The sequence below is a fragment of the Gouania willdenowi genome, chromosome 11, assembly GCF_900634775.1.
Source record: "Gouania willdenowi chromosome 11, fGouWil2.1, whole genome shotgun sequence".
In the NCBI taxonomy this organism is placed as follows: Eukaryota; Metazoa; Chordata; class Actinopteri; order Blenniiformes; family Gobiesocidae; genus Gouania; species Gouania willdenowi.
The window spans coordinates 3,004,044-3,148,222 of NC_041054.1; the positions used below are offsets into that span (position 1 = coordinate 3,004,044).

At 36.5% G+C, this 144,179-nt stretch overlaps 3 protein-coding genes across 7 annotated transcripts in view; 1 reads left to right on the plus strand and 2 right to left on the minus strand.

Annotated features, from left to right (window-relative positions):
• The window catches only part of LOC114472667 (riboflavin transporter 2-like), an 11,461-nt gene extending 8,586 nt beyond the window's left edge, over positions 1-2,875 (plus strand). For both annotated transcript variants that reach the window (XM_028461986.1, XM_028461985.1), the window contains 3 exons: positions 1-194; positions 1,232-1,355; positions 1,973-2,875. The exon at positions 1-194 is cut by the window's left edge and continues 836 nt beyond it. In XM_028461986.1, coding sequence (XP_028317787.1) covers positions 1-194; positions 1,232-1,355; positions 1,973-2,185 — 531 coding nt within the window. In that variant the 3' untranslated portion in view covers positions 2,186-2,875. The remainder of the gene's footprint in view (positions 195-1,231; positions 1,356-1,972) is intronic.
• A 19,047-nt stretch (positions 2,876-21,922) lies between these two features.
• Positions 21,923-87,343, minus strand: nfatc1 (nuclear factor of activated T cells 1). Its single transcript, XM_028461865.1, has 10 exons — positions 87,055-87,343; positions 79,799-80,837; positions 78,723-78,882; positions 66,479-66,681; positions 64,035-64,207; positions 61,131-61,271; positions 48,523-48,578; positions 42,749-42,881; positions 38,789-39,397; positions 21,923-22,864 (listed from the first exon to the last, which is right to left on the minus strand). The coding sequence occupies exons 1-10, from the start codon at positions 87,071-87,073 to the stop codon at positions 22,809-22,811; spliced, it is 2,589 nt and encodes an 862-aa protein (XP_028317666.1). The 5' UTR covers positions 87,074-87,343; the 3' UTR covers positions 21,923-22,808.
• A 10,949-nt stretch (positions 87,344-98,292) lies between these two features.
• atp9b (ATPase phospholipid transporting 9B) lies at positions 98,293-142,861 on the minus strand. 4 transcript variants are annotated; one of them, XM_028461147.1, is made up of 31 exons: positions 142,756-142,861; positions 142,199-142,244; positions 140,820-140,993; positions 136,244-136,394; positions 135,563-135,676; positions 133,842-133,950; positions 133,307-133,365; positions 132,861-132,912; positions 128,751-128,845; positions 126,998-127,078; positions 124,591-124,666; positions 123,305-123,381; positions 119,582-119,742; positions 118,833-118,975; positions 117,352-117,464; positions 114,954-115,211; positions 111,296-111,457; positions 111,129-111,221; positions 109,728-109,811; positions 108,744-108,914; positions 107,851-107,949; positions 107,645-107,734; positions 106,058-106,202; positions 105,800-105,864; positions 104,559-104,714; positions 104,403-104,467; positions 104,226-104,334; positions 103,425-103,482; positions 102,141-102,344; positions 101,163-101,195; positions 98,293-100,055 (listed from the first exon to the last, which is right to left on the minus strand). In XM_028461147.1, the coding sequence occupies exons 2-31, from the start codon at positions 142,207-142,209 to the stop codon at positions 99,919-99,921; spliced, it is 3,345 nt and encodes a 1,114-aa protein (XP_028316948.1). In that variant the 5' UTR covers positions 142,210-142,244; positions 142,756-142,861; the 3' UTR covers positions 98,293-99,918. The 4 variants fall into 4 exon arrangements, with proteins under 4 accessions (XP_028316948.1, XP_028316946.1, XP_028316949.1 ...); XM_028461145.1 differs by lacking the exon at positions 142,199-142,244 and having other exon boundaries at positions 142,756-142,835; XM_028461146.1 differs by lacking the exons at positions 101,163-101,195; positions 142,199-142,244 and having other exon boundaries at positions 99,919-100,055; positions 142,756-142,835.
• Between the last annotated feature and the right edge of the window lie 1,318 nt (positions 142,862-144,179).

Genomic DNA, 144,179 nt, shown 5'->3' on the forward strand with positions numbered 1-144,179 from the left:
ACCTACAGCTGGACTCAGGTGCTTTACATCTTTGGGATTCTGGCGTGGGTCAACGCTCTGACCAACGTGGTTCTGCCCTCCGTGCAGTCGTACTCGTGCATTCCATACGGGAACAACATCTATCATCTGTCCGCCACTCTGGCCGCCGTTTCCAACCCCGTGGCCTGCTTCATCGCCATGTTTCTACCAATCAGGTGAAAGCACACAGCAGAGTGGAGTCAGCAAAGTCTCTTTACACAACGTACGTGAAGCTTTTTTGACGTAAAACTGCAAACTGTTCAGATCGACTGTGTTAAATAGAGCCAAAATTTAACACAATCTACAGATCTTATAATTATCCATAAGAATTTTTGTTTAAACATCAAAGACTTTGATAGATCGTAGGCGAAGGTGTAAAGACTAGGTGTACTTGTACTCAAGTATGTCATACATAATTTGATTGGTCCAGTATCATCCGGCCCGCTGCAAAAAGGGGTGTTTTGATTTGTAAGTGGGAACATCCCCTTCAAAAACAGAAACACCCCCTTCTTCTTATTTGCTTCTGAATTGTAGCTTAACGTCCGGCCTTCATCGGTATTTCATCCGACCAGCAGCAAAAAGGGTTAAGGTTAGGGTTACCTCTATACTTGACATTGATGGAAGTCAAGTAGCGGAAATTAAGTGTTTTCAAAAAGCTACCAGAACCCTTACTAAGGCCGTTTTGTAGCCCTTCTGAAACACCACACAGCTGCCCAACCCTGCTCGATTGCTCGGCTACGATGTGATGCATTTAGTTGTTGTCTGGTCGTTTCATTTTTTGTAGTTTCCCAATGTCCGTTGATCATTTTAAAACTAAAAATAATAATTTACTCAGTAACAGTTGGGTGTAAAAATTTATGAAATTACTTTACTTCTTTCAAAATGTATTTAAGTGCAAGTAAATTTACTGATTTAGAAATATACTAAAAAAATACAAATACTTATAAAAGTAACTCAATTACAGTAACGTGAGTACTATGTTGTGTGTCATTAGTTCAAATCCCTGTCCACTGTACATCTGTTTTATTTTTTAGGCTCTGTTATTTTCTATTTAGTATTAAATTGTTTTAAATTGTTGTTCTTATTAATATGGAATGCTATGTGGGTCTGTGTTTTGTGGACTTATGGTCCTCCCTGTGTCTTAAGCCACGCCCCCTCCTGACAAGTTGTGTTGACTCCGACTACTGAAAGCAAACATTGTGTGTTCCCTCAGGTCACTGGTGTTGATGGGAGCTCTCACTGGGATTGGCAGTGGACTGGGAGCTTACATCATGGTCATGGCTGTGCTGAGTCCCTGTCCACTGATGGTTCATCATGATGCTGGAGGAGCTGTGACAGTCAGTGTTTTATTCAATCTGCAAATATAAATCAAATCAATTTTTAATTATAAAAAAAAAAAAAACGCTTTTCATACAATAAAATGCAGCCTAAAGTGCTTTTACAAAGTTAAAAATAAAAATGAATAAAACATCCATCCCGTACAAACCCGTCCACCGCACACATATGGGGCGCCGATTGTAAAGTCGTGCATGCTAAAATAAATAAAGCGTATGTGAATTTTTTTAATGTTCCTTTGGACCAGATTCACAGCAAATAACATTTAGATTTAGATTTAACATTTAATATTTATATTTAACATTTGGATTTAGATTTAAGATTTAATATTTATATTTAACATTTGGATTTAGATTTAAGATTTAATATTTATATTTAACATTTGGATTTAGATTTAACATTTAGATTTAGTTTTAAATTTAAGATTTACATTTAAATGTAACATTTAAATTTAACACAGACACACATAAGGACATTGGCACCTTATTCACCTTTAATTCCATTTTTAACAAGCCCTTATGTGATGATTATGATGATGATGATATTATTGATGATAATAATGCAGGTGGTGATGATATCACTGATGGTATTAATGCTAATAATGCTAACGTCTCCACAGGTGCTGTTCTGGGTGCTCTTCGTGCTCTCTCTGTCCTATGTGAAGGTGATGATTGGGGTGATGCTGCGTGATGAAGGTCACTCTGCTCTGGTGTGCTGTGGAGCTGTGGTGCAGCTGGGTTCTCTGCTGGGGGCCGTCACCATGTTCCCTTTGGTCAGCGTCTACCAGTTCTTCTCATCAGGAGACCCCTGCAACACCACATGTCCTCAATGATCTCAGGTGACCGCACAAAGAACACTCTGGAACAACTTTGTAGCCACAGGCAGAGACTGTTATACATTAGGAGTATTTATTGTTGTTTTTATAGTTGTAAATATATTCATACATTGTTGGTGCATCTTTGCTTCTTTCTCTTGATTGCTTTACCATGCTTCTGTTGGTCCCTTATGGGAACTGCATCTGTGAACTTCCATCATACATCAGTGAACAGAAGAGTGGGATGATACATGAATATTTTAGATTAAAATGTGTTCTGTATGAACAAGTTTTAAACTGAATGGCCTAATGCAGAGGTGACCAACCTTTACCACAGCGGGGCCACAAAAATGTGATTTTTTGATTGATGGACACATTATCAACATTCATGTCAGAATAATGACCGTTCTGAGCATTAATACAGGGAAGAACAATGTGCTTGTGTTGACATGTCATATGTCTTTGATGTAATGTGTTGTTTTATTTAGTGTTCTTGAGGTCGCTTTGTGTATTTTTCTCTCATTTTGCAAATGTTCCCTATATTTGGATTTTTGTTGTTGTTTTGTGTGTTATGAGTAATTTTGTGTATATTTGTTGTCATTATTTAATTTTACTAACCCTAACACTTTTTTTGTGTATGAGTATGCATTTGAACACTTTTTTTTTAATTTGATTGAATAATAAAGACATAAATGACTTCCCATAATATGGCCCATGTACAAAAAGGTTATTTTCAATAAAAAAAAATATTTTTTTTTGTCTTAAATATTGCTTTATTTTTTTTGCATTTAAACACTTTTTTTTCTTTGATTAAAAAAATATATTTTTTTGATTGTGGTAAACTTTTTTGATTGAGAAAGTTTTTTTCATTTGAACAATAATGACAAAAGCTACCTCCATATGACATCACCCTTGGATTTCCATTTACAGAGTCTTTGGTTCAAATCCCTGTCAACTGATCATCTGTTATTTTATTTTTTTTTTTAGAATCGATTGTTTTTTATTTAGTTTTCATTTGTTAGTAATTGTTCTCATTATAATGAAAAACTAAAGTGTGAGTGTCCAAATGTCTGCATTTAAATTGAAACGCCTCAAAAAGGAGGTAAGGCTATAGTAAAGGCATATTTTTCAAAAATTTCCAAAAAATTACAATTGAATTGGACCATCATTCGACCCTAAAAACTACTGCAAACATAGAACACTGTACTTAAAATGGGCTGAAAATGCAGTAAGGCACAAAAATAAAAAAATCACCCAAAATCGGAAGTAAGGCTATAGTAAAGCATTATTTTCAAAAATTTTAGAAAAAAAAAAATTGAATTAGGACCATCATTCGACCCTAAAAACTACTGCAAACATAGTGCACATACCTAAAATGGGATGAAAACGCAGTAAGCCACAAAAATAAAAAATAAAAAAAGCACCCAAATTTGGAAATAAGGCTCTATAGTAAGGCACTATTTTCAAAAATATCAAAAAAATTAAAATTGACTTAGGACCATCATTTGACCCTAAAAACAACTACAAATATAATGCACATACCTAAAAGGGGCTAAGAAAGCAGTAAGGCACAAAAAATGACAAAAAACTAAAATCACACAAAATTAAAAAGTAAGGCTATAACAAGGCTTTTTTTTTTTTTTAAATTTTGAAAAAAAAAAAAATTGAGTTAGCACCATCATTAGACCCTAAAAACTACTGCAAATATAATGCACATACCTAAAAGGGGCTAAGAAAGCAGTAAGGCACAAAAAATGACAAAAAACTAAAATCACCCAAAATTAAAATGTAAGGCTATAACAAGGCATTTTTTTTTTCAAAAATTTTGAAAAAAAAAAATTGAGTTAGGACCATCATTAGACCCTAAAAACTACTGCAAATATAATGCACATACCTAAACGGGGCTAAGAATGCAGTAAGGCACAAAAAATGACAAAAAACTAAAATCACCCAAAATTAAAAAGTGAGGCTATAACAAGGCATTTTTTTTTTTCAAAAATTTTGAAAAAAAAAAAAAAAAATTGAGTTAGGACCATCATTAGACCCTAAAAACTACTGCAAATATAATGCACATACTAAAACAGGGCAAAGAATGCAGTAAGGCACAAAAAAATGACAAAAAACTAAAATCACCCAAAATCAAAAATAAGGCTATAGCAAGGCTTTTTTTTTTTTCAAAAATTTTGAAAAAAAAAAAAAAAATTGAGTTAGGACCATCATTAGACCCTAAAAACTACTGCAAATATAATGCACATACTTAAACAGGGCAAAGAAAGCCGTAAGGCACAAAAAATGACAAAAAACTAAAATCACCCAAAATTAAATTGTAAGGCTATAACAAGGCATTTTTTTTTTCAAAAATTTTGAAAAAAAAAAATTGAGTTAGGACCATCATTAGACCCTAAAAACTACTGCAAATATAATGCACATACCTAAACGGGGCTAAGAATGCAGTAAGGCACAAAAAATGACAAAAAACTAAAATCACCCAAAATTAAAAAGTGAGGCTATAACAAGGCTTTTTTTTTTCAAAAATTTTGAAAAAAAAAAAAAAAAAATTGAGTTAGGACCATCATTAGACCCTAAAAACTACTGCAAATATAATGCACATACTAAAACAGGGCAAAGAATGCAGTAAGGCACAAAAAAATGACAAAAAACTAAAATCACCCAAAATCAAAAATAAGGCTATAGCAAGGCATTTTGTTTCAAAAATTTTGAAAAAAAAAAAATGAGTTAGGACCATCATTAGACCCTAAAAACTACTGCAAATATAATGCACATACCTAAAAGGGGCTAAGAAAGCAGTAAGGCACAAAAAATGACAAAAAACTAAAATCACCCAAAATTAAAAAGTAAGGCTATAACAAGGCTTTTTTTTTTTCAAAAATTTTGAAAAAAAAAAAAAAAAAAAATTGAGTTAGGACCATCATTAGACCCTAAAAACTACTGCAAATATAATGCACATACCTAAAAGGGGCAAAAAAGCTGTAAGGCACAGAAAATGACAAAAAACTAAAATCACCCAAAATTAAAAAGTAAGGCTATAACAAGGCATTTTTTTTTTCAAAAATTTTGAAAAAAAAAATAAAAAATTGAGTTAGGACCATCATTAGACCCTAAAAACTACTGTAAAAATAATGCACATACCTAAAAGGGGCTAAGAAAGCAGTAAGGCACAAAAAATGACAAAAAACTAAAATCACACAAAAATAAAAAGTAAGGCTATAACAAGGCTTTTTTTTCAAAAATTTTGAAAAAAAAAATAAAAAATTGAGTTAGGACCATCATTAGACCCTAAAAACTACTGTAAATATAATGCACATACCTAGAAGGGGCTAAGAAAGCAGTAAGGCACAAAAAATGACAAAAATCTAAAATCACCCAAAATTAAAAAGTAAGGCTATAACAAGGCTTTTTTTTTTTTCAAAAATTTTGAAAAAAAAAAAAAAAATTGAGTTAGGACCATCATTAGACCCTAAAAACTACTGCAAATATAATGCACATACTTAAACAGGGCTAAGAAAGCCGTAAGGCACAAAAAATGACAAAAAACTAAAATCACCCAAAATTAAAAAGTGAGGCTATAACAAGGCATTTTTTTTTTTCAAAAATTTTGAAAAAAAAAAAAAAAAATTGAGTTAGGACCATCATTAGACCCTAAAAACTACTGCAAATATAATACACATACTAAAACAGGGCAAAGAATGCAGTAAGGCACAAAAAAATGACAAAAAACTAAAATCACCCAAAATCAAAAATAAGGCTATAGCAAGGCTTTTTTTTTTTTCAAAAATTTTGAAAAAAAAAAAAAAAAATTGAGTTAGGACCATCATTAGACCCTAAAAACTACTGCAAATATAATGCACATACTTAAACAGGGCAAAGAAAGCCGTAAGGCACAAAAAATGACAAAAAACTAAAATCACCCAAAATTAAAATGTAAGGCTATAACAAGGCATTTTTTTTTCAAAAATTTTGAAAAAAAAAAATTGAGTTAGGACCATCATTAGACCCTAAAAACTACTGCAAATATAATGCACATACCTAAACGGGGCTAAAAATGCAGTAAGGCACAAAAAATGACAAAAAACTAAAATCACCCAAAATTAAAAAGTGAGGCTATAACAAGGCTTTTTTTTTTTCAAAAATTTTAAAAAAAAAAAAAAAAAAAAATTGAGTTAGGACCATCATTAGACCCTAAAAACTACTGCAAATATAATGCACATACTAAAACAGGGCAAAGAATGCAGTAAGGCACAAAAAATGACAAAAAACTAAAATCACCCAAAATTCAAAAATAAGGCTATAGCAAGGCATTTTGTTTCAAAAATTTTGAAAAAAAAAAAAAAATGAGTTAGGACCATCAATACACCCTAAAAACTACTGCAAATATAATGCACATACCTAAAAGGGGCTAAGAAAGCAGTAAGGCACAAAAAATGACAAAAAACTAAAATCACCCAAAATTAAAAAGTAAGGCTATAACAAGGCTTTTTTTTTTTCAAAAATTTTGAAAAAAAAAAAAAAAAAATTGAGTTAGGACCATCATTAGACCCTAAAAACTACTGCAAATATAATGCACATACCTAAAAGGGGCAAAAAAGCAGTAAGGCACAGAAAATGACAAAAAACTAAAATCACCCAAAATTAAAAAGTAAGGCTATAACAAGGCATTTTTTTTTTTCAAAAATTTTGAAAAAAAAAATAAAAAATTGAGTTAGGACCATCATTAGACCCTAAAAACTACTGCAAAAATAATGCACATACCTAAAAGGGGCTAAGAAAGCAATAAGGCACAAAAAATGACAAAAAACTAAAATCACACAAAATAAAAAGTAAGGCTATAACAAGGCTTTTTTTTCAAAAATTTTGAAAAAAAAAATAAAAAATTGAGTTAGGACCATCATTAGACCCTAAAAACTACTGCAAAAATAATGCACATACCTAAAAGGGGCTAAGAAAGCAGTAAGGCACAAAAAAATGACAAAAAACTAAAATCACCCAAAATCAAAAATAAGGCTATAGCAAGGCATTTTGTTTCAAAAATTTTGAAAAAAAAAAATTGAGTTAGGACCATCATTAGACCCTAAAAACTACTGCAAATATAATGCACATACCTAAAAGGGGCTAAGAAAGCAGTAAGGCACAGAAAATGACAAAAAACTAAAATCACCCAAAATTAAAAAGTAAGGCTATAACAAGGCTTTTTTTTTTTCAAAAATTTTGAAAAAAAAAAAATTGAGTTAGGACCATCATTAGACCCTAAAAACTACTGCAAATATAATGCACATACTTAAACAGGGCAAAGAAAGCAGTAAGGCACAAAAAATGACAAAAAACTATACTCACTCAAAAAATAAAATAAGGCTAAAGCAAGGCATTTTGTTTCAAAAAATTTGAAAAAAAAAAAATTGAGTTAGGACCATCATTAGACCCTAAAAACTACTGTAAATATAATGCACATACCTAAAAGGGGCTAAGAAAGCAGTAAGGCACAAAAAATGACAAAAAACTAAAATCACAAAAAAATAAAAAGTAAGTCTATAACAAGGCTTTTTTTTCAAAAATTTTGAAAAAAAAAAAAAATGAGTTAGGACCATCATTAGACCTTAAAAACTACTGCAAATATAATGCACATACTTAAACAGGGCAAAGAAAGCCGTAAGGCACAAAAAATGACAAAAAACTAAAATCACCCAAAATTAAGGCATTTTTTTTTTCAAAAATTTTTAAAAAAAAAAATTGAGTTAGAACCATCATTAGACCCTAAAAACTACTGCAAATATAATGCACATACCTAAACGGGGCTAAGAATGCAGTAAGGCACAAAAAATGACAAAAAACTAAAATCACCCAAAATTAAAAAGTAAGGCTATAACAAGGCATTTTTTTTTTCAAAAATTTTGAAAAAAAAAATTGAGTTAGGACCATCATTAGACCCTAAAACCTACTGCAAATGTAATGCAGATACCTAAAAGGTGCTAAGAAAGCAGTAAGGCACAAAAAATGACAAAAAACTAAAATCACCCAAAATTAAAAAGTAAGGCTATAACAAGGCATTTTTTTTTTCAAAAATTTTGAAAAAAAAAAATTGAGTTAGGACCATCATTAGACCCTAAAAACTACTGCAAATATAATGCACATACTTAAACAGGGCAAAGAAAGCAGTAAGGCACAAAAAATGACAAAAAACTATACTCACTCAAAAAATAAAATAAGGCTAAAGCAAGGCATTTTGTTTCAAAAAATTTGAAAAAAAAAAAATTGAGTTAGGACCATCATTAGATCCTAAAAACTACTGCAAATATAATGCACATACTTAAACAGGGCAAAGAAAGCAGTAAGGCACAAAAAATGACAAAAAACTATACTCACTCAAAAAATAAAATAAGGCTAAAGCAAGGCATTTTGTTTCAAAAAATTTGAAAAAAAAAAAATTGAGTTAGGACCATCATTAGACCCTAAAAACTACTGTAAATATAATGCACATACCTAAAAGGGGCTAAGAAAGCAGTAAGGCACAAAAAATGACAAAAAACTAAAATCACACAAAAATAAAAAGTAAGTCTATAACAAGGCTTTTTTTTCAAAAATTTTGAAAAAAAAAAAAAATGAGTTAGGACCATCATTAGACCTTAAAAACTACTGCAAATATAATGCACATACTTAAACAGGGCAAAGAAAGCCGTAAGGCACAAAAAATGACAAAAATCTAAAATCACCCAAAATTAAAAAGTAAGGCTATAACAAGGCTTTTTTTTTTTCAAAAATTTTGAAAAAAAAATAAATTGAGTTAGGACCATCATTAGACCCTAAAAACTACTGCAAATATAATGCACATACTTAAACAGGGCAAAGAAAGCCGTAAGGCACAAAAAATGACAAAAAACTAAAATCACCCAAAATTAAAAAGTAAGGCTATAACAAGGCATTTTTTTTTTCAAAAATTTTGAAAAAAAAAAATTGAGTTAGGACCATCATTAGACCCTAAAAACTAATGCAAATATAATGCACATACCTAAACGGGGCTAAGAATGCAGTAAGGCACAAAAAATGACAAAAAACTAAAATCACCCAAAATTAAAAAGTAAGGCTATAACAAGGCTTTTTTTTTTTCAAAAATTTTGAAAAAAAAAATAAAAAATTGAGTTAGGACCATCATTAGACCCTAAAAACTACTGCAAAAATAATGCACATACCTAAAAGGGGCTAAGAAAGCAGTAAGGCACAAAAAATGACAAAAAACTAAAATCACACAAAAATAAAAAGTAAGGCTATAACAAGGCATTTTTTCAAAAATTTTGAAAAAAAAAAAAATTGAGTTAGGACCATCATTAGACCCTAAAAACTACTGCAAATGTAATGCACATACTTAAACAGGGCAAAGAAAGCAGTAAGGCACAAAAAATGACAAAAAACTAAAATCACCCAAAATTAAAAAGTAAGGCTATAACAAGGCATTTTTTTTTTCAAAAATTTTGAAAAAAAAAAATTGAGTTAGGACCATCATTAGACCCTAAAAACTACTGCAAATATAATGCACATACCTAAACGGGGCTAAGAATGCAGTAAGGCACAAAAAATGACAAAAAACTAAAATCACCCAAAATTAAAAAGTAAGGCTATAACAAGGCATTTTTTTTTTCAAAAAATATTGAAAAAAAAAAAAAAATTGAGTTAGGATCATCATTAGACCCTAAAAACTACTGCAAATATAATGCACATACTAAAACAGGGCAAAGAATGCAGTAAGGCACAAAAAAATGACAAAAAACTAAAATCACCCAAAATCAAAAATAAGGCTATAGCAAAGCATTTTGTTTCAAAAATTTTGGAAAAAAAAAAAATGAGTTAGGACCATCATTAGACCCTAAAAACTACTGCAAATATAATGCACATACTTAAACAGGGCAAAGAAAGCAGTAAGGCACAAAAAATGACAAAAAACTAAAATCACCCAGAAATAAAGTAAGGCTATAACAAGGCATTTTTTTTTTCAAAAATTTTGAAAAAAAAAAAAAAATGAGTTAGGAACATCATTAGACCCTAAAAACTACTGCAAATATAATGCACATACTTTAACAGGGTTCAGAAAGCAGTAAAGCACAAAAAATGACAAAAAACTAAAATCACCCGAAATTAAAAAGTAAGGCTATAACAAGGCATTTTTTTTTTCAAAAATTTTGAAAAAAAAAAATTGAGTTAGGACCATCATTAGACCCTAAAAACTACTGCAAATATAATGCACATACCTAAACGGGGCTAAGAATGCAGTAAGGCACAAAAAATGACAAAAAACTAAAATCACCCAAAATTAAAAAGTAAGGCTATAACAAGGCTTTTTTTTTTTCAAAAATTTTGAAAAAATAAATAAAAAATTGATTTAGGACCATCATTAGACCCTAAAAACTACTGCAAAAATAATGCACATACCTAAAAGGGGCTAAGAAAGCAGTAAGGCACAAAAAATGACAAAAAACTAAAATCACACAAAAATAAAAAGTAAGGCTATAACAAGGCTTTTTTTCAAAAATTTTGAAAAAAAAAATAAAAAATTGAGTTAGGACCATCATTAGACCCTAAAAACTACTGCAAAAATAATGCACATACCTAAAAGGGGCTAAGAAAGCAGTAAGGCACAAAAAATGACAAAAAACTAAAATCACACAAAAATAAAAAGTAAGGCTATAACAAGGCTTTTTTTTCAAAAATTTTGAAAAAAAAAATAAAAAATTGAGTTAGGACCATCATTAGACCCTAAAAACTACTGCAAAAATAATGCACATACCTAAAAGGGGCTAAGAAAGCAGTAAGGCACAAAAAATGACAAAAAACTAAAATCACACAAAAATAAAAAGTAAGTCTATAACAAGGCTTTTTTTTCAAAAATTTTGAAAAAAAAAAAAAATTGAGTTAGGACCATCATTAGACCCTAAAACTACTGCAAATGTAATGCACATACTTAAACAGGGCAAAGAAAGCAGTAAGGCACAAAAAATGACAAAAAACTAAAATCACCCAAAATTAAAAAGTAAGGCTATAACAAGGCATTTTTTTTTTCAAAAATTTTGAAAAAAAAAAATTGAGTTAGGACCATCATTAGACCCTAAAAACTACTGCAAATATAATGCACATACTTAAACAGGGCAAAGAAAGCAGTAAGGCACAAAAAATGACAAAAAACTAAAATCACCCAAAATTAAAACGTAAGGCTTTTTTTTTTTCAAAAATTTTGAAAAAAAAAAAATTGAGTTAGGACCATCATTAGACCCTAAAAACTACTGCAAATATAATGCACATACTTAAACAGGGCAAAGAAAGCAGTAAGGCACAAAAAATGACAAAAAACTAAAATCACACAAAAATAAAAAAAAGTCTATAACAAGGCTTTTTTTTCAAAAATTTTGAAAAAAAAAAAAAAATGAGTTAGGACCATCATTAGACCCTAAAAACTACTGCAAATATAATGCACATACTTAAACAGGGCAAAGAAAGCCGTAAGGCACAAAAAATGACAAAAAACTAAAATCACCCAAAATTAAGGCATTTTTTTTTTCAAAAATTTTGAAAAAAAAAATTGAGTTAGGACCATCATTAGACCCTAAAAACTACTGCAAATATAATGCACATACCTAAAAGGGGCTAAGAAAGCAGTAAGGCACAAAAAATGACAAAAAACTAAAATCACCCAAAATTAAAACGTAAGGCTATAACAAGGCATTTTTTTTTTTCAAAAATTTTGAAAAAAAAAATTAAGTTATGACCATCATTAGACCCCAAAAACTACTGCAAATATAATGCACATACCTAAAAGGGGCTAAGAAAGCAGTAAGGCACAAAAAATGACAAAAATCTAAAATCACCCAAAATTAAAAAGTAAGGCTATAACAAGGCTTTTTTTTTTTTCAAAAATTTTGAAAAAAAAAATAAAAAATTGAGTTAGGACCATCATTAGACCCTAAAAACTACTGCAAAAATAATGCACATACCTAAAAGGGGCTAAGAAAGCAGTAAGGCACAAAAAATGACAAAAAACTAAAATCACACAAAAATAAAAAGTAAGGCTATAACAAGGCTTTTTTTTCAAAAATTTTGAAAAAAAAAATAAAAAATTGAGTTAGGACCATCATTAGACCCTAAAAACTACTGCAAAAATAATGCACATACCTAAAAGGGGCTAAGAAAGCAGTAAGGCACAAAAAATGACAAAAAACTAAAATCACACAAAAATAAAAAGTAAGTCTATAACAAGGCTTTTTTTTCAAAAATTTTGAAAAAAAAAAAAATTGAGTTAGGACCATCATTAGACCCTAAAAACTACTGCAAATGTAATGCACATACTTAAACAGGGCAAAGAAAGCAGTAAGGCACAAAAAAATGACAAAAAACTAAAATCACCCAAAATTAAAAAGTAAGGCTATAACAAGGCATTTTTTTTTCAAAAATTTTGAAAAAAAAAAAAAAATTGAGTTAGGACCATCATTAGACCCTAAAAACTACTGCAAATATAATGCACATACTAAAACAGGGCAAAGAATGCAGTAAGGCACAAAAAAATGACAAAAAACTAAAATCACCCAAAATCAAAAATAAGGCAATAGCAAAGCATTTTGTTTCAAAAATTTTGAAAAAAAAAAAATGAGTTAGGACCATCATTAGACCCTAAAAACTACTGCAAATATAATGCACATACCTAAAAGGGGCTAAGAAAGCAGTAAGGCACAAAAAATGACAAAAAACTAAAATCACCCAAAATTAAAACGTAAGGCTATAACAAGGCATTTTTTTTTTTCAAAAATTTTGAAAAAAAAAATTAAGTTATGACCATCATTAGACCCCAAAAACTACTGCAAATATAATGCACATACCTAAAAGGGGCTAAGAAAGCAGTAAGGCACAAAAAATGACAAAAAACTAAAATCACACAAAAATAAAAAGTAAGTCTATAACAAGGCTTTTTTTTCAAAAATTTTGAAAAAAAAAAAAAATTGAGTTAGGACCATCATTAGACCCTAAAAACTACTGCAAATGTAATGCACATACTTAAACAGGGCAAAGAAAGCAGTAAGGCACAAAAAATGACAAAAAACTAAAATCACCCAAAATTAAAACGTAAGGCTTTTTTTTTTTTCAAAAATTTTGAAAAAAAAAAAATTGAGTTAGGACCATCATTAGACCCTAAAAACTACTGCAAATATAATGCACATACTTAAACAGGGCAAAGAAAGCAGTAAGGCACAAAAAATGACAAAAAACTAAAATCACCCAAAATTAAGGCATTTTTTTTTTCAAAAATTTTGAAAAAAAAAATTGAGTTAGGACCATCATTAGACCCTAAAAACTACTGCAAATATAATGCACATACCTAAAAGGGGCTAAGAAAGCAGTAAGGCACAAAAAATGACAAAAAACTAAAATCACCCAAAATTAAAAAGTAAGGCTATAACAAGGCTTTTTTTTCAAAAATTTTGAAAAAAAAAAAAAAATTGAGTTAGGACCATCATTAGACCCTAAAAACTACTGCAAATGTAATGCACATACTTAAACAGGGCAAAGAAAGCAGTAAGGCACAAAAAATGACAAAAAACTAAAATCACCCAAAATTAAAAAGTAAGGCTATAACAAGGCATTTTTTTTTCAAAAATTTTGAAAAAAAAAAATTGAGTTAGGACCATCATTAGACCCTAAACACTACTGCAAATATAATGCACATACTTAAACAGGGCAAAGAAAGCAGTAAGGCACAAAAAATGACAAAAAACTAAAATCACCCAAAATTAAAACGTAAGGCTTTTTTTTTTTCAAAAATTTTGAAAAAAAAAAAAATTGAGTTAGGACCATCATTAGACCCTAAAACTACTGCAAATATAATGCACATACTTAAACAGGGCAAAGAAAGCAGTAAGGCACAAAAAATGACAAAAAACTAAAATCACCCAAAATTAAGGCATTTTTTTTTTCAAAAATTTTGAAAAAAAAAATTGAGTTAGGACCATCATTAGACCCTAAAAACTACTGCAAATATAATGCACATACCTAAAAGGGGCTAAGAAAGCAGTAAGGCACAAAAAATGACAAAAAACTAAAATCACCCAAAATTAAAAAGTAAGGCTATAACAAGGCATTTCTTTTTTCAAAAATTTTGAAAAAAAAAAATTGAGTTAGGACCATCATTAGACCCTAAAAACTACTGCAAACAGAGTGCACATACTTAAAATGGGCTGAAAACGCAGTAAAGTACAAAAAATGACAAAAATCACCCAAAATCGGAGGTAAGGCTAAAGTAAGGCATATTTTTCAAAATTTCAAAAAAGTAAAAATAGAGTTAAAACAATCATTAGACTAGATTAGAAGAAAACGCAGTAATTCACAAAAATTAAAAAAAAAAAAAATCACCCAATATCAGAGGTAAGGCCATCATTAAGGCATATTTTTCAAAAATTAGTAAGGCATGTTTTTTTTTAAATTAAAAAAAAACAAAAACAATTGAGTTAGGACCATCATTAGACCCTAAAAACTACTGCAAATATAATGCACATACCTAAACGGGGCTAAGAATGCAGTAAGGCACAAAAATTGACAAAAAACTAAAATCACCCAAAATTAAAAAGTAAGGCTATAACAAGGCATTTTTTTTTTCAAAAATTTTGAAAAAAAAAATTGAGTTAGGACCATCATTAGACCCTAAAAACTACTGCAAATGTAATGCACATACTTAACAGGGCAAAGAAAGCAGTAAGGCACAAAAAATGACAAAAAACTAAATCACCCAAATTAAAAAGTAAGGCTATAACAAGGCATTTTTTTTTTCAAAAATTTTGAAAAAAAAAAATTGAGTTAGGACCATCATTAGACCCTAAACACTACTGCAAATATAATGCACATACTTAAACAGGGCAAAGAAAGCAGTAAGGCACAAAAAATGACAAAAAACTAAAATCACCCAAAATTAAAACGTAAGGCTTTTTTTTTTTCAAAAATTTTGAAAAAAAAAAAAATTGAGTTAGGACCATCATTAGACCCTAAAAACTACTGCAAATATAATGCACATACTTAAACAGGGCAAAGAAAGCAGTAAGGCACAAAAAATGACAAAAAACTAAAATCACCCAAAATTAAGGCATTTTTTTTTCAAAAATTTTGAAAAAAAAAATTGAGTTAGGACCATCATTAGACCCTAAAAACTACTGCAAATATAATGCACATACCTAAAAGGGGCTAAGAAAGCAGTAAGGCACAAAAAATGACAAAAAACTAAAATCACCCAAAATTAAAAAGTAAGGCTATAACAAGGCATTTCTTTTTTCAAAAATTTTGAAAAAAAAAAATTGAGTTAGGACCATCATTAGACCCTAAAAACTACTGCAAACAGAGTGCACATACTTAAAATGGGCTGAAAACGCAGTAAAGTACAAAAAATGACAAAAATCACCCAAAATCGGAGGTAAGGCTAAAGTAAGGCATATTTTTCAAAAATTTCAAAAAAGTAAAAATTGAGTTAAAACCATCATTAGACTAGATTAGATGAAAACGCAGTAATTCACAAAAATTGAAAAAAAAAAAAAATCACCCAATATCAGAGGTAAGGCCATCATTAAGGCATATTTTTCAAAAATTAGTAAGGCATGTTTTTTTTTAAATTAAAAAAAACAAAAAACAATTGAGTTAGGACCATCATTAGACCCTAAAAACTACTGCAAATATAATGCACATACCTAAACGGGGCTAAGAATGCAGTAAAGCACAAAGAATGACAAAAAACTAAAATCACCCAAAATTAAAAAGTAAGGCTATAACAAGGTTTTTTTTTTTTCAAAAATTTTGAAAAAAAAAAAAAAAAAATTGAGTTAGGACCATCATTAGACCCTAAAAACTACTGCAAATATAATGCACATACCTAAACGGGGCTAAGAATGCAGTAAGGCACAAAAATTGACAAAAAACTAAAATCACCCAAAATTAAAAAGTAAGGCTATAACAAGGCATTTTTTTTTTCAAAAATTTTGAAAAAAAAAAATTGAGTTAGGACCATCATTAGACCCTAAAAACTACTGCAAATATAATGCACATACTTAAACAGGGCAAAGAAAGCCGTAAGGCACAAAAAATGACAAAAAACTAAAATCACCCAAAATTAAAAAGTAAGGATATAACAAGGCATTTTTTTTCAAAATTTTCGAAAAAAAAAAAAATTGAGTTAGGACCATCATTAGACCCTAAAATCTACTGCAAATATAATGCACATACTTAAACAGGGCACATAAAGCAGTAAGGCACAAAAAAATGAAAACGAAAATCACCCAAAATCAAAAGTAAGGCTATAGCAAAGCATTTTTTTTCAAAAATTTTGAAAAAAAAAAATTGAGTTTGGGCCATCAATTGACCCTAAAAACTACTGCAAACAGAGTGCACATACTTAAAATGGGCTGAAAACGCAGTAAAGTACAAAAAATGACAAAAATCACCCAAAATCGGAGGTAAGGCTAAAGTAAGGCATATTTTTCAAAAATTTCAAAAAAGTAAAAATTGAGTTAAAACCATCATTAGACTAGATTAGATGAAAACGCAGTAATTCACAAAAATTGAAAAAAAAAAAAAATCACCCAATATCAGAGGTAAGGCCATCATTAAGGCATATTTTTCAAAAATTAGTAAGGCATGTTTTTTTTTAAATTAAAAAAAACAAAAAACAATTGAGTTAAGACCATCATTCGACCCTAAAAACTACTAATTTTGAAATTTTTGAAAATAACGCCTTACTATTGCCTTACTTCCGATTTTGGGTGATTTTTTGATTTTTGTCATTTTTGTTACTTACTGTGTTTTCAGCCCATTTTAAGTATCTGCACTATGTTGTAAAATTGACTTAGGACCATCATTCAACCCAAAAAACTACTGCAAACAGAGTGCACATACCTAAAATGGGCTTCACTCTGTTTGCAGTCGTTTTAGGGTCGACTGATCGTCCTAACTCAATTTAAATTTTTTAAATTTTTTTAAAAAATGTGCCTTATTATAGCCTTTTTTCCATTTTGAGGCATTTCAAATTTTTTCATCAAAATGTTTGCCTTACTATAGCCTTACCTCCGTTTTGAGGCGTTTGAAATTTTCTCAATAATCTTTGCGTTATAACCTTACCTCCGTTTTGAGGCAATTTAAATTTTTTTGTCAAATTTATGTCTTACTATAGCTTTACTTCCGTTTTGAAGCGTTTGAAATTTTTTCATCAAAATTTATCCTTACTATGGCCTTACTTCCGTTTTAAGGCGTTTGAAATTTAAAAAAAAAATGTATGCCTTACGCCTTGCCTCCGTTTTGAGGCGTTTTCATTTTTATTCCTTACTATAGCCTTACTTTCATTTTGAGGTGTTTGAAATTTTGTGCCCGTTTTTATGCCGTACTATAGCCTTTCTTTCATTTTGATTTGTTTTGTTTTTTTCATCAAATTCATGCCTTACTATAACCTTACCTCCGTTTTGAGGCGTTTGAAATTTTTTCATCAAAATTATTTTTTTCAGAATTTATACCTTACTATAGCCTTACTTCCGTTTTGAGGCGTTTGAAATGTTTTGTCCGTTTTTATGGCTTTTTTAACCTTACCTTATTAGGTGTGAGCTCCCAATGCCACTGCAGGTACACCTGTGATCTTCAGCTGTCAGCAATCATCCGTCCTTGGTAGTTGTACCAATTTTGACCACCAGATGCCGCTATTTAGATACCATGTAGAATTCGTCCTTAACCCTAACCCATATATATATATATATATATATATATATATATATATATATATATATATATATATATATAATTTTTTAATTTTTTAATTTTTTAAGTTTTCTTGCAGTCTTATTTCCGTTTTAGGTAATTTATTATAATTGGACTTGTTGTTATGGACTCACTTTGTCTTACCTATATTATAGTTTTTTTTTTTACCGTACATGCCTTACCTCTGACTTTTGGTGTTTTTGGATTTTTGTAATTTTTATGCTTTATTGCAACCTTACTTTCGTCATAGGTTGTTTATCACAATTAGACTATTTTTTTAAACTTTGCCTTATCAAAACATTTTTGTTTCCATTTTACCTTTGATTTCAGATGTTTCTCATATTTTCTTTTTTTTTTTTTTGCTTTATTGCTCCCTTACTTTTGTTTAAGGTATTATATATTGTAATTGGACTAGTTTTGGTATGTAGCCTTACCTAAAACTTTAAAATGTCACAATTTTACCCATTTTTATGCTTTGTATAGCCTTACTTTAGATTTCGGATAAAACTCCTAATAATGTATGCAGTCTTACTTCTGTTTTAGATTTTTTTTTTTTTTATCATAATTGCACAAGTTTTATTTAAAAATAACACTTTCACATTTCTGACATTTTTCATGCCTTACTTCAGCCTTTTCTCCCCATTAGGATGTTTATGATGATTGCACCAATGATTGTCACACTGAAAGAGGGCGTGACTAGAGACACAGGGAGGAGCCTAAAAAACACCCACACTGACTACCGATCCAATGCTAATGAGAAAAACAATTAGCATCAACTGAATACTAAATAAAAAATCAATAAAAGAGCCATACATGAAAAAATGAATCAAGTTATATAGGCTACCAGTGGACTGGGAATATAACTCACAACCTTTAGCAAGTAAACACAAAAATTGTTCTTTCCACCACAATGAATGTCTTTATTATAATTAATTCACATTCCAATAATTCTCATCACCAGGTTAATACATAATAATAATCTTCATAATGAGCCACCAATATTTTCTGCAGGAAAACAACAACAAAATAAAACATAATAAATAACAAATGATGGATACATTATTACTTTAGCATTTTAATAATTCTCGTCATACAAGTTTTTGGCAAAGCTTTATTTACATTGAGATTATGTGACTTTTTTCTAGGTACATGCCTTCTAATCTAAGTATTGATGGATTAATTTAAGTGTATTTCCTGTTAATCTGACATTATGTGAGTTTATTCTAGGTACACGAGATGTAGTCTGAGTATTTGTACCTTATTTAGAGTATAATCTGATATTATGTGACTTTATTCTTAGTACACATACTATTGTGAGTGTTTTGTACTTAACTTTAAATATATTTCATGTCCATCTGAGATGATGTGCCTTTATTCTAGGTATACGTGCTGTAGGTACGTTTAGTGCTGACTCTGATCACCCGGGCCTGTCCGACCGCCCCCTGCAGCTGAACAGACTGGCCTGGGTGTGCAGGTAAAACAGCGGGTGCACCACGCTGGCGGCCGACAGCAGCATGACACAGATAGGAGTGATGATGCACTTCTGTGTGAACTCATTAGTGGAGGAATTAATTTGCATGGCTGCCACTGGGATGTAGAAGATGAGGGTGATAGTGGTGGTGGCAGAGACCGTGATGAGGGCCCTCTTCTTCAGCGGGTGCAGTTTGTCTCGCCCGGGGCCCGACTGCCTCAGGGCCAGAGCGATTTTGACGCTGCACCACAACATGATTAAAGTCATGGTGGACATCACAGCCATTGGGATGGTCTTCAGTAGGTCATCGTTGAGGTAGGTTTTGTCTGAGTTGAGTCCAACGATCACAGTGGACAGGATGGTGGAGAGCCACACAAACACTGCACACACTTCCCTCCAGCGGTACTTCTTGATCAGAGGGTAGGACGTTGGGTGGATGACGGCCACGTATCTCTCCAGTGAGATGAAGCACAGGCTGGACGGACCACCGGTCTGCACGTACACCAGCAGCACTGTGAGCAGGTGTGAGTGTAGACAAGGCAGAATTATCATGACGATTAAGTGAAGCAGAGACTGCAGGTAGTGCACGTTGTTGAACATGGCAAGGTTACAGTTGAGGATGTCAGTGGGACGTTTGGACGTGAAGCTGAGCCAGAGCAACCTGAAGACCATAGGCTGACCGATGGTGAAGGTCAAAAGGTCAGTGAAACCCAGTCTCAACTTGTTGGTCAGAGTGTTGGCGCATGAATGGGTTCCACAGGAAACCACGGAGCAGTTTAGGGTCACTTCCTCCATCCTAGGATCTGTGACATCACAAAAACAGGTATGATTATTAATAATTATCACCACAAATCATTTTATTAAGAAGAAGACGAAGAAGAAGACGAAGAAGAAGACGAAGAAGAAGACGAAGAAGACGAAGAAGACGAAGAAGACGAAGAAGAAGAAGAAGAAGAAGAAGAAGAAGAATGATGATGATGATTTCTAATCCAATGGCTTGATTGTAAATGTTCAATAATTTCGGTTTAATTTTGTGACAAACTGACATTGTTTGATGTAATATTTAAGTGTATATATATTTTTACAATACAAACTAGATGTAAGTAAACAAACAAACAAACAAACGAACACATAATACTAGACATTAACTGATAATGTTATTTTTAATAAAGCCATTAGAGCTTTCTACGATAAGGAGGTCTTACCTGTTTATCCAGCCGAGGCTCTGATCTGCGTGACAAATCTATAGTCAGAGTCAAACCAACCTCTGATTTCCATGTCAGGCTTGAACACAGCACATGTGTAAAGCACTGACCACTGACGATTTCCCTACCAGTGTCAGTGCTGAGCAGACATTTCTCAATGGGACAGACCTGAGGGTGTCAGTGCCACACAGACACATGGTGGTACATGGAGAACTACGGACATATGTTGTATTCCTGCCCAAAGATAAACATGTACGTGTTCAGCCACGCATCAGATAAAAATATAATGGAGAGTTTTCCTCCATTAATATAATGTCAATGTTCAATCTAAACGTTAAATCTAAATCCAAATGTAAAATCTAATTCTAAATGTTGAATCTAAATGTTAAATCTTAATCTCAATGTTGAATCTAAACGTTAATTAATAAATATAAATATAAATGTTGCATTTAAGCATAAATGTAAAATCTAAAATAAGAATGCAAATGTTTAATAAAAAATATAAATGTTAAATATTAAATATAAACAAAGGTTTTAGACAAATGTTATATCTAAATATAAATTTTAAATCTATGCGCATGCGCAACTTAAGACTTCAGAGTTTCTAGTCACTGTTGTTTCCTCTATTGCGGTTATATTTACAGTATGTTGCTGTGTTTAATGTTTTTGATGATAAAAAAACCTTGAATTTTGACTTTCTTCGTGTGTTGCCTAAGCAGTAGTTCCCAACCTTCCTTTTAAAAATATGTTTACACTAAAGACACTGAATTCAAATAATCTTTAATGTTGATTATAGGGGTGGGACGATACATTGGCTGTGTTGTAAATGTCATAGTAACGTACTAGTCATAGTAAGTCTGACGTCAAAATGAGTATGTAGTGTGTTCACATTAGATAGTATGAAAAGATTGAGTATACTATATAGGGACATTTTTTAAATATGCGTAGTGGGCACACAGTCATACTCAACGATGCATTACAAGCGGAATGTAAAATGGTCCTGGGACTGGCTTCAAGCTAAAAATAAAAACATCCTATTTTCAAAATAAAAGCATTTCTTGTCTTCCTTTAGTTTTTTTAACGCTTTCGATTGTGAAAGTCACTGTACGCCGATATGTCAAACTACCAATCTTTTCATTGTGATAGTGTACCTAATAAAGTGGCCAGCTGTCCAGTAAACACATTTCAAATGCATGAGTTCAAAGTATGTTTATTGACAAATGCACAAAGTATCAAAGCAGAGTCATGAGTTATGGTTAAACATCTCAGCTACATGAATTAAGACTCATAAATATATAGAAAAATGCACCGTTTATTAAAGAGTGCCGACGTTAGGATTATAAACCACAGTATGTAGGAGAAACTGTTTAATGGAATACAAAGAGCACATGCTAAACGAATAAATATGAAAATACAAAAAGTAACATTAGAAAACAGTTACGGTATTGCTTTAACGTGTTCCTTGGGGTCAGAGGATTTTCTTTTATATATAAAGACATTCTTGTAGCAGGTCGAAGCTCATTTATGTTTTATTTACATCTATAAAAAATAAGAGACAAGCGAGTTATACAAAAGTCTTTTTTTTATTTCTACAAAGATCTACACGGCTTTTAGGTTGTTGTTGTTTTGTCATAACATGACCACTAGGTGGCGGCCTACTGTTTTTAAGTTTAAGGCAACAATGTTTTATTTAATGAAGAAACAAAAAATATGGCAATTGTTGGAGGGATTATACATAAAGCTTGGAATTGATCGGCTTTAAAAGCGACAAAAACTGTGAGAATAAAGTTTAGTTACTGTCATTTATCATTTTCTCACAGGAAGTTGCGCCCATAAAAAGGAAGTAGGAGCCCCATTTTGATGCGGGAAAGCACATTTTAGAGGTTAAGTGCTTTTTGTTGTTTGTTTATAGAGACTTTTAATACAAATTCTTCACGATTAACACACAAGGAACAAACACTGTGCTGTTCTGGCTTAAAAGTAACTGCTGGTGACTATAAAATAAGGCTTTCAGTCTTTTAGTTTCCAGTTAAAAAGGCACTTTTTCGTATTCAAACGTCAGATATGCAAAGCTACGTCGTTCTTCAGTAACGGCAGAAAAACATTTCAAAACAAAGGCACATGTTGGACATGAACAAAGGTTTATGTAGTTGTTGTAGTTGTAGTTTCCTTTTGTTTGGGCGACGTTGGGAGGAATCTATGCGTGGCTGTGCACAGAGATGCTCGACAGGTCGTTCCTGATGATCTCATTAACTGTAAATGGAGAAAAGAAAAGGTTAATAATCAGTATTTTCTATCAGTGGAAGAACGACGGCTTCCTCAGCGTAGACTCAAAGATGCGCAACCCTCCGATTATCATTAGGATCAATATGACCACATTCAATGTTTATCATTCAAAAATAAAAGTTGACCTTTTTTGCTTCATATTTCATGCATTTTCCTAATTTGATGGGTTCAATTGATTAAGCATAACATTATCATGATAATATTTTTGTCCTCTATGACAGGGGTTCTCAACCTTGGGGTCAAGACCCCATTTGGGGATGTGAGACACTGGGAGGGGGTCATCAGATGCCTTCAAGAAACTAAGAATATATTTTAACAATCTCAGCTAATTTTTGCTTATTTTTTCTACAACTACACCAAACTTGCCATATTTTAACCTATTTTTTATCATTTTTTCTTGCAAACTTTTGCTCCCTTTAATACAGTTTTGCTATATTACTTCCATTTCTGTCACTTCTCCATCAAATTGCAATGATTTTTCTGCACATTTTTCCAGTTTCAAGACATTTTCAGCACATAAACTTTTCCAACCTAATGTCACATATGTTGATCCATTATTGTCACTTTTAACCTCTTTTTATCATATTTCATGCTTATTTTTGCCAATTTAACCAGTTTTTGCCAGTTTAAACTAATTGTTCCAATACTGACACTTTGAACCCTTTCTACTCCTTTTTCTGTCCGTTTTTGGGTACACTAATTTGCAACTTTTAACCAATTTCTGTTATTTTTTTTTTTTTTTAAAATCCCTTTTCAACACCTTTTTCCACAATTTTTGGTCACTTTTATCCCATTTTATTTCTGAGGAAAAAGTTGAAAACCACTGCTCTAGGAAAAGGTTTTGGAACAGCTCTTTCACAGTGAAAGAGACGTAGAGGAGAATGTGTCTGAGACAGGATTGTGTTGAAGAGGACCCTGATTTTTTTTTTTTTTTTTTGTCTGATGAGAATGAGAATGTTGACCCTCCAGCACACACAATCCCTTCAAAAAATGGAAAGACCAACATCAATCAATACGGTTCATTCTGTGAGAGTCGGGAATGTGAACCCCAAATTAGAAATTATTTGGATTTTCCAGATCCACTAACTCTAAAACTGAAAGTTTGTCCTGATGGTGGCGCCACAGGAAAGGTCATATCATCACTACAACAAACAGAGTTCATACTCTGGTGATCATTAACGTTGTCAATAAATTTGAGAAAATTTGAATGAAAACTATTCAAGATAAATTCATTCTAATTTAAAAGTTTGTCCTGATGGTGGCGCTAGAGAACAGGTCTAGGGTTGATTTATGTACTCAACGAATAAACAAAGCGTCTGACACAAAAAGTTGGTCTACGAGTTTTCTGAACAAATCATTTTCTGGAGGCAAATATCCCTGGGGTCAGATTGACCCCAAGGCTAAAATGTGTTAGTGATATTTGAAAATAATAGGAAGAACAAAATCAAATCACTGAGTCAAACTGAAGCCGTCACTTCCTCTGAGTCTAACTAATAAAATGAGTTTATTTCAGATCCCTGGACGTTTCTTATCTGGGGAGACAATGCAGAGTCTCTACACGCTTGTTTATCTGTTGATCGTCTCCCATCCAACACTAATAGAAAAGGAATTGGAAAATCAGTGACTTGTTCCTCCCTAAAGACGCATCTTTTCGGCTGTTAATTCTCTTATCTGTGAATTAATCCTCAGAGGAGTTTCTCACTCTTTAAATCAGATTTTTGGCTCAGGGAGGAAATGTGAGAGGAAAAAGGGAAACACTCCTGGCCCGACGTGGTGAAACAAAGCCAGGAGGCCGAGGGTGGAATTCCCTCTGACTGGAAAAGCAGACTGGAAAACTGATTTTCTGACTAAATAATAAAGAAAAAAAGGCTTTTCCATGTGATTTTCCACATTAAAAGGATCTTTTTCCAGTTCAGGCAGAAAAGCAGAGGCTCAGTTTGTAGCAGAACTGCCACATTTACTAATGCAGCGTATTATTTTTATTACTGCCACCTGATGCATATTTTGTGACAGTTTTTCTTCCAAAACAGTCAAATCGAGACATGAACTCATCATGACCTGAGAAGATGTGTTGTGGTATCTGTCACCTATCTATCAATAATTAGGTTAACCCGTCCATGAAAAGCAGTGATAATACCAACAATAATGTCTAAAAATATTATTATGAAAGATATACACATTATTGTATTTAATTTACACAGATTAAATTTCTATTTAATAGTGGAATGTGCAGCAAAAAGATCATCAACAGCTCAAACCTACATTTTTACTTTTTTAAATCAGGCCCAAATACTTTACATACTTCCTTTGGGAGAATTTCACACATTTGAATGTAATTTGCCCTGGAAAACAGGTGATTAATAGGGTTCAGTCTGTTGTTTTTCATATTTTTGTTGTCATTTTGTGTATTTTACTCTGAATTTGAGTATTATTTTGTGTGTGTTTTTGTATATTTTTTTGTCATTCTGTGTATTTTTGTTGTTGTTCAGTATATTATGAGTCACTTTTTGTTGTCATTTTGTGTTTTAGAGTCGTTTTTGTTCTCGTTTTGTTCATTTTCCTGTTATTTCTGTGTTGTCGACTTATGTGTTTTTGGAGTAAATTTTCAGTATTTAGTTGTAGTTTTGTTGTCATTTTATGCAATCTTTTGTAACTTTTGTGTATTTCTGCAATCCATTTTGTGTATTTTGGAGTCATTTTGTGTATTTACTTTGGGGGAAACATAACATTAGACCAAGGGCTGAACGTGGCCTTTAGGCAGCCAGTTGCCCATGTGTCAGAATAAATATTTAAGGCTAAAACTGACACTAATTAAATGAAACGACTCGTGTTATTTTTTTTTTTATTATTATTTAGATGGTTGTGTGAGTTCACCTTCATCTTAACGTAGATTTGGTGAAAACTCCCTGAAAAACAAAGACTGTCTCCGCCCTGGCAGCAGATCTCTGACTTGTCCTCCTAAACCCTCCACAGACGTGAGTTTTCTCAGGTTTAGTCCAAACTTTGTTTTAGTAGCGCCACAATTCGACTGATTCTCCTTGAGTTTACGGTAAGTCCTGCGTCAGTGAATGTCTGAATGTGTGGCCAGAAGAAGAAGAACCTGAAGAAATAAACAGACTTCTTCTCCTCCACCCAACGTTCCAGAATGAACCCAGTGACTCTCTCTCCTCTGTTTGATTTGGCTTTGATGATTCTGAGCATCTGATGGTTAAAGGATGAAGTTTGAATTCTATTGAATCGACTCAGAAAGATGAACAATCCAAACGGTTGTTATTCATTTTTTTCTTCCTTCTGTCATTAACTCCTCCTACACCGTTTGTACGAGTTTGACAAATAATCTATCAAAACGTTCAGAAAGCCTCCGAGATTTATGCTTGTAAATTTATAGTTTGTAACTTTTTAACTTTCTGAGTTATAAAACATTTCAACCTTACTGCTAATGTTAAATTATTGCTAGGTTAACGCTTAGCTAATGCTAAGTTAATGCTAATGCAAATGCAAGGCTAATGCTAGCATAATGCTATTGCTAGGGGAATGCTAATGCTAGGATAATTTGAATGCTAGACTAATGCTAATACTAGGCTAATGTTATTTTTAGGCTCGCTAACACTGGGCAAACAGTAAAGCTTGGTTAATGTTAATGCTATGCTCATGCTATACTAGTGCTAATGCTAGAGGAATGCTAATGTTAGGTTAGTGGTGCGAATGCTAGGTTAATGCTAATGCTATGCTAATGCTATTGCTAAGCAAATGCTTAGGTAAATTTTAATGCTAGACTAATGCTAATGCTATACTAATGATATTACTAGGTTAATGCTATTCTAACGCTATGCTAGATTAGTGCTAATGCTGGGTGAATTCTAGGATAATGTTATTGCTAGGCGAATGCTAATGCTAGACTAATGCTAAGGCTGGCTAGTGTTATTGCTAGGTGAATGCTAATACTAGGTTAATGGTAAAGCTAGGTCAATGTTAATGCTATGCTAATGTTAACTTATGTTAAGGCTAATCCTTGCTAATGCTATTGCTAGTTAATGCTATTGCTAGTTAATGCTATTGCTAGTTAATGCTAAGCTAATGCAGTGCGACACAGGCCAGCAACTGCAAATATTCCAGGTCATAGCTGTTATCACAGAGGTTTCTATGTATTCCATCCATTAACATGAAGTTCAGCTGGAATTAGACTAGAAGTGTCTGTGTTCGTGTGTCCTGAAGTTCGTCTCTGATTCCCAACAGGGAAAAAATGGACAAACTGTTGATTCAGTCCCTATTAAGACCGACAAGGCAGAGAAACATCGTGGTTTGCTCCACTGAGCGACTGTTTACACGTTACCATGGCCAACATTTTGTTTGGTCGTCACATTTGAAGAGGAGGATCTAATTGAAAAAAAGCGCAGAAGTCGATGTATTGATCTCTAAGTGTGTCTACAACAACGACCCAAAAATAGATCCAGCACCACCGGGACATCCGAGTCATTTGGGTCACATTGATTTATGAGAGAGAGAGCGAGAGCGAGAGCGAGAGAGAGAGAGAGAGAGAGAGAGAGAGAGAGTAATGTTTTCATTGAGGTTTAAGCTGGATTTTTATAAAGATGAAAGTTTTTACACCACTAATATCAAAGCTTATCTCACAACAATATTGGAATGAGTAGAATTACTGAGAATGGGAAGGTCATAATCTATAATATTTCAGGAAAACATGGAACTGTTGTCACGTTACATTTAAAATGAAAACTATTAAAAAATGCTACAATTAATGCATTTTCTTTGCACAAAATCACACATGGAACATTGTCCAGGGAAGAGTGTCAGATTTTCACATCTGGAGGTGAAAGTTTTCATTTTCATTTGAAAAGACAGGAAAGATGTTATCACAAGGACATTTCCAGTTTCAAAATAAAATATTAAAATTGAGTTTGTTTCTCAGGAAAGTCTGCTTCGTTTAACCAGATGTGAACATGTAACTGGACTCTGATACAGTGCTGATGGACAGACATCTACGATTAAAGTAAAAAAAAACGACCACAGAAAGATGTAATATGACTCATATGCAGACATGGAGCAGTGAGGAGGAGCAAGCGTGTGTAGATGTTTATAAAAACTTACAGGAATGATGAGTTTTTACATTTTTAGTGGGATGAAGACACACATATAAAGGTTTGTAACTCAATACGGTGTTATTCACTGACACGCTTCATTTTTGCTTGTTCACTTTATTGCTTTTGCTGCTAAATTTCCTATCCACAAGTACAATTTGAGTTACAATGCATCAAAAACCAGCAGCTCTTATATTTGTCAAGGTTTCCAGTCAGTTTGGAGCTTGAAAAGATGAAACTCCTGTAATATTGCCTGTAGAGTCATTCCAGTAAGGGTGGACAGGAGTTTATTTTACAGTCATTGGAAATAATGGGAAATAAGGAATTCACTTTAGTTTTCCTTTCCCATTCATATTTATAACAGCTGGAACGCACCAATACTCGGACCAGGAAACTGCAGACAAACAACAAACTGCTAAACAATCAGCAGCGTGCGACTGTTTGTCTCATTAGGAGCGAAAAGTCATCAGCACACAATGAAACGTGTATTAATAACACAGCACGGCAAAGGAGACGATCTACGACCCAGACGTTAAACGGCCAACACACGTCAAGCTCACAAACCACGAGATGTTCTTGGCTTCTCCTCGGCGACTCCATGTCAACAACATAAATACTGTTTCTGATACCAATCCAGACTTTTTCAGTCTTTAAAAACCACAAGTTATCAAAAATAAATGTCTGAAAGATGATTCACCTCAAAATTTAAAAAGTCAGAGCAACAGAGTCATTGGTAATGGGGCGGTAGAGCAGCTTCTAGTCTGATGACCCTTAGTGTTGCTAGCAATGACGCTAACACTTAAGGAGAATGTAAATACATGTAGAGCAGTTTTAGGACTCATTTTAAAACATCACAAATTTTTAATTTCTCCATGATCTGGAGGAAGTTCATAGCCTTCACATGTTTACATGGTCACATAGCATTAGGAATTGGTTTTCTTTATTTTCCTAAGATCAACTTTCCACCCAGGGAATGTGGAGCTTGGTTACAGACGTAGAGAAGATTGAAATAAATTGACTTGATTGGGAAAACTCGGGTGTGAGAACCCATTACAGCTAGGAAGTTGGATTTACTTCAGCCATTTTGGATCAAACTGGTCTCTAGGTGGCCCTGAACAGAAAAGAGCTATTAAACTTTGATGAAAGCCTTTAAATCCTCTCTCAGATTAAAAGATTTGAGGACATGATATTTACTGCACGGACAGACTGTCCAAACTCAGTTCTGGACGGACTGTCCAGCTATTTAGAATGTGTTGTTGCTCCAAATATCTGATAAACCTGATAAACATGTCACTGTTTAAGTTGAAAATAAAGGTCTCCAGTTTTCTGTATTCATGGAAAACTGGAGGAAAAAACCTAATCAATCCGACCCATTTCTCTCTCTCTTTCCCAACACGACACATTCATGTTTGGGGACATTATCACGTAACTGTTATGGTTTGACTGGCGATGATGTTATCCTACGACTGAAAATGAATGCAGAGCTTTGTTGTGATGAACAAGTAGTTCAGATTATCTCAAAAGGCTCTGGTACAAAGACCAGTTTAGCTATTGGTGTATTGGCTGAACTGGTGATGAGTTTACCTGGTGACACATCACAGCAGAAACATCCCCAGGTGATTCACTGGTTAGAGGTAATTAAAAGTTTCACAATTAATGTTTGGAACCATATAATACATCTCCAAGGTATTTTTCTTGTTAAACATTTGGCCGAGGGTCAAACGTGTCACAAGATATATCCTGGAGTGTATATCCTTGGGACGTTGTAGACTCTCTTCTGAGAAAGACGCTCAGGGAGGAGTTCTGTTGAGTTTACACACTCCAGTACAGTAGGTGGCGATATGCACCTATTGAAGTTGGTTGCAACACGCCAATAACAAAGAAGGAACTAGAAGAATAGGAATCGTGTCGCAAAAGGACATTGTGAAGCTCTAGTGACGTAAGATCAAGTGATTTCAGCGGAACACTCCTTGATTCCAAAAAATAAACTCAATAACAGTAGTTGACTCGATATTAACCTTATTTAGCGTGTTATGTACAATCTTAGGAAGTTTAAAGGCCAGTAAAGTCATCTAAACAGGGAAAGATGATGAAAAGGGACAGGGATGAAATTGTGAATATTTTTAAGGGAAAATCGGAGGCCCAACAGAAGAGAGTTACTTTATATAATCAGATTCAATTTAAAGACCAAATGACAACAGTGGGCACCCTTTGCCTGTTCAAATGCTCATCGTTTACTCTTGTCCCAAAACAATAAAACCTCTCCTGATCTGTAACCCGTCTGGATATGTGAGACATTCAGTATTCCCTCAGATATTTCTCTAAATCGAGTCCCTGATGATTCCTCATTTGTTCTTGAAGTGTATCCGAGACGACAGTCTGAAAACGACAGCTGTAAATGTTGCTCCAGGTCGTTCTCCTGAAATGAACGACTTGTTGAGTCATTTGGCGCAAACATTTGGGACGTGTTTCCCTCAAACATTTTTTGTCTCACTTCTTTTGAGTCATAAAGTTTTAATAGTCCAGAGTTTAAACGTGGAGATCAAAACTATCTTCCAGTCCTTGTCAGGGAAAAAGGAAAGGAGAAAAAAAAAAAAGCTTCCCGAAAATGAAACTTTTGAGGTTTTTACTGGCTGATTTGTTACATTATGACATCGCCTACTGGTCTTTTTTCTACTTCTCTGGCAGCCGATTGCATTTATTAATGCATCACTGAAAGCTGAATGGTAATAGACAGCAGATGTGGAAGCTGAGCGGTTTGTACACAAAGTAAAGCAGTGTTTTGCTGCTGATCATCTCCAGTTCTCTACGGGCACTGGGCGAGAGAGGACACCCTGGACAGAGCACCAGTCCTTCTCAGATGACTCACTGGACCAGTGGGTCTCAACCTTTTCAGCCCACGACCCCCAAAATAAAGGTGCCAGATACCGGGGGGACCCCCACTGTACCTGAAGGTGGTTGAATACAGACATGAACATTGAAGAAGTAATTTAAAAAGTAGGAACAATAAATTTAAACTGGCAAATAACGGGCATGACAAATTGTAAATATGGTTAAATTGGCAAAAAAATGCACAAATTATGTTGAAGAGGTTAAAAGTGACAATAAGTCAAAATATCCAACATTAGGTGGGAAAAGTGGTAGAAAGATTTTCAAAGTGCCGAAAATGTCTCGAAAGTGGAAAAAATGTACAGAAAAGGCAATGAGAAATGGGAGTAATGTAGTAAAAATGCATTAAAAGTAGCAAAAATATGGCAAGGAAAAGTGACGAAAATAGGTTAAAATATGGCAAGTTTGTTGTAGTTGCAGAAAAAGGGTAAAAATAAGCAAAAATGGGCTCAAATTGTTCCAAAAATAATTTCAGTTTCTTGAAGGCATCTGGGGACCCCATTCCAAGAGTGTCACGACCCCAAATGGGGTCCTGCCAACCAAGGTTGAGGACCCCTGCTCTAGACGACACCTTCTTATGATCGTCTGACCAGCTCTCTTAACTGCACCAGGGTTCAAATCTCAGTGGAATAAAAAGGTTTTGCTCATGTTTGTGGGACACAAAGCAGCTGTGGATTTATCAGCTTGGGGAAATGGAGCTGCTCAAAGATTTAAAACTGCGACAAGAGTAAATAAATGTCCGTGAATCGCTGATGAGAAGCGAAGGATAAACTCTTGTTTACTCTGCCAGTTTTAGAGGCTGTAAAAGATATCAACAATGTACGATTTGAATTACAGTTCATCAAAAAACAATCCGCTCTAGTTCCTTTCAGTATAAAAGCAAACTGAGCCAAATCAAGACGTTCAAGGTCAACGTTATCATTAGACTTTAGTTCATTGGTAGGTTCAGCAGTGCAATGAAACACGCCTGTTGGTTTTTTGGATCTGTTTTAAGAATAATCCCAAATGTCCAGATTTATTGCGGAGGGATGTTTACATCGTGTACACATGTAGATTTCATACATTCATGTGCATGCGTGACAAAGCGCGTCAACTGGGCCAGATTTTAAGGTTTAAACGTGCACACAGATCAGATTCTGTCAGAAACCAGACAAGACCAAAGAAAATCCTGCAAAGTTCCTGGACCAGGTTGAGATTTATTTCAGCTGGTATTACACGTGATTTCTAGCATCAGTTTTCAGGTAGCGCTGCTGTTTTCATGCAATCTGTGATTGTTTCAACTCGTGAAAAGCTGCTCACTTCAGTTTGGCTTTATGGTGTTACTGTCTAAGTAGTATCCACATTTTCTGGTGACTGACTATCGACTGTGCTGCTGGTGCAATACAAACTGTGAGAAAAAGTTCGATTGAATACTTTTACAGAATAAGTAAATAAATTAGGGCAGTAAAAGAAAATATTTTCCATGTTTTAATACCTATCGCTACCAACGACAGCCATCAACGCACACTGAAGTTGATCACAAGAAACAAGGGGCACCAGTAGATACATAACACCAACTCTGTTTCTTTTAGTGTCAGAGATATTCTAGTGTTTGTTGTCATCTCCGACATTTATTTTGATTTATTTATGCATTCTTATTGTTTCAATTCACCAGTACATCAGTCATGTGACTTCATTCTTTGCTCCTATTGGCCAGAGAGCCAGGGGTTCTCAACCTTGGGGTCACAAAACACTGGGAGGGGGTCGCCAGATGCCATCAAAAAACAAAGAATAATTTAACAATTTGAGCCCATTTTCCCTTATTTTTACCCTTTTTCTGCAACTATAGCAAACTTGCCATTTCTTAACCTATTTTAATCACTTTTTCTTGCCATATTTTTTGCTACATTACTCACATTTTTGCCACTTCTCCATGAAATTTTCCACTTTCAAGACATTTTCGGCATTTAGAAATTCCTTTCCACCACTTTTTCCACCTAATGTCGGACACGTTGTCCCACTATTGTCACTTACAGTAACCTCTTGTTAACATATTTCATGCTTATTTTTGCCAATTTAACCACATTCGCAATTTGTCATGGCCATTATTTGCCAGTTTTAACTAATTTTACTAAGTTTTTCTGTCACTTTATACCACTTTTTCTGTCCGTTTTTGGTCACTCTAATTTGCAACTTTTAAATAATTACTATGGTTTTTAAAATCCCATTTCACCACCCATTGAATTTCTGATTAAAACAAGTATTTACATCTTTAAGATGACTATATGGTGCAAATAACAATACACTTCCTGGATAACAGTGGATATCATTCAGATAAATAAGTATTAATCTTGAAATATCAATCTCTAGATATGATCAGGATCGCCCCGGACTCGCTGTGGGACTAATAAATCTTTTCTACTGACATCTTTGTGCAGCATGTTTAAGTCTCCAGTTGTGGACCAATGAAGAGACAAACACTGCTTTGGTTCAGAATTAAAAATACTGCTCTGCTTGTGTTACATCAACACTGACAAATATCTTGGACACAGTTTTATGTGATAAAACGTTATGACGGAGCCAAAGAACATAAAAATCCTTGCAGTCAGCAGGGTTGATAACAGCCACATCCCAACGTGTTCCTGCAGCCAGATTCAGCTTCAACGTTCAGTGCATTTACGAGCAGACGGGTTCGCTAACCCTCAGAGGACGGTGTGAAAAACACAGTAACAAATAAAGGACGAGGGCGCCTGTCGATACTCAGTGAGGAGGATGAAAACATACTTTGATGCTTTCAGTCATGCACAGTTTGCTGGCGCTGTGAAAATGGATAAATGGTCAAATCACAGAGAAATTAAATCTAACTGCTCTACATTAAATGAAAACCAGTGCATGAATGGTTCCCATCTGGAATATGTTGTCATTGTATAACTAAAGTTAATGCAGTAACCACGGCTGAATTTTATATTCCTGAGCCGTTCTGTGTCACAGCTGCTTTAATGAGACATTAAAATGACGCTGTACCTGTTTGAGGACGTGAAGTCAAAGCAGTCCAACTCTGAAAGCTTTTGATGAAGTGAGAAATCTTCATTTGAAATGTTGAAAGGAATTTGGTTCATTAGCACAGTGGTTCTCAAACTTTTCAGCCCACGACCCCCAAAATAAATGCGCCAGAGACTGGGGACCCCCACTGTAACTGAAAGTGGTTGAACACAGACATGAACATTGAAGAACAGTCATGTGGAGACAGGACCATCTATAAGGGGGAATAAAGAGGAGAGATTTTTGGGGTCCATCCATAAAGTCAGCAAAATGATGGTCCATTGTTCTATGAATCTGTGATAACCACATTTATTTATTCATCTCAATAATATCCACTGTTATCCAATAAGTCTATTATTATTTGCTCCATAGTACATAGTCATCTTGAAGATGCAAATCCTTGTTTTAATCAAAAATAAAGTGGGTTAAAAGTGACCAAACATGGTACAAAAGGTGGTGAAATGGGATTATAAAACCACAGAAATTGGTTAGAAATTGTGAATTTGAGAAGCCAAAAACAGAGAGAAAAATTGGTAAAAGGGTTCAAAGTGTCAATAATGGAACAATTAGTTTAAACTGAGAAATAATGGTCTAAATCATGAATGTGGTTAAATTGGCAAAAAATAAGCATGAAATATGGTTGACAATAATGGGTCGACATATGTGACATTAGGAAGGAAAACGGATGGAAAGGGTTTATAAGTGCCGGAAATGTGTTGAAAGTGAAAAAAATGTGCAGAAAGGGCATTGAAATTTGATGGAGAAGTGTCAAAAATGGGAGTAATGTAGCAAAAATACAATAAAAGGAGCCAAAATATGGCAAGAAAAGTGTAGAAAATAGGTTAAACTATGACAAGTTTAGTGTAGTTGCAGAAACAGGGTAAAAATAAATAAAAATGGGCTCAAATTGTTCAGAAAATATTCATCTTCCCAGTGTCTCGCGACCGCAAATGGGGTTCTGTCCCCAAGGTTGAGAACACCTGCTTTAGCCCCACACCTGGTTTAAATACTGATGCTTCTGCACACACAGATAAAGCACAATCCACCAACAATGAAGCATTATGTTAAAGACATCTGTTTTTACTCACTTCTTTTATTAACCCCACTCTTCTCCCGCTAAGAGGAAAACCCTTTGGGGGCAGCAACAGGAGCGCAGCCAGCTAGCGCTCATGTTTTTAGAGGCTAACTGACGCTAAACAATAAAAGCCTGCAAACGTCAACAGAAAGAGAGGAGATACAACGACGAGTGCCAGAAAGCTTTTTTAAAATTGTATTCAAGACAGATATATTAGGTTTATTAATCTAAGGGATGCTTCATTTCAGGGTCAGCGGAATAATTAAATTTAGATTAAATCCAGATAACTGCCGTGTTATTTATAGCAGCCAGAAGAAGCTGTTTAACAGACAATAAATAAGCAGTCTAACAAATGTACAAACAAATGCAAAAACAGAAAGAAGAGAAGATAAATCCAGACCTGAAACGTAGGGGAAAATAGAGTTACTAATATTTTATTGTTTCAGTACAAAAACGATCACAATCTATCAATAACTGAAAAGAACAAAAAAAAAAAAAATCACAAAAATACTGAAAGGTCAGGAAAATTAATTTCGATATAGCGAATTGGTAATGCATCCAAACTAATCGGTGAAAAAGATCAATATTGATGGTGTTGGGAGCATTATAATAAATAATTCAATGTGGCGGTGGATTGTGAAGGATCAGTCCTGAAATTATCATTAAAATTATAGTAAAGTTATGCTTACAATCAAAAAACTATGCTCAAATACAATTAACAATTAACAAAGTAATTGAACTACATTAATTTCAAACACAAAACTTAGCCCCAAAGTTGCAACAACCATAGATATCATAGAAAACTAGATACGTCAACGTGCTGTAGTAGCCTGCTAGCCGAGTGGCGGCCATCTTGGTTAGGGCAACGTTCCCATTAAAGGCAACGCATGTACAATGCAATTAAATCATAACTTACTCATTTCAGAACCATTTTTAATGCGGTTTATTTTATTGTCAGTCAAAATATGTGCTATTAATACAGAACATTTGATTTACAAAAACAAACAAAAAAAAAAAACGGAAGGTTATCAAAGGCTCGCAGCTCAAAGGGGCGTGTCCTGTCTACAGTTTAAATTGTTCAAATGAGCCGAATGTGTGCAGATTCTGTTACAAATATGAAAAAGTTGAAATGAAAGTAACTTAAGGGCTATCGCTGTTACGCTGTTTACTTCAACAGGGAAAGCTATACCATTAATTATGGCTTTATTCTCATAAAATTATGACCATTCTCAAAATATTACAACTTTAATTTAATAAAATTACGACTTTATTCTCTAACTTTTTATTTAATTCACATTTGTTGTTATATTAACGTGGCCGTAATACGCCGTCGTAAATGGGCGTTCAGACCTTTGACCCATTGAAACCAAACTAAGAGGTGAAGACCATGTGCTTTTACTGGTTGGGTTAGTGGAAACTAAAGAATAGAGACATAAACAGGCTCCATCATAACATTTATGGAAGCTCAGAACTTATTTAACAGGAAGTGAAGGACAGACGTATTGGCAGCAGCTCCGCCTCACGCCTCTGTCTGATAGCTCTCGCTCTGAGGGATGGTTTATCCTCGTAGCGCGGGTCATTTATCCAATTCATTTTAAATCACCGCACAGAGCCTGAATCTCAGCGGTGAGATCATCCGTGTTTGTGCTGCTTTAAATCCTGCTCTCACTCAGATTAATGTAGAGAGTCAGAAAAATGCTTTTATTACCTCAGCGAGGTTTAAGAGCACCTTTTAAAACTAATATACGGTACATCACAAGGGAGACCACCAGACGTTAGACAGGAAGCTTCTACTGAGGAAAAACAGAACCAACAACAGCAGAGTTTAGCAGTGTCGCTCACTGTTAGCTAATTAGCCTCTGCTAAACGAAGCAGCAGTCGATGCTTTGAGGATGAATAATTAAAGATAAAATGTGCCCAATTTTTTCCACTTAGCCACATCTTTTAACGGGTGTGGAAAGGCAAATGTTTTGGCTGTGTTGTAAATGTCATACTAACGTACTACTCATACTAGATAGTATGAAAATATTGAGTATGTTAGAAATACCTGGGTGTATACTGTATGGGGACATTTTTTAAGTATGCACGGTGAGCACACTAGTCATACTCAACCATCCCATGATGCATTGCGAGCGGAATGTAAAATCGCCTTGAGACCGGCTTCAAGCAAAAATATCAAACATCCCCATTTCAAAATAAAAGCATCTATTCTCATCTTCCATTAGTTTTTTTTAACGCTTTTGTAAATAGGGCTCTTGTTTTGAAGTTCATCAGAAGTTTAGTCAGTAGCACAATGGAGGGTCTGCGAAAATCTCTGAAATGTTGGAATGAAATGTGTTTCCGTGAGTTTTATGGATCAAATGAGCACATGTTGATGTTCTACTTGGTCACTTTCAAAGGTGGAGAATCAACAGAGATATTTAGCCTCAGTGTGATCCAGGTTTTTGTCATTGGTTCCAAATGCATCTTGGGAAACTTGGAAGTATACTTCAGTGTGAATGCTACTCATCCTAATCATATCATTAAACAGTAGATATTAATTGTATTTTCAGTGTATCGTAACAAAGTATGACATTTTTAACACAACCAATGTCTCACAAATACGTTACATTGTTGTATGCATGACAAACTGCCAGTGATGGATGAGTGTTAAGGATGAAAGGCTGATTTGTTCTGCCATGCGTGCGCGTGTGTGTGTGTGTGTGTGTGTGTGTGTGTGTGTGTGTGCAGCTCAAAGACAATAATTTGATTAGATTGTAAGAAATTTGAAGCTTTAAGGTCCAGTATTTTGCTATTTTTCACCCATCTCCAATTGTGGATTTTCCCAAACTCGCCTGTTTTCTGGAGTTTTAGCCTCTGAAAAGTCACTTTCAGAGCGCTCCTAAAAACAGGCTGTTTTGGGGCTTTAATGCATATGCATGAGTGGGCGTAAACATACACGCTGCTTCAGCATGTGTGTTTATCACAGCAGTAGGAGCAGGAGAGTAAATCATTAACAGTCTTCCTTCTCCTCCTCACGTCTACTGACCACAGGAATAGTCCATTTAAGACGATAGGCCATTGTTTTGTCCACCGCTGCATCGCATTGGGTCACAAACACGTCAGATCATCCCATAAAAGCAATAGAAGGTGGTGTAACAGCTACTAAAATTGGAACTGATTGTGAGCGTTTCTCGGTATATCTATATACTGAACATACAGATATTAACTCATACTAACTGTAATATCAACCTGCCTTCACTATGTTTGTTTTACCCGTGAAGTAGTATGGGAGGAAGGAGCTCACATTCTTATAGAGTAGGAGGAGCCAGGATTGTCGGTAGGAGGAGCTTCCCCCTTATGACGTAACATTGAGGCAAAAATCCAACTCGCCCGTTTGGAGCTGACGTTTTACAGAATGTGGAATAACAAAAAAGGGAGGAAACAGAACTTTTTCAACTTTGGTCGTCTGAATGAGGCTAAAGGAATGTATATCACTGTAGCAAAACCATTAGAAAGTTAATTTTTCATAATAATGCCCCTTTAAGGCCTGGATTTGGACTCACAACCGTCCACCACAGACACAGCCCTTCAACCATTTACTTTAGTTTATAACCCTAAAATTCAACGATCTGCAGTAAAAAAAAAAGAAAAAAGAGAAAAAAAAGAAAAAGTCATTTTATTTTTTAGGCCACGTCTTTCAGACTGTGGTGAAGGAATTAGTCATTTTCTCCTGGAAGGTTACAAAAAGCTTATTGTTTTATCACTGAATGACTCTATGGTAGAAATTCAACCACTCTATTGAATAAGAGGAAAAACTTCTCCGCTCACCATCATCGAGGTACATTTGGTCCAGCTCTTGTGGTTCCTGTTTGATGCTGACGGCCAGCGGCGTTGGGCTGCCGTCCTCCCGCTGGGACGAGCAACTCGTCTCCGACACTTTGTGGGGGTTTGGACTGGAGCTCTCAGACACAGGCTGGGTCTGCGACATCAGGTGGGGGCCAGGTGAGAAGGGGGCGTCGGTTGGAGTGGAGGGCTGTGAGGTTGGAGAGGAAGAGGAGCTGCTGGGTGGGTAGAAACTGGGAGCCTGGTAGCGCCCGGGGGTCTCCTGGATGATGGAGACGTGAGAAACCGGGGACTGGGGGACCAGCTGGTGGCTGCTGGGGACACATTTGGAAAAAGGCGGTGGGGACAGGTCGTGCAGTTTGGGGCTGGTGCTCGGAGACGATGACAGCGGGGACGGTGACGCTGCAAGTCTCTGCTGAGCAGTGGCAGAGTAAAGCCCGCCCACCACACACTGCCTGAGGTCAGAGGTCATCATGGAGTTCACCACCTGTGAGGAATAGAAGGGCTTTGGGTGCAGCGAGAGGCCGGGGCCGTGCTGGGTGCACAGGAGAGGGGCGTCAAAGTCGTCACGCGGCTCCGTCTTGATTGTTGGAGCTAAACACAGAGGAAACGGTGTAATGAGAAAAGCTCCAGTGCACATGTGTAAGAGAGGGAGTGGGTTTGTGGCCCAGGAAACCCTCTGCAAACAAACACTCTCATCAATGAGTCTCTGTGTTCGGCCCGAGCGCCACACCCACCAGAAAAGTTCACAAAAGTAAAAATTTAAAAAAAAAACAGCAAAAGGAGAAGAAGTGACTCATCAAGACTCTACAATAAAAAGACCTTTTTCTATTGGTTCTATTAATATCCTCCCAATGTGTGATGGGAAATGATGCAGCAGCCGTCAGCTCCTCGGGTTCACTCGTTCAGTTACAGAGAAGAACAAATGATGTCTCCTTATTCCTCGCATGCATCAGTCAGAAGCTCTTTTACAAGGACAACTGGTGGCCTGGGAGCCACATGTGGCCCTTGGTCTGATTTCGTGTGGCCCCAAAACACATACACAACCTGATTCCAAAAACAACCAAAAAGAAAAACAATGTCAACTTTTATCACAGTAGGGGCCACAAAAATGTGATTGTCCGATCCGAGGGCCATATTATCATTATTCATGTCAGCATCGAAAATGGCAAAAATCTGATTTTCAAAACAGTAAAGAACAATAGTTTTTGTGTGCATTTGTCGTCATTATGTATATTTTTTATTAATGTTCTGAGTGGGTTTTGTTGTTGTTGGTTTTGTGTATTTTAGTCATTATTTTTTGTATTTTTCTCTCGTTCTCTGTATTTTATTGTAGTTTTTTGTGTGTTTGGAATCATATTGGGGTATTTTTATTGTCATTTTGTTTGTATCTGGAGTAATATATTGTATTTTTCTTATTGTTTTTTTTAAATATATTTTTCTGTAGTTTTTTGTGTTCTTGTAGTCTTTTTGTTTATTTATGGTGTAATTTTATTTATTTTTTTCATTATATATTGTGTGTTTTTGTCATCATTTTGTGTATTTTTCTTGTCCTGTTTGGTAATACTGCGTGTTTTGCATGAGTTCATCCAGGAGTGTGGAATTAAAATCTGTTTTCACCTCGTCATCGGGCTGACAAACAGCAGATAAAGATTCATTGTTCTGCTTACATTAGATTATTTAAAAAAAAAAAAAAAAAAAAAAAATACAAAAACCACACCATTTACACACAAAACATGTTGCAACAAGAAAACACAAAAATACGTCAGACATCATCAACTTTCATGTCAGCATTTAGAATAATTACCACTCTAAGCATTAATGCAGGAAAGAACCAAGCCTTTGTGCCTATTTTTGTTGTCTTTTTGTGTGTTTGTTTAAATTACTTTATTAATTCAGGGATATCACATTCCTTCAAACACTGTGAATTACATTCAATGCAAAAAAAAAAACTCCTTGGATGGCCAGTAGGAGTGGAAGGAGCGTTACTATCTAAGAATTATGTTAAAAAGTAAAAAAAAAGTAGTGTGTTTCTTTCAGTGTTTATCTTTTCTAAACCAATAAAAACCTGTGATTTATTAAAGGCAGGTGTGAGTTTAATGAAATTAGGAACCAAGTGTCAGACCTCAGCAGAGAGGAGAGAAACCATTTGTTCTAAAAACTGTACGCCAGGACCAGCGATGAGATGGACGAACCAACCGCAGCACCAAAATAGATGATTTCGTCCTATTTGGAGTGTGTTTTGAGGAAGTGTGTGCGTCTGCCTGAGATACAGCAGAGAAGGACAAACAGTTGTTTAGCCACAAATGAGCGCTGAGTCATGGGGAAACCGCCCAGTACGCCTCTGAAAATAAATACCCTGTAGCTATGTGAGCGTTTGGAATAGAAAAAAGACGTGAAATTCAATAGGAAGTAGTTTTTTTATTCTATACGTTCACTCAGGCTGTCCAGGTAATGTGCACACAGAGGTCCATCAGGAAGTTCCCACACTGTTGAATATCCCAGAGTGTTTTTTTTACAGTCCACATCCAGAGCACAATGCTGCACTTTCTCAGCCCACTCACAGGGCTGGGCCTGAGTCGCCGCTTTGAACCACCCACTGGATTTCGCTATAAGCCTGGTGTGCAATTAGCGGTGGTTTTTATACATTTCATTTGGTGGGTCAGTGTTTATATTTAGCTTGGCACTAGATTTCACCAAGTAACAGGATTTTCCCATGCCCCCTTTTCCTTTTCTCCCCACGCCTGGGCGTCCAGTCTCTGCAGCTCTTCATGCACATTCAGGTACAAATATAGAGTTTTTTTCTTCTTCTTACAATAGAGAACAGCTCTGCTTTGTTCCTCCTAAACAAACCGCCAGACGGGCAAAACAAAGTGTTCTCATCTTAATTTGGTAAATCCTAAAGTGTTTTTCATTGGAATATGAAAGACGAAGAGCAAAATAAAAAAAGGAGTGCAGGGCTAAACTAGCACGGAAGAGCACAAGATTGATTGGAAACGTCTGCAAATAATTCAAGGACAATTTATTGTCTGTTTATTTTATTAAAAGGCTGAATTACTGCAGTTTTTTCTCTTGGTTTCCAGCTTTAGGGCATGCAACAAATTCATCAACCCTGTGTGTCCAACTTTTCAACGCCATATTTTAAGCAAAACAAAAGCCATTATATTGAACTTAATAAATATGGGTTTTAAAAGCTTTTTTTCCTGCATTTATTCAACAGTTTTTGTGAAAAAAAATCATCAACTGCATTTGAAACACCACAGCCTAAGAATGATTCTCCAGTTTTTCCTACTTTTTCTATCTTTTTATATGCCAATAAAAGGACTTAGCAGACGGCTTCGAAAATGCACAATTTTACAGAATAATTCACAAAATAACAAACAAAAACACGCAAAATAACAACAAAAATACACCGAATGACAACAAAAATACACACAAAAAAAACAATGAAACACACAGAAGTACACCTAAAACACTAAATTACAGAAAAATATATAAAATGACAACTGCAAAAAATGACTCATAACAGACAAAACAGCAACACAAACATACAAAAGGACTCTAAGAACACACAAAAAAAACACATTCACAGCAAAACAACAACAAAAAACACTCAGAACAATAACAAAAATACCCAAAAATGACAGAAACATGAACACAATTATAACAAAAACACAAACATTTATTCTCTTCTGTATTATTGCTTGGTCATTATTCTAAATGCTGACAGTTATTGTGGCTCTCACTCTGGCCTTTAGTGGAACAAGTCATTGATCAGGGCCGGAAACTACAGCAAAGTGTGGCTTACAAAGCAGGGTAAAGGCTGTTCTATGATAAATAAATCATCTACTGCATTTGACACCACAGCCTAAAGATGATTCTACAATTTATCTACTTTTTAAATGCTGTTAAAAGGACAAAGACTTAGTAGAAGGAAGGTTTTACCACTGGCAGGGACGTAGGTGAAACGCTGGTACTGGCTCCGTTTCCGCTTTCCGTTGCAGACGTAGAAGTTGACTTGGACTGGAGACGACAGTCTTTGGTTTCGGTACGGAGGAATTTCAACAATCAGGGTATTCTACAAGGCAAAGAAATGAGAAATACAGATGATTTTCAGATATTTAAAGGAATCCTCCACTTTTTTTTTTTACAAATCCGGTCTAAAATCTTTGAAATGTCATCATAAGAAGATCTATGCCTAACAAAACACGATATTTTGCAACATATTCGTTTTTTTACCTTTTATAAATGGGACTACTTTACTGTTTTAAAACCTGTGTTCCGCCATCTTGAAATCACGTGATTGATGATGTCACATGGCCCCACTGCCTGTAAACATCCCATTGTTTTTATTGGAGTGAAACATTCAGCTTGACTTTTAGATCATTTTAGCAGCTTTTTAGGTCAAAATGACAATTTTTGCTGCTTTTGGTGGCTCTAAATAATCAGGAAAAGTTAAGGATGTCAGTTTAACCCTCTTTGGTCTACCAAAAGAGGATTAAAAAAAAGTTGTGACTCGAAAAATAATCAATGACTGCAGGGGGCGACAGTTCCCACTCTGCGTTTTGGTCGGAGACAATGAAGCAGAGAAGAAGAGCTCAGTGCATGGCTGACGCTCTGGTGGCTGAAGTTAGTGAGTAATCATGGACTGTTGAAGGATTCCCACCCAAATGAACTTTTATCCTCATGGTTTGTGCGTCTTGACCGTAAAAGCTGCAAATGATCTAAAAATCTGAACGTTAGAAAACAATGAGATTTTTACAGGCAAATGGTGTGTGTGACGTCATGATGTTAAGATGGTGGAACACAGGCTCTAAAACAGTAAAGTAGTCCCATTTCTAAAAGTTAATAAAACAAATATGGTGCAAAAATAATGTGTTTTGTTAAGATCTTCTAATACGTACATTTTAAAGATTTTAGGCCACATTTGTAAAAACAGTGGAGGATCCATTTAAGGCAGAGTTAAAAGAAAAAAAACTGCTCATCTAAATGAACACATTCACACTGAATGTAGACTATAGACATACTGTACATATAAAGGAAATATGTGAACATATACAAGTGCAGTGAAACTGGGAGTTTCTGCATGGTTTATTTCTCCTGCTGAACGTCCTGCAGAGAGTCGAGGTTCCTGAGTTCACCCCATGTGTGTGCGTGTGTGTGTGTGTGTTTCTGAGCACACATGTGCACGTACATATGACTGAGTGTGCTAAAGGTTTAACTCGGTAGCCAAGGAGGAAATCATCCATCTGCTAAACAAGACTTTGGAGGCTGGCCGAGGCCGACATGAACAGGTGAACGCTGACACACGTCATATTAAATCATTACCGTCATGACGTCGAGTGATGCCAGATGAGGCTTAGTCTCTTCTCTAAATCAACGCTGATAAAAACCCTGGAAACCGTTCAGTACTCGTATTGTTTTATCTCTCGCTGCAGTCGAGAGGATGAGAACATTCGCACCAGGATTTAGATGTCAAAGATTCCAGTTTGGTTCTACGCCTACGATCAGACATACGCAGGAGACACTCCAGACTTACACCATGTACTCTTTACACTGGTTGTAATGCACTTTAGCAACAGACCCACAGTTTAAAGAACACTGGAGCAAAGCTGCAGAGGAACAGATGTGGGCTGCTGTTATACTTGGTAACAATCTGTACCTGACTGAGGGAATGGGTTTAGCATGTGGCCCCATGCAGTGGTGTAGTGAACATCAGCACACAGGCTGTAGGAAGGTGTGGCGAGTGAAGGAGCAGAGGAGGTGATTACCTGTGCTTGTTGTAGCTGCTGTACACAACAAGCACAAAACTGGCGACCCGGGGGACACATACGGCCTACAAAATGAACACGCAAAATTGTTCCAAAAATGCACAATTTCACAAAAACAACAGAAACACACAAAATAACAACAGAAATACACAAAATAACAACAAAAACACACAAAATAACAACAAAAACACAAAATAACATCAAAACACACAAAATAACAGAAACACACAAAATAACAACAGAAATACACAAAATAACAACAAAAACACAAAATAACATCAAAACACACAAAATAACATCAAAAACACAAAATAACAACAGAAACACACAAAATAACAACTGAAATACACAAAATAACCACAGAAATACACAAAAGTACAAACAATTACTCATAACAGACAAAACAACAACAACACAAATATGCAAAGCGACTCCAAGAACACACAAAATGAGAACAAAAACACAGAAAATTAAAGAAAACCATATGAAATGAACAACAACAACAAAAAAATCAGAATAACAATTACAACAAAAATGCATAAAAGCATGTATTCTCTCCTGTATTATTGCTTGGATTGGTTATTATTCAAAATGCTGACAGTTCTTGTGGCTCTCGCTGTGATAAAAGTGTCCAATCTCTAATGCACTGAGGGAAATAAAGTTTACAAGTCATTTACTGTATCGGCCAAAGACTACAGCAAAGTGTGGCTTACATGCAGTTTGTGTAAAATGATTAACTTACAGCCTCAGTGCTTTCTGCCTACATTCAAATCAGATTTGTACCTAAACAGAATTACTTCCCAAAGTGAAATTCAAAGCATCCTTAAAGGAACATCAACTACAACTCGTAGTATAAAAAAATGAGTTTCCTGTCCATCCATTGCTAAAGTCTGCATTTACTTAGACTTTAGCCACTTTGTGTGAGTCAACATCAGCCACTAAAGGGCAGCAGTTGATGGAAATTCCACAGAAGCTACCGGAGTCACCATGTAGTCCGGTCACGGGTTGTGTCACAACACCTCATATGACTTTGACGTGCAACATGGTGGCGAGCACGTCTGATAAAACGGCAGGTTTAATGAAGTCCTGGCTGCTCGAAAATGATTTTTAAAGAAAATAACTCTATATACTTCAGGTTCAATTAAAATTCACTACAGCTATTCTTTAACCCTTTAACACGCCACACATCCTGGTATGCTCACATTAAAATTACCGTAACTCTTTTGGAAAAATTCCAACTGTTTCTGAAATCTAAGATGTTGCGCTTTAATGACAACCTACAAACGTTACTTAGTAATTATGTTCCCTTCTTTGTAGGAAGCCCGCGAAAAAATCGCTTTGGCTTTTTCTGAATTGTAAATATAGTTTTATACATTCTAAATTTCATGTACTTGTTGAAAGATCTGTTATTCATGTGAGCTTTCATTGTTTTCTTCCTACTAAATCTCAATAAATCTCTTTAGTTTTTGTGCTACACTGGTAAAATATGTAATTAATTGTAAAAAAAAACCAAAAACTGCCAAATATTAGAAATCTATAGTGTCATAGGAGATGTTAATATTGCAGGTGTTAAAGGGTTAATGTCTCTGATGTTGTTGTTTTTTGGAAAAAAAATCCATTAGCTTTTGTGTTGTTCTATAATATGATGGAGCAGCAGAGGATAAAGTCTGTGACGTCTGTGTTTAAAACAAAACCGAGAGACTCCGTCTACTCAGACAGACAGATGTGACCCAGCAGTGTGCGTGTGTGTGTGTGTGTTACAGTGGGAAGGTGCTGGGAGCAGGTGCAGCACCTCACACACACACTCTCTAATCCCCTCGTCTATCCCTCACACTCCCTTCGCTCTGCGCCTCGAGGCCAACACAGGACACGGTGCCAAGCTCAGACTCCCACAGGTGAACGCTTGAACTTTTGAACACCTTTTCCACGAGTTTCTCCCCTAACATCACCGTTTCCATCTGTGAGCTCTTCCACTACAGCTTAAAAACATCCAGCAGTCTGCTGTTCTTCGCCCAACTTCCATTTATTTAAAGTGAAGGTCTCACACTGATGGGTGGCCTCCATCCATGCTCTCCATCTTGTTCTCGTTGATGTAATGACACGTCGGAGAGTCTGTAAATTATCCATAATTGTCCAACTTTTGGCCCTGAGTGATAGTGATAGTCGTGGATAGGTTGCAGATGAATGGATGAACACATCAAAGAGGTGATTCTCACTGAAAAACATGGAGCACTTGTGCTTTCCTGTAGGTATCCTGGCTGTGGAGATGATGATTCCCAGTCCAACCAGTCAGAGATACTCAGACAGATGTTCTCTCTCTATCCTGTTCTCCTCCTCCTTTCACCTCATGCTCTAACTGGTTTGAGGCAGATGGTCTTCCCCTCTTAGTCTGGTTCTGATTCGGCACAATATAGTTGAGAAAGAAAATATTGTATTTTAATATATTTATAAACGTGAGGCTGATTAAAGGTACACATTTCCATAGTATTTTTACCTTTAAACAGGTGATTGCGGGTCTAGCGGTGTGGCTAACATTGCTTTGTGAGGCAATCTCGTGTGATCTCAGCTTAAAGTAAAATGTAAAAGGAGCATAGGACAGGGTTTGGATAAAAAATAAACATTCAGTCTAAGTCTTTTAATGAGCACACACACATTTCTCCCTATTGCCGTGAACAGACTGTGAAATAAGTTTCGTCCTGCAGACGTGACGTCAAACAACGATGGGTGTTCTCGCCGGAAATAAAGAAGTAAAAGATGAAGAAGACAGCTTGGAGACTGAAAGAAGACAAGCGTGGTGGACCAAACTACTGTTTGGTTACACAGAGGCATGCGCGGAGGTCTTGCAGTAAACAGTCGCGTGAATGCAGAGTAAATAATAACAGTTGGGGTGCAGATCGGACCGCATTTTATTATTATTATCATGTTACATTATCCTATTTAGTTTTGCACATGTTAGTCTTTAACTACTGTTTATATTTTTTTCTAGTTGATTGCTATTATTTAATGTTTACATTGTTACAGAGAGCATGTGTATAACATACATTACATGGCCATTAAAGTTGATTCTGATTCTGATTTCTGCGTCCAAGTCTGACCCGACAATCACTCAGATATCTATATTTGAGCCCGACCCAAACCCAACAGTTATAACATATTTTTTTCCTCATACAAATGAGATATTTACGTTTATTTTAGAGGTAAGCCTGCTTTTATCAACAAACTGTTAATGTCAACATCAGATCAGCGCATGGGATAACAAAGAAATGTCCAACTCAAACAGGCGCAGTGTGTGCAACAGACCCAGTAGATCTGTTTACATGAATTCATGTATAAGGATAATCCATGTTATAGAGCGAAAAAGGATTGTATGAACAGTGGATGCTTCAAGGCCGTCCCCCTCTGCTCCATGACCCTTCCTGCTTGGTTGAAGCTACGCTCAGTGCCCACAAGGACACTATGTGATCAAACCCCACCACCAGTTCTAAATATCTGACCTAACCAGACCCGGGGTTTGGTCTGGTATCTATCCTCTACTCACACTAGCAGCTGTGCTGCTAAAGACTTCACGTGCGCTCCTGCACCGGCTTAGCTAATGATTGCAGGTAACTGGAGTCTTATTCCTTGATCCTTTAAAATTATTATTTCCCATTTTTTGTTACGATTTCAGGAAGTTCAATAGACAGTGAAGTCATCTAAACAGCGAAATACAAGGAATTTGTGAAATTCTGAAACGTAAAATTGAAGGCTGTAAATATAGTGATTCAGAGGAGCAACTTTGCCCCATGATTTGAGAAACCAAATCAGATCACAGTGCATTGATCCAGTTGATTCTGATTGAAAGTCTATGTGAGTTAGTAAAGCTTTGATTGAGAGCAGCTGCTTCGTGCTGCGTTCCGTGTGCTGTAATCCTGCTACGAGCAGAGTTGTCACGAATGCTGTATCACTTACAGGTTTGGAAGCGTCTCGCTCTACTTTCGCCTCCGTCTCCCAAAGGTGGTGACCATCTGGAGTAAAAAAAAAAACAGCACAAAGTAGACAGAGTTAAACAAGTGAAAGATCAGACATCACTTTACCTTGTTGGCCTGCAGCAGAAAGAAAGAAAGAAAGGAAGAAGGGAATGAACGGATGGATGATTGATCCGTTACATCAGTGATGCAGAAAGCAGTGAGAGCGAGCGCTGAGGGACGTCATTCCGTCTGAGCCACAGATCATGAGCTCATATCCTCTGTCTGACAGAGCCGAGACACAAGCAGAGGCAACACACTCACACAGGGAAAAAATCAACCCGAGCGACGTTTTTGGTAAAAGACAGAAAACTTTGACTTCATCTCTGAGTGAATTCTAAATGTTGGATCGATGAAACGAGCAGAAACTCCGGCGTTCTCTCTGAAAAATAGGATTCGTTTCATTTATTCAGACTTTTTCAGGCAATTTTATTTGATCAGCAAGTTCTTATTTTTTTTTTAAAGGAACATCAAAACGAAACATCAAAGGAGATCAAAGTACATTTCAAAGTAAATTTCCTGAAGAACAGTTGTCTGAATAAATGAAACCATAACATATGATTCAAAAAGAAGACAAGAACCTGCTGGAATTATTCTTTCTGAAATCCTGCAGTTATTCTATTATTATTGACTGTTAAACATTTACTTTGATGAGCAAGTTATTTTTGTCAAGGAAACATCAAAGCAATCAGCAGACACCTCTGAAGGAGACTGGCAGTTGACCGTCAAAACATGTCAGGAGATCAAAGTACATTTCCTGAGGAACAGTTCTCTGAATAAATTAAACTATAACATATTATTCAAAAAGAAGACAATAATAACTTAATATTACACAGAAGTCAAGGAAACATCAAAGCAATCAGCAGACGCCTCTGACGAAGACCGGCAGTTGACAGTGGAATCTTACAATATTTTATTTTGTTGTCATTTTGTATATGTTTCTCTCATTTAGTGTTTGTCTGTTTCTTTTTGAAGTTATTTTGTGTATTTTAATGTCGTTTTGTATATTTTTCAGTCATTTTGTATGTATTTGTTGTCATTTTGGACATCTTTTTGTCTTGTTGAGCAATTTTGTCTTGTGTGTTTTACGAGTAGTTTTCTGTATTTTTATTTTCATAAGGTGCATATTGTGTATTTTTGTTGTCATTGTGTGTGTTTTCGGAGTTATTTTGTGTATTGTTAATGTCGTTTTGCATGTTTTTCTGTCATTTTGTGTGTGTTTGTTGTGTTCTTTGTATTTTTTTTGAGTCATTTTGTGTACTTTTGTTGTCAGGAGATCAAAGTAAATTTCCTGAAAAACATCTGTTCAAAAAGAAGACAAAATTTTTTTTTTTACTGGAATTCACATCAAAGCGATCAGCAGACGCCTCCGAAGAAGACTGGCAGTTGACAGTTAAAAACTTGTCTGAATAAAATAAACCTCAACATATTCAAAAAGAACCTGCTGGAATTATTCTCTCTGAAATCCTGCAGTTATTCTAGTAATATTGACTGTTAAACAGATTTTCTCACCTTTTTTTTGGAAAATTTCACCACACTATGAATGTTTTTTCCATCAGGCGTTATTGAAAAGTATCATCATGCACTGATGGCAACACCAGCGCTTAGAAAAACAACTTTGATTGGTCGTTTTTTCCCTGTAAAGAGTGAGAGAAACTATTTCATTGCACAGACAGACAAACTCGACCTCTGACTCATTATGAAAACAAATGGAAGTAAAAACTGCAGCAGTGTTTTTAAAGAAAATGAATGCAAATGCAAAAGTGTCTCCTAACATTTCTGCTTCTAGTTTGATGAATAGAAACCTCTGAAACACGCAGACGGATGCAGCGCAGCATCCAACACGTGTGCACAGACGTGAGGAGTGAGCTGTGATGGAGGAGGTGGAGCTTCCATAGCAGAGATGTATCACAGCAGGGGCCACAAAAATGTGAAAAATGTCATTATTTAGAATAATAACCAATCTGAGCATTAATTAAGAAATAACAAAGGGTTGCTGTGTTGTTTTTTGTCATTTTTCTTGTCATTTTGTGGGTTATTGCAGTAATTTATTGTTGTTTTATATATTTCTCTGTCATTTTGTATATGTTTCTCTCATTTAGTCTTTCTTTTTGCTGTATTTTTGTGTGTTTATGGAGGTATTTTGTGGAATTTTTTTTGTCATTTTGTATATTTTATTTTTTGTCATTTTGCGTGTGCTTGTTATGTTTTTTGGAGTCATTTTGATTACTTTTGTTGTCTTGTGTGTTTTGCGAGTAATTTTCTGTATTTTTATTTTCATAAGGTGCGTTTTGTGTATTTTTGTTTTGTTTTGTACATAATTTTGTATATTATTGTCATTATTTTGCATATGTTTTTCTCATTTAGTGTTTTTGTTCTGTCTTTCTGTGTGTTTTGGGAGGTATTTTGTGGATTTTTTTGTCATTTTGTGTGTGTTTGTTGGTTTTTTTCAGTCATTATGGCGGTGGTTGTGTTTTTTGCGTCATTTCGTGCTCGGTCATTTTGGACATCTTTCTGTCATGTTGTACAATTTTGTAGTGTTGTGTGTTTGGCGGGTCATTTTGTGCAGTTTTGTTGTCATATTGTCTGCAGTACTTTCTGTGTATATTTTTAGCTTTTTAATATTTTTCTTTCATTTTGTGTATTTTTGTTGTCATTTTTTGATGTTTTTTCTGCCATTATTTTGTCTAGTTTTTAGTAATTTTGTGTGTTTATGTTTTTAGGGTCATTTTGTGTGAATGTTGTGTTTTTTTTAATTTTGTGTACTTTTGTTGTCATTTTGGGACTTCATCTTGTGCAATTTTGTAGTCTTGTGTGTTATGCAAGTCCATTTTTTGTATTTCATGATGTGCCGTTCCTGTGTATTTTTGCTGTCGTTTGATGTAATTTTTTCTGTAATTTTAGGTGTTTAGAGCCATTTTTGGCTTTACCTTCAGGGGCCGACTGTTGCCATGTTAACTCTCTAATATCTGAGAGAAACTTCCTTTATCTGTCCTCACAGCTTCTCCACATGACAACACTCGAGGTTTCCAAGAAGAAGACAATGGCGTCAGCATTTCAACTGTAGGAGTGAGAGTGAAATGAACTAACGTTCTGCTCTGGCTGCATAACTCTGTCCTAATTTCATCAAACTTCCATTATGTTTGGTTTTGCCAAGTTTCCACAGCACCTGCTAAGAATAATGAGCCAGAAATGCGTCTTCTAAACATTTTATTCCAAGAATTTCAAACTGTGGTTTTGAAATATGTGAATAAGAATCTAAAGCTGATGACATATGACAACATGTTTGCCAGATCTGACCTAAAATCTGTCACTTTCTCTATTATTTAGGTCAGTTCAATGTGGATCAACTCTGTAGTGGTGATTTAATGGCGGATTAAATTATCTTAGAAGTTTATTGGTTTAAAGACTAATATTTGTATTTATTTATTAAAAAAATGTTTTTAATTGGTACTAAATATTGATTTTCTACTTCTATTTCCACCAATTATTTCTTATTTATACTACTTGTTCTTTATTACTTGTACAATTATTGTTATTTATACAATATATATTTTTTACTGAATAGTATATTTGTACCAATTACTTTTATCTATACTGAATATTCTTATTTTTACTGAATAATTGTTACTTGCACTAATATTTGTATTTATTTAAACTGAATTTTTAAAAAATATTTATTGAATAATATTTATTTGTAGTAACATTTTTTAATATAAAGTGAATATTCTTAATTTTAATCCCATTATTTCTAACCCACCTTACACCTTCTATTTTATACATTTTCTTAACTTTTTGAAGTCCCTTTAATAATAAAAGTACAAAGTTTAGAAGTTTCAGCCTTATCCAACTATATATATATAACTAGCATAAATATTGAGAGTTATATGATTTTATGCAAAAAACAACATGTCTATTAATAAAATACTACATTTAGAATATTATGAGTAGAAATAATGTAAATCACTCCTGATAAAGAGGGTGTATATGAGGTGGTAACGTCTATCACAGAGGGGCACAAAAAGGTGATTTTTTGATTCGAGGGCCACATTCTCAACATTTGTGTCACAATTTAGAATAATGACCATTCTGAGCATTATACAGAAAGAACAATACGTTTTTTATTGTCATTCATGCATTTTAATGTGTTTTCTTCTCATTTTACGCCTTCTGTTGTTGTCTTGTGTGTTTTTAATGTCATTTTTTAGAGTCATTTCCTCTAATTTCATTAGTTTTTTGTTGTTTTGTGGGGTACGAGCCAACTTGTGTCTCTTTGTTATTTTGTGACTTTTGAGACATTTTTTGTGTATCCGTTTTTTGAGTTTTTGTTGCTTTTTCTGTAATTTCATAATTTTCTCCCATTTTGGTGATGTTTTTATGCCATCGTGTGTTTTTGGAGTCATTTTGTGTGTTTTTAACTGATTTTGTGCACTGACATGAAGGACCACTCAAATAGAGTGAGGGCCGCACGTGGGCCCCAGGCCACCAGTTGCCCATGTCTAGTGTATACTTTCAGCAGTATGCTGCATTCAAGTTTTAACATTTTATACTATTTAAGCATACCTTTTTCCTACGCAGCAAATAAAAGCCCCAAAAATGACTAAATCTAAAATGATGCCTCCCTTTCTGCCATTTTTCCCCTTTTCCGTCTCTTTTTACTTCAGGATTCTGTCCAGAAGGGAAGCCTTTGCAGCTAATGTCAAACCTCAGGAGGTAACATGTTTTCAAGGTCTCCCTCTCCGTCTGCTTTTCTCTTTACCTCTGACTCACACACACGCCACATTTTTCATATCCACAACAGAAAAAAAATGAAAAAAAGAAATGAAATTGAGCAATCGGCCTCCTGCGTCTGTTCACCTTGTGCAGTGAAACTACTGCAACCATTAAAAGAACAAGAGAAAATTAGACTTTTACCATCTAAAAACTTCAAAAGTAGTGGTCTTTTAATAATAAACACAAAAAACTAATAAAATAATCTAAATGACCTAAACTCGGTTTACGTACATTAGCGTCTCAAACTAAAATCTAAATTATAAACGACTCATCTTAAAAGCATCCCTATTAAATACTTTTATCACACAATTATTGCTAATAGAGAGTAGGCTAAATGAGTTTTTAAGTTAAATACTTTAGAAGACGAGTGTTGTTCTTATCTTGGGATAAATCATATACTCACAAACTTTTAGCTGTAAGCTATGGTGGTTGTTTGCAGTGGGTTTTTTTTCACTTTCTGGAAATAATTTGTGTTGTATATGAATATAAAACCCAAAAGGCTTTGGTCTAACCCTTCCTCATAAAACTGCCCCAACAATAAAATCCCTCTACCAATTGTTATTTCACCGATAACTCCAGTGAAAAGGCCTACAAAGTCTGTTTCCATGTGACAGATTCTATTACAATCCAAAGTTTATTGTGGTAAAGTATCGTTTTTGAACCAAGGCTTCATCCACCTCGTTCCTGTTGCTGTATCATAGCTATACCACTGAGCCATTAACCAACATTAGCATGCTAACAGCTAATGCCAGCATTAGCATGCTAACGGATAATGCTAATGTGTGTTTTTTGATGGCATTTGTGTTTTTGGAGTCATTTTATGTATTTTGTTGGGGTTTTGTATAGTTTTCCTGTCATTCTGTGCAGTTTTGTTGACATTTTCTATGTTTTTTCCCTCATTTTGTCTGGTTTGGAGTCAATTTGTGTTGTTGGAGTCATTTTTTATTTTTGTGGTCGTATTCCTGAGTTTAAATCTAAAGGTTAAACCTTAATCTAAATGTTAAAAACCTAAATGTTAAATCTAAAGGTTATTCTGTCTTTCTGTGTACTTTTATAGTTTTGTATGCTTTTCTTTCTTTTTGTGTGGAGTCAATATTTGTTGTAGGAGTCATTCTTGTGTATTTTTGATGTTATTTTTTATTGTCGTTCTCTGAGTTTAAATCTAATCTAAATGTTGTCTCTAAATCAATCTGAACATTAAAAACAAGATTATTTTGTAATCAGTTTTTTTTTTCTTCTTTTGTTATCTTGTATGTTTTTGGAGTCTTTTTTGTGTATATTGTTGTCATTTTGTATTTCTTTATTTATTTTGTTGTTGTGTTGTGTGCTTTGGGAGTCCGTTTGTGTATTTTGTTGGTGTGTTATGTTTTTGGAGTAATTTTGTGTATTTTGTTGGGGTTTTGTATAGTTTACCATCATTCTGTGTGGTTTTGTTGTGGTTTTGTGCTCTATTATTTTTCAGTATTTTTGTGGTCGTTCCCAGATTTAAATCTAAATGTTAAATCTAATCTAAATATTATTGTGTCATTCTGTGTACTTTTGTTATCGTTTGTATGTTTTTCTCTCATTTTGTGTGGCTTATATGTCAATATATGTTGTAGGAGTCAATTTTATGTTTTATATACTTTTACACTTGTTTTTCTGTGTTTTTGTAGTGATCATCTGAGTTATTGGCGTAAATCTTGGGTATTTTTCTGTCATTTGTGCATTTTCTGAGTCATATTGTGTGTTTACTTTTGGGGGGCCGTACAAAATTAGACCTAGGGGTCACATTTGTATTAGCCAATAGCTACTTTCTACAGTCTAGCAGGTTGCGCAGTAGATTAGCTCTAGTATTTAAGCAGACAATGACACAGTTGTGGTTTGTTTGCACAGACGTGGCAGCTGATTAATAATGTACAATAGAATCATTTTCATGATGTGTTTAGGGAATCTAAAGGCTCGTTAATTTGGAGCAGGGCGGAGAGAAACAGCAGGGTGACATGTGCCCAGGCCCTCGTACTGTAATATAAACACATGGTGGACGCATGTGTGCAGCTGAAAGGTTTCCCTTGTCCTCAGACTGAAGACTGACCTCACTAGCTCCTTCCTTCCTAAAGTGCAGTAACAAGTAAAGTGGAAGGAGGCTTGAAGAAGAAGGAGGAGAAGAAGAAGAAGGAGAAGGAGAAGGAGAAGGAGAAGAAATCTTCTTATAAACCCTACACTGCAATCCAAGCCATTCTTCTTCTGTTTAATGTCCCAAACTTGATTTATTTTTAAAAGCCACGTCTGTTTCTGCTAAGTGTCAGCATTAGCCAAACCATGGTTAGCTCGGAGCTGAAGTCATTGTTCTACTGAGTGCACCACCAAAGACTGGAAGACACACCACCATTGAAACCAGTCCAATGTGGTTTATTTTACTCTTATTTGACCAAATACAAAGGAGTCATCAAATAGCTGTAAACACTGTAGGAATTAATGCAGGAGGAGAAAACACAATTAAAAAAACAAGCAAAAAGGGAAGAACTTTCCTTTCAATGGAAGCAAACCAAGGTGGAGCTGCCAGTTATTTATTTTATTCAATATTTCCACTTTCATCCATTGCGTTACAACTCTATAGTGTGATGCATTTATCCTTCATACCTGCATATGAAAGCCTATAGGGGGCGTCAGGCTGAATAAACCTGAGAAAAGACCCTATGTCATCATTTTTCATATTTGATTCTAAATTAAACTACACCCCATGAATAATGCGCCTGTTTTTGGCAAAGAAATGTGTGGAAAATGTGAAGGACTTACATGGGAAAACAGAACGAATTTACATTCTGGAACAGAAAAAAAAAAAAAATCAACCAGAACCTTTTTTCTTTGGTTAAATTTAAAATCAGGCCCCAATATGATGTCCAACTCCCTCACATGCATGTGGGGTCATTACATTTTTAAATTACAATTCCATCTTCAATTGTCCATTTTCAACCGACAATCAAATCATTTTATTGTCATTACTGAGCCTTAAATGAATGACTCCATAAACTTAACCTTCTGCTTGTGTTAGCTTTCTGTTAGCATCTCTTATATAATGGGTCAGTTTGAGCCATGTCTTAAATTAGCTGTAAAATACACCAAAAATGTTACATATCATCAAATGTATTTCTCATCTCTCAGTACTACCCCGCTTTTTATACAACAATCTCTCTGCTTTTAACTTTAATTCATGTCAGTCTCATTGGTTACAGTGGCAAAAAATAAAGCTTTATGGAAGACATTATGGACTTTTCAAAGATAAAAAAACTCCAGTTTTGTGTTATAAAATTGATTATTTCATTTTTATTTTAAAAAACAAACATATTTTGGTTGCGTGTGTGTGTGTGTGTGTGTGGATTTCCTTCAGTTTGACAGTCAGCAAAAACGTGTACAAAGGAAATACTGTACATGTGTTTCCCTTCACTTCCTTTATTATTGTGTCTGCCACACACACGCACACACAAACACAACACACATTCTGCACTATAAATGATTTTTTCAGGCTTTCGTCGGACGTATCCAAGCAAAAATCAAATAAAACGTGTTTATTATTAATTAAAAAACAATAAGAGTTGTACATTTCCTCTCCCTGGAGACTCCACAGGTCTCTGCTGTGTGTTTGTATCTGTTTCATTCTGAGAGCAGCTGTAAAGAGGATCCGTGGGATCCTTTGGGAGCAGAGGGTTAATGAGGCAGAGAGCTGGTGGAAGGATGAGGGGGGGGAGGAGGGGGAGGGAGCCTGGCTAACGGGTGTTTCCATAGTAGGATTGCCCAGGAATCTGAGGCTGGAGCCAGACACGAGGAAACCCTCGTCCAAAACAACAGAGCGACTCACACAGGGACTGAAGGAGGGAGTTTGAACCAAACGGAGGGAATTGATTGGTTCTATCTGGACTGAAGGCGTGGAATGCTCATCTTATAATTAATCATAAATTTAAGCAATGTCCGCCATTAAATGAAATTATGAATGTTGAATAAATCTGTATGGAGGTAGATTTGGTTCTTTAATATTCAATTCAATTTCTTTCTAGAATTAGTTTTTGATCATGTTATTAAAGAGTATTACAAATACAGTAACAACAATATATTTTATACTGCATTTTATTTGAACTAGATTTATATTTGAGAGTTTAAGTATAGATACAGTTCTGTATTATATTGTATCTGTATTATCTTTGTATATTTGTACATTTGTATTATTTTGTATTTAATCTCTATGTTTTAGTGTTTGGTCTTTTCATTCAATATTCTGGAGCATCTGTAAAAATATAAAAAATAAAATTTCCCCGTGCGATAAATAAAGCATACTGTACATGATCTGATATTTATTGTGTTGTGTGATATGTTAATTTGGAAAAGAATGATATTCAAGAAATCAAAAAAATAAATTTCAATATGTCATTTAATATTATTATTTTTTTTTTTACCAATTGGTAGTCGACATCTCAGGTGACCCCATTTTAATTCCAGTGACCCCACATGGGGGTCACCTGGAATTAGTGTTTCCAAAGCAGCTGATGACTCAAAACGGCTTTCTGGTTTTCAGAGCAGTGCATCTTTGTGTTAAATACCTCGTCAGTAGAGCTGGACAATATATCACGATTCATCATATTGAGTTTTCAATTTGCCAATATATTGAGATACATCTATCTAACTTCTTTTATTTATACAATCACACAGAACAAATCACATCATACAAGTGTTTAATATTAATCATAGACTACAGTCAAACAGTGTCCTTTACATTTTTCCATATTTCTGAGATACATACAATGTTTTATAGCTTATTTTCTATTAAAAATACTCATTTTAGGAGTCGTTGCTTTCTCTACCTCTTAGAACAGCGTGAGAAAAACAGTTAGATAGATCACTGGGTGCGTCCGAACCCAGATATTTATCTAAACAAGCCACACTACAGAACTCACCTCACACGTGCTGTCCCTTATAGCAGAAAAAGCCAAAAAGTGGCACATATTGTGCAGCTGTTTGTTTAATAAATGAGCCTGTGAGTCATTTTTCATCAACAAATTTAACGCAGAATTGTCTTTTTACTCAGACTTTACTGAATTAAAATGATCAAGATTTATATCGTATATCGCCATTTTGAGAAAAAACATGAGTTTTAATCTATATCTCCCAGCTCTACTGGACAGACTGGATCTAGATCTAGGAACCCAAAGATCTACTGGTTACAACTAAGCCATCTTTCCTTAGTCTGATCTGTGGAGCTTTCAGCAGCACATGTAATAGCCGATGTGAGCTGCTGCGTGCACGTAATGAAAAACCCAGCTGCTCATCCAGAGCAGAGAATCCTGCAGAAACCAGGTAAAACTATCTGATAATTGGTCCGTGCAAGATGAATGCAGCACTTACAAAAACAGGCAGTAGAATCTGAATAAAGCTGCCAGTTGGACGTGCTGTCTGTTGATGTGAGAGCGTTGGTTTGGCTGAGTTAGTGGACACGCGGGCACGTTAACGTGCAATATTAAATATATAACACAACATAACATAAGCACACAAAGCCTGTAATCCTGTAAGAGCTTAAACACCAGAAAATTCACTTTTGTTTTTAAATTGTGGTCAGGAATTTAGGAATAAAAAAAGAAAGAAAATCTGAATACAAATATTAACAGAGTGCAGAATATTCTGTAAAGAAAATATATGTAATATCTAGATGTTAAATGACTCGTGTCCTGGTAAATCCCTGCACTGGTTGATGGTTATTTTACACGCACGCACGCACGCACGCACGCACGCACGCACGCACGCACGCACGCAACGCACGCACGCACGCACGCACGCACGCACGCACGCACGCACGCACGCACGCACACACACACACACACACACACACACACACACACACACACACACACACACACACACACACAACACACACACACACACACACCACACACACCACACACACACACACACACACACACACACACACAACACACACACACACACAACACACACACCCACACACACACACACACCACACACACACACACACACACACACACACACCACTAACTCCAGATGATTTAGAAATATAAAAACAAACGTGTTCTTCAAGACTTTGGAAGGAAACCAGAGACACGCATGGATATCTACTGAAACCTATTAAACGTGTTGAATGGTAAATCAAATTAATAGAAACATGCAGAGCATTCCCTGATAGATCACATGAATCATAACAGACTATTAATTTTTTTTATCGTGTGGAATGTTAGAAAAGGTTTGATCAAGTGATGTTACGCAAACAGAACAAAAGTCAGCAACAGTAGAGATAAGAAAAACTGACACATTTATTATTAATTCATTATTAAGGAATACAGACAATTTAACATTAAACATAAGAATATTTTACAATTTAACAAAATCAAAAAAAAAAAAAAAAATTGAAAGGCCCTGAAACATATCCTCATTAAATCCAATAAAAAATTATAATATTTATTTTTTATATTGGGAGAATATCAGATCAGGATACCCTTTGAAATATGGTTAAAAGCATTTTTTTTATTTTATTACTATAAGTATCAATTGTTTGAATATATGATATACAGTATATATATGATTGAACTGTTTTTAACAGCTATCAATATAAAACACTAAGTCACAACATAAACAGAAAAAAAATGTAATTTACTGAACTGTTTTTATTTATTGTTTATCATCATCATTAGACATTTTGGTAAATATATGACATGGTTGTATTTTGGTTTTATCATTATTTCCTTTTTCTTTTCTTTCCCCCTTTAATTTTCTTGCTTTTTTTCTTAAAAAAGAAAAAAAAGAGAGAGGAGAAAAATGCACAAAATACATTTCACCACTGTTATTTACGTATTTATTTCCTAAATGCATTTTAACAAAGTCACAAACATAAAAAAAACTTATTTTTAATTATATATATATATATATATATATATATATATATATTTATTTATTTTTTTTTAAATTTAAATCTGATATATATTTAATAACTGTTTTCAATCGGGGGGGTGCATATTTTTAGTTGGGAAAATTCACAGGTATAATAAACAATATCTATTAATTTATGTATACACTTATTTGTTTACTTTCCCTGCTGCTTTATTCTGAACCACATGTTCTATACTTATTTATTAATTATTAAAATGTACTCTTTGAAAAAAAGAAAGAATATCAATTATTACTTATTTTATTGACATACAGCAACTTTAAGTGTTTGGACTGTTGTCTTTCAGCATCATTCCTACTTAAACACAGCGCTGTGAGCAGATGAAGGTTAAAACAAAGTGATTGTGATCTTTAGCTGTGTGTGTTCCTCCTCTGATCACTGGTACAACAATGAAACCCCCCCCCGTCCCCCCCGTTTCCTTTTCTCAGTGTTTCACAGCAATGATAAAATCACACAACCTCAGTCCAAACTGTTCCTTAAGGTCGCTTTGCTGAAGATTATCATGGAAATCTGTTTGTTTAAACAACTGAAAGACTTCAAACCAGCAAATGACACACACATATATACACGCCACACACTGGCAATCCAGGCCACGTGCACACAGCCACCACTGCAGTGCACGTAGCCCATTCCTCTACAGACAAGCCAATGGAAACTTCTGCAAATGTAGACGTGCTGAGTTAAAAATACCGCGCATTAATGTGCACCACATGTGGCAGAACCAGGAGGATATTTTGACGGCAAAGGAAAAGCAGGAGGAGGAGAAGGAGGAGAAGAAGGAGAAGAAGGAGAAGAAGAAGAAGGAGAAACCATCCACCCCTTTTTTTTCATACCTTGGGCCTTTTCCAGGAACACCACCTTGGAGTCGTGCTGGAAGTTGTGTCCGTCCAGGAGCATCCTCTCTCCTCCAGGGCCCGCACACGTCTCCAGGCTCTGCTTGTCCACCAGCGGAAGCTCCTGAGCTGATCTCTGAGCTGTGAGAGTTAGAAGGAGAGCAGGAATCATGGCTGTGCACAGACACACAGACACGAGCATCCAGACTCAGGCTGAAGAACAAACCTGACTCACACTGACTTCTGAAGGACGACTTTTAAACCTTTTATTAACAAAATGTCTGCTTATTTTGACCCTACAATAGCTTGTAATATAATGAACAACCATGTGATGTCATACAGCCAATCAGGAGTAAACAAAGTACAATTAGGTAAAAAAAAAAAAAAAAAGCATTAACACAGGGGTCACCAACACGGTGTCCGCGGGCCCCAGGTAGCCCACATGGACCATGTTAGGGGCCCTCAGGAGCTCTAGTCACCAATGAGCTCCATCTAAAATCTGATTTACTTTCCAGGATTCAAACTCACAAAGATAAATACAAATGACAGATGTAGTTAGTACTTAGTAGAGTTAAATACTGCACCTGATATAGTTTTAGTACTAAATTAACCATCTTTAAATGTTTATTTTCACTAAAACATTGTGACAAATGTTTTTAAGTGCTGCAGATTTGCTGTATGGTCAGTGGTATGTCATATATAAAATGATATATACATTTTTAAAAATACAAAGTGAATTTTCATGAAATATGACAAAATGTTACACGATTAGTTAATAGTTGTTTTTTAGTAGCTAGTAAAAAAAGAAACATGATGATAGCATAAATTAGGAGAAAGAAAGATTTGCATGTTGAAAGTAAACTTAAACATTTCCAACCTTTTTAAGTTAATGCTAGTCGTCATTATTTTACCATCTAATTAAAGTGAAACTTAGTATTTAAAAAGTGCTTTTCTAACTGGCAACACTTTGGATTATACAGAACCTATGCAATAACTCACAGTTTCAAAAATGTTAGTGACCCCTGCATTAACAGATATCAACTTCTAATTGAAGTTTCTGCACCAGTTCAATAATAATAATAATAATAATAATAAATACATTGATGTGCATTATTCATTCACACCACACACGGTGGTGGTAAGCTACTATTGTAGCCACAGCTGCCCTGGGGCAGACTGACAGAAGCAAGGCTGCCACAGGGCACCATCGGTCCCTCTGACCACCACCAACACTCACTACATTCGTGCTAGGCAATGTGGGTAAAGTGCCTTGCCCAAGGACAAAACGACAATGACTTGGATAAAGCAAGATTCAAACCCACAACCCTTTGGTTATTGGACGACCCACTCTATCACTGAGCCATGGTCGCCCCAGATCTATAATAAAAATCACCACATTACAATGTATTTATTTATCTATTTTTACTATCATTATTTCCCTTTTCTTGTCTTTTTTAGGACAACGTAATTATTTAATATTTTTGAATTTTTTTTTACCACATTTTAAAGTTCTTGATTTCTGAAATGCATTTTAAAAAAAAAATTTAAAAAAAAATCATAAAAAAAATTGTAATTAGCTTAAACTTAGTACTAATTAATACTTAATACTTCATTATTTTGTGCACTGCATTGTATTTTAGGGATGCACGATAAAGGCCACAATTATATTGTAATCACAATTATTATAATCACAATTTTTTCACATGTTAGGGGGGAAAAAAAATCTGTTTTTATTACAGTATTTTTAAACAAACAATAAGTGCACAGTTTACAGTACAAAATTAAGCTTTAAAAAAATATCTAAAAAATTAACCCAAGAATTTAAAATTTATCAAAGGCTAACAAAATTAATTCATTAGCCCATATTTTAAATATAAATATTGCAGACAATCAGATTTATTTCATCGTGGCAACCAAAATCGTGATCGTGATTAAAATGTGATTATTTGTGCAGCTCTATTGTATTTTAAAACCTCTTATTTTGCTTCCTGTACAAATGACATGAGAATAAATATTAGTTACAATGTAGATAGAAATGAGCGTGAGTGAGTGAGTGAGTGAGTGAGTGAGTGAGTGAGTGAGTTAAATAGGGCTTGAATGGGACAGTACACAGCAGACGCTAAGCTAACTGCTAGCTCTATTGAAAAGGTCAACTCCAGTGCACAGAGCAGTCAATGACTTTTATTGAGTGAAGCCTGAAAAGCTCTAACAGTGGCTCGTACGCACATCAAAGTGTAACATGACCTCACTCAGCAGTGGTAATTGTATCAGTAGTAATAGAATGTGTTGCTGAACTCAAGCCTTGTTTAAGAAAAAGTTACATTTTGACTGTATTTACCCTGTCGTTAGAATAGCTATTTTTCCAAAATAAAAGTTTTAACTATGGCTTTTGAAAAATTCTGAATTTCAAAATACTTTTTAACAATGGAAGAAAAATAATCACAATACAAGAAACTGAAGCTATGGAAATATTCCGTATTGAGTGCGCCACCTCAGATATTCTTATACTGCATTTTATTTGAACTACATTTATATTTGAGAAAGTTTAAGTACAGGATACAGTTATTTGATATTTATTGTGAATGATGTGTATTTGAAAATTATAATAATTCAAAATATTTGAAAAAAATATATTTTAATCTGGGTTTTTTAATTTAATCAAATACTAGACATTTCAGACGACCCTTAAGTGGTCCTGACCCCAAGGTTGAAAAAACTGCATTAACTGTTTCTGCTTTAGAAATAAAAAGTGATCTTATCAAAATAAAAGCTTTCAAGGGAATAATATAAAAATACATTTTAGCTTGTTTTAGTTTTTTTAATATATAGTTTGAAAAGGTTCATCCATCCATCCATCCATCCATCCATCCATCCATCCTCTCTGAGTCTGAGGTGCACACTCACAGCACTCTATGGGGTTGGATGCGACCTGCAGAGACACCGTCCTCCCCGTGGACTGGTTGATGTGGACCCTGAAGACCATCCGTACCCGCGTGTTCTTACGCCCGATGTCCGTCTCACCCTTCCTCAGCTCGATGTCTGAGTTACGCAGTTTCAAGATTCCCGCGCAGTCGATTCTGCAAAAATGATTGAGAACAAAAAAACAGTTTTACAATAAATGCTTCATATCAGCCATAATATTTCCACCACAGGCCTCGAGTCCTAACGCATACGCCCCTCTTTTTGCCCAATACGGCCCTGACCAATAAAGCATCTATAACTGCACCAAACGCAGAACAAACTTTAGGAAGCAGGAAGTCCACGAATCCGACATCTTGATTTGATTTCCATCTTTACATTCAGTCAATTCCTGAGACGATTTCAATGCAAAGCAATGGTTTTAACCTGTTGTTTGAGGCAAGAGTGACTTTATAAATGCACAATTACACATGGAGGTTAGTTTCCTTCAGCATTTTACATCCTTCTGCAAAATGAACAAATGCTATACAGTACATGAGGCACGCACAACTGGCGTAGCTCATATGTAGCCCTCGGACTAATTTTTTGTGGCTCCCAAATACAAAAAAGACAACTAAAATAATATAACAAAATTACTACACAAGGTGACTACAAAAGGCAGAAAAACAAAAGATATACAGTGCAACAACAAAATATACAAACATTTGATGAAAACGCTCAAAATGAGAAATCGCACTCGTCAAACTAATAACTCTCCCACAAACCCTTGCCTCCACTGTCTGTAACGTGTCAGCGAGCAGAAACCCGACCCTGGCGTGCAGTCCTTGTATAAGCTCATGTGATACAGCCATTAAAAACGGAGAGAAAACGCTGACGTGAGTCCAGACAGAAACCTCAGGTCCCCGTTCACAGTTACGCGCTTCCACAGAAATCTGATCTGTGTGGCTTATAAAACAAAAAAAACCACTCGTCTCTCAAGCAACACTATGGTTTCATTGAGTTTCAGTCGTTTTTCAAAGGAACAGAAATCGTCCTCCTGCAGAAGATCAGATGCTTGAGTAAAACGAGTACGCAGTTAGCAGTAAAACGCTTAAAATACAAACTTTTTAAAAGCCCTTTGGTATGCACGCCTCTGGTAATCGTCCAGTAAGACGATACATTTATTGTGGCCTCAGGCTGTGAACTCCCAGACTGGATACACTTAACAAGTCGCCTGAACCGTCTTTAAAATGCAGCCATTTGTTGATGTAACTTTTTATAGCTTTTTAAGGGTAAAATCAGCATCATAACGAGAGTAGAAATAAGAGTGTAGTGAAGTATGAGTAGCTCTAGTTGGGTTGGTGGTAGGGGTGTACATTGCCATGAATCTCACGATACGATTCACGATTTGCATGTCACGATACCATATATCCTGATACTAAACATAAACAATATACATTACATATATCGCAAATTTCACCTTTACAAGTGCAAAATGGTATAAAGAACAATCTATTTCATTTTTGTAAACCTGCAAAAACAAGTAAATAGTAACTAACTATAATTCAAGTACCGATATCAAAAACAAGTCATATGTTTATCAAACTGTCAAATTACATTTTTCTGTAAAGTTTAACTTATGCTTCTACAACAGATTCTGATTCTGTTAAGTTCTTAAATTCTTAATTAAAAAAAAAAAGTAACCACATACATCTATAAAAGTGCCCAGTATGTTTTATGAAAATAAAGTGCAATCAGCTAAAATGCATTGAGGAGTGAAATAGTTTAACAAGGTCTGATGTGGTTCACTGACACCTAGTGAACGGGCGTAACCCTAACGCAATAAAAAAAAAATTTTCATTAAAAAAAAAAACATGATTTGAAAAAAATATTTGCATATTTTTTGGATTGATACGATAACCGCGCAGTGAAATGTCACAATATATCGTCGAATCGATTTTTCTTACACCCTTAGTCGTGAGTAGGTTCGATCAAGAAAATTGTGAATAATAAAGAGGTATAGTGAGTATTGAGTAGCTAGTTAGCATAGCATAGATTGTTCTTTGCAGATTTTACAGTATAGACTGGGTGTGTCTTAAGTGCTCAATGAGCCCCGCCCATAATCAAAATGAAATTCCAGCCTAGGCGCACATCAGCCAAAACAGGAAACACACACCAAAAATGTTTCTTCAGGACAGCCTAAAAAGCTGAATGAACATCATCTCACAGGCCCCAGGTCATCATACACCTGGAATAATTAGCAAACATCTGGATATGTTTGGAGTTCCACTCAAGGATGTTTCAGTTCTACTGGCCTCCTCAACACAAAAGTATTCTCTAATCTAATTCATGCATTTTAAAGTCTTTTTTTTTTTCAATGAGCTGGCGTGTGTTGGTGTTTTGCTGACTCATGTAATGATTGTCTGGATCAGGTTTTGGGCGGCACTCACATGGCCCGCATGTTGTTCTCCGGCAGCAGAGGGATCTCCAGCACTTTGGTGTTGTTGTGCAGGGCCTCGTGGCTGGGCGTGGACACCGTCTTGCCCGTGATGCGGTGGACTTGGTAGAAAGCGTGCGGCCGGAGCAGCCTGTCATCTGCCGTGCCGATGAACAGCTGCAGGGTGAGCGGCTCGCTCTCCATGTAGCCGTGAAGCTAAGAGGCCAAAGAGACACACAGACAGACGTGTGATTTAAAGGGGCAGTATTATGAAAAAAATCACTTTATAATGGTTTTGCTACAGTGATATACATCCCTTTAGCCTCAGTCAGAGGGTCAAAGTTGAAAAAGTTCTGTTTCCTCCTCCCTTGTTATTCCACATTTTTTAAAAGTCAGTTAGATTTTTCTCGTGTTGTGACGGTACATAGTGAAAACTCCTCCTCCTGATAACCTTGGCTCCTCCTACCCTATAAGAATGTGAGCTCCTCCCTCTCAAACTACCTCGGAGGTAAAACAAACACTACGGTTTAATACAGACTATATGTTATATTTTATTGTCATATATGTAAAGCTACATACATGCAATGTGTTCTCTGCATTAAATCCCTCCCTGAGGAGCAGTGGGCAGCCACGGTGTAGCACCCAAGGAGCAGTCAGGGTTAATATAAGGGACTGATCAACATCGCACAGTGATGGACCAGGGAGATTAGAACCAGTGACTCTACCATTACAAGCCTGCTCCCTTAACCACTAGTGCCTTTATCCACAGATAATATATTTACATTCAGTATATAGATAATCCAGTATATAGATTATCCAATGCGCAGCGTGAGTGCTCGCAATCAATTCCATTTTTAGTACCCGTTATATCACCTCGTATTGTCCTTGACATGATCTGACGTGTTCGTGATCCAATGCGACGCATTGGTTTGACAAAACAAATGATTATGACCTTAAATGGACTTTTCTTGTTGTTAATAGAGGAGAGAATGACAAGAAAGTGACTTAGCAGCTTATCACTCTGGTGGCTGTTTGAAACCGCAGACTCAGATGACTGACTCTGCTGCTTCTGCCACGCATACACCCTGAAACAGTGTTTGTCTGACTCACAATCACAACAGCCTCTTAAATATCCATGTGTTTTACTGTAATGTGCAGTTTTTTTGCTGAAAACAATAACAACAGTGTGTGGATAGCAAAAGAAAATCGCTATAACGCTGTCGTGTGGAGTCTGCGTCTATAGACACGCCCACTCATGCATATGCATGAAGGCCCCAAAAACAGCCTGTTTTTAGAAGTGTCATAACAGTGACTTTTCAGGGGGCTAAAACTTTTGAAAACAGGCGAGTTTGGGAAAATAAACCTCAAATACTACGTTGTTGGGGTTCTTAGAACAAATGGCGATGTGTGAAAAATACTGGACTGTTAAGCAACAAACAAAAGCAACCTACAAAAGTTATGTATTTTGCAAAAAAGATTAATAAGGATCATAAATCATGAAGGATATCTGGACCATACGAACCTGCTTTTTCTAAAGTCGAAAGAAATTAAGTTTATGGATTTGATTAAGTTTAAATAATTTCAAATTATGTATGACGCTAAATACAGAACACTGCCAAAAAAATTATTAGGATTTTTTTTCAAGTCGACAAGGGGTGAATGAGGAGTTCAACTTTAGAAATAGAAGATTCCAGACTGTGCAACTCAGTTTGTGGGGTATCCTTTGGAATAGTTTTAATATTAAAATGAAAAGATACAACATAAAACAATTTTTTTACAAGTAAAACTTGTCAGAAAAGTACAAAGACTAGAATCTGATGGGTAGGTGGACATGTGGATGTTGATATACGTTGGTAGACCTATGAATGCTTGTTTTTGTTCATATTTGTGTGTATTTTGTTGTGTATATATATATATATATATATATATATATATATATATATATATATATATATATATATATATATATATATGTTAGGGCTGGGCAATATGTATCAAAATTCATATTGCGATATTATTTTAATTAAAATGGTGATATATGATATAAATCTTGATCATTTTAATTGAAATAAAGTCTTACCAGAAAGACTATTCTGGGTTAAATTTGATGATGCAAAATATCACACAGGCTAAAATAACATCACTGTGCTTTAAGATTGTTAAAAAAAAAAAATTTCCTTGTGCGTGTGTCATAAACATGGGTAACTAGTGGCTCCAAAAAGTAAATGCGCAGAATGACAGCAAAAAATACACAAAATTATTACCAAAAAACAAATTAACAGAGAAATAGACAAAAGAACAACAAATACTTAGGAGGACAAAAATACACAAAAGGACACAAAAAGAGAAAAAAAAAATGCACAATGGGACAACTGGAACACATGAAAGAACACAAATAAACAAAAGGACAACAAATGACACTAAAGGAGAAAAAATACACAATGGAACAACAAAAATCCAAGAACATACAGTACGTACCAAAAAATACACAAAATGTAACAATTTTTAGGGTTAGGGAAAGGTTTAATCTTAGTCACGTGACCTAAACTGGCCAAATAGAGGCGCAGCGTACGGATAGAATCTCAGTATATTAATACGGCAATCGTACGAATAGCCACTGCTATATATATATATATATATATATATATATATATATATATATATATATATATATATATACAGTATATATATGCAGTGGCTAATGTCAGATTTATTTGGTTCTTCATGAAATAGCTTGGGAGTATAGGGGCAGGACTAGATAAGTGTAGATAACTTCCCCTTTCAGTGAGCAATGATTGCTTTTAATTTTTTTTGTTTTTTTATGATTGAGATAAATAAATATATAAATCAAAATCCAAGCTCCACTCAAAGAAAAACACAGCTCTTGCAGATCGGATGATTAGTTTTCTATGCACTTTTAAACAAAGAACTCCTTTCAGTCTTTCTGATTTACGACCAATGGCCAGAGCTCACATCCTGCACTAGTTCATCTCAGGCCGATGGGACTGTTAGTCTTACAGTAGCTATTGAGTCTGGGGGAAAGTTGCCAGAGCAGTAAAAAGCCACCTACAGCTTACAACATGCCTGATTTGTGATCTCCACACTCGCCTTGTGACAACACTTCTCTCTGTAATTCAAGGTCACATCAATCTCACCCTAAAGGGGGCCAAACCAGGTCAAGAAACACTCCGCGGGGTGACCCCGTTCTGATTCTCATCAGTAAGAAGATCCTGGTGTGAGACGGTGCCGACGTAGTGCTCGACACAGAGCCTCCAAAGAAATCCCAGACCTCCGTAGGTGTTGCTTGACTGAAGAACTCCTGCCAGCATGACCTCAGCCACCCAGACTGGAGGCATGACAGCCAAACCCACGGGGGTGAAATCTGAGATCACAAGAACTGCACAGGACAGCGTTTATCTGAGCTCTAAACAACTGAAGAAACCGCCAGCATGTGACGTAACAGCTTTAATGGTGGCACTTTATTAGGTTATGACACATGAATCATGAGGATGGAATTATATTTATCAAAAACATCATGAAACGAGAGCACAAACCTCCACCAAACGCCAAATCTCTTCTTTGCCAGATATTGGCAGTTATCTGGATCAGTGACCCTGATCATGGCACCAGAATCATTCACACTTTAAAGGCTTGGAGGAAACTGATATCCCCATTATACCATAGGACAGCTCAAAACGTACGGACACTAATGTTTCTCTGAGAAACCGCGATGAAATACACGATCCAGATCTGATCCAGAAACTTGGTGAGGGAATAAAGGAATTAACCCGAAATAACTGAGTCCAATTTCATAAAGACCAGTCATTACAAACCAAAAAATATTTTTTTAAATTTTGCCAATGATGATTTGGCTTTTTCAAAATGATTCAAAATCAGTTTATTGATCCAGATCCCCTCCAAAATTCAATGGAATCGTCCATGGCCTAAGGCAGGGTTTTTCAACCTTGGAGGCGACTGAAATTTAAATGAGGTCGTATGTTTTACCGTCATTACTGTTTTTTCATCTGTCTCTATTAACTCCTCCTACACCGATTTTGACAAATAAGCAATCAAAAAAATTCTGAAAGATCCAGAGATTTATGCTTGTACTTTGTCATTTCTAACTTTTAAACTTTTTAACCCATTACATTTTTATCGGAAATTCTATCGGAAATTCTGCCATTCTTCAACATTTTTCAACCCATTTCAACTTTTTGCAAATGTTCAGCTAATGCTAGGTTTGTGCTAATGCTAGGTTAATGCCAATGCTAGGCTAACGCTAATGTTAGACTAATGCTAACACTATGTTAATGCTAACGTTAGGCTAATGCTAACACTAGGCTATTGTTATTGCTAGGATAATTCTAACGCTAGGCTAAGGCTAACACTAGACTAATGTTATTGCTAGGATAATATTAATGCTAGGCTAATGCTAATGCTAAGTTAATATTATTGCAAGGTTAGGGTGATGCTAAGTTAGTGCTAATGCTAGGTTAATGTTAATGCTAGATTAATGATAATGCTATATTTATGCTAATACCAGCTAATGGTAACTAATCCTAGCTAATGCTGACTAATGCTAGCTAATGCTAACTAATGCTAGTTAATGCTAACTAATGCTATTACTGATGCTAATATATATTAGCTCATAATGCTAGCTAATGCTAAGCTAATGCAGTGCGACGTGGGCCAGCACCTGCATCCTCACTTGCATTTTCTTGAGTAAATGCAAATATTCTAGTTATTCTTTTTCCAACACACAATTTTAATTCTATACGTAAATTGTAGTATGAAGAAAAGAAAAAATAAAATAATGAAGAAAAATAAAAAAAAATATGGTGTAAAAATATCTGAGCTGGCGCATCTGGTCACTTTGTGCTAATCCTGGCTGCTCTGTATTTGTTACAAAGTATAGGTTCTTAGTGTTTGGGTCGCCAGAAGTTTGTGATATAATAATGGGGTCATGATCCAAAAGCGGTTGAGAGCCACTGGCCTAAGGTCTGTTTTTGGTTAAAATTTGTAGTGTGTAGTTTAAGTTTTTCATTAGAAATAAACAAGAATCTCACTGTCAGGGAGGAGAAAATACTCACATTTCAGGTATTTATTTAGCTTTTTTAGAATATGCTGACTGGACTTTGGGTTTAACACCCCACTGAGAATCCCATTGTTGAAGAGCAACCTCCTTTTTTAAGGTCAATCACAAAATACTGTGATATAGATATACCATTGAAGAAGAAATGACATTACCTGTAAGTTAATGCGAAACATTTCTATTGAGTATTAGTGCATTTCTATGCAGATTTAACTCCAGTAACTCCTGTTTAGGAGAGTGAAAGAGTGAAAGGCTCCTTCAGGAAGGTTCAGCCTGTGATTTTGAAGGAGGGTCTCTGTCAGGGTTGATGGCCTGTGAGCGTCCTGTGTATTTATGTAAGGAAATGTGCTGCTGTCGAGCAACGCCGCTTATCCAGGAAGGAGCGAGACACAGCTCAGGCGGTGACTTTGAAACGGTAATTACTTACAGATCGCTCATTATCTGATTTAAATTAGCCTCAGAAGAAGAGCTTGGAAGGAAGAAGAAAACGATCAGGTTTGAGATCATCACTAAGTGCTTTAAGCTCACATTGGCCAAAACAGTATTTAGTTCAGACTTTGCCATTTCTATGGAGTACGAGCACATTGGTAAATGACTGGAGATCATTCTACACTCCAGGTTTTCTCAATAATGTAGGAGAAAATATTATTAAACGACAACACAGTTAAAACTATTAAAACTACTGTTCACAACTGGAGACTTTAGTTGAGTTTGTGTGTTTTGTGGTATTGAATGTTGGTGTTTCAGTCGGTTGTGATTGGTCGAGAGTCTTGAAGAAGCTGCCTTTTAGCGTTTCTTTGACATTTTAAGACTAAACAACAAAAGTCTTCAGAGATAGTCGAACTTCAAGTAATAAACTTTGCTCTAGTGAATGCTTCACACACTTTCTACAAGTATATTAACTGCACAAACCACCAGATATAATATACTGATGTAATCCAGTGGTTCTCAACAATTTCAGCCCAAGACCCCCAAAATAAAGGGGCAAGAGAGCAGGGACCCCCCATGAATATTGAAGAACAATAATTTGGAGACAGGGCCATCTGCAGTATAAGGGTTAGAGTTAGGGGACATAGTTTATAGGTATCTTAAAGCTGTAAATCCTTGTTTTAGTCAGAAATAAAATGAGTCATAAGTGACCAATAGGTGGTAAAATGGGATTTTAAAAATTAAAGAAATTGGTCAAAAGTTGCAAATCAGAGTGGCCAAAAATGAACAGGACAAAGTGGTAAAAAAGGCTTTAAAGCGCCAGTTTCAACTTAAAAGTGGCTGAAATGGGGGCTAAAGAGGAACAATTAGTTTAAATTAGCAAATAATAGGCATGACAAATAGTGAATGCGGTTAAACTGGCAAAAATAAGCATGAAATATGGTGAAAAGAGGTTAAAAGGGACAATAATGGATCAACATATGTGACATTAGGTGGGAAAAGTGATAGAAAGGGTTTATAAGTGCCAAAAATGTCTTGAAAGTGGAAAAAATGTGCATATAAGGCATTGAAATTTGATGAAGTGGCAGAAATGGGAATATTACATTAAAAGGAGCAAAAATATGGCAGGAAATAGTTATGAAAATAGGTTGTAATATGGCAAATTTGGTGTAGTTGCAGAAAAAGCGTAAAAATAAGCAAAAATGGGCTCAATTTGTTAAAAAAACATTCTTAGTTTCTTGAAGGCATCTGGCGACCCCCTCATACGTCTACATGTAACCTCTATGCTGCTCCACCCTTGTCAGTTTGTAAAGCGGTGATGCAGCAGCAGCAGCCGCCCATCTCTTGTTCACATTATCACCCACAAGAGGAATGCAAAGACTCCAGCCGCGCAAGGCACTAAAGAGGAGGAGGAAGAAGAAAAAGGAGAGGACATCCAGCTGTGGATTTGTCTTCATTTAAACAACAGCTGTTCAGTTTAGAAAAGCTGGATCTGATCTAAAACACCGTGTGAACCTCCGAGGACCACACTACAGAAAGGTTTCATTCTTTTACGGGATTCCCAATCCCACATTGCATTGTGAATCCCATAGAAGAAGAATGAAAAGACGGTACCAAAGCAGAAAAATATCTTAAAAAAGTGTTTTCTTTAACTTCATTCTTACCATTATTTCTTATGTTTCTTTGCCAGAGAAAGAAGAGAGTGAATCGCTTGACGCTATTTTTGTTCAACTTTCTGCAAGGTATTCCCCGTGATATGACACATTGTTGACATTGGAGATCAAAACTAACTTACAATTGACAATGTCAACTTTCTACATTTGTTTGCAAGTAAACTATCTTTGATTACATAATGTACAGTATGAGGCCTACACCATGTCTTTATCTGTTAAAAAAGTTATTATCAGCAGTCGTATTGCACGTTTAATGCATGTAAAATAACGATGAAAACTATTACAATACAAACGTTGGATCGAAGAACTTTGGGCGAAAAGCTTTAGCATCTTGGCTAAATTCTAGCTAGCTTAATGCAGAAGATGCTCATGCCACACTGTTTTTAGGTTGGAATAAATGTGATTATCATCTTTCTGGTCTTGTACCTATTGGTCCATGGACGGTAGGGATCCAAGGCCTGGTCATTGCTGACCACTGTGACAAACGGAAACTGGTAATTAGGTACTATTTGGTGACTTGATCTGAGTTTCTGACAATGTGATGATTAATGCAACATAAAGCACACGTCTGTCCCCAACACATCAATAGTGTGGGAAGTTTGACACTAAGACTGAATATGGCCACGCCTTGAATTAATGCAAATCAGTACAACACTTGTATGGGGTGCCGAAAGTAAAAATTGTTTGTCACTGTTTCATAGCCGACACTTTACTCACATATCATTATTAAACTTGTGTACACATGAAAAAGAAATCTAAATGTAAAAGTTAAATCTAAATGTAAAAGTTAAATCTAAATGTAAAAGTTAAATCTAAATGTAAAAGTTAAATCTAAATGTAAAAGTCAAATCTAAATGTAAAAGTTAAATCTAAATGTAAAAGTTAAATCTAAATGTATATGTTAAATCTATGAAACAAGGACCAAGTTTTTACGTTCATCACACCGTGCATTTGTGCACTCTGTTTGATACAGTATGTTCTCTACATTTTTAAAGAGAATAGTGATCAGTTTTAAAGTCAAAACTTAATGTTTTTAGATGAACTTAAAGCAGATGTTGGTGACAGATGTTTCTTATATTCAAGTATGTAAATGAGGCAACCCATTTGCTGTTGGTTCCACCCACTGCACTCAGGCCAACGCCGCCATTTAGACACTGACACGTCGGCCAAACCTTTACTTTGTTATTTGGATTTAACCCTCTACAAGTGGCTGCAGATGTTTCCACTTTTATTTTTTGGTAAATAATATCTAGATAAATAATAACTCACAGTCGGAGGCCAGTCATCCATCTTGTCAGGCTTCTATCTTCACGTGACATTTGTTTTCTGTTCATAAATCTATATTTAATCACAGGGTAAAAAAAGGCCAAAAAAGGCCCATGACTCAAAAATAACAACATTTAACCAAAAAGATGAGCCAGTTTTAGTGCATTGGAGGCCAGGTTCACTCAGGGTGAAGAAGAAGAAGAAGAAGAAGAAGAAGAAGATTTGAACGGAGAGTAAGAAAGTATAGCATGAATCTGTGAGCATTAGCTGCGGTGAGGGCTAAACAGCACTTCACAGGCTGTACTTTGGTCTTCTGCTGGCATAGAGGCGGGTGTGGTCGAGTCGGGCAGCTTGTCGGCATTAAATAAGAACAGAAAACAGCTGGATTAACCGAGCCGCCACCGCTGCATGTGGAGAAAAAGAGCAGCACTCGGTGCAGAAGCTTCCAGATAAAACTGGAGCTCGCAGCCAGAGTTTGAGTCAGAAGAAACCAAGGCCAGCGTGGGCTCCACCACCGCCGCGAGCACCATGTAATCAGGAAGTCCCTGAGATGGGCCGCCATCAAACATCTCCACTGGGGCCTGCCAGAAACGTGTGTGGTTTCCAGCCGCTGCCGCCTCCGCAGGACGCCGAGCGATGATGTCAGCCGCACACACGGGAACTTTCCTAAACAAAGGGAACTCTGTGTGGTTGGGGTGGTGGCTGGAGAACACTCGCTCTCTATTTCAGCTGAGGGGAATGCAGGCCCCACCATTAAATCATTAGCACGTTTTCAGGGACAGAGTCGTGAGCTGCACACAGATGTGAGGCTGAAGCGTGTTCGGAGGATAACTTTTACTTTTTATTTACCTCCTGCAACACAACCTTAATGACTTTCACTAATAGAAGAGCCATCAGTTGGCAGAAATTCATGTAAAATAATAATTGTAACGCAGCTCACAAATCCAGTGTGGGAAAGCATAACAACTGTTAGGCTACGTTCACACTGCAGGCAAATACGTCCCAAATCCGATCTTTTTGTCCTTATGCGACCTGTATCCGATCTCTTAAAGAGAGTCTGAATAACACAATTCAGATTTTTTTCAAATCTGACCCAGGTCACTTTCATATGTGGTCCTAAATACAATATGTGTCCTATTTTTGCAATGCAACGCGTTCTATCCGACTCCTACGTCATCATCATGCAAAAACGTCTTAAGTCCCAGGAGAATCCGCGTGGAAAAACAGCAAAAGTCTCCTTAAAGTTATGAAGTGCTGACATATGTTGGAAAGGACTGTGCGACATATTTCCTTCCGTAAACACCATACGTGCCTGAGGGGTCATGGGTCACCTTAGGACCTCTTCCTGCGCATGTGGGTCACTTTATATCATTTAACATCTCTCTATAAAAGCAAGGAATCTCTGTCTGTCTGTGTGTGTTTTCCTCAAATATCTCTGTGTATCAGGATCAGACTGACCCGAGACTTTCAACATGGCTGCTGCTTGGTTCAAGGGTGTGCAACGTCAGATATGTTTGGACACCCCACACCTCACCTCCTGAGTCGACGGATGTCATCAGTCCTAGCTCTACAGTGATGATGTCATCAGTTAGAACATTAGAACATTGGAACTACCTAGACAATCATTGCACACCGTAGCCACGTACGTGCCAGAGCCAATCACTGGACAGCCCACCCCCACGCCCCACCCATTTTGGAACATTGGTCCTCTACCTCTACAGTGATGAGAGCCTAGATAGTCTGCCCATGCATGCATAAATACAGACTTCCTACGGGCACTGCACTAGTGTACTATAAACAACCACACAAAAAAATCTTATTTTTTGAAAAAACCTGAATGGTGCATTAAGACACGCAATGTAAACGTAGTGTTATTTACCATCAAATGATCCACAAACATAAAGAAGCTAAGCATTCATATTAAACAGAAGGAAACAAACTTGATTCATTCTCTTAACCAAAGCTTGTGGTTCAAAGCTACACAGTTTAAATCTGGTTTTCAAAATTTGTCAGACCATGAAAACAAAACAATTAAAGAGTAACTCAACCCAGGGACTTTGGCTAACATGCCTTGATTGTGGGCGTGGCTTCTGGAGCAGTTAAGACATACTCGGGCTATACTATAAAATCTCCAAAGGCGGGTCTCCGAAAATTTCCGAAGTGTCGACATGAAATGTGTTTCCGTGAGTTTTATGGAAATGCATTTTGGGAATCTTGGAAGTATACTACAGTGGGAACGCTCATCATCCTAATCCTCCTAACCATACTTATAGCATATAGTAGTAGTTTGTAGTGCAAAGTACGGAGTGTGACATTTCAAACACAGAAAGTGTGTATGTCCCAGGTGAACCCAGGTCTCATTGATAATGGATTAAAGACTCGACCCATGAACAATCAGTACTGTGTGTCTCTCTCTACCTCTGCGGTTCAACATTAGTTCACTGGTTGTTTCTCTAATCATTGTTGAAAACCAACTTTCCGTGGAAATGTAGAAAAATGTCGCAGGATTTAATGAAAACTGAAAAGCAAACAGAAACTTTCCCTCATACACGACAAACGTCTGGTCCAGTTTGTCCATTTACTGTAACACGTTTGTGAATCGTCAAAAAAAATGTTTGCACAGCCAATGGAATCGCTCGCTGAGAAGGTCGTGTTTATCCAGAGAGTGAAGTCAGCCGTGTGCGCCGACAGTCGGGGCCCATATGAGTTTATGACCAAAACATCTGCAGTTGTCCACATGTCGACCACCGGAGCTCCTGTGGTTAAAGCTCATGACTAAGCTCTTACTGGCCATGCTGCATTACTGTGTAACTGTCTGCTGTGCACTGCACAACGCAATGGAAAAGTCTGAGTCACCCCCGTCTGGACAGGAAGGGACTGAGTGGACCGGCCTGTCTAAAAGCATAGCAATGGCATTTCATTCAGAAATGTGACATCTTTGGGCAACATAAGAGCGAGGGCATTAGACACATGTTATCCCTGTGGTTTTTAGCCCAGGAGGAGGAGGAGGAAGAGGGCACAGTGAAGAGTGATGAGGTGAGGAGCAGGAGTGGAAGTCAGCCTAATGGTTGCACCATGTGTGGCTCTAATGGTTCCAGCAAACCCAGCAGTCTAGTCGCATTCAGACTTTTGAGTACATATGAAATTCATCATCTTCTTTAGGTTGTATTGTGAAAATCAAAGATACGCATGATAAAAAAAAATTACTGTTTGCGCTACATTTGAAATCAAAGGATTTTCAACCTAAATATTTTATCTTTAGAATGTGTTATAAGGCAATACTTTTTTCCTCGTGCAAAGGAACAATTCTGTTGTTAAAGCAGCGGGAGAACAGTTAAAAATCATGTGCTGATAATAACAAGATGTTGTGCAAAGACGTAAACATCCAGCATTAAGACGATACACGGAGAAGGGAAAGAAAATTTCAAAATAAGCTATCAAACATGAACACATAGAACATTTTTAAACATTTTTTATGAAATTATGGCAACCGGAAAACTAATCAAAATTTCAAAAACGTTCAAAGACGCCAGGAAAGCATTAATTTCCTAAACCTTCTAAACATTTTGACAATAAATTAGTCATGATTGGACAAAAACTGTGGGAGGAGTTACGGCTTCTACAGCAGTGATTCCCAACCGGGAAACTGGTGCAATCGTGCTGTATTTATGTTTCCTTCAAAATAAAAGCATAGGACCCTTTTATTTAATTTTGCCCTGAAAACCACCCCCTGACCCCCATTTATGTCCTAACTTTCTTTAAAGCCCTTTGAAAGCTATGCAGTAGTAGTTGCAGACCTGAATGACGGGGTGTCCTCCAGCCAGAGCCTTGACCGCCCCCCGGCTGCCCTCCGTCTCGTAGTGAGCCCTGTGGTGAGACTTTGGTTGCACCTCCATCTGCAGGCTGTACGGACCAGAGCTGGACGGCAGCTGCCAGTCCAGGGCGGGCAGAGACGGGCTGTGGAGGCCAAACAAACATCAGCCACGTGTTAACGAAGGGGAGCGACGGCTTATTTTAGATGCACTTATCAGAGTAGAATGTGTAGAATGTGAAGCCGTGACAAGTCAGAATGTGCGATGCATTCATTAGCGATAAACAACATATTCCTACGTGTGTCGGTCACTGCAATATGCAACTCAACTACAAAAACTATTATACTATATATACTACTATTATTTAGATTTTATTATCTTTCTCAACACTGTCACATTGTTCTTTTTTGACTGAACCCCCTTTAATCGTTAAGGATTACATTGTTTTAAAACAGACTGAGGATCTCATGACTGTACTGGAACAAAGTGACCAAAACGAATATCTTGATTTTTTTTCTCCAAATGGCGATATACGATACAAATCAATATTTTTAACTCAATAAAGTCTTACCAGAAATACAATTCTAGGTTAAATTTGCTGACGCAAAATGCCACACATGCTCATTTAATAACAAATGCACAATATGTGACACTTTTGGCTATATATCAATACAGACAATATTGTAATTTTCTATATTGCCAAAATGGAAAACTCGATATATTGCCCAGCTCTAATCATATGTTTGAAAAACTCACGGGAATGGAACAGAATCACAGAAAGCGACGTGTGTGAACGCTTAAAAAAGGGCCAAATTGATCAGTCAGACATTAGAGCACAAATTAAAGCTGACACTGTATACAAAGCCTTTCTTACAATCTGGTGTGCAGTAAATCATGTGGACTTTTTTATATTCCCCTCTCCTCAAGATACCACTCGTACCTTTGACGATGCATCTTGTGACGTTTAAATATCTAGATAAAATGTTGCACTATATATTGTCCCACCTTTAGCATCTCTGTAATCTATGGTAGTTGATGCACTTCAGTAGTTTGCTCCTTACCTGATGTATTGCTTGGGCTTGGCCCAGGAGAACGGGTGCTGTGGAACATCCAGGAAGCCTCCGCTGTAGCTCTCCTTCTTTAGAGGAAGTCTGTTTGCTGGAGCTTCATCCTGACCAAGCTCTGCAGGGATCAAATCCTCCCCTCCAGGCTCCACCTTCAGGATGACCCCAGAATCCATGCTGGTTTTCCGGGCCTTCATGGGGACCCCCTCCCCTAGCTCGGCCCCTCCGTCCGTGCTCAGGGCGTTGATGGCTGCCAGGATGGCTGAGTTGGTGTACTGGTTGGTGTTTGGGAGCCAGGTCTCCTCTGTGACGCTGAGACGTGGGGACGTCTGTGGCGAGGGTCCGGGCGAGGGGTTGGGTGAGTAGGTGAAGGGTTTCTGTGGCGCTCCGCTGCCGTTCAAGCTGTACTTCCTCTTTGCACCACAAGGGGAATTAGGCCTGGATCCACGCGGGCCCATCCAGGTGTCGTCCGTGATGCTGGTTCGAGGGGAGGTGAAGGGAGATTGACGAGGAGACCCCCCCGAGGCGCACACATCCGTTGGGAGTGTGAGGGTGGAACCTTTGGGAGACACTGACGGGGACTGCCAGGGCGAGTTCTGGGGTGAGTTGTCGTAATTGTAGGAGAAGCTGGACTCGTAGGATGCGTCGGAGAGGCCGCTACGAGAGGACACGCTGCTGGCCGGACTCAGGCAGCTGGGGTCACGGTAACTGTCTGCGTTGGGGAGGGTCAGAGTCACAATGGAGTTGACTCGCTTGGCAACAGGAAGGCTGCTCTCCTCCTCCTCATCCTCAGGAAACTGACCGTAGGCTGTGATCTCGATGCGTGGACTCTCCAGGGTCGGGGCGCCATTGGGCCGGACGCTCGGGGAGGAATAGAAATCAGCCACTCTCAACTCGTCCTGGGAGTCGTAACTGTTGGCCTCAGTGACCGACACAGATATGGACGGGCTGGACTGGAGACCGTGGAAGTGAGAGGGAAGGCAGGGTGCGTCCAAAGGGAGGGAGAGACTGACGTTTGGCGTGTAGCCATAAGCATCTGGAAGGAAAACAGATCGAGTTTGTTAGGGAGGATAATCAAACACATGCTCACTGGCACTTTCACTGAGAGAGAGAGAGAACCAGACGCCAAGTCGTGTGATGGCAGAAGAGAAGCTGGCATTCCTGCTTCACCTTTCGTCTCTGAAGTGCCAAGAATTCCAAACACAAGCATCTAAACAATGTCCAACAGTTGGTCATTTGTCCAAACATCTGGTACTGCTGAACATCTACAGCATTCAACCTATTTTTCCAATCTTTACTATCACATAGCAAATCTATCTCGACATCTTTGAGCCCGGTTTTAAAGATATATTTTCATCCCTTTTTATATAGCTTAAGCTACTCTATTGCTTTGAGCCAAGAAGTAATTGATGTCAGTCACTAGTCACAAAACCTCAGCATAAAAATGTAAGAACCGCTAAAACTCAGGCTTATGTTGTAAATACAGTAAATACTTAAACAGAAACGAAGAAGGTGCAGATTCAGCAGTTATTGGAAGTGGAGTTAAAGAGTTTTTCCCTCTACTTCATTTAACCCAGCGTAATCTGTATCTTATTTCTTTATTTGTATATTTACTTATTTAGATCATTTTTCGACTGGAGCCTGTCTGTATTTCATGGAAACCCTAAAGCCTAAACCAACCAAAACACTAAAATTCTGCTTTAAGGGACTGGACTTGAAATTTAGCTTGAAGATATTTCGTCTTTGGTACTTTTTTTTGCGGGTAACTTTAGCCTTTAGAATATTTAGAATAAACCTGATATGTCCTGGTGCTTCTGCAAGTTTTCATCTAGACCAGTGTCTGCTTCTTTGATCAGCATGAGCCAAACTCTACAGGGAAATGAACGCTGGTGAAGTTAAAGTAAGCTCATCTATATCATCATTATATATTTTCTAATTTAGCCCATCAAACCTGAGACAGACAGGCCAAAAAACTCTGCCTTAACAGATCTAAGCTCAGTGGATTTGAACTCTAACACGAGGCTGCGGAGCATTGATGCTTACTTAACGTGGTCCTACCATATTCATCTTTGAGAACATGCAAACTCCACATAGAAAGGTCTAACCAAGGATACTGTAAGACAGACACCATCTTTTACATTATTTATTTAAAAAAAATAAACAATGGAGTCTTCACACTTAATTTTTTTCAGATGTTTAAAGTATGGATGAGTGTTAGTTTGCTAACAAACGTCTGCACTAACACCAGGAGCGTTCCTCATTTTTAACACCTCATCTATTAAAACCTGCGGCCGGTGACGCAAAACAGTCTGCGAGCGTTTCAAACCTCACGAGGCAGATTGGGCGGGAGACGTAACATAACGGGGGCCAAAAATAACCCCCAGCCTAAAAATAAGCCAATCTGAGCCCAGGTAGTTTTTTTTTCCATCACACACTGCCAGGTTCTTTAGCAGCTAATGCACAGGGAGCCCATAAAGTGTAACACAGTGAGAAGAGAACACACTGACGCTTTTGTGTGTCAGATTTGGAATGGCCATCAAAACACACACACACACACACGCACACACGCACGCACACACGCACACACACACACTATTAACAATAAGTATCAATAATGGCCAATCTGAGCATTAATACAGGAAAGACCAAAGGTCTAATTTGTTGGTCGTTTTGGGTTTTCCTGTCATTTCCGTATATTTTTGTCATTTTGTGTTTTTTTTTGTTTTGTTTTTTAATCATTCTGTGTAATTTTGTTGCTGTTTTGTGTGTCTGGAGTAATTTTGTGCATTTTTGTACATTTTTCTGCTATTTTATTGTATCTTTTGAGTCATTTTAATACATCTTCATGTAATTTTGTGTACTTTTAAATTCTTTTTGTGTATATTTGTTGCAGTTTTGTGTGTTTTTGGAGTCTTTTTGTGTATTTTTGTTGTTGTTTTGTGTTCATTTGTCTGTTATTCTGTGCCAAAGACACAAAACTGCCAAGAACAACAGAAAAATATACACAAAACAACATGTTTTGAGCGTTTACTTTGGGGGCCGCACAAAATTAGACCACGTGGCATGTGCGCAGATTTCCCAGCATGCTTTGTGGCATTGCGGTTTCAAAGTAATATTGCTGATTTCAAATTTCAGATTTGTTTTACACATAAATTCACGGTAAGTGTCACCTAACAAACACTAAAAATCACGTCTTTGCAGGCAATACTTTTCATGAATGAACGTGTATAACGTAAAGATGATTTTATAAAGTGACTAAAAACACATTGTTTTAAGCTCTGAAATGTAAAATAAATGTGAAAAGCAGTATTTAACAATACAGATGTTTATTTGTTAAGCTTACGGCTTTAACTATAAAAAAAAGTATCATTGTTGTTGGCACAGACCCGACCAAAATGATCCAACATGGGTTCTGCAAACAAAGTAAAGTACGTTCAACATAAGCTTTTATTGTGAAAGAATTAAAGAAAAATAATTTTAAAATGTGTTTGATGTCATAAACTTTGAAAGTATAAAAAAAATCACCACTGCTTTCATTTTAAATGCATTTTGTTACATTAAACAACATTCTCTCATCTTCAAAAGTTTATCTGTATAAAATCTTTTTGATTTTTGTAGTTTTTGTTTTGGCTAAAGACAATTTGCTGGTTATTTCTTGATGTGTGCTTACACTGGTTCGTAATTATACATAATTTGCATTAATAAAACATCCAGCCCGGCCCTATTGAAAACGTACTTGATGAACAGTGACGCCGGGGGTCGTGTGAACCTCTGGCGTTCAGGGTTTAATGAGGTCAGGACATGGGAATGGGAACGCTGTGGTAGATGTGTTAAAAAGCTGGACGAGCACAGCTGGACTCGCTGATACAGACGGAGACAGACACACTCAGTCTGTGCAGCTTCTGTCTGCAGTAAATTAGAGAGAATTAGAGGCCCGCGCTGTTTGAGGATGACATCAGCGTTGCACCATGTGACTCTTTGTCATTAAATAACACAGTCTACTTTTAAAATGCTGTGACGCAGCCTTAAATTAGTCATTCTTAAAACTACATCTATTTACATAAAATTATTTATAAATTCATACAAATATCCAGGTCGCCCTTGAACGTCTCGTCGGTTCTCTTTTTATTACCACATCTCCGTCAGAATATGTTCTATCAGAAAAAAATCATGTCATTATGGAAATGACGGAAGCCTTTGAGGCGACCACTTTGTTTGGAAGCCAAAAAACCCACAGCAGAGTGAAGAAAAGAAATATCAGCAAGAAAAAGTGAGTTTTGAAACCTCACAGAGGATAGCAGCTTACGGCACCACTAGAATAGTATATTTATATTACAACAGATGTTCTCAGCTTGTGATAATGTAAATATTCCTTATTTTCTGATGCCCTGCTGTGATATTCTGCAGTATCTCAGCTATAAACTGCTGCATATTCTCATTTATTAGAATTAAAGTCAACATTTTTCCTCATTTTGGCTCAAAGCTTCATATTTAAGTAAACCTGGAGTTATTTTTTGTTAAGCTGAGGTCAAGCAAAGAGTTTTCATTTATAGAAATCCAAACACAGTCACCCTCGCTTGATCCAAAATGCCCCTCCCTTTTTAACACCAACTCACCTCTGCTCCAGTTATGATTGGATGATGTCTTTAATAGCGTTCCAGCCCTGTTTACACTCATTATTTAGTGATCAGAATAAATAACAACTAGTGTCTCCATCACTCTAACACAAATAGCTCTGACACACTTGGAGGCACACATCTACTCCCTCTGTTCACTCCTATCTTTATAGTATCTGAGCATTTGAATGTTTTGTCTAAATATTATTCCTATCAGCAAAAGCATCACAGCCTGTTGCCCCGTTTACCTCCCCCCACCCCGCCCCTCACTCCGGTGTAACACTGCCTTCTCTTTTTACATCTTTCCCACTAATACAGTGTAACTTACCCTTTCCTTAGAGCTGGTGACAGTCACAGGAGAAAAAAAATCATAAAATAATATAGCCAAAATAGAAAATTCTTTCAGGTCAAATTTCTGACTGATCAGTGATGACATCACGATGTGCGCAAATTTGTAATACAGAGAAATACCGATATAGTACGAAAGCAGATTAGGGCCAATTTTGATGGAGAAAATAATTTGGGGAAAATCAAGAGAATAAAGTCGAAAAATTCTTTAAAATAAATACAATAGGGATGTAACGATTAATCGTAAGGCAGTTAAAAATCGATTCATAGGTATCGCGGTTGATATCGATTTTCTGACAATTGAATCGCAGTACTTTTTTTTAACCAGCAGACGGCGCTATCCGGAAGTGTTGGCGGCGGGCGGAGTCTGCTAATACTTTCTTTCTGGCTGCCTTCTACTCTTAAATATGTTAATAAATGTTTCATTACCCCCTTAGCACCGAAAGAATATCTGTAATATTACTTGACTATCTGTAAAAGTCACGTTTTTCTATTAGCTCTGTCTGCTAGCATAGCTTCTCTTCTTCACTGCAAGATAGCTGCATGCCAACCGACCACTGTATTACCAGCGCCCTCTGCTGGTCCAAACAAATATGACGTAAATCAGTGATGTTTTTTTTTTAAAGTCCAATTGTTAAGGCACAAAATACATTTTCAGTTGCACTTTTAAAAGAAAAAGAACTATTATGCAGTTTTGCATTGTTTATTATAGAACCAGAATTTAAATTAATAGGCTTCATTTTAATTTGTATTATTCCTTTATTTATTTAATTCAAGATTTATTTTTAGTTAAATTGCATTGTTTTGAATAGTTTATCAAGGAATTCTTTTGACAATGAAAAATAAAAGGAAAATAATACAGTATTTTCTAGTTTTTTTTCCCAAAAAAAAAATTTGTCTACAGTCCCATTTTGTAAATGAAAAAATTGTGAGAAAATCGTATCGTGAACCCAGTATCGTGAATCGAATCGTATCGGGAGTTGAGTGAATCGTTACATCCCTAAAATACAATATCATGAAAAAAGTCGATGTTTGCTAATAAAGTCAAATCTATGGAAGCTGACAAGGGTCAATTCACTATATAACAACAAATTTTAGCTTTTTTTGGCCGTCTACAAAATGCCGTGTATTGATGAATGTGTTGGGTTTAATAAAGAGATTCTTTCTTTTTCTAATAAACAGTTTTGTCATGTCTTTAAGGAGTTTGAAGAGATATTGCCAAAAACATAATCGTTCAGAAGGAAAAAAACAGTGAAGTTGGGAAGACATGGAGCATTCAGTCCATCTATGGCTATTGAGGAGCTACAGAAACAGATTAGGTCCAGTTTTAATGGAGACTGTTGTTGTATAAGGGAAATGGCCCCAATCAGCTCCTGTAGATTTGATTTTAATAGCAAACCTTGGATTGTTTTGTTTATTTTCAAAATTTTGACTTTAATCTAGTCTTTTCAACTTTAATTTTGACATTTTATTTCAACTTTATCCTCAAAATTTAAATTTTATTCTCAACATTTCAAGTTCATTCTTGACATTTTGACTTCAATCTTGACACTATATTACAAATTTATGTTCAAAATTTCAACTTTTATGTTGACATTTCGACTTCATTGTTGATTTGCCCAAAATTGTTTGGGCTTTAATGTTGACATTATTTTTTTAAGTTTATTCGACTTTATTCTCGACATTTCAACTTTAATCTTGACATATTTCAATTTTATTCTTGAAATTTCAAATTTATTTTTGAAATTTCAATTTTATTCTTGAAATTTCAACTTTAATCTCGACATTTCAACTTTATTCATGATTTTACCAAAATGATTTTCTCCTTTTAAATTTGCTCTAATCTGCTTCCGTACATGTATAGACACTCATCTGTCCAAAACTTATAAGCTCGGCAAATATTATGCGTTCTACCGTTTTACCGATTCGGCCGATATCCGGTCCAGTTATTTTTTGCTTTCTGTATTTTGTTCAATTAAAGTATTTGTGTAGCTTTAGTAGAAAATTGTTTTAAAGAAGAAAAAACGATGAACTGGTGTTCTTTGGTCACATAATGTGATTTTTCTATTAAGTATTTGTATTTATTTCATATCACATGTGGGGAATCACTGCGACGCTTGTGTTGCGCACACTTTTTGCTGTCCATCAGGGAGGGGCGGGGGCGCAGTGCACTCAGCCCTGAGACCTTAAAGTCTAACATCACATCCGGCTGTGAAGTGTCACACTGATGATGATGATGATGAAGAATGATCACAGACATTATTAATATTAAAGTATGTGCACACTCACCCTCTTCTGCAGACTTCATGTTGGTGCTGATCAAACTGTGAGCGCAGCAGCTCCAACTCCCTCATCCATATATTCCACACTCACTGATCCACGTAGTGCTCAGCAAACAGAAAAGAAAAGTGAGTCAGAAGAGTGAGACAAATGTTTGGACTGTTTCTCTCCAGAGGAACAAAGTGTAAATCCGTGACGCGTCTGATCCAGACAGTGGACCGGGACGCAGAGCAGAGGGTCTGACTGAGGAAGGGGCTCCTGGCTCTGTCCTCTGTCTGTCACGCACTGATCGGGATCACGCTGCTCCAGCGCGCTTTTAAACTCGGGAAACCCCGGTGGAGACGCACCGCCCCGGATCCCGGTGACGCATGTGCGACCAGAGCAGCTCGAGACCTTGGGATCCTCCTCCGTTTCCTTTTCTCACCACCGGGGCTTCCACCAACAGAGTCTGAAAAAGCCCGGATAATGAGCTCCGTTAGAGCCCGATATGTAACCGCCACCCGAATTTTTCAATATATATATATATACAGTACATATTTTAAATAAACTCAAAATATTACAACAATGTAACGAGGCAAAACAAAATCTCCCCTAATAGTGTCATTATTTTATTACCATTATATATTTATATTGCTTCAATGTAGAGTAGTATCATACACAAATGCATATGCTTAAAAATAAAAAATTTAAAAAATGAAATATATATATATTATAGAAGCATTTTGGACAACCTTGACATTTTCTGTAACTTTTTTTAAAAATCTTCCACATTAAAATATATATAACAAAATATTATAATAAAGTAACAAGGCAAAACAAAATCTCCCCTAATAGTGTAATTATTTTATTACCATTATAATAAATAAAAGGTCAAAAGTTTTGGCCTCTGCATCTTGTTACATTGTTGACCAGACCAATTTGGATTTTATTACATTTAAAAATAATAATAATAATAATAATTCAGGTTTTGTCACATATCGGGCTTTAACAAACCTCCACCCTTCCTGTAGATAAACTATTTTTAAAAAATGAAGTTCCTCAAACCATAATTATTAATAAAACAATACGTAAAATATGACATTAGTCTTACAGCTGAAAGGTAATTTGCAGAACAAGTTTCTACAGAGACATGTTTGCAATTTTGTTTTAAATATATTTATGTTTTTCCCTTGTGAAATGTTAGACCTAATGCCTGTGAAATATGCTAGAGACACACCCCTTTCCTACAGCAACACTGTACACACGTATACTGTTATAACACAGGAAAGCCTGATTAAGACTTCATTGCACAGGATTACTGGGAAGTATTTTTTGGACTTTCACAATAAGAGTCCTCTGACGTCAATATTTCTGAGAAATGGGAACAAGAAACAGCTGAACATTCAGTCATCCTGCATGTTCCTTATCAAACATTTCTTCATCTAAAAGCTCCAGCGATATCCCAGGACAAATAAAGTATTCTGTGTGAACTCATAATTATTGATGGTTGCATTAAAATAAAGAGAAGCCTGTTATTTTACACTCTGTGGTCAGCTGGTCCCTCCTTAGCACTGGGACGATGCTATCGTTGGATGCTCCAGACCTTCGAGAAGCTGTCAGCAGGCCACTGGTTTCTGTGATGACAACCATCACATGAGCCTCTCAGAGAATGTCCGTCAGCTGTCAACAGCAACATTAAAGGTCATTGTTTTACCTCAAAGTTTCAACTTCCACACACTGTTTCCACGGCAGGGCCAGACCTGGCAACCCTGTGTTCACAGCCATCAATGTGAGTTCAACCAATCAGTGAAGCAGAATTCTCCAAGTTTGTGAGACTGCGATCAGGCATGTTGGGTACAATAGTATTACATCACTGCTGAATGTGATGGTTCGTAATTGTCCTAAGGTGCATTCACACCGAACGCGATTATAGTTGCCCAAATCGCCCACAATGAGTCGCTTGAACATAGTCGCGCTTTTTGCTCACTTCATCAGTGACGTGACTTAAGAAAAAAAAAAACTCACTGCTGATTGGATGTCGTGACACAGCGTCACTCGAAGTTGCTTGAAAAGTAAAACATTTTCAACTTCGAGCGACTTCCAGCAACCCAGATCACGCGATTGTATCGCTGGAATTGTTGGAGTCGCGTCGCTTGACATCACGTCATTTACATTGATTTTCAATGTAATCTAGTTGCCAGAATCGCTGAATTTGCTTTCGGTGTGAACGCACCTTTATTTACAGCAGCTGGTCCCAACCATCGGCTCGTGGACCAGTTGGTGCCAGAGCGGAAAAAACTAGTTATGAAATGTACTTAATTTTCACGAGTGTTCTGGATATTGTACGGCTATGCAATCAGAACGGCTACACAGTAAGCGGCGCGGTCAGAGCGCAACCAGTATTTTGCGTCAGCTCCCACCTTCATTCATGTTCATTTATGTTTTTGAAGCTTTTCTCCACATTTTATTTGACAATGTTTGTCTGGAGGAACCACAGCCTGCAGTCAGCTGCCTTTGTAACACACGGAAGAACCTCAGAACAGATCCTCAGTACAGAAGCGAGCACGGCAAAGACCGGCAGTTCCTACGGAGGAGATGGAAAGAATATTCTAGTGATTCACAGGACAAAAATCTGCATGAAGGTTAACCCAACAGATCCAATACAATGCTGTTGCATCACAACCATCCAGTGAAAAGGTTAGATAATGTCAAATGTGCCTCCACAAGGACTTTTGAAGGACATTACCTGATTAAACCTTTGCATCTTAAACTTGAACGTTTGACAAAAATCACCATTAAAGCTCATAAGGACTCAGGTTTTTCCATTTTTTTTAATTTTCTCAATTCCATTTCAGGGTTTACCCATTCCCTTTAGATGACTTTACTGGCTATTAAACGTCCTGACATCATACCAAACATGCTAAATAGGGTTAATAGAGTAAACAACGTTTAAAATGTCAGGGTTACACAGAAATCACGTGAGATTACATCTGTCTGCCACACTCTCAGCCACCTGCTCTATAGCATGGAAATGATGTGCTACCCAACATGCATCTAAGGTATAACCAATTTGAAATAAGACAAAACTTCAGATTGTTTTTCGCATTTCAGAGTGAATTCAACATTTCTTTTCCGTAGAAAATCGGAGTCTCCAAGTTCACTACATTTACCTTTTAAGAAAACATTGTTTCTCATTCTCTGGAACAAGAAGGTGCAAATATGTCAACATGACCAATCATACAAAGTACCAGTTCTGCGTTACATCCAATCTTTAGCATTTATATGCTAACACTGTCACTGAGGTGCGTGAGCGAACAGCAGCACTTATGAAATTTCATCCACGCGTTTCCTCATGAAGACGTAACTGTGTGTTGTTTTGACCTGATGGAAACCTCAGGGCTGTAGTGGTTGATCAGGGAAGAGGCAGCTGTTTGCAAGTGAAACATGCTGCAGTCCTGTGTTGTTAATAAATAGCTCAGCTGCTGATTGACTGCTGGAGTCACTGCTTAGAGAGAGACACACGCAGTGTTTTCAGTTTGTTGTGGTGCTGGTTAGAGGGACGCCATCGGACCCACCCAGAACCCACCCAGAAACAACACACGGTGTCCTGCAGTACGAGCAGAGATAGCTTTGATAGCTTGTATCCACTGGTCCAAAGCAACACAGCAGAGGCTGAAGAGCCAAGGAAACGTATCTTGTCCACTTCGGACCCAAACCAGTGCCTCAGTTTGAATGCAGAGAAACAACTACAATTTTGTGTTTACATTGTAAAGATTGTTTGCAATAACAAGTCTCAACCATTTTTCAATTTTTTACAAGTTTTATTTATGAAACTATTTGATTTTAATAAGAAGGTTTTGGCGTCTGCAGAAATGCTGACTCTGCATGAATCAATCATTGTGAAGAGGGAGCCGAGCCAAAAGGTGAAGCTCTCGATTTACCAGTCCATCTTGGTTCCTACCCTCACCTACCGTCATGAACTTTGGATCATGACCGAAAGAACAAGATCGCTAGTACAAGCGGCAGAAATTAGCTTATTTCGCATGGTGGCTGGGGTCTCCCTTAGAAATAGGATGAGAAGTTCAGTCATACGAGAGGGGCTTGAGAAGAACCAGATTATATGGGCACCTAATTAGGATGCCCCCCGGACACCTTCCTGGTGAGGTTTCAGGATACGTCTGGTAGGAGACCCCTAGGAAGAGACTTTGTCTCTTGACTCGTCTGGGAACACCTCGAGATCCCCCGGGAAGAGCTGGACGAAGTGGCTGGGGAGCAGGAAGTCTGGGCCACGCTGCTAAGGATGCTGCCCCCGTTACCCGACCGTGGATGTGTGACAGAAGATGGATGGATGGATGGATGGTTTCTAAGGCTGTAGTTTCATCATATTTGGGTCTAAATTCATGATGATACTGAGAAAAGCAGGTTCTGATGCTAATGTTGTGACAAAAGACTTCTTATATATTAATAAATAGCGCGCACCATTTTTATCTTTTTTTTTTAGTTAAAATTTCCTTTTCAATCTGACAATCTTGCATTCTAACGAAAAATAATGATGTAAAAAATGTAAAGTAATGGTGACATTAAAGGGTTAACACATGTCACCACTTGCTAGTTCTCAGTAACTTCTTCTGAAGTCTTGTTCGTTGGGTTTTTTTGGCACTTCTTGAATGAGGATAAAGATCTGACACTGTTAGAGCACAGTAGTGTGGAAAAGCCCACGGCTCACTGTCTATCCACAATTTCAGCTGTATAGAAAAAAACAACGTGCGGCTTCATTTGGACCAGAACAAAAACACGGTGGAACGTTGGACGATGTCGTCACAACTGCCTTCAAGACATCGACTCTCGCTTCTGCATCGCGGGTTTGTTTTGGAAAAGTGATTTAAAAGGAAAACATAAAAATGCGACAGCGAGGCTTTGTGTTTTTGAGCCCCGACACAACCACAGCTTTCACCACGTGCACACGCTCACCTGCTGTTTTATAAAGTGTTTGCTGATGAGGAATAATAATAAAGTCATAGAGTGGCTTTAAAACACACCTGAAATAAGACGTTTGCTGAAAGCTGAGCTCCAACGTTTGAATGTGAACTCATAAAACTCACAAAAAAAGCACAGGATTACAATGAGGTAGCTTTTACTGACTGCTTGGTCACGTCTGACAAATTATATTTTCCTCAGTCAAATTAAATGTTTCCATATGAGAAGGACAAAGGAATGACTAATTTGAATGAATGCTGCTCTATTGTGGATTAAAAAATGCTTCCTGAATAATGTTTTTCTGTCTTATTTTTCACTAATCTATTTTATTACTAATTTATCCTCACATTTTATAACCATTTTACTTTTCATCCAGTTTATTTCACCTCATCTGTTGAGTTACTCCCCTGCACTCCTTATTTCTCAGTGTGTTTTTAAGGTTTGTGTGTGTTTTTGTCTATTCTACTTGACTGTGCATGACAAAGTGTTTTACTAATAAAGTTTTAATAGCCTGTGGTGTGTGACTGTTGACCTCCTCATCACGCCACGCCTCGTCCTCGCTCTCTCTTCCACTCACACTTCCTGACTTCCATCAATGTTCTCCGTTTTCCTGTTTTCAAGGCCTGTTGCCATGGTTACGTCAAGGGTGAAGGGTTTTTTTTTTTTTTTAAGGTGACCCTTTAACGGTCCAAACACTGTAAAAGCTGCGTTGCCAGGTTGGGCTGTGAGTGTCTAAAAGGAGGATTCCTATAGGCTCATGGTAGAGGATTTTTCATCATTAGCTGTATCTGGCAACGCAGAGCAGAGTCTTTACTGAAATACTTTTAATACAGACATAAGTCACATGTGCTACTCACTCTGTTTGTGCAGCACCCAAAGTAAATTCACAAAATGAGAGATAAAATATACAAAACAAGATTAAAAATACATAAAGTTACTCTTAGTGCATGACTACAAAGCACTAATGAAGCGAAACGTGTCGCTAGTATCACTAGTGAAGCTTTACTACTCGTCTACTCGTTCACCTAAACCCTTTACTAATAAAACAACATTTTCATCTTGAGTGAATTTAAAATATCTCACTAGTAGTACAAGTAGACTGTTATTAGTCTAGTAGTAGTGCCAGTAAAACCAAAACATTTACTAGTCCTACTAGTACACTTAATGCAAATGAAATAGGAGGGACTGTAACTAAATGCAACTCCCTGATTGGTTGGAATATTTTAGAAAAGCCAATTAACAGGAATCCTGAATTTACCTTTGCACACTGTTTTATATAAGGATTACTAGTAGTACTAGTTAACATTTTCCACTATACAAGCACAAAGAGTCAACTAGTAGTACTAGTACACCAAAGAAAGTCTAATAGTATAGTGAAGATGTTTGGTTTACTAGTAATACTGCTACACATTTTAAGTCTACTAGTAATAGTGGTAAACCCAAAGATTCTATTATCTAACGTTATTGGTCTGCTAGTAATAGTGGTAAACGTTCTTAAGTCTACTAGTAATACTTGTAAACCCCAAAATCTACTAGTAGTATTAGTAAAACACAAAGAGTATACTAGTAGTAGTGAACGTTTTTGGTCAGTTAGTAATACTAGTAAATATTTTTAAGCCTATCAGTAATATTAGTAAATCAAAATAAGTCTACTTGTAGTACTAGTAAACCCAAAGAGTCTAATAATACTAGTAAAAAAATTGGTGCACTGATAATTGTACATTTTAAAGTTTACCAGTAATACTTGTAAAGTTTACCAGTAATACTTGTAAAGTTTACCAGTAATACTTGTAAAGTTTACCAGTAATACTTGTAAAGTTTACCAGTAATACTTGTAAAGTTTAGTAGCAGTACATGTAAAGTTTACTTGTGATAATGACAAAGTTTACTAGTAGTACATGTAATGTTTACTACTAGTAGTAGGTATAAAGCTTGCTAGTGGGATTTGTAAAGTTTACTAGAAGTACTAGTGAAATGTTTTGGAATATTGGTCTATTAGTGAAATAGGCAAATAGTCTAGTAGTAGTACTAGTGACTCTTTGCTTCAGTACTAAAGTGTACATAAATACTAGTAAACCATAATTGAGTACATGGAGTACTAGTAAAGGTTAACTAGGTAGATTTCCACAGGCTTGCCTGAACCCCACACTGAGGTTGAATCTGCCGCTCCTCACTGAGCAGAAGTCAAGGAAGAACACGAAGAAGTGTGTACTTAGATGGTTTTGGTCGGCAAACATCCTCCCAAAGCATTTTTAGGGATTGTTGGGAAGCTAAAGAGAAAAAGTGGATCTCACTGCGGTCGGAAAGTTGACTGTTTTTAGCAAAAGGGAAAACAAGAAGAGTGCTAACAACATGCACGATCAGCATGTTTTCACAAGAGGTGGTGCATTGATTAGGAAACATTTCCATTCATTTAGAAGCATAAAGTCCAGGGTTCAACCGAGGGATTCTCTCAGTTTCCTCACAAATATCAAAACTGACTTTTGACAAAGTATCTCTAAAGGATAAAGAGGCTGTTTTCTTAAGTTCAATGTATGAGCTAACGATTGTAAAGTTGCTCATGCTAAAATAAACAGCAACTTTCTGCAACTTTCTGCAACAAACCATGTTTCAAACATGTATGTGCATTTTTTAATGTTACTTTTGACCATATTTACAGCAATATTTGAGAAATTTGTGATACTTTTCGCAAAAAATATAATGTCAATGTTAAATCTAAATGCTAAAGCTAAATCTACATCTAAATGGTAAATCTGAATCTAAATATTAAAGTTGAATGTTATATCTAAATCTAAATGTTCAATGTTAAATATGACATTCAAATGTTCAAAATGTTGAATCTAAATCTAAACGTTAAATCTAAATGTCAAATGTTAAATCTAAATGTCACGGGTGAAAATAAATATTTAGCTAATATGCAAATTCGCCGGAAGTACCAAAATAAAATCTCATTGACGCGAGCGTGCATTATCCGAGTGATTGCGCTCCACATTTAGATTTAACATTTAATATTTAGATTTAAGATTTTGATTTAATATTTAACATTTAGATTGAACATAAACATTATGTTTTTTAGGAGAAAAGTAAATATCACAAATTTCTCAAACATTGCTGTAAATCTGGTCAAATGTAACATAAAAATTCACATCACTTTTTTAAACTTGATTTGTTGCTAATTGTTGTGGAAAAATCATTGGCAACTTTCCCCATAGAAAAGCTTATTTGTTGAATCAGCAAAAGCCACTTCAAGAAAAAAACAAGGTTTTCGTTTTTTTTTTTTTTGCTCCATGAAACAAGTAAAAATCCACAGACAAATGCATTCATCAAAACCTTTTTTTAATCCGTTTTGTGACTGATATTGATCGTTGATCAGATGATGACGGTGATGGATGTAAAGGAGTGACTCGTTTCTCATTGTTTTACATACGGAACTCACATTACAATATATTTGAGAGTCAAATTAATGCAGAGATGAACACACACACACACACACACACACGTATTTTTTTCAGATTTCAAGAGACTGTCACCCAAGAACCAATGCATACCTGTGACTAATCATTAGTGATGTGTACAGTCTATGTTCATAGTTCTAAGCTCATCACATTACAGGGAGCTGAGACCCAAACATGTTCCAGCCTGATACCCCAACAAACTTTTTTTCAATTTTGAGATGCTGGCATGTCCACCAGATAGGATGTATAGCAGATATTTTTGTATATTGTGAGAGAGTAAATGGAGCTGTATTATTATACCATATTTCAGTTTCCTGTGTGATGTAGTTCCTGAGATATTAGAAGCTGAAAATGGAAGAAAAATAAGGACGAGCAAAAATCAACTCCCTCACTAAACTGGCCATATCTCAAAAAGTATTTATCCGATCAAACTACAAATGTACAGTGTGCATATTGATTAATCGTGGAACAACAAACACTTGGCAAGTGATGAGGACAGTAAGAGATTAAAAAGAAAACATAGGAGTTTAAAATTACTTCTAGCAAAAAACTAGAGACCAAATGTGGAGAACATGTTCCAAAGAAGCACAATTCATAAAAAGTTTGACAAAAAGACGGAGCAGAATTAAGCTTATGTTAACAAAATAAGACAACGATGGAAGATTCAAACCCTCAACCTTCTCTGGACGAGATACTGCTGCATCGTCAGCATTATCGTGTTCACCAAAGCGCGGCGTGCAACGCATCAACTCTTCACGTTACATGCACGCGTCTTCATCGGACCATCACATTCATCACCAGCTCTTCCTCATCCAACAACTACTTCCTGGACCGAGGAGGAAGATTGATCACGTTTGCTCGACGGCCGAGTCGGATTACAAACCGCTCACATCTCATCCTGCTCTGATAATCCACAGCCTGTAATCACTGCATGAGTTTATGTATACAGTCACTGCACACTGAGAGGCCCATGTCTGTCTACTTTATCGTACATCTATAAGAATGTATGAATGGTCAAGATGAACACAACAGAGGACAACTGGGATTGTCACCCCCAACCACCTTTTAGGATTTACATTTTTTTTAATGGAGTAAATAAACTAAAAAAGGAAAGAAAAACTCACCCAGACTTGACCTTGAAAAGTGGAGAAACGTCAGCTGTTCTAACGAGTCGGATTTCTGCTTCAAATTAAGACGCTTGGCTTGAAATTTTGTGAAAACATCACAAAAATATGGTTCAGGATTATTCTGCACATACAATGAAAAACAACCAGCATCAGAATCACATATCAAAGAGGACGTTTACATTATATAGTAACACCACATTATCACGTTGCTCATGATTTTGTTCGTAATAAACATTTTTAAAGAAACAGCCTGAACAAAATGTGTAATAGTGTGGAACAAAAATCACAAAATCCATTACTGAATCTAATAAAAGCCTACATTTTCAGCCACAAGTACAAATATGACTCATGAATGAGTAATCTTGTGCAAATGAGGAAAACCACCACCAAAACAGGGTTGGTAGTCTGTCATATTTCAATAAGTATATACAATAAAAAAAAGAGAAGTGCATTATTCACAAAGCAATTAAAAGGTTTCATTTCACTTAAATGCAACATTTTCTCACCTAGCTAAACACTTAGCTAGCAACACATGCTGTAGCCTAGCAAAAAAAATAAACTACCCAGAATGCATCCCTTTCTTTAAACTTTTAAATTGTAATAACTGGTGTATCAAACGTATGTTGTGTAAAAAGGAAGTAAAGGAGAAACAAAACAAAAAAAATGTTTGGATTTTGACTAAATAAAATATTTAAAACCCTCTCACCTGTTATTAGGGTCCTTCTCCACAAATTTGCCGCCAATTAGTGCGTAATCAAGTGGTTGCGCGTTTAAACAGCGCCCTCTGGCGGCACCACATATAATGAATGTGACAACCCCACCTTTGTGTTATAAAAGGAAACATATTTAAAAATATACAAAATGCATGACAGCATATTGCATCAGAACTTTTATTACCAAATACATGTATTTTAGTTTGCATTAGTGTTGACTGAATCACATCAAGGTTTTAATGTCGTTGATTTGTCGGCAAAAACATCAAAATATATTGTATTTTCAATTTATTTAACTTGCTAATTTATGAAGTAATCAGATGACTATTTTTCTTATACTTTTTTCAATAAATTCTTAAAACTTTTACCTCTTGTGATTAAATCTTGATTTAAAAAAGGCTGAAATGCATTAAAAATCTTGATTTTTAAAGATTAAATAATAAAAGGAGCCACTACAGTGACTCTTCAGCTTCTGTTAAGCTTCTTTGAGATATTTAGGATAATTTGGGGCGATTTAAGAGAAGATGCTCTGTACAAATATATCAAGGACATCTAAAAGGCATTTCTCAAGCACAGATGAATCCCTTCAAAATAAAGTCACAAAACACCTAATAAACAGATTTTAAATAAGAAAACTCACCATTACCAGACTTAATTTATTCCTTGCGGAGCTTCAGTCTCTGTCTCCACCTACTGGCCATTGAAAGAAATGCATCAGCTTCACTTTAACACAGGGTTGCCCTGGTGGGATCCTGGAAAGCTGCTGTCCTGCATGTTTTAAATGTCTCCCTGAACCCCTGCTGTCACACATCAAAACAGAAAACCCTTTGCTTTCTCTTCTTTATTAACCATTCATCAATAACATGTATACAAATAACAGACAGACTGTTAGAAATCACATTAAAGGGCAGAAAAGACACGTTAACAATCAGACGTTTAACGAGACAAACACAAAAATTGGAATGAGGAAAATTCAAACACAGCCGCAGCTTTGTAAAGTTTAAGTCCTTTAATTTGACCAGCAGAAATCAGACGCCCAAACGTCATCAAACTACACCCTGTTTTTACCCACGTGCACCGAGCGAATGATAAAACTCATTCTTCCCTGGAGACAGCAGAAGGTTAGCGTCACATGATGTCACCATCGCTGTCGCAGCTGAAAACATCAGGACCGATGAGTCGGACTCTCTTTAAGATGTGGGATTGAATCACATGACAACAGGAAATCTACACGAGTGGATTTGAAAAATTAGTGAACTGTTGGGAGTGATTGTTTCTGTAATGGAAAGACAAACGGTTTATAATTATCTTTGATAGAAAAGGTCGCTAAAAAATGATGATTCAAGAACAATTTTCTCCAGAAATCAGCGCAACTTTTTAAATGAAAAAAAAAAAACCTTTTGTAGAAGAAATATCTTGTAACTAATGTGAAAAAGTTGAGCGTTTGGTGTATATTTTAGGACATCCTCAGGTCTCAGAGTGAGGTTATCAGGTATACCTCTCATTTATCAGACCAAACGGACTCATGACTCAGCAAAATCTCCGTCAGACTCAATCGCCTCAGTTCGTAAAATACAACGTGGCGTTTTATTTTGAGGGAACCAGAAGTACACATGAAGGATTAAGTTGAAAAGCCGTTCTTTCCTTTTATTTTTTAAAAGTTAAGATATATCAACATATTGTTTTATTTATAGATACATTATTAAATGAAACGTTGATATATTTTAACCTTTAATAGTAAATAGAAAAAAACAGTTTTCAACTTACTCTCGTATCAAAGCAGCACATGTTGATGACGTCATGCGTATTTCCGGTGTCTTCAAATTTCCCGTCGACTTATTTTGAAGCCTGAGGCCATGTCATTTTACAACGTTTAATCTGACAAAGGTTTTGCTGAGTCATGAGTCCCTTTGGTCAGATAAATGACAGAAGTTTTCCTGATACCTGCCTCTGAGACCTGAAAATCTCCTAAAATATACACCGTGTGAGTGAGTTTCCATCAGCTGATCAAATCTTTCCGAGGACACACCATAAATGGAGCGGCGGTCCATCACGAGACTTTCAGACACCAACGGTCACAAACACTTTACCAGAACGTAGCCGGTCGGCTCTGAAACCACTGAACAGAAGGAGAAATATTCTGGGAGAATGGGAAGTGAATATTTCAGATCCAGGTTCAGTCCTGACATCAGAATGCAGAGGGAGCGGTGGCGTAGACGTTCCCTGTGAGCGACAAGGAAAAGCTATTTGGTCGCGCGCTAACACATGTCATTGTTTACAGGAAATCAACACTGTTCAAAAAAGACACCGCTGATGCAAAAAACACTTCCAGTAAAAAAGAAACACCTAAAAAATCCCTCAGCGGTATAAAAAAGTCGACGTGAAGGAAAAAACAAAGTCCCGTCGATATAAAAATGACACCAGAGACCGAGTTACTTCATGTGCTTCTTCTTCTTCTGAGGAAATAAATCACTTTCCTCTGCTGGCTTTCATCATGTGCTCCTTTGTTTTCAAGTAATCCAGTGCCAGCGACGTGAACCCAAACCAGCGCGAGTTCCTCTCTGGTTCTGATTGGTCCAGAAAAAGTGCTGAGTCGATCAGGGCAGGACAGGGCGTGGCCCCTCAGGATGACAGCTTGGAGTAACTGGGAGGAGAGAACTTCCTCTTCAGGTATTTGATGATGTAGAGAGGAAGGCAGCTGACCAGCGTGATGGCCGACACTTTCCACAGGAAAGGCCACGTGGTGATGAAGGACAAGTCTGAGAGGAGACAAAAAAGTGTAAAAGGAGGGGTGTCAAGCTCATTTTAGTTCAGACTTAAAGGTGCAGTCCGTAACTCTTATAAAAGTGACTTTTTGTCAAATTTGCTAAAGCTGTCAGTATGTAAGGACAGCTTTATATGAAACTAGTAGTTTGTGTGAAAAAAAACTGCTGCTGTTGCTGCCTTTCGCAGATTGCCAGAATGCACCGAGCAAAAAGAACCAATCAGAGCCAGGATTGTGTTTGATAGACTGTCTGACAGCTGTTGCTCACAGTCCCCACCCCCTTCCACCGTGGCCAAAACACAGAAATGCTCATAGCAAGGTAGTGCCTAGAGCGCCATCTTTTTACAGTGTATGGTCTGGAGAAGTAGAAAATGGAATTAGCAACTTTTGTGCTTGAAAGGTAATTACTGCTGAATGATTTACATAATGTTTGATTTATAATTTTAAATACATATAAAAATCATCAATTTTCACGTGCACACAGCTGAGCGTTTGTCAGTGCATGCCATCCTTTTACATAAATTAGATTAATTTACATAACCAAAATGTGTCCAGACATAGAAAAACGTACAATTGCTTTAATCTAGTTTTAAATAAAAAACTTAAATTAAAAAAAAAAATACAATTTTAAATAAAGAAATATAATCATGTGTATTGTGTAAAAAACATTTATCTTTATGAACAATATAAATATTCATGACAAACTGAGAAAAAGTGTCTCATGACAGTTACTCATGTTTCATGAGAATCACCTTTAGGGAAGTGACAGCCCAGTGGTAGAATGAATGAACGAATGAATGAATGAATGAATGAATGAATGAACGAACGAACGAACGAACGAACGAACGAACGAACGAACGAACACTTATGTGGATTAAAAGTAAAACCCATTTGTATAATGACACACACAAAAATACAATTTCAAGAGTAAGCGATCAACAACATCCACACTGCACTCACAGATGAAAAAAAAAATCACATTTTGGATCTTCACATCAAACTACAGTTAGAAACATTAAAAAAAGCCCATGGTTGGATCACAGCACTGAGGACGACGGATGAGATGATGAGCAGACGGATGGATGGATGGATGAAAACCTACCGAGAAAAGCTCCAAAGGAAACTCTGCCCAGGCCTGTCCACAGGCAGCAGAAACATTAGCAGAAAGAAAAAGAGACGAGACGAGAGGAAGAACAGAGAAGCAGAGAGACAAGAGCTCCAGCTGAAGACAGCGCTACAGCGATGGGAACATTTCAGAAAAACTACACAAAACTAGGAGAAGAATCTTTTTTTCTTTTAACAAAAACAGAAAATAGTGGCTTTTATGTAGATTCTGTCGAAAGTTTGTTGTTTTCTTATTAAATACCAACGCTCTAATGGCATGAAGCAGTAATCATGAACGTATTCACAGAATGTTTCACTTCTACAAACGTGTTTTAGGCCCAATTTTAATGGAGAAAATTATTTTGGGCAAATCAAGAATAAAGTCGAAATGTCGAGAGTAAAGTAAAAAAACGAGACTAAAACCGAAATTTTGAAAATAAGCTCAAAATACAATATCGTGATAAAAGTCCAAGGTCTGCTAATGAAGTCAAATCTACAGTAGCTGACGAGGGCCAATTGACCATATGACAACAAACTGTAGATCATGGCAGTCTACAAAATGCAGCGTATCAAAATTGGGTTTAATAACAAAGAGATTCTCTCTCTTTTCACTCATAAACACTATGTTGTAAATGTCTTTAAGGACTTTAAAGAGATATTTATTCAGATGGAAAAAACAGTCAAGTTTGGAAGAGGTGGAGCACTGAGTCGTCTGTGGCTATTGAGCAGCTACGGAAACAGATTAGGGACAGTTTTAATAGAGACTGTTGCAGTATATAACCCTAGTCAGCTTCTGTAGATTTGACTTTAATAGTAAAACTTTGACTTTTATCACAATATTTTTGTATCTCAAATTCATTTTCCAAATTTTTACTTTCATCTCAACATTTCTAATTTCTCCATCAAAATTGGTGCTAATTACGGTATCTTCCGTACAGATCCTAACAAACAAAGTAAAAAAAAACACAGGTCCTACCAAAGTACTCGTTGAGGAAGGCGAGCGAGGCGAGGTAGCAGCCCAGGCTGAAGAACTCAGCCACCACCATGAGCCAGTGCCACGTCCTGATGGTCAGCGCCACCATCAGCAGCTCAGTCAGGATCAGCGCCGTGAACGAGATCGCCACCACGTGCACAAACTCAGACTCGAACAGCACCAGAGCGCCGTACATCAGGATCCCACCTGTGGCAACAGAAGGATGACACCTATGCATATAAAAACCTGCAGTAACACACGTTGGAGTTGATCACGTCTATCAAACGTTAGAAATAACACAAAAAACATTAGCAATAACAATTAAAATGTTAAAAATAATACACACACAAAAAACATTAGAAATAACAAAAAAAACATGAAAAAACAAAAAAAAAAAAAACGTGAGAAATAACACCACCAAATGTGAGAAAAAACACAAAAATTGGGAGAAATAACAGCAAAAACGTGCGAAAACCAGCCACAAAAAACGTAAGAAATAACAAAAAAACGTAAGAAATAAACAAAAAACATTAGAAATAACGCAAAAAAAACATTAGAAATAACAAAAAACTTAAGAAATAAAACATTAAAAATAACACAAAAAACATTAGAAATAACAAAAAAACATTGGATACAACACAAAAAATGGTAGAAATAACACAATAAAATGTTAGAAATAACAAAAAAAAAACATTTAAAATAACAAAAAAATAACCCCAATAAACAATAGAAACAACACCAAAAACTGGTGGAAATAACAAAAAAAAACATAAGAAATAACACAAAAAACATTAGAAATAGCACAAGCTGCTTTGACTCAAATGATTTTCCAATAACTCACACGTTTATCCTGAACCACTAACAACTGATCACACAATAGTTTTTTTATTCATACATTCCTGGGACTTAAAGTCTGTAATAAATAAGGGTAATATTTTCCTCCTGTGCGGCCCTCTCCCTCTCCGTGTATTGGCCTTTAATTAAAAACCTTGAGCTGTCAGGAAGTCGCGCTTGAGCAAGAACATGGATCCCTCTCACACGCCGCAGGGCTCGGCCATTACACAAATATCGATTTACTGGATGGACAAAAGCCCGCATGTAACAGCGGACCGAGGGTGGAAACCTAAGATACTGAGAAACAGAGCGACTCCAGGCCTCCATTAATGATGACTGGGCATTATGGAATTCATTTTCGGCCAAATTAAAAAAAATTAAAATAGGAGTTTTATCTGCAAAAGGAGTAAAAGTGAATCAAACATTTTTTTTATAAAAAGAGTAGTACTGTACCTTGATAAACACTGATTAAAACCCATATCAGGAAAGTCTTAAAAGATAAGGAACGACCCTGAAAAAAGAGAAAAAACATCAAACATCAGTGTTACTATGAAGATAGATTTGTGTATTTATTGTTCAATTAAAAAAACATTTCCAATCAAAAAAAAAGTTTACTTTAATCAAAAATAAATATTTTCATATAAAGAAACAAAGTGTTAAAATGCAACAAAATATTTGAAACCCTAAAAATTGTATTTGAAAATATTTTTTCTTTGATTGAATTTTTTTCTTTGGCATGGAGGTAGATTTATGTCTTAATTATTCAATAAAAAAATTATTTTCTATCAATTTCTTTTTTTTTTTTTAAATAAAAATAAATATTTTCAATTAAAAAAAGTTTTCAAATGCAACAATTATTTGAGATGCAAATAATGGCATTTAAATCTTTATTTGATTGAAAATGTTATGTTTGTATTTGGTATGGAGGTAGATGTGTCTTTATTATTCAATCAAAAAAATATTTTAAATAAAAAAACCTTATCAATCAAAAAAAATATTTTGAATAAAAAAAAACTTTGATTGAAGTAAACTTTTTTTAAATTTTTTTTTATTAAAGTGATTTTCTTTTAGATTGAAAATGTTTTTGGTTGAATAATAAAGACAGAAATCTAACTCCATATGTTACAACAGAAAAAAGCAGAGTAAGCTCAGCTTTTTGCATCTCTTTTGTCCTTAAAAAAGATTCAAATTTGATGATTTGTGTTGCTCTAAATCCCCAGTCACATGCCCCACAGGCTGGGACGCTGGGCGTACCTTGGTGAGGTCTTTGTAAAGCTCTGGGTAAAGCAGGGCCATCTCCGGCTTCACGTCTTGGTCCAGAACCAGCGAGAACACTGGGAACATGGTGTAAATGGTGGCATATCTGCAAAGGACAGAGCGCGGTTAAAAGTGTGGGTGCACGTCCATCAGTGGAGTGCACGTGATACGTACCCAACCATGAGGAAGCCCTGATACAGAGGCACCGAGGCAAAGTAAAAGATGGAGGAGAAAACAGCCTGAGATGAGAAAAGGTCATAAAAAGTGAGTGCGATGGTGGCTCGTGTGATGACTCGTTGCAGAAATGCTGAGTCAGAGTCTTGGTCAGACCTGCATGGTAGAGATGATCATCCCTCGGTGCATGACGAACTGACCGAGCGCCGCCGAGCGCTTGTAGCTGTTCCTGCCGTGAACCATGAGCAAACGGCCAATGTGCTTGAACTGAGTGATGGAGAAGTCAGCGGCCAGCGACGCCTGCTTCCCTTCCTGGAAGGAAACACAGATGAATGTCAAAATAAAAGTCCAGGGTTTGACTTTTAAAACATTGACACAGTATCAATGATTAGGTTTATGTGTTTCTACCTCTGTTTTAATCTCTACTAAGTATGTTATCTACCTATGTTTATTTTTAATTAATTTATCAAAGTTCATTGATCAATAACTACTTATTACCACTAATAATATCATTACAGGTGAGTTCAACAAACTAAACTTCAAACAAAGACTGAAGAATGTTAAAACCTAAATAACGCCACCCTTTACGTGCACAGTATTTATTACAACTCCACATAATTTAAAAAATAAATAAATTAATCAATAAATAAATAAATAGCAGGTATGTCACAAAGAAATAAAAATCAAACAATCAATTTCATATCACATTATTATTTTTAATTTTTTGGATAAGATAAAAGTTTCAAATTGACCCCAATATTATAGATCTATAATAAATGAATAATATACCTTTTAAATAATACATGTTTTTGCACACAAATTATTTAAAATGAATTTAAATGAAAAAACAAATAATTAAATATATAATGTTACCACTGTTATACCTCTAATATATTATTTAAATAATCACATAAATAAATAAATAAAACTGAAGAAAAACAACAATTTTACACATCAAATAATGGTCTGTAGTTTGATATTTGTTGCACATTTTTTTTCAAGTTTCCAAGATGAAGTATTTATAATCATACCACTATGTAATTCAATAATAATAATTTATTAATACTACTACCACTACTACTACTAATAATAATAACAATAACAATAATTGAATATTCAAATTTTTCTTCAGTATTCAAACTATTAATTCAAACAAAATAATTAAGATAATATGAATAATAGTTTAAATTAATTACAATCTGCAACTAAAATTATCCAACTATTCTCTCTTAAGTTTGAGTGACATTTGGACATTTCTAATCAATGATGGCATCAAACACACAGTTAACAACACACGGTGAAAGATGAGGTCTAGTAGTTTTTTGTATAATGTTGCTATGGTTACGTTTTAACCACAGGATACTGTATGTGTTCTTATGGTTTCTGGATGTATTTACCTTTCCTTCAATCCCAATACCACAATCTGCTGCCTGGATCATGCTGACATCATTGCCACCGTCGCCTGTTTCACATGCAAACAAACATCAGCTCATCCCTGTGTGTGTAATGTGGCTCTTTGTTAGCTTTCACTGCCACCTTGTGGCCATTGGAGGAAATAATCAGAGGGAGACGGAGCAGCTGTTACTGCTGGAATTCAGTGAGTCGTCTTTCAAACAAATCACGAAAGCATCAAACCCAGCTTTGTAAAGACGTACCGATGGCACAGGTCCTGTTGTCCGTGTGCTGCTGGAGGAGCGTGACGATCTGAGCCTTCTGAGTGGGAGAGCAGCGACAGCAAACCACGGCCGGACACTGGCACGCCAACTCCACAAACTCATGCTCGTAATACTTCAAACAGACCTGAGACAGAGCAAAGACACGTGGAGATGTTATCGTTCAACCTGAAGCCTTTCAAAGGAAGCCTAAGAACACTTTAAGGAACAGATGGGCAACTGTTCTCACAGCGGGGGGCCACAAAAATGTGATCGTCTAATCCGAGGGCCACATTATCAAAAATCATGCCAGGAGATTAAGAATAACGACCAATCTGAGCGTTAACACAGGAAAGAACAAAGGGTTTATTGTTGTGGTTTGTTGTATTTTATTCTGTATTTATCTGTCATTTTGGGAATTTCTGCTGACATTTTGTGTATTTTATGAGTCATTATATGTGTTTTTGTTATTTCTTCTGTGTTGTGCTTGCATTTTGTTTATTGTCAATCTGTGCTTTTTGGATCTTTTCAGCATTTTTGTCGCTATGTGTAATTGTTAGCATTTTGTATATGTTGTTTTATGCGTCTGATGTCCTTTTGTGTGTATTATGAGTCTTTTTTGTGTCACTTTTGAATCTTTAGTGCTGCTGTTGTTGTTTTGTGTATTTTTGTTGCCATTCCGTGCATTTTGCTGTTGTTTTGTGTATTTTTTTTAGTTGTTTTTTGTATTATGTGGGGCTTCAAATTACTTCCAATTTCTTGAATTACAATTTTTGGTGGATTTGTCTCGGGGGCCCGACAGTTGCCCATGACTGCTTTAAGGTGTTCAAATGTGGCTTTAGTGCTTTGTTCTGTTGGTTGAACTGCAAATATTAGTATTTTATTTGCACTATTGGTGTTAGTTACAGTTTCAACAAACCGCTGTTGCTGCTGCGTGTACGATAAACATAGATATATATTTTTTCTACATCATCAAACCATTTTTATCTCATTTTATCTATGTTAGCCAATTCCTATTATTATTATCAGCTCATTAATGAAACTCATTCTCGCTTTATTTTTGTTTTCTATTATTTTTCTGCTGTACGTTTTTTCCTCCCACAGTTTTCTTCCTACTTTAACAATTGAGGTGACAAAACATTTGGGAAATTCAGGAGATTTATCTTCTGTTCTTTCTAACTTTCACACTTTTTGATTAATTTATACTTTAATTTCCACAAGAGTTTTTGCATTAATTCCTATTGAGGTTTGATGCAGATTCCACTTTGGAGCCATTCTGCTCATAACAAATATTATAAACATATACACAACATAACGTATAAACATTTGTTTGACCATTTGGCAACAACTGCATTTTAAAGCAGGTCCTCACAGTCTATTTACTTCATCTGAAAGAATTATGTCTCGCGCGTTTTTGGTTTCTGATTTTTCTTTTTTTTTTTTTTAGACTTTTAATTTCCACTTGTTGTATCTTTGTGGTCATCAAAAGACCTTGAATCGTTGAAATGATTAGTTTTGGCTTTGAAGCAGTTTTTCATCCTGTGTTTTTGGCGTGGTTTGTTAAAATGTGTCTGAGCGGTGCTGTAGTACCTCTAAGGAGTCTCCAGAGATGACCAGAGCACAGTCGTGTTTCCTCCTGAAGGCGTTGAGCTCCAGATGAGCCTCTCCTCGGTTGGAAACCTGCTCGAGTGCCACACAACACGATTAGCCACAGGAATGTTCAGTCAGTGGCGTGTCGTGTCCTGGATTAATACGCTAAGGGTTGATATTAAATAATAAAACAACAGGGGGCGCACCGGTCTGAAGACGTGGATGTCCTGGTTTCTGGAGACCAGATGAGAGCTTTTGGCGATGCACGTGGCCGTCTCCAGCTTGTCTCCTGTCAGCATCCAGATCTGAGCAGAGAGAAGAAGAGCAGCTGGTCAAGCAATTTAAACATAAAGTTTATCTTCTCGAAGCATGTGTTAAAAGGATAAAATTGTAAATAGGTGTGTATATACTTGTGTATGTGTGGACAGATGAAGGTATAGTGGTTCACATGAATCGTATAATTATATAGATATATATCAATGAATGATGTGTATATATATATATTTATAATGTAAATAGGTGTATATATTAAGAAGATTATATGTATATTACTAGATATTACAAAGGGTAGGATCATATAGATGTGGTAAATAGACTTGACTCATATATCACTTTTATGACTACACTGAGGTAAATCCCAAAGCACGTTACAATATCAACTCATTCACACACCAATGGAACTGAGCTGCCATGCAAGGCACTGGTCAACCACTAGGAGCAATTTAGGATTCAGTGTATTGCCCAAGGACACTTCAACGTATAGACAGGTATAGACTGAGATCGAACCCCCAACCTCTCGATCAGAAGACGACCCCTCTACCACCTATTATTTGAATTCTGTTTGCATTTAAACTGTCTATTAATGTCTTTTTATCATCAAAGAAATTATGAAATAAAAAAGAAATTCAAAAATTTGATCTGTTAATGTAAATAAATAAAATAAAGTAGAATTACACATAAAACAAAGGATTCCAAACATAATGTTATACTTGTTTCACGCTTTAAGTTAAATAAAGTGCATTATTTGATACAGATGTGATATGTTTTCCCTGTGTCGTTGCTGCTTCATCATGTAAACGTTGGTTCTTTCCTCACTCACCTTGATTCCGGCGTTCCTGAGCAGCTCCAGCGTGGGTCTGACGTCGGCCTGCAGCTGATCCTCCACCCCCGTCAGACAGAGCAGCTCCAACTCCCTCTCCAGGCTCTCCACCACCGCTGCTACCTTCAGGGACCGGTCATGGATGCTCAGCTTCGCCTGGGTGTAGCGATTCTGCACCAGCACAGAATAGGAGACGCTTTTAAAACTGTAAACTGTACTTTGTAGTTGGAACTATGACGACTAAAGTCCCACATTTAATTTTTGGCTGTTTTTATGTTTTTTTTTACAAACTTATTAGTTTCTACCTTAGGAGGTTTTCTTTTAACTTATTTTCAACTTTTCAATAATTTCGTTAAAACTTAATTAATGAAATTTTTATGTCTTTCAATAAATCATGTAAATAATATAGAATTTCAATTAAGATTTATTCCAACTTTAGTTATTTGTTCTAAAAATGTATACATATACATATTTTTTTTATATACCGTAGATTTGTCAATCAATCAACAAATCAATCAAATAATTCACATTTTAAACAAAATAATAGATAAGCAAAACCAAGAATATATTATTCACATTTCTTTAAAAAACAACCAAGGACATCAGGCTTAAACTGAAATACCTACTAAGAAATATTTTGGGAGATTGTGCTACTAATTATTAAGCAATAAAGAAGAGAATAAATATATTAAACTTAAATTAGAGCTAAAAAAAAAAAAAGAAGAAAAAAAGATGTGTTTTCTAGTTGTTTAACTCATTATTTTGTCCCATTATAATTATTTTACTCTGTATACAAAGCATGTGTATTTTATATCTATATGTAATCATATATGGTTTGGTTTACATTTAAAGCAACTTACTCAAACAGCGTTATTTCATTCATAAGAAAAAGGGCTTTGATTGTATGTAGAGATAAAAATTATTTTGTCTGTGGATCAAGAAATATAGATTTAGAAACAAGCTTTTACTGTATTAAGCTCAAACCTCAAAGTCCTGGTACTGCTCCTCAGACAGAGACTTCTTGGCCACCACCAGAGTCCTCAGACCTTCCCTGGCCATGTTTCCACACTGACACACAGAAAGCAGAGGGACGTTAAAGCCACACTTTGTTTTCTTTATTCTACTTATTTGAAAATAAAGGTGAATATTTGTGCAGTATTCAAATCTAGGGCAGATTATCTGCTGTGTACTGACATTAGGTTCAGTCCTGATTATTATTTGCCAATCAATAGTGACTAACATGAGGACACAGTAAAGCAGGGGACGGTTGGCGGTTTATATTTGATATGAAACACCGACCTGCCCTGTTGATTGGTTATTGACGGAGTTGGCGCGGCGTCGGATATTACAGCCAACAGGACATCATTAGCACCATTGTTGAAGAATATGACATACTGTAATGACTGGGACTTTATCTAGGTCACTAATTAAATCAAAAGCTGCCCGCGGTGCTAAATGACTCAATAATGCCAATATAATTATGAACATAAGCACACGAGACCTTTGACCAACGGGCCTGTGCATGTGCTGCTGCTCCATGAAACGTCCTCATTAACTAACACACGTTCAGACCTCAGACAGAACGAGACGGGTATCAAAGCTGTGAAACTAACTGTTTGTAGGAATTTGGAGAAAATTTACAAGTAAATGTAATGCACAAAATGACAGAAAAATACATGAAAGAACAACAAAAGTACACAAAAGTACACCCATAATACAAAAAATTGCTCCAGAACATGACACACAAAACAGCAAAAACACTAATTGTGAGAATAATACACAAAATGACTCCAAAAACACACAAAATGACCGAGAAATACATTAAACAACAACAAAAGGACCCAAAAGGACAACCACAAAGTGAAAACAAAAACACACTAAAGTCTTTGTTGTTCCCTGGATGAATGGTCAGATTAGTTATCATTTTTAATATTTGAGGAGTCTTTATATCTTTGTGACATATATGTTTGTGCTTATGCTTATGACGTATTAAAGGGGAGGGTAGTGATACATCTGAGTGAAGGGGGAAATACAAGGGAAAGAGAGTTTGAGAGGGTAACAAAAAGAGGAACGATCACACAACCATATTTGGTTGATTTAAAGTGATGTGAAGTGTGAAAATTGGTCATTATTCTAAATGCTGATATGAATATTGATAATGTTGATCAGTTTTTGTGGCTCCCACTGTGATACGAGTTAATAGCGTCTGAATTCAGGCCTCAAAGATGTATTTCCCACATTTCATTTAGCTTCTTTACCATTTTAAAGTTGACTTTAGTTCATTTGACCTCACACTTTCTTATTTAAATCTTTTCACATCAAGTTCATTTCTTTCTTTACTGAAACGGTCATCCACTTCAAATAAAGCTGATGGACTCATTTTACCTCCTCCTCCAGCCAGTCATTATACTGGACGATGCTGGCCATGGCCACGTCCGCTCCCTTCATGTAGAAAGTGATATCTCCCGTGGACTCCTCCTGAAAGTCGACCAGATCTTTGTTACCAGGAGTAAAAAATGGTGAAGTGTAACATGGAACACGTGTCCGCTCACTCTGACGATGATTCCCATCCTCTTGCTCTCTGAGGTGAAGGGAAAGATCTGCAGGATGGAGAAGGAGAGGATCTGTCCAGAGGGCGTCTTCAGCTGCAGGGTCTGCAGGTCTCTGTTGACCAGGGTGAGGCCCACGCTCTCCGTCCACTGCACCAGAGCCACCTGAGGACACCATCACCACCAACAACACTTAGAAACCAGTGACCACCAACACCAGGGATTCACCATAGTTATCGGTCCATATGGACTCATTCTTACCAATAAGTTGACCTGATACCAAACCCCGCCCCTTTACTCTTTGACTCTCAATAAACAGTGTCGCTACATGCTAAGCTAACCCAAACATGAGGGATTTGTTGGACGTATGGAGTTCCTTCAAAGCCTTAGAGGAAGACAGGACAATTAATGGAATAAGTGGAATACGTGGAATAAGTCAGATTTTCAGTGAGAATGGACTTCTGTTCTCAGGGTTTGTGTGTCTTCAACAATCCCTGATTACTCGCTAATTTCAGCCATCAGAGCGTCAGCCTGCCGATTGTTTAAGGGGAAGTAAAGGCCCCTTAGGAGAGCTTTTGTTCTCTGCTTCTTTGTCTACTACCAAACCACAAAGTTGGAAAGGTCGCACCCAGTAATCACAGATTTTTTTCAGGTCACAACTGTTTTTATCTTTATCTTTTGGGAAACAAAAGAGGGTTACATCGACATCTTTAACTTTTCCAGAATGGAAAATAAATGGGTTCTAGTTTGTACATTTAGTAATTTAACTTTGAGAAAATTATGTTTCGACTCTATAAGGCAATATTTTTGATCGTTATCATGTTTTATTGTGCACATTTATTGAACCGCTAATGCAAATGCATTGTTAGAAATTTTCTGAGAATCTTCTGCTGATAAACTTTGCAGCTCTAAACTGGTGCTAGGCGGAGGAGAAAACCTACACATGCACAATGAGAACATGCCAACGCCACACAGAAAGTCCAAAGTCTTCACCCGGAGGTTTAAATCCAGCACGTTCTTGATGTAAAAAGTCAAAATTGAAGTTAAATTATTGTTTTTTAATCCATTACCAGCCAAAGTGGTTCAATATTATTGGTTGTGTGTCACTAATGCACTTTCCACAATGAAAGGATAGTAAAATAAGAAGTGTAGATGGAGGGTATTGAGGGTTTTACACAGTTTCATATCATTTGGAGTTCGCGCGCACACACACACACGTGCAATAAGTGAAAGTAAAACACGGTCAGGAAGGATCTTCAGCTGTCAGCTGATCACAGATGAAGAACTAGCCACGCTCCCCTCATTCAGCTCCAGATGAAGCGTGTTTCTGTCTTTCTCTCCTCAGCAGGAACTGCAGCCCCCGCGTCAGCGTTCAGCTGCACACGACTCTGATCTCAATGGGTTCATTTTTTCAATTTACTCGCTCAAAGGTGGTTATTATACTCTGCCCTACAAATTGGGACTTCCTGTTAATTCCCCGTCATTTCTGCCGCTCCCCCCTTTGAGCAGCGTAAAAAGGGCTGCCAGCATTTACTTAATACACATCTGTGAGCCATTATCTCTCAATGTGTGTGTGTGTGGAATGGATCACTACACATACACACACACAGGAGCTGTGAATCCAAACAGCTTCATAAAAACTATTAACTTCTCAGCAAACTTTAATGTAAATAAATCCCTTTTGACAGAAAACATCCATTAAGGATAAAGCAGGAAAACAAAGGATGTTTTACTCTCAATCAAAGCCCATGAAAAAGGCTCAATCATCATAATATGTCAACGGTGTTTATTTATTATTTTGTTTGTTTGCCTGTTAGCAGGATTACGTCAAAAATAGTTCACAGGTTTTGACAAAAATGTGACCAAAGATAGACCTTATGCCATGGTAGATTCCACTCAATTTTGGAGGGGATGCAGATCAATATACTGATTCTGTATCAGTTTGAAATCCCTATCGCTCATCATCGGTGAAATTCACAAAAATTCATAGCTCTGTTTATATTTGACCGATCTTTATGAAATTTGTTTCAATTACGTCAAGTTGGTTCCTCAAGTATTCCACCAAGTTTTGTCCAGATTGAATCCGGAATGCGCATTTCGACGCAATTTTTCCCAAAAAATGTGAGTGTGCTTAAACTTCCTCATCTAATTTTTTCAGATTCAAAGCAAACTTTATTTGTTAGTGAGCAGCATAAAGTAGAAAGCAGAAAAAGGACAAAACAATAGTTACATAATAAATAAAAAAGTTCAACATGTTTTTCAGGCCCTCGCTGTGATATTAGATGCCCATCTCTGGTATAAACGATCATTGGCAAAGTCTAGCATTATCACTGGTGTTTATTTGTTCATTCGTCTGCAGGATTACATCAAAAATACTAAATGGATTTTAACAAGACTTGAACTAATGATAGACCCGTTGCCATGGAACATTAGATTCGATTTTAGAGGGGATCTGGATCAATATACTGATTCTGGATCAGTTTTTTTTTTAATCCAAAAATCCCTATTCCTTATTATTGGCAGAATCTAAAAAAATAATCTCACGGTTCATAATTGACTGATCTTTATGAAATTTGACTCAATTATGTGAGGTTGGTTCCTCAATTCCCCCAAAGTTTCATCCGGTTCGGATCCAGATTGCGCATTTCATTGCGATTTCTCAAAAAACAATGGGTGTATCCATATATTTGGACTTATTGTATGGTTATTAATAGGGACAGAAATTTCTTCTAAACCTTTAAAGTGTGACTAAACATGGAAACATGATCAGGATCATTGTTCCAGATAACTGTCAATATCTTGTTTAGTCATATGACCTGAGAGGAAAATATCTAACAATGATTAAGTTTTTCTCATCACTATAAAGAAAAGGACAAATGAAGGTACAGCAAGGCCCTCATTGACAGCTTCACATTCTCATCTCTTATTCTGGAGGTCAGAGGTCAGGTCACATGACCCGTGCTGTGACCTCAGTAGCAGGGTCATCTCATTTCCTAATGACGCCTCATTACATCAGAGGCGTTGATCCAAACAAACCAACAGCAGCTGCTGCAGCAGTGGAAATAAAAGGAGTGAGGAAGAACAAAGAGGAGAAAGAAGAGAAGAAGGTAGCAGCAATCTCGACTTCTCATCGTCTCTCAGAGAAAATTAGATATTGATCAGTGGGAGCAGAGCTACAGCAGTGAGACTGAGGATAAAGAAATACAGTGTTGGTAGTGAAGAGGGGTAAGTATTTTCCTCTTGACGTCATCCATTATGACGGTATAATGAATCCAGAGAGGACAGCAGGTATGTGGTAGTGACTCACAGCAGTCACAGCCATAAATCCAGATACGCACTATTAAATAGTTTAACCTCTGTGAGCCCATCATGACCTCTGACTTCCTGTCCATGAAACGACTATTATAGTAAACCAGGGTTATTTAGGATTACTGATTCATGTGGGGGCAGGAGGGAACCAGGGGGGGGGTCACAAAGGGGTCATTCCTGATCAATTCCATCTTTATAGGAGCGTAAGGATACACTCATTTGCCTCAATTCATATCTGATTTAGGATATATCCTTACATCCCTAATCTGTTTCCTACTGATTAGATGTTTTACACATCAAATTGTTCTCCGTTTGACCCAAGTACGGATTAACTTGTGTTTTTCATATTTACCTCGTCTGGGCTGGAGGCCTGGTACGTGCGGTTGTCGTCAATGTAGTCCTGGTCGGCCTCGGCGGACTCCGTCTCTCTCTCTCCGTTTCCGTTGGCATGCGACTCGTAGACGGGCGTGACGTTGTGGCAAAGAGCGATGGCCTTCACCGCCTCGTGGATGCGACTGCTGACACTCTTACGGACTTTGGGAGCAGATGTCTGGGTCTTTCGCACTGGCGTGGTGCCGCTAGCGGTGCCGCTGGTTTGCTGGGGAGGAACCTAAGATCAACATAGACAATGTTTGAGGAGGACTTGGACTGGTTATTCAAAAGTAATCAGCTCAGATTACTCACATTGGATCAAATCTTGATAAAACGAATTATATCATGCAATCCAATCTTGGTTTTTATCCAAATCAAACCTTTAGTTTGGGTTTTTCATAACTTTTTAGTAGGATTGGGATGACTTTGATCCAAAAAATGTGGATTAAACTGATCCCATCAAATGTAATAAATTAAATTAAATTAAATTAAATCAGGGGCTTTCATCTTTATTGGTTATATATGTTGTTACATATATGAAATTTGGAGCAGTGGCAGCAAAGGGTGGGTTCAGCATAGATTTCAGACCCAAAATGTAATTAAACTTTAAAAGTGTATCAAATAATATTATACTGTATATGGATCATGCAGTAAAGCCTACAATTTATTTATCATGTTTTAATTTGATTAGCTAGGCTATAACGTATTCAGTCAAACAGCTCAATATTGACCACAAATAATGTTTTTAATTCTGTCACTAACTGATGTATATTCATAAAAAATATATATATTGTTTTATTATTAGATTATTTTTTGTGATGCATGCAATGATAATGCAGAATAATAAAGCAATGGCATTCCTGGTTTTTGAAATGTGGATTACCAAATCCAGATAATTTTTATCTAGATTAAACCTTTTGAGTACTTGAGCCCTGGTGATTAATCAATAGACCTGACTGTGCACTTTGAAGAGGCCACAGTGAAATATATGATCAGGGGACGGGACTAAAAGAACACACACAGACACGAGGCTGTGGAGCAGCTGTTTACAGCTGTAGGAGGGAGGGAACAATTCCATTCTGTGCTTCCTGCAGCCCGACATGAACAAACCAGTGAGGAAAACACTCTCTTGCTATTGAGTGGAGTCTCTCAGGAACACTGCGTGACAAATGAACAATGTGGTCTTTATTTCTCATCCCCGCAAAGATAAACAAAGTGATTCACAGAGAAGTAGAAAGGCTGCTTCTCTCGTTTCCGGTCGCTATGAAAAAGGCGTCAACAGGAAAAAACTCAGTGGAAGGAATTCATGCAACACGGATCTATATTTATAGAGAGAAGCTTTGTTTTCATTACCCTAGGAAATGCGCAAAATCTAAAAAGCAAAATAAAAACTAGTAATAGAAACAATTGAATTTTGAAAAAGCACTGAAATATCGCTCAAATATTTTTACGCTTTCATGAGGAGGAATTTCAGAAGTTTTGATATTGAAATGCGTTGCAAAAGTGCCATGGAAACACTTTTTCTGCAACTGCACATCACAGAACGTGACGTACCAGGTCACATGACCACTTCTCTCCGAGAAAACATGACGTGTTACGTGTAAACAGAAGAGGAGACCGGGACATTTCTTAGCATTATACTTTAAGATTATTACTGTCACATTAGACGTGAACAGGCAAAGAAATACAGAGTATTTTAAGGAGGTTTTTCTGCAGCGAAGTCTCGCGAGATGAGATTTCACGGGAGTTACGAGACTCCAGCCCAAAGCAACGCTCAATGGAAACATGTTCAAGGCGCAATTTCACTTTGTCGACATTTGGAAATATCGCTTTTATTTTGTGACAATCTGTAATGTAAACACAGCTAGAGAGAGACTGTTGGTTATGATGATCACATGCTAATAAATAAGGGTGTAATGATTCATCCATTAGATCAATGAGTCAGGTAAATCTAATGAGTAGTTTTATTGAAAATTTATTGAGTATTGAAAATGAGACATCTTGTTATTTTAAACTTAAATGTTGTTGAACTTTATTCAAATAAAATGTGAATACTTTGGTCATTTAATATTGTTTACTTGTTTATGTTCATAATTAATTTATTGACGCTTCCATTACAAGAAGCAACAGGAATCTATGAAAGCTCACTGTACAGTAATCAGGTATTTATTTCACTCACACTGGTTGATTTATTATTTTGGCTAAAAAGTTGCTGAATCGAATCATTCTAAATCAGACAATATTGTCCTTAAATGGAATCAGCAACAACAAATCGTGATTTGAATCAAATCGTTGCTAAAATCAATCGTTACACCCCTACCAATAACAACCTTCTCAATCTCAAACTGTGGCAGAAAAAGCTGGATTCATGCGCTCACCAGTGCGTATGACTGGATGATGTGGCTTTGGATCTCATCCATGGTGTCCGTGCCGTACGACACCGTTCCCAGGTGGAGCCGCTTAAATACCATTTCATTCTGGGTCAGAGTGCCTGAAGATCAATTAAATAAAAACACACACAATCATAATGAGTAAACTTCCTCCACATCATCATAATAAGCCTAAACATGTGCTACTAGTCGAGTAGTTGAGATGAGCATCTTCTGTTTCTGAAACTTCCCCAATCCAATACTTACATTCACTGTTATATAAAGAAAGCAGTGATAAAATGTACTAAGTAAAGTTTTTAATAAAGCTATTGTAAAAACTTTTTTTAAATCTTAAAAATGACCCCCTCTTAGTTTGTTTACATATTTCCTCTGGTCTCCTTATCCCACACAGAGACAAGTAAGCAGAGATGTAGATAAAAACAACCCTCTACAGGTGTATCTGGGACGCACGCACAGCACCCACCCAGAGTAAAATGGAGTTCATAGGATCAACCTCACTTACATTTTTACATACCGTATATATTTGGGTGATTTGTGTCTCTAAAATGTGTGTTATTGTGTCTGAGTGTCAACCCTGTTATGAAACGCTAATCTGTGCAGTTTATTATAAAGAATTGTATTAATTTTCATTATTATTATCGTCATTGTTAACACATTCAGGCCAAAATTGATCTGCATGAATTTATGACAAATCTAAAATAGAAATGCTTATGAAGTGTGTCTTGTAATAAAATAGTCCAGTTCTGCAGAAGAATAGCTAATAAACAATCCTGTTCTGATAGAAACAACAAATAAAAATCCAATCTAAGCCGTTTTCTTTGCAACTTTGTCTCTGAAAGCTCCCAGAATTCATCATGAATTGCACAATACACTTTATATTTGATCGTTCTTTTCTACCTTGTACATATACATCTTATTTACTTTTTAAATTACTATAATTATTGTTATTATTTCTTTGTTTTGTTTTTCTTTGTGGCATCCAGTGTGGACAGCAAAGTAAGAATTTCATTGTGCACATGATAAACACTTTGAATCTTGAAAGGATGATTTACTTCAGTGCATCATGAATGCTGCTGGTCGGTGTCTGATCACCTCATTACCCATGTGGACATCATGTCTTCACGGACTGACACACACACCACTATGCACGCAAAGAGACTGGCTGAAGGACTGGACACGTGCTGTGGCTGATCACCATACACATATACGTCTGTGAGCTGATGGAGCATCAAGAGGATCAGACTCAGTGTAGTAAACAGAGTCCAAAAGGTCGATAATCGGTTCCTGTGTTGATGAATTAAAGGTTAATCTATTACTACCTTCATTAGTAAAGTATGAAAAGAGAAGACCCTGGGATTCAGTGACACTGTCTGGTGTTAATGATATCCAATTTGTTATTAATGGCTCGCAAAAAAACAAAAGACAACAATAAATAGTTAGAAATGTAGTATTTCTGTTTCTGTCCGTACCTGTTTTGTCAGTGAGCAGGTAGACGAGGCGACCCAGTTCCTCTGGGATGGTACTGGTTCTCACAACGGTGCCGGGGATGTTCTCGTCCTTCATGATCATCCAACCGTAAGCTGACTTCCCCATGTCAAGGTTTACTCGCAAGCTGGAGGAAAGAAACAAAATACAATGACATACGACCCACAACTCTTAATCAATACAAATACAAACTGATTTGTGATGAGTAGAAGGGAAAAGGTTGAGCACGAGGGCTTCAGTGCATGAAATGTAGAGTAAGGTGTTTAAAATATACATAAAGGTTTCTCACCTTTGTAAAATCTAATTAAATCTTCTTTTCAGAGTAAGATTAGTGAAAGCACTGCTTACAGTGCGCTCTCGTGTTGAGTAAACTTAGTGTTTACCAGCTTTACTCACAGATGGCTGCAGTTATTTTTGGAGGAGGAGATGATTGATAAAAATCTTTGGAACAAATTAATCGAAAACAATGGAAACATTTCTTATGAGCTAATTCTCATCTTTTCTTCAGTTTGTCTGCTGTTCTTCTTGTTTTCCCAACATCATTGACTTTCTCACAGACAGCCATCCGTATAGTAGTTCTGCTGCTTAGATTCACGTGTGTTTGCTGTATTTTAACAATATGCTTTTTCGTGTCTTTCACCAACACCTTCAACATTTCATTTTGCACCTTCAGTCACTCTGCTCTGCCATATTTTCTATGTTGATCCAAACAGCTCAGAGCGTAGAAAAGCACCTGATGGGAATGATGTAGGAGAAAAGCACCACAAATCGAAAAAGGTTCCTGAACCACGGGCCCAGGAACCCCTGAAGAGCGATCATGACCACAGACAGAACCACCTGAGCCAGGAACAGAGCCTTAGTGAGACGGTTCAGCTCCAAGTCCAGCAGGCCCACCTAAAGAGACACAAAATCACACGTCAGAAAGGGAAAAGAGGGAACAGTCAGGCAGCGTCTTTGCTTTAAATAATACTTTAATAAATAGCTGCATTATATACATTTTAATGTGATTTTGTCATTTATTAACTATTTTATTTATTATTATGCTGCCAAAACATTATAGATTATCAGTTCTCTGAATTTCTAGTTCTTTAGGTCAGAGGTTCTAAACTCAAACTGGATGGTCGTCAATGGATGCACTGGTGAACAAACATTTTTAAGGCACAGAAAAAGTGCAAGGCATAAGTAAAAAACATTCTTTTTTTTTTTTTACACACAAAAAGAAATGTGAAAATACTACAAGCGTTCTTATTAACTCCTGGTATATCAAAGTCACTAAAAACACAATTTAACACATTATTCCATTATGTTTTGCCAATTGATCGCGATATTTCACCGCACGATTATCGTATCGATCCAAAAAAAATGTCAAACTTTATTTATTTTTTCATCATTTGAGTTTCAATTTGTTTAAATCATTGATTTCAATTTATAGTTTAAGGCTATTACTTAATTTACCAATTTCTTATTACCTTCTTTTTCTGATTTTAACTGTTTTTCTATGCCTCTGTTGACTTGAACTGAAATACGTTTTAGTGCATCTTCTTAATATTTTCATACCCTTATTAATGTAATTTTTGGTGTTAAATCAAAACTAATGTGAAAAATTCATGATTAAAAATCCCCAGCATTGGCACTAACTTTCTCACCTGCTTCTAAAATCAAACCATAAAGTACAGAAAGGAAATTCTAAGTGATTTTTAACATTTTTGTAGTTTATTACTGGCGGTGGCGCTGTTTAAATGTAACATAATTGTCTTATTGTCCTTTGTAGAAAAGGTCAAGGGGCCACATTTAGAAAGTTCCCATATTGAGGTGCCTCAGTGAATTAAGACGAGAAAATAAATGGGGTCAGAATTGTCTTTTCTATTTGGAGTGGATCTACCGTCCAATGAAGCATGTGGGAAAAAGATGTCAAATAAAGAGGAGGCCGTCCCCTCTCTGGCAGCAAAGCCTCGTACACAGAAGGCTTTCATGTGACGCACCACACTTAGAAAAACAGCTGAACATAACATCTCTGCTGCTCAAATAAAGAAACGGCTCTGAAAAGGAGTGGGGGGTGGGGGGTGGTTGTATAAAGAGGGGGGACATTCCTCCACTGCATGATTCCCCCACTGAACCCGTTCCCCTGAGGACTGGGAGAGCTGGGACAGCAGTGTGCGGGGGGGGGGTCCTCACTGCATGGTTCATGCTTGAGCTATTGAGAAAAATGGCAGGTTTGCTTGGATTAAAATGAAGAAAAATTAAGAGTGAGAGCAGAGTGCATGCCTGAAGAGCAAAGGATCGCCTTCTGCTCCAACAATGGTCGAGACTCGCTGAGGATCAGATGAAGTCATTATTCATTCAGTCACGGGTGGAAAAAGGGACTCAATTACCTCAAACTAAAGATGCTATCAATGAATTAATGTGCTTTTTTCTTACTTTTTTAACTGCATTCATCTCCTGAGCATTAAAAGTGAAAGGCTTGATCTGATCTGCCTGTGTGGGAAACAGTGGGACGTGAATATTGATTCAGAAAGGGAGACAGGCAACAGTCAGCCCAGGTTTCCTCGACGTTTGTTTAAAAAATGCTGGCGCTGGTCATGCATATAACAGCAATCGTGTTTTATGCATCACCATAAATCAAAAGATGTCCAAACTCATTCAAAAAACACCTTAAAAGTGCTTTTATGATCAATTGTCAGACAGATTTGACGTAGTTCACTTAATATTTGATATTATTTTAGATTAATATTTGTTTTATGATTATTATTATTATTAGTCCACCGAAACGCCAAAGAAAGTTCCCCGTACATGCCGGAATATTGAGAGCTGAACAAATACAAAGTGTTACGAGTGTTAACGCATCACTAATAAACAAAAAAACATCTAAATTTAACCACGTTCATGTTAAATTTTCAGCTGGATGCGATGTATAGTATACAGTAAAATCTGATATTATTTATGATTAATATCTGTTTTATTGTTATTACGCCACCGGAACACCATAGAAACTTCCCTGTACATGTAAACATACAAGGTCATAAAAAATGTTCAGATTCTGATTAATACAAGGCAGCAAGGCACATTTTAAGTGAAAAAGTAATTTTGATCCATTAAACTCACGTATAAACATTTAATTTTGACATTTTGGAGATTTTCAGAGACCCTCCATTGTGCAAGTGACTACATTTCCTGTTAACTTCAAAATAAGAGTCCTATTTACAAAAGAGTTAAAAACTAATGGAAGACAAGAAGAGATGATTTTATTTTGATAAGGGTCCCAGGACATTTTTTATAGTCCACTCGCAATGCATCATGGGACTAGTGTGCCCACTGTGCATACTTCTAAAATGTCCCCATATAGTATACATCCAGGTATTTCTCACGTACTCACGTCTTTCCATCCATACTATGTAACGCACTACACAATCTTTTTGATGTCAGACTCAGACTGATGTTAGTGGACTAAACCTCTAATATTAAACGTGATGTTTTGATAGAGCGTAGAGTTAAAGTTGACCTCAGGTACACTTTAAATCACAAAAGTCAAGAAAATGAACTTCATCGATCTGTCAAAGCAGAATAAAAAAGTTTTTGAGTATTTGAACTCAAACTAAATAAATACAGGCTTTGATCAGCCTTTTGTTCAATGACATTGTTGTGTCTTTTCACTCTGACCACGCTCTGTCTTAACAAAACTGTGACAGCGAGTAAATCCATGTCTGACACTTGGTCAGATTGATCTAGTGCGGGCTTTGTCCTGGCCAGTGTCACAACAGATTATATGAGGCCAAAACGTTCCGGCGCCTTTAGCCGCACTGTATCGACTTTCTCCTCCAATCTCCAGCCTCCATATTGGCACTCCTGACATCATCTCCTTGAAATATTGAATTCCTGTGAGAGGCCGAGCTGACACAAAACACCGGCCGCGGCAGCGTTCCTAATAAAAGATCAAAACGACAACGGAGGGGAAGCAGCTTCATAGAGCAGCTGGAGGTGATGGCCACCTTTGTGCTTTAAAGTCATGCCCTTAAGCAAGGCATCGCATCAGACACCCTGCTGTTCCCAGGCTCTACGGGTTAGCCCCACTCTACAGAAGTCCACAGGTGAAATCTCATATTTAGCATCAGATTTTCATTAATCTCCTCAATCTGCAGGACAAAACGCTCAATGGGGATTCCGTGAGATCAACTAAAAAGTGCCGAAAATGTCATTTGAATGTGCAGATAATTCCCTTTTTGTTAATTAGTAACCAGTGCTGACCTTTTGCATTGACTGGTTCCAACTTTATCTGGAAAGTCAAGGTTAAAGAAGCACCTTGTCGCAGTGATTGATTAGTGATCGGCTGAAAGGAGGGAGGGGGAGAAAGACGGTACCGCTGTGTGGAAGGAATTATTCATCTTCAATTCCAGACGTTTTTATTTAATGCACCTTTTTTCCCCTCCATGAATGGCAACAAAAAGCAGCGAGCCTTCACCTTGTTCTTGGCGTGGGACGTGTTGAGAACACTCCTGGTCTCTTTGCCGGTGTAGATCACCACCCCGATCACTGTGCCTGCCAACCACAGAGACAAGGAAAGTAATGCTGCTCATTAACCGGGCCTCACTCAGACTATCTCACACACACGCACGTGCACGCACACGCACACACGCACACAGTGGTCGAGTAAGATGAACTGCATGAGAGGAAACACAATAAGGCTGCTGAGCCCAGGCCGTTTTGTCTCGTTGCCACTCAAGCCAACAGACACTTTAATATGTCTCCGCTGCCCAATGGACGCTCATAAAACCAGATCAATAACCCCGCCATCTTTATTTGCCAATTCGTTACGGTGGCCTTATTACAAAAGGATTAATGGGTCATTAATATTTAATGAGCTTAATGGGAAAGCAAAGGCACCAAATAAAATGAAGAAAACTATAAAAATGTTGAAGAGTACAAACTTGTTAGGTGTTTAGAGTTAAAAAAACAGATGCAACTCTGCAATATGTGCAGCTGAAAACACTCACAGACGTCTGAAAACAAGTGCACCTTAATGACTGAGGAGTCTGTAAAGAAAGACACCATCTGGCTGTAAGAATAGAGCTTTGTTTGACTTTGTCAAAAATTTAGAACTCTCTGAAACACTTGATATAAATGCTGCAGAGGGCTACGGCATGACGGAGCAGTTATCAGAATCAGAAGTACTTTATTTATCACAGGGGGAAATTACTTGTGTTACAGAGGCTCAAGAAACATTATAAATAAAAAGAATAAACACTGAACTAAAAAGATAATAATTGAGTGATAGACTTAATTAAATATGGATTAAATACAAGTGCAGACATTACAGTAGAAAAAAATAAAATAAGATAAATAATAATACAAATATATAGAGCAATCAAAGCTATACGCAGGTGTGTTGCATATGCATGCGGTGGAAATTGCCACATTGACTTTAATGGAAACATATCATCAGCTCCGTTGCTGTTGCGCAACAGTTACGCATCCAGTGGAAATTGGGGGTAAATTTGTGTCAGAGGCCAAAAAATTAAGCACCATTCATTTTTAAAATGTAGCCCTTTACAACCCATTAAATGATTAATCATAATATCACTGTTACAGCAGCACAGTGCGTCTGCAGAGGACGTTTGTACATTATCAAATGTTCTCTTTAGTATTTATGTGATCTGTTAGTTTAGGATACGTGAAGAGCTTTGCGAATGGAAATTACATTTTTTTTTTTTTTAAATATACCCAAGATGATATCTGCCAATCACCTACCAGATGCAACGACCGTGCTGGCCCAGAGACTGTTTTCGATGCTAAGGCTCTCGTGTATTTGTGGATCTGAGTCTTCCTAAAGCAGGAGGAAAAGAAGAAACCATTAAAACTTCTCAAGTTCTGGTTTTGGTTTTCTCAACCAGACCTACCCAAGGTCGTCACACGTCATCTGACTGGATCAGGATCAAGCGAAGGGATTATATTTCATTGTTTTCGTTGGTCCTCCATTTTTGTTGTCACTGTGTTTGTTTTTGGTGCATGTACGCTGATGAGTTATTTTCCAAGTTTTACACTGTAATCCCCAATAGGAAACTCAGTTTAGGACCTGCCTTTTCCCCTCTCCCTTTTCTTCCGTTTTCCCACTTTTCATGTGTCGACCTACAGGTCTCCCGTCCCTGTCCCTCCATGTTATATGTGATTGTCTTTTCATGTTCTTGGATGGAATGAAACTCTGCTAATAGCCCCACGGGGATGAATCAAGTTTTCTGATTCTGTTATTGGATTTCCAACATGAATTACATTCAACAAGCATCAGAAGCTGACAACTCTGATAAACTATGGACAGGATAAAAACACAGTTATAGTTAGTTTAGGATGCATATACAGCAGCTATCAGTGAAAAAAGGATACATTTACTTTGATTATCAAACAACACGATGCAACTACACCAAAACAGAATAGAACATTGTGTCTAAACCCCCCCCCCCAGTGATGTCATCAAGTCTTAGGCCATGACTCAGCAATTTTCTTGTAGTTTTGTTGGGGAACATGTGTGTATCTTTATAAATCACTGAGGTTTCAAAGAGCCCCAATGTACAGTTGCTTTTCGCTTCCAGGTAGGGGTGTAAGACAAAATCCATTTGACAATATATCACAATATTTCACCGCGTGATAATCAAAAAATGTCCAAATCAATTTTATTTTATCATGTTTTTAAATGAAATATTTTTTTTATTGCGCTGACGTTTGGATAGCACGTAATGTATGTGGTTACTTTTTTAAAAGAATTTAAGAACTGAACAGAATCAGAATGTGTTGTAGAAGCAGAAGTTAATTTTTGGGGAAACATAGACATACCACTTGTTTTTGATATTCTACTTGAAGTACCGTTAGTTAAAGTTTTCTTTTTCTCAGAAGTTTAAAATAAAATGAAATAAATTGCATTTCAAACCGTTTTGTACTTGTAAACTTTAAAGGTAACATTTTTAATTAGTGATTTCATGATATATCGTGATGTATATTGTATTGTTTAGTATCGGGATATATCAGAATATATTGCATCGTGACATGCAAATTGTGAATCGTATCATGCCGTCAGATTCATGGCAATGCACACCGCTACTTCCAGGGTCATTTTGGATGTTTATATGTCAAATAAAATGTTGAATACTCACTTTGAAACTAATGTTTACTTCCACTGAACTTAATGAAGTTTAGCTGCTTTATGTATAACACCTAATTAAAACACAGGAGATATTTTTAGAATGAACCTGAACAAAGAAGAGAAAAGATGAGTCGCTGAACGCTAACCATCACTTTAAGATTAAACATAAATATAAGCTGTAGCTCATCCGTTTCATTTTTTTAAACAGTGTATAAAGTGCATCGTGTCCCTGGAGAGCCTCCCGTTTCAAACCTGACTTCACGTCGCTTTCCTGAATAAATACCAGATCTGAAACCGTCTGGAGTCAGAAGCGCAGGGCCGAGGGTCGGGTTACGGCTCAGGTTTCTTCCCTGATATGATAATTATGATACCCAAGCAGCCACATCCTGTCAATCCACTTAGACGTGAGACGAGAGGCACAAAAATGTCCGGCTGAGGAATCCCTGACCGCTCTGACATTGGAATCTAACGCAAAAAAAAAAAAGGTTTTAATACAGACTGCAGCAACAAAGCCTCCATATCCGTGTCAAGGACGGAGGAAGAAAAAAGAAAGATCCTCATAAATAGGTGAGTTCATTTGCTACGGATCTGTGGGAACCCATTTTTTCCTCCCATCCTGCTCAGACTAAAAGCACACGCTCGGCAAAGGAAGGCCGCTGAGGATGAATGAGCGCAGGAAGTGCCCGCTCACTAAGCCTGGTGTGTGGCCAAGAGTGAAGACGGACCACAAAGCGCGTCTTTGTGCAGGGGCTCTCCTCTCTGTGGGGGCTGCGCTAATCTGCTATTAATAAAAAAAAAACACTTAGCAACAAGCAGGATGGGACGGTGGAGCCGGAGCTGCTGTGATGTAAGAGGCGGGCCCGCCGCAGATAACAAACGGGCCCAGACGAACACACTGGACCTCATTGTTGTCACTTGCCAATGCAAAGGTTGTGATACACGTCCAGTTTGTATAGGAATAAATATGTGTGTGTGTTTGAGATTGGATTAGCGGGTGATAAATGTGTCAGAGAGATACCGCACCCTGGTGAAGTTCCCCTCGAAGCTGTGGATGTCCAGCTGAGGCCTCTGAGCGTAGACGAAGGCTCGGATGGAGAAAAGGTCCTGTGACCAGGAAGAGAAGAAAAAATATCTTTAATTCAGGTGCAAACAAAAGCTCATTTAGCTCAGTTTCAGAAAGTAATTCATTCATTAAAAAAAAAGACAAAAAACGCAGGAGGAAAGGCAGGAGTTAACCCTGGAGTGAGTGTGTGTGTGTGTGTGCTTTATAGTTTAGTATTAAAATTAATTTCCTTACATTTTATTGATTTTAATGGAACATAAATTCCCACATTTGCCTTTAGACGTGCAAATATATGGTAATAATACAAATAATAATGATAATAATAACAACAACAAGAATAATACTAAATATATTTGTTTAAAAACAATCTAATACATTAAAATGAAATACTTTATATTACACAAGTCTGGAGTCCAAATAGTTAGGTAGTGCTTCCACATGTAATTCAAATTTATATAAAATAAATAAAATCAAATATATATATATATGTTTTTTTTTTTTTGTTTTTTATTAAACTGAATAAAAACTAAAATTAAAGTTAACAAATGTATTGAATTAAATAAAAAATAAATCTGAATCAAAGTTACATTATTACATATTTCAATTTGAAAATGTAAACGCAATGAGGGACAAGATGATAAGGTAAGAATACTTCAGACAAGACAAGATTATTGGGAAAAAAACAACTAAAAAAGAAAACAACCACTTAAGGATATAAGCAGCTGCTTTAAAATAGGATGCATATACTGTATTACAAAACAGCTTAAGAATCTAAACAAGACAACTAGGGGTGGGAACCTCTGGGTACCTCACGATACGATACACAACTCACGATAACGATTATCTCATATGGCGATGCTGCGATTATCGATATATTGGTCAGAAATCAGTCTACGATAATCTATGACATAAGAAAAAAAAATTAAGTGAAAAAATACAATTTTTATTTTATATCTCTGAAAGACAAATTGAAAAAGTGTCCTATGAACAGTGACACTACTTTAGTACAACATTTCTGTAAATAAGTGTCAACATACCAATGTAAATGAATAAGTATCTTTAATAGTGCTTTCTGTAAAAAATAAATAGGGTCTTTCTTACCAGTGACACCATTATAGTGCAATATTCCACTAAGCCAATACAGTGACAACATTTCTGTGAAGACGTACCTGCATATATTAGTGAAAAACCAGAAAAGGTTTCGAAAATAATAAATCAAATGTTAAAATTTTTTTTTACAAATTTTAATTTAAAAAAATTGATACTTAGCGCAAGCATATTGATAAACGATCATGCGAAAAAATATTGCGATACATCGCCATATCGTCACACTCCTAAAGACAACACACATTAAGACAAGCTGAATAAGACAAAACAGAACAGATTTACCAATATAAGACAAAAACATGAGATATGATGGGATCCTCAGAGATAAAATGACATGTATTTGATATTTCTGTTACAGTAGAAGTTCATCTGTATTTTATTTTCCTTAAAGCCGAACATCAACAGGATGTAACAGAAAGTAAAGAAGCCTCCTGAAACGTTATAGGTTCACTCCATCATTCAATGACTGATAAATGTTTCATTCTCTGATTAGATTAAGTGGAAACTTCACTTCTTTAGTGTTTAATTCTGAATCCCAGCCCCAGCATCATTAATGGATTTAGTTTGTGAAGAAAGGAACATTTGCTACTGTAAAGGCCTCCCTACCCCGACGGCTGGCAGGCGCTGAGTGCAGCACACCGCCACTTTCAGCTTCCAGTCCGTCTCTCCGTCCAGCTGGTCTGTTCTGATGAAACACGCACCTGCAATAAAAACAGGAAAAATTCACACATTTAACCGCAAACATAACGGAGTGAATAAAAGTCGTACCCTGCCAAACAGAACATCAGTTTTAGAAATTATAAACTGAATAAGAATTCAAAGTTGTGATAGTATTACAAAAAAACCTTGTATCTGAAGTAGGATGTTCTATTTAAACAGACGTTAAAGGTCAAATGAAATGTTTACCATTTCAACTTTTGTCATTTTCCAGAGTAAAACTATTAGTGCGTGCATGGGATTTTAAAAACCACAGAAATTGGTCTCTCGCTCCATGCGGAGTCTGCACCGGTCCGTCATTGTAAAAAGGGAGCTGAGCCAAAAAGCGAAGCTCTCGATTTACAGGTCGGTCTACGTTCCAACCCTCACCTATGGTCATGAACTTTGGGTCATGACCGAAAGAACAAGATCACGGGTACAAGCGGCCGAAATGAGTTTCCTCCGTAGGGTGTCTGGGCTCTCCCTTAGAGATAGGGTGAGAAGCTCAGTCATTCGGGAGGGGCTCAAAGTAGAGTCGCTGCTCCTCCGCATCGAGAAGAGCCAGATGTGGTGGCTCGGGCACCTAATTAGGATGCCCCCTGAACGCCTCCCTAGTGAGGCGTTCAGGGCACGTCCCTCTGGAAGGAGGCCCCGGGGAAGACCCAGGACGCGCTGGAGAGACTATGTCTCTCGGCTGGCCTGGGAACGTCTCGGGGTCCCCCCGAAAGAGCTGGAGGAAGTGGCCGGGGAGAGGGAAGTCTGGGCCTCCCTACTGAGGATGCTGCCCCCAAATAAATATACAAATAAATTTGCCTTGCCTTGCCTTGGATGGACAGAAATTGGTGAAAAGTTGCAAATTAGAGTGGCCAAAAACAGACCGGAAAAAGTGGTTAAAAAAGGGTTCAAAGTGTTAAAACGGACAGAAAGGGGGCGGTTGGGGAAATATAATTTGTAAGGTAGGAACAATTAGTTTAAACTGGCAAATAATTAGAATGAGAAATTGTGAATATGGTTAAATTGACAAAATAAGTAAAGAGAGGTTAAAAGACAATAATGGGTCTACATATGTGACATTAGGAGGGAGAAGTGTTGGAAAGGCTTTATAAGTGCCAAAAATGTCTTGAAAGTAGGAAAAATGTGCAGAAAATGTATTGAAATTTGATGGAGAATTGGCAGAAATTGGAGTAATGTGGCAAAAATACTTTCAAAAAGTAATGAAAGTAGGTTAAAATGAGTCAAGTTTGGTGTAGTTGTAGGAAAAGGGTAAAAAAATAAGCAAAAATGAGTCTAAATTGTTTAGAAAATAAATAAAAAGAGATAAAAAAAACAAAACAGTGAATAATCATTCTTATCAAATTGCCTTCTTGATATGAAACTAAGTACTTGTACAAAAACACAGGGTTTGTATCCAAGTGCCAATCCACCGGGCTGCTAAAAACAGCACTGTGGGCCAGGTTATTGATCGGAGGTAATATTCCATATGAAGCTGATAGATGAGAGCGGCTACCTGACAGAGAGGCTAAAGGCCAGCTGTAAACTGTGCCCGGGGGTTAAGTATGATGGAAAGCATCAACACAAAGAGGATGATTCATGCTTGGCCGCTGCAGCAGTGGCAGCTTGCATGTGCGAGAATGTGAAAGACAAAATATACGAGCGCGATGTGCGAAGGAGGAGGAGGGAGTGTGGGTGTGTGTGAGGGCAAAAAAAAAAAGACATCAAACACTCCCTGTCAGGATATTGACACATGTTAGATTGATGGAAATGATGTCCTCCGAACATTTCCTCCCGCTGCTCCTTGAAAGGAGCCAGAATCTGACGCAGCTCATTGATTAATTGGAGTTTTCCTCATCAGTTACTTGAACAATGTGCAGTAAATCATATCAATGACGGGGTGACTTGATGGGATGATGTGGAAGTGTAAGGAAAAGTCACAGTTTGCTTTAGAGCCACGGGGCAAATAAAGTTCAGCATCCTGCTCGTGTTTACGGGCGGTTTATCATCATTACTACAGGGACACGAGCAGCTCGCTTATGAAATGTTTACTTGGGGAAAGAATAACAGTTTTTGCCTCCATGACTGTAAAAAGTAAATGGAAACACCCACACAAAGAACACCCCCTGCGTTCCATAGTCCCATGGGCTGCACCAATAAAACAACCAGGCTTCTCATGACTGGGTATGGGACAGTGGCTGGGAAAAAAAATATCACTTGGGAGGCTGAGAATCCACCAAAGGAAAAAGAGGATGTTTGAAGGAGTGGAGGAAATATTGACCAGTAGTTCTTATGAAAAAACTAGTCAAATCAGTCGAGACACAGACACCCTGAGAATAGAAGTCCTTTTGGGTGTTAGACCTTCAAACAGTCTGTGATTATTTGCTAATTTCAGCCATCGGAGCACCAGCCTCGAGGCTCAAACATACTCGGGCAGACTCTGCGCACAACGAACTCTGCACAGACTGTCCGCCCTCCTCAGAGCTTACATACCCGGGCGCTCCGCCGTGTAGTAGTTTCTAATAAAATCCTACATATCCCATGATTCGTAGCACTTCTCTGTAGTCCTGTTGCTCGTTTGCAAGCTTCTACAAGAAGTCCGTGCAAGTATGTTTGAGCCTTCACACTGTTTAAGGGAGAGCTCTTCTTCTCTGCTTCATTGTCTACTACCAAACCACAGAGTTGGAACTGTCGCCCTCTGAGGTTATAGAATACTCTTCAGCTCACAACTGTTTTTATACTCTTTCGGTTTAGATGAACTTTTCCTGATTATTGAGAGCAGTGTTTCTCAAATGGGGATACGTACCCCCTACGTGATGGAAGTACAGGGGATATATGAGAGAGAGAGAGAGAGAGAGAGAGAGAAGGAGGGAAATTAACAATTAAAGTGTCAGCCTTGATCCCTACCCCAGCATGAGATGACAGGAAAGGATAAAAACTACAAATCAGTGTTTTTCAACCTTGGGGTTGAGACCCCAGGTGGGGTCACCTGGAGTTTAAATGGGGTCGCCTGGAATTTCTGAAAAATTAAGTTAGATTTTTGAAATTTTGTAATTTGTATTGTTTTTTTTTAATTAAAAAAACACAATCTAAAAAAAAAAAAACATTTCTATGTTTGAACACAGTTCAACTAAAATGCTGTAAAAAAAATGTGTACATATATCTGCGCTCAAACATGATCGAAAATAAATTCTAGAAAAAAATTCCTTGGGGTCGGCATAAGTTCTTGATATTAAAATGAGGTCACGATCCAAAAAAGGCTGGGAACCACTGCACTAAATACTGTTTATATCCACTTATTCTTTAAAATGTGTTTTATCACTTGTTCATTCCATCATTATGTTGTATGTTTGTTTTTAAATAGTTTTCTGAGCAAATTGTTGTAGTTGGACAAAGGGGGTACTTGGATTCAGAAATAAGAAAAAGGGGGTACTTGAGCAAAAAAAGTTTGAGAACCACTGATTTAGAGCAACCAAAACCAACACAAGTTGGTATTTTGAGCAAAAAATCTGCTAAATGATCTAAAAATCATGCTGAATGTTTCACTCCAATAGGAAACAATGGGATGTTTACAGGCAGTGGGGCCGTGTGATGTCATCAAACACATGATTTCAAGATGGAGGAACACAAGCTCTAAAACCGTAAAGTAGGCCCATTTTAAAAAGTTATTAAAATGGAAACAGTGTAAAATAATTCCTTTTTTAAGCATAGATCTTCTAATAAGCACATTTTAATGGTTTTAGGCCACATTTCTGCAGCTTTGATCGTGCAAGTTACTGCATTTCAAACACAAAGGAAACAAGATATAGAGCGAAATGACATATTCCCACCACCTTAAAATATTCCTACATCACAAAAAAAACTATCAATTGGGAACATTTTGTTTTTAACTTTAATGTCATACTGTATATACATACACTTAGATTACTTTATTTCTTGAGATTGTTTTTAATCATGTGCATGTTCAGGTTCCTCTAAATTAATTTAAGTTTAATCTGCATCATATTAATAAAAAAACAACATGATTACCAGTTTTCTCTGAAGTCCTGAGGAAAATCATGTCGGCAGGAATTCTTTGGTTCTAAAGGAAAAAAGGTGAAATAAATGAATACTGTTTATTGTCAGAGTGAACGGGGGGGGCAGAAGTGTGCTACAGAATGTGTAACAGAGCTGGTTTTCCAGAGCAAACATTTCTAAGTAATGTCACAACAGAGCTGACATTTTAATATCTATAATGAGCAGAGATGCTACGGCTAACATGCAACTAATGTCTATGAGGAGGAAATAACAAAGCCTTTAGAATCAGTTCCTGTTAAAATGTTTACTACTTTAATAATGAAAGTACGTATGTATGCTAGTGCGATGGGTTTTAACTGATTTTTAATGCTTATTTATTGCATTTTTATAATTGCGTTGGCACTGGGTGGCACTTCTAGAGCAAACCATTCTAATGCTGCCAGTAAAAAGCTGTTTACCTTCTCAACAATGATCAGGTCTCCAACTTGTATGTCTGAACTTTTCACTTGGATTTTACCTGAAAAAAAGGAGACGAGAGGACAATATTAAAAAAACCTAAAAATTCACAGACATGAGACTTAATGGGCTTTGATAGAAACACAGTTATTGACTCCAGACTCTTAAAAATGACACTAAACCCTTAAAATCACAGCTTAGACTCTGCTTTGGCTCTTCTTGGTTTATCATCCACTGTGGAAACATTACCTTAAAAGGCTCACTATCCATTATATGGCACTGATATCCACTAATGGTCTACGATAAGCTGTTGGGTGTGAAAAGATATAGATGTGCTCTGATGTGACCAATCTTAGATCATCCCTGACAAATCCTGAGAAAAAAAAAAAATCAATGTCTTCACTGCCTGATTTCTGTTTGAGGAGTGTTTACAGTGGAGAGTCGTTCCATGTTCCATGATGAAGTGATGATACTTTGGTGTCATAACATGGGGCGACAGTAAAGCCATTATTAAGTGTCCCATGAGGGAGGACTAACCTCTCATTGTGAGTTTGCTGTAGAGCTGAGAGTTCATCTCTTTGTCCCGTCGAAAGCGTCGCACTTCGTCTACGGCCTCGCGCATCATCGTTACGGCCATAACGAAAGCCTGAGAATCAACAAAACGTTTAATGAACATCACATACTGTAAACACTTACGTGTAGATCTATATGTATATATTTACCCTGAGGTGTGGGGTGGTGGGAGATTGAGGGTTGTGAGCAAAATTGTCTTTTTGTCAGTATTGGTTGTTTTATGTTTGGTAATTTGCTTTATGTGAAATGTTATATGTTCTTGGTCCCCCTTGAAAACGACATGTTACATCTCAAGGGTCTTTCCACAAATACATTTCAAATAAAAAAGAAGACTCACAGAAGGAAAACACACTTATTTTGGAAATTAGGACGGACCTACAATTCTAATGGTTAGGGTGGCCTGAATGGTTAAATCGGACTAAAGTGAGGGACACGTTATACACAAAAAAATGTACAGAACAATAAATATATTTATTTTGTTTATTAATTCCTTCTGTTATATTTATGTATGCAATGCTATTTGTACCTTTTTCTTTGTTTTACATCACTGATCCTGTCTTAGATAATGTTCTATCTCAGCGGTGCCCAAATTATTTTCATTGAAGGGCCAAAAAGTAATCGCTGTGGAGAGCCAAGGGCCAAAACTAAACATTCAATGTGCAGTGCTTGAAATTACATAAGCCAAGAACATAACTGTGCAAAATAAACACGTTAAGAAGTTTTGATATTGAAGAACACTTTTCTTTATTGTGTTTCAAAGACATTTAGTCCAATATAAATTCAACAAAATGAAATACAACATACCCCACATACGACAAAAACTGTATTTTTCACTGCCTTGAACAATCCTTTAAAACTCAAGAAAAATATGTAATTGTAGATTAGCTTTAGATTTCTTTCTCTATTAAATCAGTGTACTGTATTACAATGAATTATGGTTGAAATAAAGATTATATAGAGTACTGTATAGAGTAGAGTACTATACAGAGCAGAATATGCTCCAAAAAATTTTTTAAAAAAATGAATAAATAAATAACATTTTCAAATATGGGCAGCGGGCCAAAACCAATCGCTTGCGGGCAGACTTTGGCCTTTGGGCCCCAAATTTGACGGCCCTGTTCTATGTAAAATTGACAAAATTCTGAATAAATAGTTCAATAATAATAATAATAATAGTAATAATAATAAAAGAAAGAGAAACCATCTCATTAGACGAATGAATAAATAAAAACCACAAGTTGAAAATCAACTAAAATATTAAATAAACTTAAACAAATAGAATCTTTTAAATTTAGAAAATAATGCCTCCAAATTAATTTGTTGTATTATATTCTGAATTATTTTTTTTAAAATACATATATTTAATGACTCAAAATTATAATAAAAATCTATAGAAATAAATCTATTCAGGAGCCACTAAATACTGTTTCATTCCACTTATTTACAAAATGAGATTCTTTAAAATGTGTGTTATCGCTATCCATCAATTTGCTCTAAAGTTGTTTATTCATAGTATTCATAGCAAAATGTTGTAGTCGGACAAAGGCGGTACTTGGATTCAGAAATTAAAAGAAAGAGGTATTTGGCCAAAAAAGAGAATCACTGATTTAAGACATTAAATAACCTAATCTGCATTAGTTGTTTTGTTTTTGGTTTTGTAATAGAGTTTGCATTTGTGTATTTACCAGAGGCGCCCAGTACGTGTACAGATATCCAATCTTCAGCGATGGCACAAACTGGGAACAGGCCACCACCAGGAAGTAGAGATTGAGGAAGAACTTAAACTGCTGGTAGAGAACCTGAGAGGAGACAGGACACATACGTACACACACACGTACACACACACATAAACACCATGAGGCGACAGGACACATTAGATCCAGAGCTAAACCAGTAAACCTCCCAGTCCTCCCACTACGTACTCGTCCAGTCATCTAAGGTCAAATTTTGACTAATGTTTGCAATAATGAGATTCTAGATTCTAGTCACAGACTATCAGAGACAATGGGATCAATGAGGGACGCTCTGCAGTTAATGAACCTCCTGACCTTTTGGGAGAAATCCTGCACTGCTCAACTTCATTTGTGTGTATTTAATAATTCAAAGTGGAAGGAGAGAAACGGGCCTCTTCCTTCGCCATCGATGGCAATATCTACGTCTCTAATGGACAGTTGACATTTTATGTTCCAGGGCTGAAATAGAGGCTCTTAATCACGGAGCCGTTTGCTTTTTAATAAGTAACTGTGACGGAGCCCTAATGTAAGGCCCTCACTTAATGACAGACTGGTTAACAGTACGACTCTGTTAATCCATGAACTAACGCAGCACACACATACACACGCACACAGTAATGAACACGGGCTCACCCCAGGCACAAAGGTGAAGAAGTTGTACTTCTGGTTTTTGATGGCGTTTTTCGGGTGCTTCTCCTCACACTTCTCAGGACAGCCGAGCCAAACCGTCCTGGCCTTCAGCTCCTTCCTCCTCCAACAGATGTGTGAAAGGCAGTCGCAGCAGCTGGAAAAAAACATGATTTTATGATAATATTATGGAACAGAATATTTATGACAAATTACAAATATTTTTTACTTGTTTTTATTTATACAATGACAGAGTACAAATCACATCATACAATTATTTAATATTATTCATGTAGTACAGTCAAATAGTATCCTTTACAATTATTCCATATCTCCATACATGTAAATACAGACAACCAGGATCCACTGCTGTTCATTAATGCCGACCCAAGTAGAATCTGTCTGCTGCAAAGAACTGGTGTTCTTGTCAGAAATGGTTGAAGGTTTGGTTTAATGGTTTAAGTCTGGATTTTTTGCTCTTCTTCTCTTCTTCATGGCGTCTATGAAACAGCAGAGTTGGAACTGTCGCCCCCTGTGGCCACAGATTTTTTTCAGCTCATGGACATCTTGATATCTCAAAATGGTGATAACAATGGTGTGATACAAATCTCAATATTTTTAGCTCAATGAAGTCGGAGCAGAAAGACAATTCTGGGTTAAATTTGCTGATGAAAAATGCCACACGGGCACATTTATTAACAAACAGCTGCACATCATGTGCCACTTTTTGGCTTTTTCTCCTCTAAGGGACAGCACGTGTGAGTGAGTTCTGTAGTGTGGCTTGTTTAGGGGAAGGTCTGGGTTAGGACGCACTCAGTGATCCATATAACTGTGCTTTTCATGCTGTTCTGAGAAGCAGAAAAAGCACTGACTCATAAAACCAGTATCTTTATACAAGATAAGGTCTAAAAATATAAACCGATTTCGGAAATATATTGTCCAGCCCGAGCCACTATCAGCGTTTTCTACAGATCCACGCATGCCTACAGCTGAACAAGGAAGTCTACGTTACCATGGCAACCATTCAATGCCTTTGACCTCATCAAACTAGTGTGAGTTATGTGAATGGAACACTTACTTGTGTAATCAGAATTAAAATCAGAAGTAATTATTTATTCCAGGGGGGAAATTTCTTTCATTACAGAGGCTCAATAAATATTACAATAAAAATAATAAACACTGAACAAAGAAAGAAAGAGAAAGAAAAACGTACATTATTAAGTAAAAAACAGTAAATTAAGTAAGGATAAAACACAAGTGCACACATTACAGTCCAAACAAATAAAAATAAGATAAATAATAATAATGTACAAACATAATATAGAAATATACAACAATCAAAGCTGTCAGATTATAGTGTTGAATTGTAAAAGTTTGATCTCCACAGGCAGGAATGAAATCCTGTTGTCACGAGTTTAAAGGGCTTTTTATTGCATCTGCAGCTTTTAAATATTCCCTCATTCCCACAGAACAGTCTTTAAGCTGAACCGTCTTTGTCATTTGGTTTGAGTAACTCTTTAGGAGTTACTCTATTCTCACACATTTAAAGTAGCGCCCACCAAAATAATATCGCAGCAGCTGCTGAAAAGATGCACTTATGAGATTATTTTCTGCAGAATGTCTCCCTGCTCTTGTTCTTGACCTTTAATCAGCTCAGCGTTTCCTCTATAAGCAGATATTTCAAGATCTCTGATGAGATGTGTTCAAATTTGATGTTTAACTTTGGAAAAACTCTTTGACTTTCGCTCAACCTGGTGACGGAGGGTTTATCTGCCATATCGGATATCAAAGGCAAACAGTAGCAGAGTGCGGCAGCTAATTTTAATGAGTGTGACCTGCGCTGGCACCTGAGGGGAAACGGGCCACGGCGGTGTAGCGCTGTATGCCGTCATGCTGAGCGACTTGGCCGTTACACTTTTTAGGCAAGTTGGCAAAACAGAAAACTAAATAAATCCACTTTGGTTGAAAAAGTCTTGTTTGCGTTGGCCTCCGCGTTCCCGCTCTCTGCGCACAGCCAGCGCAGATCCATAAGACCGATTATTTGAGCAAATGAATACTATTTAAATAATAAGGCATTTGAACAGTCGGGGGGTTTATTCAGCGTGAATTATTTGTGCTTTATAATCCCACACTATGCACACATAAAATTACTGGAAAGTATCAAACTAGTCAGCTGTGAAAAATCCAATTTGTTCATTAGTGCGGAGGTGGGTGTGTGTGGGGGGGGGGGATCAATATGCAGCTTTATTGGGAAATGCATCACCCACAACCCAAAGTGAAGAGCTTATGAAGCACACACACATACACACACAGTCCTTTACAGGCATAAACAAACAGCGTCTTTAGAGGGCGCCGCCTGTCACATGAATCATTACAGGGATAAATCGCTCCGCTCACTTTGACCTGAAAATCTTCTTGGATTGATGGAGCGCGTCAAAGAAAATCTACAGGAAACACGCCCGTATATCCTTACTTTACACGTTTATGCACAGCGACCGACCAGTGCGATGGAAATACACGCTGAGAACATCAAGTGCACACATATCCAAAGAATATGGTCTGAAGAGGAGATTTCCAATGTACAGAATCAAAATAACTAAATAATAACATGATAATCACCCAGTACTGTGTGGTGTATGAAACCAGGACGTTGGGGGCAGAGGAGTTCATGGATCTCACTTCCAACTACTTATGTTAACTTCACTTTTACAATTTTAGTCTTTTCATCATATAACAAATAAGGAATACGAGTTGAACACAAAACTGTTTTTGTGTTCGTAATATCATACTAACGTACTACTCATCTGATGTCAAAACAAAAGCATCTTGTCTCATCTTCCATTGGTTCTTTTTAACGCTTTTGTAAACAGGGCTCTTGGTATGAACTTAACCTGAAGTTTTGTCAGGTCCACGATAGAGAGTTTTCCAAATGGCATGAAATATGTCTTTGGATCAAATGAGCACATGTTGATATGCTACTTGGTCAATTTCTCACTTAAAATGTTTTCAGAACTTTCAAAGGTGGAGAATCAACAGAGATATTTAGCCTCCACTTTTTCCCGTTGTAGGTTCCAAATACATCTTGAGAAACTTGGAAGTAAACTTCAGTGGGAACGCTCACCATCCTAATCAAACTTATAGTATATAGTAGACAGGATGTACTCATTGAGTTTGTAGTGCATAGTACAGAGTGTGACATTTCAAACATAGCCTGTGAGTCTAATTAACAGTACACAACAATCTAGAAAAATGTGAATACATTTCCATAATCTTATAGATTAATACAAGTACATAAAACAGTGTTTTGTTTTTAAAGGTTTTAAAGTTTATATCTGACAAAAATGACAAAGGAACCTGTGGAATAAAACTGGCTGGATGCTAGCTTCATATCACTGATGCTAGGCTATGCTAACAAGCCGAATGCTTTGGGTGATTAAGGAATGGATACGCTTTCTCAACAAAACCACAACGTTCAACAATTCACAACGGGTTCAGAAGAAGAAAAAAAGAAAATTTGTAAAATAGTAATTGATAACATTTTCATATTTTTTCCAACGTACATTATTTCCCCATTAAAGACTCAAGAGATGGTTAAATGTGTAGCTAGCGCACAGTCGCACTCCATCTTGCGTGACTGGAGTGGATCGTTTTGAAATCTGAAGCATACCTTCAATTTTTTTTAGGTTAGTCAGATCAGAATCCATTTCAACTAGCATATCAATTAAATGCATTTTTGACATTTTAACTCATTGACTACCAAAGACGTCTTTTGGTTTTGTAATGTTGACTGCCAAAGGCGTCTAAAGTTAATTGTGTTTTTCGGCTGGGGTTGTAAGGAGACAGTGTGACGAAGCTCTCCTGTAAATATCTCACTTGTACAATGATGTAGTGATCAACTGGTGACATGTAGGTGGTAGCAGAGCATCTTTGGATGAGAGATAGCCATAATGGACAGAGCTCAGAGGAAGAGGAAAAGAGTTTACGAGACAGAAAATGGCGCTACGAGAGTTGATGCTGAACTTCTTAGCAGCTCAGTGCAGCTCACACTCAACCAGCGCATGTGTGGAACTAAGTGGACTATTGAGAGTGTCGCGATGGTGAGAGAAAACAAGAACTCGGCATGTCCGAGATGAGGAGGAAGTTGTGTGTGTGGGAACTAACGGGGGGAGAGACTTGGAGGAACGCCAAAATACAGTAAGAAATCCATTCAACTCTGACTTCGATAGCAAAGATAACAATTTTGCCATCAAAAGCCTGGTCTCAGTGTTGTTTTTGTAGTTTTATGGAAGGAAAACTTGATTCAAAGTCACTAATAGTCACTAAAGTCACAAACTGGCAATTTGTGTGAAACTTGCCTCTAGTCAACTGCTGATTACTGAAGAACGAAACAAGCTAGAAACAAAATATTTTTTTCTGATGAAAGTAAAGAGTCTGGTTTTAGATTTCAGAAAATATTCTGTGGGTCTTCAAAAATCTGTGAAAATCATCTAAAATGCCTGGCAATATGGGGTTGGCTGCTCTGAAAATGGCTGGCGGTGAATGAGTTAATATAGCAACCATGAGGTGATGCGTGCAGGTTTACCTGCCACAGAGAACTTTCCAGCCTCCCATGAGGAACCAGCCCAGGCCTCTCCGTCTCCGATTGACTCGGGCACGAGGCAGCGTCTGGTAGTCATTCTCGTCATTCTCAAAGCCTTCCTCAGACATCATCAGAGGCATCTCGTCCAGGTTAGAGGAGTCATCATCTACGGAGTATCTGGAACAACGAGCAGCGATGAGCACATTGTAGGAGTGCAAATAACAGTAACTGTGACTCTTCTGTCTGAAACTGTTTTTTTAACTTGATCAAAGTATAAATAACTCCAGCCAAGGCTCTACAAAGGCTTGATGTCTGTCACTGCAGCTGCTGTCTATCAGGTCTCTGACTCTCTCTGGTCCTTCTTCCTCTTCACCAAATCACACTGAGAATATAATCTGACTGTGAGGACTGTGTAATCTCCTTCCATGAAGCTAAATATAGCTTCATAGTGACCAGGGTTACAAATACATTGCTAGCACTACTGCTAATGTTGTTTACAATAACCTCATACATGCTCATTTCTTCCATTCTTTAAGACTTTTTTATTTTCTAACAATGACTGACGCATTAAATAAACACCCTGAAAGCCTCTCAGTACTACGTGTTTGTGCTATTTATTTCTCCAGCTGTTTTAACTACGATTGTTGCACAAATGCTTTCAATTCAATTGACTTAATACATTCTCAACTAATGTATCTATTTCTAAAAGTGTACTGAATTTAAAATGAAATTGCTGCCATTAAATTGTTTTTCTTTTACCTAACGATTTTTTTTTTTAAATACTTATGATTATTTTAAATATGTTAATTGATGTGTTGGGTTCTTTCTTTCTTACAATTGACACACTATTTTGTTAAGCGCTTTGAGATTACTTTGTTGTAATTTGCTCTATATAAATAAAGTTGAATTGAATTTAATCCTTTTAAAAATAAATAAATACATATATTTAATTTACAAATTTTGCCTTTTTAACTTAACTTCATTAAAAATTATATTAAAATAATCAAGAAAGTTTTGTGCTATTTTTCTCAAACTTAAAACTCAAAAACCAAATTATAATGTACACTTAATACTGATTTTTCAAAACCAATTTTCACAGTTGTGAATAATATATACTGGTATCTATTCTATGGTGACATAATTACACATTTTTGATGAAAAAAGACAAAAATCTGTGTTTTTTTTTAGAGTTTCAACAACTTTTTTCATTTATTTATTGTTTTGCAGGTACAAAAACATGTGATTTCTTAGTTTCTAAATGTAATTTAATTTAATAAACTAAAACGCTGACATTTCTATAATTTGTATTCGTCCTCTATGGATTTTAAATCTTGAAATACATTTTTGAAAGTAATTGTTTTGTGTTGATTTCACTTACATACCGTTTTGACATTTCAGCATCAGCATTTCCCAAGAATCGACTTCTTCCTAAAATTGAAACTAAATTTAATTTCAGTTCCTTAAATGTGGCTTCTTTCTTTTTGTCTCAATATGCAAAACATAACAACAAAAACGAATAAAGACTTTCCTGTTTTGAAACCAGAAGTTCTTGTCAGCCTTTTTATTTTAACAATAACTGTAGATAATGATCTATATACACAACATTATAAACACTAACTATCATGTGACTGACAGACAGCTGGTTCAGTAGACCTGACACTGTAACCCGGATGTGAATACAACCGAATGGAAGCTTTAAAAAACAAAAAAAAACATGAATAAATCAGTATAATTGATATTTAAATATTAGGACGCTTCTATTGTGTTGCTATGTTAGAGCTAAAGCAGCTGTCAGAGCTTCAACCAATAATGAGCTGTCAGAACAAGCTAACAGTCCAGGTGATCCACCTGAAGGCTCCACCGGGATAAAAACGTTCCCCGGGTCGCTCCGTCTCAGGTACACGGACTAAAAGAACCAGCCCAGAAGCTCAGCACGTACCTAGAAAGCGTGGTTGTGTTACAATACGGGAGCCTCTTCGAGTTCTTCCTCACCGGATTCAGCGGGATGCTATCAGCCATCTTGGCTGGGCAGGACGCACATGACGTCACGGCAGAACGTTTACGCAACTGTGCGGCGTTTACGTGCTACATATAAATATCGTAATTTTCACCATCGTCGTTTAAACATTAACGGTCACAATTTGTGAAAACAAAAACGTCAGATTACATTTAGTGTTTGTGTTAAAACCTTGAAAACGTCTTATAACAAGTTTGTGAAAACAAAATGAAGGTAAAAGCAAAAAAAAAAAATTACAAAGTAGCAAATTATTAACGAAGTAAGTCCTGGTCACACCTGAATACATTGAATAATTCAAATTAAAAAAATTTAAAAAAATCAAATATCATGACTATATAGACCAGCAATTCTCAACTGGTGGGTCGGGACCCAAAAGTGAGTCACAGACCTGTATTGGGTGGGTCGCAGACAGCTAGTCAAAAATAAAAAATGAATGTCTCATGTTGCACTTGTCTTTTATTTTGAAATAAACTTTTATTTTGACAGGCATACTCTGAAATGAATTAAATTTGGTTGGTTGAATTCTGAATTCTAAAAAAAAAAAGTGGGGTCGTGATTTAATGAGCGTGGCAAAATGTGGGTCCCAGAGTGAGACCAGTGGAGAACCCCTAATATAGACCCATGCTCATGCTACTTTTTATATGACTAAGCAATTTCCAGTATGATTAGCAGAGTTATCAATTAGCTTGCTAACTGGTAGCGACTGTATGACTAATTCTACATTTATTTTTTTGCAATGGCTATTTTCAATTAGCTATATTTAACTAAAATAATCAGCAAATATATGATATCTATTGTGTAATCACAAATTTAAACTTAAAAAGTTACATTCCTACTGATTTATTTTCTTGTTGCTAATTTTTATAAAATGGGAATTGGAACCATTACCATGGCAACAAACACACCTCAGTCAATACCTGTGCTTGCTTAATTAATAACGGCCAGTAATTGTTATTCAATTATATTTCATCAATTACAAGACAATTCAGGCGACCCGACGTGGGGTCACGGCCCCAAGGTTGAATAACACTGAGCTAGAGGAAAGATTTAATTAATCAAAAATAAATAATAAGAACATGGATTTAGTGAATTTGGAGACTTTCTTCTACACATAAATTCCAAAATGTGTGAATATTAATGCTTTTGCTGTTGTATACTTTCAATTTTATTCAAGAGCTTTTCTATTTTAGGGTGTTGGAAACTTTCTGCGTGGACTCAGGGTGGAAACCAGGTTCCCTGCTTCATTCTTTACACGGTCACAAGCAGGAAGAACCAATAAACTCCACCTGGAGCATCCTTGGGCTCAGCGAATTGTCTTGCCAATTCCAGCAAGATTGTTTTTGTCT

Excerpts from the sequence above, each read along its gene's own strand:
- nfatc1 (XM_028461865.1), bottom strand. Across the intron at positions 66,682-78,722 it reads GAGGACACCCCGTCATTCAG|CTTCACGGCTACATGGAGAG; the intron begins GTCTGCAACTAC and ends TTGGCCTCTTAG. Across the intron at positions 64,208-66,478 it reads GAGAACAACATGCGGGCCAT|AATCGACTGCGCGGGAATCT; the intron begins GTGAGTGCCGCC and ends TCATTTTTGCAG.
- atp9b (XM_028461145.1), bottom strand. The coding sequence starts at position 142,835 with ATGGCTGATAGCATCCCGCTGAATCCGGTGAGGAAGAACTCGAAGAGG. Across the intron at positions 136,395-140,819 it reads TGGAAAGTTCTCTGTGGCAG|CTGCTGCGACTGCCTTTCAC; the intron begins GTAAACCTGCAC and ends GTTTTTTTCCAG. Across the intron at positions 109,812-111,128 it reads ATGACTGGCTGGAGGAGGAG|TGTGGAAACATGGCCAGGGA; the intron begins GTAAAATGAGTC and ends TCTGTGTGTCAG.